Raw genomic sequence first — 144,179 nt, forward strand, 5'->3', positions numbered from 1 at the left:
GCACTGAGCCACTTAGAGGAGAGGTGGGAGATGCTGAACACAGTTTGTCAGAACCAGAGTATCAAAACACAGACAGCTCAGGGTAGGACTGCTCGTAAACCATACTTCTTATTGAAGACTAGACTTTAAAAGAATGGTTAACTACAAAGCATAGCATTAACTGGGACCTGGGGAAAGATTTAATGAAGCAACGGTAAAATAGGCAAAGAAACGCAGGGGGAAACAGCAACTAGCATTTTAAGATCTTGCTTAAAACCTTTGCAGCATACACAGGGCAGAGGTATTGTGCAAAGCTGCCTGCATAACGTGCCATACCAAGACTGTGCTGCATCACTCCCAGCTATCAGGGAGTGATGCTGAGATTTTAAATAAGCAGCACCAGCAGAGTCCCTCGTGTGATGAGGGGATTTTTAATGTAAAGGACCATTATTGCAGCACAAGTTCTAATGCAGTGTCCTCTCTCTCTGCAGCACAGCATTATCTGGAGAGTTCCTGATGACAGACTCACATATGCTTTCAATTTGTTTTGGTTTCCATTATGAAAACCCACAAAGGAAAAGCTATGCAGCAAAGTGCTTTGGCTTGCCATTTGTTAACATAAATGCAGATCCCTCTGTTGCACAGGGACCACCTCTGCAATAAAAAAACCCCATAAATATTCCTGCAGCATACTAAGAAATCCCCCTGAAGTCAAACAGGAGGTTCCCAGAACTTCAGAAGGCAGGCATTGCCTCTCCTCAATTCTGACTGTAAAGGAAAGAGAAGTTTTAATGCCCTTCAGCAACAGAATGTGATCAACAAGGATGCAACAAGCAACAGTTTATTTGTAGAAAAATCCTTTAAAATTTACTACAATGTAAGATTAAGGAAAAAATAGTCTTAATATATATACATACAATATATATAAACAAACACATATCGCACCATGAAAATTACATGCTTTTTAGAACAGAGAATGGATCATATTCCCTCATATCAATTTTAAAGTTATCACTGCAAGAAACCTTGCTTCCTTTTTTTTTTTTATCCCCATCAAAGTTTTCAAGTACAGGAAGTAAGTAATGCAGGATCTAATAGTAGAAAACCTTCGTTATACACAAATTACAACTGACAGCTAGACAATATTATTCTGCAGTATCCAACACTTGTGTTTTCTGAACTCTATTATAATGATACGAACTTTTACCTGAGGTGCATGGAAATAATGAAGCATGATAACTGGCAAGTTTAAGAGATTTTCACATTATGATTTGACTGTAATTGAAGGTGATTAGGTATCACATCTATACCTATAGTACTGGCACAAGAATGCTCTGCATGAGTCATCACCAATGACTTAGAAGTGCAGGAAAAATTAACAGGCAAGCACCACTTGCAATGATAAGCATGCAGACAATTTGAGTGAAACAGAGGTAGCATGTTCTTGTAACTCCAGCAGGGTCATTCAAATCAACTGCACTCTCCCTTCTGCAAAAGGCACTCACTTTTTCAGCTAAAAACTATGCGCTTAAGTTTGGTCAGATTGACCACAAATGGTGGATTTCTCTCCTTACAAATATAAAAAAATGTTAAGCAGAGAACACAGTGAAAAGAAAAAAAAAGAATGTAAGAAACACACACATAAGGTACTATGTGCTATTCCTCTCCCCCTACCTTTTGTGGTGAGAATTATATAAAACAGTTGCAGTGTGTAATCCAAAAGTTAAGACTTTCCAGTTGAAATGGCAGTATTAAGCAGCACATTCTCAATCAGAAATAGTTTAAAACCAGCAGAAGTACACCAGTCTTTTTAATAAAGAGCAACAATTCACAGTTAGGAGTAGAAAGTTTATGCACAAAAAAGATGGTGCCAGAGAAGGATCCTCTGTTGCAAAAGCTCATAAATTACAGTATGCACTGCAACTTTTATACTGTATTTTTTATCCTTTCTGCACTTTGAAAGGATGACCACACGAAACACCTCCTCTTACCGTGACACTACAGAACTAATTGAGTTATAAGATGTGCCACTGTTGCAACTAGAGGCATAAGCCTCTTGACCATTAGCATCTAAATTAATTTTGAAAACAGAAGATGCCTTCAGTAAGAAATCAGCTGCATCTCTGCGACCTAATTCCCTCAGCTTAGACATTAGTATGCCTACAGTGCTGTCAGGTGCATTACTCCATTCCTGCAGAAGGGCATGAACTGGGCTTGAGAGAAAGTAATTTTGTGTTCCATTATTTGTATTGTACTTCGCAACAAGATCAGGGAGGCCTAGGTTCATGGCAAGAAGGCACCAGTCTTTGCCCATTGGATCAGGTGGATCCAAAAGTCGACTTAGTTTTCTCCTGATAAGTAGATTCAGATCAGAAACATGAATATCCATTCCTAGGCTTCCCTGGGAGTAAACATCAAGACACCCAAAACACAGTATACTGCTAAAGCTCTCTCTATATCCCCCCATAGTGTTAGTTAGTGATGTCTCCTTTTGACTCTGTGCACGGAAAAAGTCTCTAGGCTGGTAGACCATTACTGGTTCATGATGCTCCCTCAGCTGCTGAGGACTAAGGTAATACTTGCCGGTCAGAAGACCTGGTAAGGTTGTGGCTATTAAGTTATCAATGGTGCTGCACACAGAATCCAGAAGTAAACAGCACTTGATCTTCTCTGTTTCCAGTCCTCTAACTTGAACCTCTATACCCTGCCCATGGTTGACCAGCAGCACTAAAAGCTCAGCTCCACGATTCATAATCTTTGATCCATTTACCCACAGACGTATATCAGCATCTCCCTCTGTGCTCTGCTGATGAATCCACCTGCAGAGATTCACCTGAACTTTATGAAAAATTCCACAAGGAAATGGGGTAAGATGTTCCACAGGAACGATTCTAACACCACCATAAATCAGCACTTCATCCTCCTCATCTGTCCAAGACCTGTGGAGGTTGTCAGTCTTTATGAGAGCAGGAATATCCACCATTGCTCCACTGCTAAGATCCCTTGCACAAATATCCATGGCATCCAAAATCTGTATCAGTTCTTCCATGTCACTATCTGTCACCAGACGTTGGATGTCCTCTATGGTGTACCGACCTCTATAGTGATGGAGGGCTTTTGGGTTCTCCACTGACAAAACTTTTCCAAGGACATTAGAACAGAGCCAGCGAGGATCCAGAAGCACAACATCTTGGACAGTTTCACTCTGCATAATGTTAATCTGTTTATAAATATGAAAGTTACTGTTTACATCTTGTGAAGTACAAGATGATAGCCCATGTTCTCACCTTCCTAACAGACTGACCTCACCATTTGATTAACACTGCTCACAGGAAAAAAAACAACAATGCATTTAAATATATGTCAAGTACCCAGAACAAAAACTGATCTTGTTATTTTCCACTAGTAATGAAACGATTAGAACTCAACAGCTGGAAAGCTTATTCATGCCCTGCAAGCTATTTGTATGCAAAGGTGTTATCCTACTATTCCATCTTTAATGGACACATATAAATCTCTCATATGAAGTGAACATTTCTTTGAAGGTGATCCTTTTCTGGGTCATTGATATTCTTACAACTATAGCAATAAACTGTAATTCTTCCTGTCTCAAAGAGATTACACTGAACAAAACAGAAGCCACAAAACATAATAACAGAAAGAAATAATAAGCATTCTCTACTTCTTATGATGTCTTAAGAGGAAGAGAAAAAAACCAATCAACTTTTAACATTTGCTTAAACTCATAGAGCAATATTCTACCAGAATAGTATCTTGCAAATAAAGAGATGGAATTTAGACAAAAATACTTACTTCTCCTATGCTATGTAACTGTTGTGCAATATGCCGTAGGTCATTTTCACTTGCTAGGGGATTAAGATGTTCATTTACATCATACACAAACTGCTGCAAGGACATCAGCTGGTTGGGTCCATTAATTTTTCTCCAGGAAGGCAGTGTGGAGATTATTTTTTCACACAGGTGAGTCATTGGTGGGCATGTCTTAGAAAAGCACAGAAAGCATCCATTTGAGAATAGTGGTACCCTTTTTTTAGTGGAGGTCTAATCCATTCAAAATGAATATTCAGATCTAAAGAGTTTTCTTTGTGCTGGACTCTTACTCTTTCATCTGGCATCTATTTGCCATAAGATCTGTCTACCTTTTCTTAAAAAAGTGAATTGCAGAAGCCAATTTTTCACTAAAATAAGCAAATTTTCCAAATATCACCATGAATGGCTGTCATGCATCTGTAAGTTAATGCTTATTTCTTAAATTATCAGAATTTATTTAGAATCTGTATTCATCAGTATCTTTACAGGACCAATTTACTTCAAAAGGTGAGACAGCTGGGTACTAAATAAGATGAAAAAATGGTACTTTGATGTATTGGTTGTCTTAGACTTCATGATGCCTTCTTGTTACATTCTCAAGCCACAGCCTCCACTTCTTATGCAGTAAGCCCCTTCAGATTTCAGCTAGTGACCATAGCTATAATAAAGCTTCCTTAGAGAAGAAAAGCTTACAAAATCAAGAGACCATCAGGAATGTAAAATAGACTGAATTTTGCATGAATTCAAATATTTTCCTCAACCCACTGAGAATTAACTCAATAATACAGCCACTTTTAATCAATTACAAAAAAAAGTGGCTTCAAAAGTAGCTGCAGATAATTTTGTTGGTGCGTAAGAAAATATTAATCCATTTAGCACAGGCTACAAAAAGTTGGGTCACCCTTAGTATGGAAATCTTCATGGATTCATGGTGGTAACATCAAATCATGGCTAACACTTTACCTTTAGTCTCATATGCATATACCTACACATACAGGTACAACTGCAAGCAATATTTTCCAGTTAAAATATGAAGTCAAAATATTCAGTTTACATATCCATATTTAGAATTATCTTTCTAACAGTTGAGAAAACTGTTCTACTCTGGTGCGTTTTTAGTGAAAAAGCTTTTTTATAATATATTTCTCTGTTTCTGTATAATACTATGCTGATTAAAAAAAAAACCAAACAACAAAAAGGGGGGGACAATGCTGGAATCCAATTAATGCCAATGAAAAAACAAAATTATGACTTTAAACTAAAATCTCAAATTGTTTCCTTGATGTCAAGTGTTTGTTTATCACATGACCTGTCAAGTGTGCTGTTAGAATATTGGAGCAACGGTGGTTTTGTATGCTTCATTGTTCTCAGTTTGAAATTTACAGTAGATTATTACACAAAACGTTCACATTTTGGCTGATCCAAACCAGACCATTAGATACTACTTACAGAAATTATCTGGCTTCTTATTTCTTGCAAGTGATTTCGGAGAAGCTTCATATCTTTCGACCCAGATGCTCCAGCGTCCAGGACAAATAACTTTTCTGAAATTTGTAAATCATTTCCAAATCTAAAGGAAAATAATTATTATTAACTTAGTCCCAAATCCAGTTTATTTCTTAATACAATTGTACTCCATTCTTAAAATATACTAGAGTTGTTTTTCCTTAAGGAATGATGAAGTTTAAGTAATGATGATGCTGAGATATTTTACAAGCACAGACACCATAGCTGCTATATAATTTTCTTGAAAATAAGCAGAGATATTGAGAGAAAATTGTTTTCTTGCAGGATGAAGAGTGAATATGCATAAGAAAATTGTAACCGCATCACATGACTTGTAATTACAAAACAAAGCATTTTGCTAGAGAAGAGATTACAAGTATTTATTCTTTTTAAGGCCTTAATGTGTGTTGCTTGTTTTTTTCTCACTTTAAATAGTTCAGCAGTCATTGCTGTTGACAGCTCTCTTTCTCACTTCCTTTTGACTTTTCAACCACACAAACCTGTTTGCCTAGTTCTGGACTGAATTGCATTTAAAAGGATTACAGCACCAAAGATGACACAGGTATTTTTCTATTGGTTTATTTCAATTGATTAAGATACTGCTCCGCTTCCACCCTTCCCCCACTATAGTGCTGGAATTCCTACATCTGTTTCTTGTACAGCCCAGACAAATGTGTACACTCGCAGGTATGGATGATTTTTCATACCCAATGTTTCCCACTTACATGCTCACTCACTCTGAATATAAGGTATTGTTACTTTAAATAATAGTATGTTTATGGAAAATTCCCTATTTCCATCTATCATTAGCATGTGCTCCAGACATTTGCTGAAGAATTTCAGAAGTTTCACTAACTTCTAGGTACTTCTTGGATGACCCTGTCACCTGTGTGACTCCACAATGTCCAGCTTCTGCAAACTGTGTGGGGAGTACTTCCAGACCTCATTTATTTTTTTTTCATACCTATCCTAAATCAGTGAAGAGGTTAGTTCTTTGGTAAGGTTTTCTCTTTTGCATCCAGAGTTTTTAGCTGCAAATGGCCTACTTTTCTGAGACCAGTGCAAAACCCGAGAACCAAGATGCTAGACAGAAAATTGGAATGGGTCTTTGGATACAGTTTAGTGTTTACAGGGTGAGACTGCCTACACCACAATTAATTTTGACACCACTTGGTTCATTTTAGCTTACTCAGGGCAGCTTACTCAGTGTAATATTGGCAAATGTTTCAATGTTAGCACAACATATGCTTCCTGAACATATTGAAAATATTATAATACCATATAAGCCATATAAAAACCTTTCACCTATTCCAATGCATTTTAGTATTTTTCTTTCCAATTAGCATGTTTAAATACTATGTTTAAATACACTTCCCACTTACCTGTTCCTGATTTCTTTCAACAAGGAGATGTCTTTGTCATACCAGAACTCTCCCCCAGCAGGCCGAGGCAGATTCACTATGTCAGCATGTGTGGCAACCAAAACAACACGCAGGGGACTTTTCAGCTTTCCACCAAATGCTAGAAGAGAAACAAAAGGACTCCCTCACTGTGAGGCATGCCTATGGAGATGGCTGATGCTGAGCCAGAAAATCAGAAATACATTTTACATTTTTCATACCAACCACTTTTTTAGTGATTTAACAACTCTAAGCACAGCCATTAACAGTATAACTGCTGGTGCTCTGGCAATTATCTGCTTATAGGACTATCTATATAAGGCCCAAGTCGCTAGACTTTTTGAATAACATCAGATACATTTATACTGCGTTACTTTATTGGTTTAACAAAAACAGTCATCAGTAGCACTAATGATATAGCTACTAACTACACACTATGACAGTTGTGAGGAAAAAATAATTAGAAATAGCAGCCTCTTGAAAGGGTTTTTCATAATCTTTGGACAGTCCTTAATATTACAGGTGCAGAATGGAGGACTGTAAGAACACAAAATGTCTACAACATTCATATGTTGATATGAATGCTATTTTGCAGTACTTACACCAACAATGACCTCTCACTTAAGTGAGAGTTAAGTAGGAAAGCCTGGCAGAAGCCATGAAAAAGAATGAGGAAAAAGAAAGCAGCAAGAAAGAAAGCAAGAAAGAAAGCAAGAAAGCAAGAAAGAGAAAGAAAGCAAGAAAGCAAGAAAGCAAGCAAGCAAGAAAGAAAGAAAAGAATGATACAAATGGCATGAATAAGGTGACAGTATGGAACACAGAGTTTTCAATCTTTTCTCAAAGTCATATTCCAGAAAAGACCAGACATACTAAACTATTTTTAAAAGAGACAGTACACCCAATCCTGCTCTTTTAGCCTTAAAAAAAGTCACATGGGAAAATATGCTTGCATCACTGCTCAGTTCTCACCAACTAAGAGCTACATATTTTTGCTGGAAAGTTATTCCGAGACTTATAACTTTTCTGCAAACATCAGTTACTAGATATTACTTGAGAGATTTGTAGCAATACAGAGATGCATGGGTACCCAGACTGAGCCAATCAACATAAACACAGATTTAAGTGAAGTATCTAAATAATGCTGATAATCAGATGAGCAAGAAGAAAGTAATAGCTGAGACTGAGGAGCTGTGAAAAGCTTTCGGCAGTTGCAAATTAGCTCTATTTGCAGCTTTGTCACCTTTTTGCAAATTTCTGAGCTTTAACTTTCATAGGTAATTTACTGTTGGTTAGATCCAAATGCTGATATTATTAACATTGTAACTTGATCTAAAATAGAAAACAAAAGAATGCAGATGCCTGAACTGAAAACCAAGGGTTGGCCTTGGCTCATTGGCTGGCTGAGATGATGCATAGCAGAACACAGAAAGAGAGAGAAAATAACTCTTTACACAATGGAAGTGTTTAATACATTTGTCTGGTGAATCCCTAGCGTTGTTACAAATGTCCTTGAGTTGGATCCATTGGCTGGAATAATCTTTCTGATCATAGAACCAAGACACATGTCAGAGCTTGATTACTCCAAGAAACTGTAACAGTCTGCAGACCAGTACTCAGCTACAAATGCAAGGAAGTTATAATTTACTGTATATACACCTGGACTACCAGATCTTTTAAGAAAAATGTTATTTAAGTTAATTTAAGTTTGCCCACCAAATAACTTCCAGTAAGCCTGAATATAAAACAAATAAAATTACTTAAAAGCTGTGCAAAATTGGAGCATATGAGAAATTTACAAGAAATATTGATTTCAGTGCATCAATACCAAAAAGTTATCATATTTGAAGTCCAAATAGAACTCTAGTTTAACACAGGAAAGTTGCACATACTGAGGGGTAACGCTGTTCCATAATACTGTTCAGACCTTTTGTCACTGACAAGACTAATTTATGCTGAAAATATTGTTTATTGGGGCTAGATATAAGAGGAATTTAAACAATGTGTCTAAACTTGTTTTTGAATGGTTCCAGCCTTCTGAAAAACTCTGAACAGCCTATCTGACATAACACTTCATCTGCCACATACAGATGTAAATGCCACAAGACATTGCACTTTACTTTCTGACACTTCTTAATTGAACTAAGTGGCGTGTGCAACTCTTCTGGCTTCTTCCACAGATAAAATTCCTTTTTGCCAAGAAATCTAATATAAAGTTTTTTTGAATACCTGGGGATGAAGACACCCGACACAGATGATGTACAGAGTTGCAGAGAAATACAAGCAGCTTTATTCTACAGCTCTCTAATACTTCATTAACAAGCACAAAAACATACCGATTGGCTCTTCAACTGGGACCAAAGATTTCAGGAAATTTAGCCAAAAGGTCACTTGGTTTAACTGGATTTCATAAGGCTCCTCAAGACTAAAAAGCACTATGTGAATTGCAGTGTGATCATTTGCAGCAAAATAATCATAACAGCAGAAGTACACAGGATTCCCAGAGAATTCCCAGATGCTGAAATCACCAACTCCTGAAAAACAGACAAACAGATGAAGAAATCACACTTCATCAGTAAGCAGGAAATATCTTCTGGTCATGGAAATACAAACAAAACATTTAATCTGATTTAAACTTTCACAAACATAAACTATATGCATGTGAGAAGGCAAGACTGAAAATGCAACCATGAACAAAGGGAAGAAGTTTCAATTTCATAGGCTTAGCAGTTGGACCCTCAAATTCTGTTTCCCTCTCACATTCCTGCTCTTGGACATTTAGCTGGATGCCATATGTAAATGTGTGTTAAATGCATGCAGTCTTATGCAATTAAATTGAGCTTTGCCTTGAACAACAGCAGCAGATCTTTTAATTGTCTTGAAAACCAAGAATACTGGCTCCCATTAAAGCATAAGATTTTTATTAATTTATTATTCTTCTTAACATGCTACCACTGATTTTAAAAACCACTTAAGCACATTCTAAAAAGAAGCCACTTTGCTTTACAGAATTGTACTGTTCACACTGTGCTGGTAAATCAGGGCTGAAGAATCACCAATATTAAGGGTTCCAAGAGCTCCACGATTCTTTTCCCATCTGGTTTAGCTTTGGGTGAGAAAAGTGTTAGTATGTTGCACTTCCCAGATGCACCATCTGATTAGGGTGATGTCTGCGGCACTTGTAGTACTTCTAATTAAATAAATGGTGATTAAGATGCGCCTCAAACTTCTAGAAGAAGAGAAGTCAGAACGCTCCAATCTGCTCTTTTGTGTACATCTGCTCAGAGTTCACCTATGTGTACACTTTGTTCTGTATCAAGACAGTACAGAGAAAGAAAAAAAAGTCCTTCTGACAGTCCATGGCACAACTCTGTCTCCTGCAGAATCTGACTGGGCTTCAAATTATACTGAAGGAAGAAATTGGTCTGCACAAAGAACAAGCTTAAGCTGCTTGGGAAACTCTTCAGCATCTAGGATAAACACTTTGTCACTGCATTTGTTACTGTGCACTCATAAGCAGGTTTCTGTCTCCAAACAAAACTCTTGATTTATACTAACTCAGCTTCAAGACTGCACCTGCTAAAACATTTTCCTTATGAAAGAGACCTGACCACCTATATAAATGACAATTAGTATGGCTGGTGGAGTAGAAGCACAGTTTGTGTGGTCCCAGAGCCAAAAGCCATGTGAGTACTTATGACACCTTCTGTGATTGACCCCTCTTACTGCTAACTGACTTCAACTGCAGAGCAGTTAGTTTCCTTACAAAAAAAAAGAAATTAAATCAGAAGCTCCACTCACAATGACTAATGAGCTCTAGGACTCACCAAACATAACATGGAGTGAGAATAGTGGGATATATAATAGTGGGATATATGCAGCTTTGAATAGCTGGGAATATACTTAAATGGTGAGGACTAAATAAGACTAAATCTGATAAAATCCCCAGATGACATAGGTGAAGAAGCCTTTACACTAGTAGCCACTTTGCCGACCTGCTCCTGTCATACCAAATCCCTCTTTTCTACTCTCCCGTTTACTCACCTCTAAAATGTTTCTATGCAATACTAGAAAGATCTGATATGAGTGATTAAAATGTATATTACAACAGCTACAGAACTTCAGGCAGATTTACTTTCTCAAACAACCTAAATGTCACCAGTGTTGGATGGTCAAACACAGTCACTACTACACCAAGTCATTATTTTCCCCCATTTTTATTTAAAAAAAAAACAAGTAAAATGGCATTAACTGTCCTGCAGCATTAAGGCACCCCAGCCCAGGGCTCTTCTTACCATGCAAGCAGGCATTCTGGATGTCAATGGCCTTGGTGGACTGATCGTCAGAAGAGAAGTGAGAGTGATGAGCAGGTGATACGAAAGTTTCTAATACCCCTTTGGTCAGGCCTGGCTCAAACATCATACTACGGCTTCTCACGCTGACATTTTCACAACCAGGATAAAGATTTGTAATACTTACTGAAACTGGGTCAGGGAAAGGAAAAATGAGATTACAAACCATGTGAAAATCACAGCAAGATCACTTCAAAACAAGTATGCAAGCCATAAAAGCAGATTAAAAAGCCCAAGGTGCTCTTCAAAGAAAGATGATGTCCATGAAGCTGTGGGCGTATACAACTACATTCTTATTCTGAATGATGAAAAGGAAAATATTAGAATGATCCTATAAAGCACTTATGTCCATTATCAGATATAACTCCAAGTGGGAAGCATTAAAAAACCTGAAATTTATGTGTATGAAAGGTTTGAATAGTTAAAGTTCTATGTTGCAAAGATACACTACCTTTTGTTTTTTAGCTAAGGGCTACAATTTCATGGCATGACCTATTATTATTGGCATGAAAATGTCATATATTCGTATTATTGATTCCTGTAAGTAATGATAAAAAAATATCACTGTGTAACAAGTGTCTCTGGAGTGCTGAGGGAGAAAAGCAGGCCCTTAACCAAAATTATTTTACTAATAAGCAATTTTTAAGTTTCTTGTTTATTCAGATTCCCAGAGTGCAAATGAGAAACAAAGGGCTTTTTAACTGATTTGCACCATCTAGTGGATAAAGATTTCTTTCCGTTACTGGTTGGCAAATCCTAATATTTGTGTTATACAAAAGAGATTACCTGTTAGCTGTAAAACTACACTTTCATGTTTTACCTTCTAGTGTCATATTTTAAATCTTTTGGCTCTTGTAAATAAATACTTATTTATGTTTCACACACTTATTTTAACAGATTTTAAACAAACATATAAACAAACAAATCATGTGACCAAGTACAGACCAAATTGTGCTGATTTAAATATTTATCTGATTATGTCACTCAGCCCATAATAAAATTTACGTGCTATATAATGACTTAAATCCCAGAAGAACATATACTGAAAGAAGCAAAACCCAAACTTCCAAATGCTAAAATAACACCATAGTAGCTTTGTATGTATAGAACTGTACATCTTTCTGGCTTTATATCTAGTTAAGCTATTTTGAAGGGCATGCTTCAAATTCACCTTTATTTCTACACTGATTTGCCAGTGTGACTGGCAGTCTTTCTGATTTTATGATGGTGTGAGCGCATTATACCTCTTCTTTGGTTCTGTTACCAACCAACACAAAACAAATCTATCTTAAGTCAAACCATTCCTGTACTGCCTCCAGGAACGGATATTCCTTGAGTGATTTATCACCCTTTGTATGAATGACACAGTAAATTAAGATAAATAAATCAAGAACTTTTGATTGATTAATTTAATCAAGTTTTTTTTTTTGTTTTCACAGATGTGAGGCCCTTGCATTAAGTAAACAAGAAATGCAGAAGCAATCTCTGTGGCATGGACCTTGCCTGGTTAAGCCCCTCTGTGAATGCCCTATAACTTCCCCAGGTGAATAGAGAGAAAGTAGAGATGAAAACTACTACTAGCACTGCTCTAATATGACTTAAAAATGATGCACAAAATCCAAAGCTGCAAGCATTATCCAAAAGTTTTTTTAAAAAAGGCAACCCTGGCCTCATTTAAAAGTTACACAATAAGACCACTTCTGAACATCAATTCAAACTTGAGCTCCTCAACATGCTTAGCTTGCTTGTGTAAGCTCCCAGTGTTAGAAAAGGAATCTGAACAAACATTTCACTGGTCTTTCCACTGTCCCCCTGTGGGTTCTTCAAAAACTGGGCACACACTTAAGTGTAAACGTAGCTAGTGTCTCCACACCTTGTAGCTCTTCCCATTTGGTACAGGCCAGCTTGTGCTACATGAGCAATTTATTCCCTAGTATTTGCAAACATTTATTTCCATTTAGAAAACTTCCATTTTCAGCTTGTTTGAAGATGATTTTAGACACCTCTAACTGGGCTAATTCAATCATCTACCTTAGGGAAAAGCTCTCCAAGGCATCAGAGGCAGTTCTGAAACCTGTTATTGTTTAAAAATCACAGAGATGCAGCAACTGTTCCAATTTTGCAGTCTTCATTGAAGTTCCTCCAGCAAAAAGGAGTAACAAAAGCTAGTAATGACACTGATGTCTGCAGCCAAGTATCTTTTGTGAAAAATAAACAGCAATGTTTACAAGTCCTGTTCTCCACTCTGCAAGTTCACTTATGCAGCATGTAAGCAAACAAAAACTTTACTCATGTATCCTTCACACACACTGGTCCTCTTCCTCTGCCTATGCACAGAGAAGTCAATCCCCTCTCCCTTTTTCTTTTGTTTCTTACATGATTAGACTGTCCTCTCTTTTTGCAGTGCAGCCAACGGCTTCTTCTTAGGTGCTTAGAGACTAAGAGGAAACTGTTTTCTCATACAAATGTTGTGACTCAAAACCATACCTGAAGGTTTGGAAGACAAAGGAGATGGGGGGAATCTGCTTGAGTTTGTGGAGGAGAGTCTGGGCCTACGTCTTCGGAAAAAGCTTCGTAACAGGCCGCACTTGAGGGACTCCACGAGGGTGGTTTTCCCAGTGCCAGAGTATCCAAACAACTTCAGTTTGATCCGAGGCTGTGGATTCTGTGTGTGCCTCAGTTGCTGGATAAAAATCCCGCGGTGAGTATCCTAAAATTCAACATAAAGAAGAAATCAGAATGCGTGGCAGGGAACTTCTGCCTCCCAACAAATTCAACATGGGGTTTAGAGACACTTTCTTGCCAGAGTGGTGGTCATCTGGTTCATCATGCAAGCCATCAGTTACTAGACAGGCAGACAGAAGAGCTGAATGCTCACTCACAAGAGCCACCTTGATGTTCCATGAAAATTGCACATCTTCAGGCTCAAATCAGTGAGTGGAATTATTTTGACCTCCAATGGAGAGGGCAAAGGCGACAAAACTAGCCTCTTTCAGTGCCCATTCTCCAAACCATCAGTCTCAGAAGGTTAACTAATATACATACTCTCATAGAATATACATGCAGCACTGAAGAATTTTGCTGTGACAGCTATCACCTGAACCATCCAACAACTCAATGTGCACTTCTTCTCTTCTTTACATCAACTTTTTCTGTGCTTCTCATGTTTGGGTGAATTTCAAGGAAGTAGAGAGAAAACAGAAAGTGTGAGGGCAGAAGAACTAGACACATCTTCCCTTTCTTCATTCCCCCATTTGGAGCTCAGAGAGAGGCTCTATTGCTCTGCATTTGCACCTAATTTACAAGTAGGATGAGCCCCTCTGTATTATAAGCATGCATCAACTGAGGTGAGAACTTTGACAGAAACAGTAATGCATACAATTTTGTTCCTTCCTCACCAGCAGGCATTTATTTAGTAAATTAGTCACAGTGCAAACACAGCACTGTTACAGCTAATACTGAATCCTCCACAAGAGTCATGATGATAGTAGGTTCTTCACGTGTCTGTTTTAGAGGCAAAATACTTCACAAGCACCAAAAATAAGTGTAAGGTATGCTCTGTACTAGATGATATTGACCATTTTAATTAGTACTAGAATATTTTCAGTGATTAGATATAATTTGTTAATTGCAACTGATTAGATTCTCTGTTACAAGACAGAGAATTTTTCCCCACAAGAAATTTTTCCCCACAAATATAAGGACGGGCCTTCAGTAATGTATATCCCACTTTCAAGAAGAGAGTTACAGTTTACTAATATTTCTTTCAAAAGAAATCTATTTGACCTTCTTCCTTTGTTCTAATTTGTATTATTTTCATATTTTCATTATGAATAAATCACAAATTTCCCTGCCTGCATGCAGACACAAGAGTTTGGTGTGGGGATATAACTATGCAAAATGGAGCCTATTACGACAAACTTTACAAAAGCAGTCATTGCAAAGAAAGTCTGAGCTTTGCACTTCCTCACATCTTCACACACATGTAGTTTACAATCCTAAGAAGTACAGATTTGCAGGCCTGAAGGATATGATTCTGCTTCTACCTTGGAAATACACAGTGTGCACCATCTTCTACTAGCAATAGAAATGGTCATTTATTTCCGTTTCTCCAATCACAGACTCATCATTATAATTATAACAAAATTATTTTAAGTGGTCTGTCTCTTGCCTGTAATCTCAAGGCAAGCAGCCTCTGAACCTTCCCAGCATGAGTGATGCAGCCTGTCTGACTAATCAATGTGTATCAGATGTGTCAGACATACTGCCTTGCAACAATCCCAGGTCATCTTTCTGTTCTAGTTGACAAGACATCTGGATATACTGAAACTGCAGAATTAAAAGATGATATTGAGAACTTTTGCAACTATTCCACATAGTATTGACATTTTCATAAGGGTCACAAACCCCCCACTCTTCATAACCATAATCTAAGTGAAATGGTGATGGTGAGGAAATAAGTCATCTTGGGGGATGTGCTAATTCTTAATAGTTTATTTTCTACTAAACACCTTAGATGCTTTGCTAGGCACTGTCATACACTGATAGAAATAAATCAGAGGTGCAGATTAGCTTAGCCAGCTTCTTTAATATGTACATACTGGCTTTAATTGAGGGCATAATTTCAAATTAAAAATATAAAAAGGAAAAGGAAAAAAAGACACCATTGCAGCAAGGAATTTTGCAACAGCTTTTAGAATGGCTTTGATGAAAACCTCACTTAAAATTAATGCATTCCCAACCTTTTTAAGTCTTGCAAGCAGACTGGCTACTTGTTCATGCTGCTCTGCTCTGGCAAGATCTTCTGCTGTCTTCCCATCCTGTTAAAACACAAATTATTAGCAGCAGTTCCTTCATTTTTCTTTTACAGAAGGGCATCTGGATGCCACTGTAACAAGGTACTTTGAATTCAGTCTGAGAGCAAATCAACACTCCTCCCCTTGAATTCCATCTCTCTGCTTGCCAATTAGAGGGTTACAGTGATTTCTAGATATTGCCCACTGAATAGATATAAAAGCTCACAAAGAAGGGACTCATCGGCATATTGACTCACATGAATAGCAGGTGAATGTTGACCAATGGATGAAGACTGACAGTGGCATATCAGCCACTGGAGGATTCCAGAAAGCAAGAAATTTGTAAGGGATGCAGTTTAAATTGCATCAGTAAGTTTAACAGTAAAAGCATAGCTGCCTTCAGTATTCTCGTCTTGCCATTTAGTTACCTATGTTTCACAGATCAGGAGTTTAATATTAAAGAGACTAAAAGAAAAACTGCCCACTGCTTTGACTCTTACAGCTATCTTATGCTACTGTACTGTTTTAAATTTTGGTAAGAGCTAACTAATTTCGGAGTACTTTGCTTATTTCACTATCTCAGACAAGAGAATTAGAAAATACATCCACAAGCAAAACAGCAAGTTAGTTTCTTATTCAAGTGTTCCTGCAAAGTACAGAGTATCTACACACTGGTATAGCAATAAGTAATCAAAACTGACATATACACAGGGCTTGATTACAGGATCCATCAATGAATATTTTGCACCTACTGGTAATATTTCATTACAATTGCTCACTGGCTCCCTATATTGCAAATCACACAGCCTGCAAGAGCTGATCCTGAGTCCAAGTGGCATTTGCAAGCATCTACATCCAAAATTTTTAATCAATCTGACAATTTTGGAGAATCCAACAACATGGTGCCAGTTAACACATGAGCACAACAGATGTTTTGGGAAAATTTTGAAACATATGAAATGATTGTATACTCCAGGAGTGGAAGGTTTTCTATTGTTGATAAACACCATCCATGCAATCAAATTAAAAATAGACTAGTTCCAAAATGTGTTTTAATCCAGAAAGAAGGCAATGAATTCATAATACAGCCCAATTACTTAAAGGTGTTGGAAAAGTTAGCTGCTCAGAAATGGCACACTGAGAGAAGACAAAGGCCATTTTTCTTCTAAAACTGCACTGGCTCAGAAAGAGCTGTTAATGAAGTTTTCAGAACAGTTTAACAGTCTTCTAGCAAACCAATACAAAACTGAAATATTAAAATCATAACATGCAAGTTCCTCTGGTCCTCTCCTCCTTTTTTCTTCTCTCTGCCCCCACACTGCTGGAATAATGGATGGTTATGTATATTCACTGTAGTGCTCCTGCTAGATTTAGTATCAGCACTATTCATTTTGCTATGTCCTTCAAACTGACCTAAACTGAAGAGACAAAATGTACTTTTATCTTGAAAGGACAGTGTCCACATAGGCAATTATACCAACACAGCTGTCAAGACATAAATGAAGTCCAACAGCTCAAGAATTCCCCCATCTCTCTTTTATTTCATCTCTACAGTATGTCGCAGTGCAAATACATATACACAACGGGATGTAACAAACAAAAAAGATAAAACAGGTGACAAAGGAAAACCATAGAGCATCCTAGATAGAAAGTCTGCTGCATGTACATTTCATTATTATTAATAAGGGACATGGCAATAATAAGGGACACGGCAAAAGTAATTATTAAGTTCTAAACTTATTTAAGCCACAATTCCAAGTTTATTGGCATTCTCCTCCTACATAAGATCTTTTTTTTAAAAGAAAAAGCTGCAGTGCTAAATCTACAGGAAAACAACCCAAAAATTATATTTTCTACTGAATGGGTAAAGCAAATGATACGGAAATTTTCTTCTTTCCCTCCTCTGTTTCAGCCATCTCAGGAATAATTTGTTAGGAAAAGAACTCTGAAAAATGTGGACTCAACTAAAATCTGATGACAATATGTCTTCCTCATCCAGAGCAGTAGTTATTTCTAAGCAGAATACATTGGTTACAGTGAGTAGCAATGTAGAATGATCTGCTGGATCTGAATACAAAACATGGTTAGTTTGTTCAAAATGCACGTAATGGTGTGCATGATGTCTATAATTTATCGTGCACAGGATGACAGACACTTCATTCCTGCTGTGGGTTTGTCATTAGGAGGATGTTTCCCACCTTACCAGAAATGAAAAATGCCTTCAGTGTTACTAACTGGAAGCAGTGGTGCTGGCTGATTCTGACATGAATGATTTAGTTTACAAGGATACTCGCATGCTAGTTCACTCATCCATGCAACCACACATCTCCCTCCATAAAACCAGAACTTTTTAACCTCCTTAAAGCAAGAAAAATATTTAAGATACATACAATGCATTAATATGTTTCTCAAATGTGATGTGAAATGATGTACATCTTAATGAAGTGACTCACTATGCTTACAGAAAACACAATAATACAAGTAATTCTTAGATGAAGAAATTATTAGGTGTAGATGAGATGGTAGCTGTACTGTAACATAATCAGTTCCAAATTCAGTTGCAAGAAGGGAACAAATAGACAAGAGAGATATAACAAATACTACTCATGATGTATAATATACAATAGCTTTTTATTTTAAGTTTCAAAATGTAATGTCCTTTTCCTATAGCTGTCTGTGAGTTCTTTTTCTACTTTCATGCATAAAAGAAGAAGAACAGCATCTCTCAATACTCACAGAAGTTAATGCTTCTACATTAGCACCGGTAAGGCAAAGGAACCGGACAACATCAAGAATGCCATTGTTTGCTGCCAGGTGTAAAGGTGTTCTTCCATACTAACATGAGAAAAGAAGTGTCACTACAATGGTCAAAGAACTTCACTTCAGATTTCATGAGTAATAATCAGACATATTATACAATTACACATACTGACACACAGGAAAACTTTTGCAAAAACTGCAAGAAAGATTACTTTTGATTGCAGCTTAAGCACAACTGCCAAAAGTGCAATTAAAACAAAGATTAGATGACTATTTAAAAGATGGGGATACAATTTTCTAGCTAAATCCCTCAATACTGTGGAGGAATCCTTTACAGGTTTTTTTTTTTGCTATATTTGACAATGTCTTTTAATTCCAGAAAATTTAATTGCCTTTTTACTTAATTAAATATGAACCACTTAAACAACACTGATTCCTTAACCTTTAGAACTCTGTGCTCTGCTTCAACCCAAGTACTACTGAAGATTAAATATCTCCCCCTCTTACCCAAAGAAATATAAGGAATGAATGAAAGAAGGCAGCATGAAATAATGTATTTTTTTGGTGAAGAGGGAAAGCGTTGTTAAGTATTACTCTTCCAATTTTTCTTTTTTTCCATGAACCTCTTCACTGACAACAGGTTCTCATGACATCCACTTCTGGTTTTGCATGTTTAAAGCTACTGTTACAAAAACTACAATTCATTCTCTGCTGGTAGCCTACTAAACTTTGAAAATTTGGTAACTTTATGAAGTGAGTAATTTAATATTTTGCATTTGGCCACTCTGAGAGACAGAAGAATCAATGAAAAGACTTTTTCATATCAGAGAACTTGAAAAGGTCACCTAATGCAACAGGTGAGCTAATAAACAATGTAGTTCAGCATCCATATTCCATTTACCTTATTAGGGACATCCAAACTACAATTTGCTTCACAGAGTGCCATCACAATAGGCACATTCCCATCTTTGCAGGCCACATGTAAGGGAGTGTTGCCATGTCTGTCTTGGAAATCTACAAAACATCCTTGACTGATAAGAGTTTTAACTACTTCTACTTGACATCTCCTTACAGCAAGATGCAGGGCTATATGACCATCCTGAAATAAAGAGACAGCTTGTGAGATCAAATAATGCTAAAAAGCAAAACATTTAGTAAAGTCACAACCATCTCAAGTAACAGGGTGCATGCCCTTGCCTCAAGAATCACAATGGTTTTTAATTTGAAGGTGGAGGCAGGGAGATGCACCACATCTGTCAGAACAAATAAGCCATGAGATGAAAGAAAATTTCTGCTAAGCCACTGGTCTTTGCAGTGGAGCGGATGAAATACAAATACACATCCTCTTCTAACAGCTTTCCTTGGAGGGAGGAGAGTGATCAACAGTAACAACCAGCTGAATATTGTAAATTCCAGACAGAAGTTAGTGATGCAAAAGTCATGTAATTTGCTTTCTGATCAGTAAATTTAAAGACAGAGCTTTCTATCTGTGGAACAACTTAGAGAGACAATGTATCTGAAAAAACAATTTAATTCTTTTAGAAGCGAAAACTTTTTCTGAACTAATTTTAGTAACTATTTAGTTAACATTACTAGAAAAGGTAGCTAAAAGGCCAGCCATAACAAAAATACACGCAATAAAATGCCAGATTTATTTATTGGGATTACATAATGACAAATGAAAATTGATTCTGAACCAAATAGAGTCATATTTTTAAACAGTTCTTTTTGGAAATGGGTGTGATTTATCCAACCCATAGAAATCAAAGACCAACACCGAATCCATCTTTTTCTCTTAAAAGTTAAGACGTTAACAGTTTGTTGCCAAATACAGAACCTAATGTTCCTGCAATTTTTCAAAGAGTGTTACTCATGAGATGATCAATGATAATGAAATGATAGATCAGCAAAAACCCAATCAGGGAACAACAATCATCAGTGGACAACCTTAAAGACTATTTCAGCCATCAATAGGCCCTGTGTGAACTGCTACAAAAATTCACGTTGTGGAAACAATACTGACTTGCAGCACTCAAAGGAAGAAATTGAGAGATGTCCCTGTGATCTCCAGACATAACTAACCTTGTCTGTTGCATGAAGGTCAGCCCTGTGTTCTGCCAAGCATTCCACAATATCATGGTAACCCCTAGCAGATGCTGTCAGGAGTGGGGTCTCCCCTTCTTTGTTTTTAATGTTCACATTGCAACCTGCTACACAGAGTGCTTTGGCAACAGAGTAGTAGCCATGCCAAGCAGCACAGTGCAGTGGGGTTTCTTCTTCCTATGAACATCAAAAATCAAAAAACAGTACTGAACCAAACTTCAGGAAAAACAATGCCCCAACTTGAAAATACAGAAAAGATGGTATATATAAAAAAAGACAGTCTACTAAGTAAGTCCTGTAAAAATATCTTGTAATTTCTAATGGTGACATTCTAAAACCAAGAATAACTTCAGTTGACATACAAGTGATTATGGTACCTTGTATGTCAGGAATCTTACTTTAAATCTATCCATGCTCCTGAGGCTAACTATCTTGGTTTTCTCACTTGAAAACTGACCCTTGTTCACAAACAACTTCTACATGTGCTGTGACTAATCCAGTGTCTGAAACAGATCGAACACCACAGAGATGCAAAGACCACTAGACGTGCAGTTAGAGGGAGGTCACTCTGCTTACCATGTTGAGAAAGCACATCTCAATGTTCTAGGAGTGAAGACACTTAAAAACCTGAGTCCTTTAAAGATGCATCACAATGAGCCTTTGCAATTATCTGCATTTGGAGTTCAATTGTGACTGAAGTACTAATTTGCTTTTTGCTTGAACCCAGGAAACTTCAAAACATTCAACTTCAATCCATTTTATGTCAGAGCAGTTTCATGGAACACCATTAAAAACCTCAAATGTTTCACAAAAACATGCTGGAAGTCACCCACTGAAAAAGCAGGGAGAATTAAAACCCACAAAAAGAAGTAGCTCTATCAAATTCTAAGAAATGGGATATCCTTTCTGTACCGGCAAATATCAAAGAGGATACAACCGAGGCTGATAATAGCAGAGGAACTGGACCGTATTCAAGGTTTCTGTAAAAATCTTGAGCATGTCCTCCCCTTCCTCAGCATAGGGCTCCTTAAACAATGAAAAGGGAAGTCCTAGAGGATGCAGCACTTGGGGAGGCTTGTGGAACTCACACACAGAGTCAAATTTGGGTCAAATGGATTTTCTTTTCACATTAAGCCTTTTCTTCCTTGTTTTCTTTCAAGAGTTCAGACCTCTAAAGAAACCCTCCTGAGCCCTCCTCTCATTTTCAAAAATGAGTACTTGACAAAAATCTATGACTGTTAAAACCAAGCAGAATTCAAGGCAAAAACTAATAAAAATCTTTAGCTGAACTCACAGAGCACACACCAACACCCACACCTTCACAGAGTTGTTTCTTCAAGCTTTCATTTTTGAGAGAACCTGTGTTTTATAGCACTGGCTGGTTCTCTCCGTTTTTTCACATAATCTTTATCTATTAAGAGCTATCAAAACCTCTGTAATTCTCGTTTGCAATACGAGATTTGAAGTTTTGACCACTAATATGAAGCCTTATTTGTTGAAAAAAATGCGAACAGGGTTCATGACTCACCTTGTCTTGAAAGTTTGGATTGGATCCAATGCTACAGAGAAACTGAACCACATCCACATGCCCATACCGAGCTGCCACATGGAGAGCGGTCTCCCCGGACTGCAATTACAGGAGAACATGCCAGTGTAATATCCTCTGTCACGCCATGATACACGCTGCCTGTACACCATGCACAGCCTGAATGCCCTCAGTCCTGCACAGGATACCGCCCCCTCTCCATTGCCCAGCCACACAGCTCCACCAGCAGAGCTTACAAACGGGTTGTATGTGACAGACACACCACCAACTGGCAGGTAGGTTATTTCTTCAAAGGCTTTCTTATTCCGGAACTTATTTTCCTACTTTATTTGTTCCAGATCACAGCCACGATGGGATCTCTGAGCAATATGAGGAGGAAGCTGTGCGTGCAGTTGTATGGAAATAGATATCTCATTTCTATTCATAACATTTCCATATGCTCCCCCCCACCCTGTTTCTTCAAATGTAAGGAGCTGGCCTAACACATTTGAATACCCTGGTGCATTTTGGTCACTATGCCTAACTATTTGCAACACTTTCTTTTTTGAAATTATATAAAACAGAAATGTTTTTTTATTAAGAGAGTAACTTCTTTCCTAGCAGCCTTATCAGGAGTCAAACAAAAATTTCCCTAATGTACCTTGCCTTGCATTAGTTCCCTCAACAAAGCAAACTGTGTTTCACAAGTATAATTTCTTCTGTATTGGAGCTTTGGCTAGTAAAAAATCATTGCTATGGTATAAAAATTTAACAGCAGCTAGTTTCTAGGGCATATGTTGCTCAAATAACACTGCCAAAGACAAGGTAAGTGCTCATCAGCAAAAAATTGTTAGGCTTCCTTATACTCAACTTAATAACAGTCAAATTTACTTGTCAGACAAAAGTGGTTTTCAATCAAGAGGAATGAAAAACCGAATCACGATTTCACCCTGAGTTCCAATGAGAAATCAAGTCTTCAAGGGAAAATTAATTTAGGTTTGTACTTCCCCACCTACCCACCATGTACTCACCACATTTAACAGGCACACTTGGCTAACATTTGTCAGGAAAATAATCAGTACATCCAGCTACTTTAAAGCTCTGTTATCATGGCCCTATATGTCAACTTAGAAAACCATACTACAAAAGCCAGTTGATTTCTTGGAATATGGCACAGCTGAAAACCATTTCAACTGAAAGACCTCTGTCTTCTAAAGTTATAGGAAGGAGCCCTCTATGTAAAAAAGAAGTTATTTTCTTACTTTATCCTTAATATCCAAAGGACATTCATTATCATTGAGAAATTTCAGTGTTTCTACATGTCCATGTCGAGAAGCCCAATAGATTGCATTAGATCCAGCCTGTCAAAAATATTTCATTTCAGATGTTATTGATCAAGTTAAAACCCTAATTCTAGATTTTCAATTGAGGTACATGTGCATTTAGGTGTACACAGACACACTGAAAAGCTATTCAAGCTTACATGAACGTATTCACTTTTTAAAAAATTTCAAATTGATTCAACAACCGTACATACCAACAGTGACAACAAAAACCTCTCTATGCAAGGGTGATTAACAGGATTACTAACTGTTCGCAAGGATAATCCTCTTCTCCCTTATTAGGGAGTTCTTTGGAAAGAACAGTCATGAGATAAAAACCTTTCTTCTGCTGGCTTTACCATCTATTAGATGGAGAAGCAGACAGTTCTTCAAGCATGCTTTAAATGAATTGTTACAGCACATTTGGAAAAAAAGGCTTATTGCAAAGCATATCCTCCATCAAATATGAATTTTAGTTGCAATATTCCCCATGGCTAAAAATATTCATTTATCATTCTGTATTAAATAAAGTTCACCATTGTGTTTTAGGGCAATCACTAATTTGAACTAATTGAGGTGGTATTGTGAGCATGAAGTACATTATAATACTAGTAGCATTCAAATTATTTCATCTAATACAGTGATGAAAATCAGAGGATTTGTATTAGTAACAAATGACATTGCTAAAAACTTGGTCTTATGTTTTTGCTGTAGAAGACAGAAAATAGGATCTATGGCTCAGAGCTTTTAATTTCCAATACCACTTGGTCTGAGCAGGTTTTCTTCTGCTAACTGTAGTAAAAACCTTATAAAGAGCAGTTGAAAAGCAGAACCCCAACCTTATCTTGAACATCAATACGAGATCCACGCTTTAAAAGCAACTGAAGCATCTGAATGTTTCCACAGCCAGCAGCAATCAGTAGTGGAGGTGTTCCATGCTAACAACGAAATACAAGCAATGATATAATTAATTACTGAAGGATTAAGAAAACAGTAGAATAGAAGGCAGGCATTGAATAGCATTTCTGGATTTCCACTTTCAAATTAAGTCTTTTGGAAACATTATATGAAAATAATTTATCCCTTTTTTCAAAAAAAATTGCACAGAAATTCTTTATATTTTTGAGATGGATTCATGATATGTCACAGTAAATTTACGCTTTTTAAATTATGAATACTAATATTAAGCTATTTTTAGCCTTGTTTGGCAAGAACATTCCCTTTTGCAATCTCTTTGCAGCTACCACACCACCCTAGACAAGACATCAGCAATATCTAGGAAAGTGAAATGGGATCACCTGTTTAAACAAAAAAATACAGTGGTTTCTTAAATGGTTCAAGACCCCATCACAGTAAAATAACATACATTTTGCTTCTACACTGCTCTTCATGAATACTTCTGAAAGAACTTTGTAATGAAGGTCACTATAACCATGCAAAAAAGTGTGACTTTGTCTTGAACCATTTAAGAAATCACTGTATTTTCTGTCTTAATGGCCAGTCCTGTTTCACTTTCCTAGATGTTGCTTGCTGATACATTGAAATACCGTGCAATTTCATTACTGAAAATGAACACCGCCACCTAACATGTTCACATAACCCCACTCTGCAGTTTGCAACTGCTGTTTCTAACAATGCTTTACAAAGTCAGTTTTAGCGGTCTGGTTGTTCTTAGGTATTCTGCCATCTTCATCGGCCACAAGAAACAGCAACTGCAGCCAAGAGTGAAGGCTGATACTTGATACACCACAGTTCCTGACCATAGATTTGAATTATACTTTTGAAATGCCTGGGCAAAAAAATCCCTTTTCGGGCCCCATTTTAATATATCTTGAGAAGACTGAACACAAACCACACGAAAATTTCCCCTAGAAAAAAGGCAGAATTTTTTCCCATTCCCTTTAGCCTTTTTAATTTCAGGTGATACATTTCTATTTTACAACCACACTGCTCTATTCAACAGGGTGGTAGCTGGTCCCCCACACACCTCACACCTCAACATAGACCCACACTACCTTGTTGGGTTGATTGACATCGTAATTTGCCAGAGATCCCAGAAGGTGCTGTAATCCAGGAACATTGTCATCATTGATGGCATGAATAATAGCTTTCATCACAAAAGAATCTTCCTCATCCTTGCAATTAAAGGTGAAAGAAGAAAAAGAGTTAGCTTTAAGAAAAAATCCATATCTAAACAGCTGCCAAGACATAAAGAAAATTTAAAACCTAAAGTTTTTGAAATATTTTCTTGTAAAAGAGTGCTTCAGCTGCAAGCTATAACCTTTCATGAAGCATAAGGCTAGCATGCATGGATGTTATTTGAAAACTCACACCAACCCCTCCCCCCAACACACATTTTCTAGTAAAATATGCTTCCCTCTTCTTCACACACAAACCTGTTACTCACTGAGATTCCACACAAGTTCCTTTCATTAGGTGTATTTTTTTTTTCTCATAGGAAAAAGAAGATGATACATTTGAATAGAAGCAATCCTTGCATAAAATAAAATCATTCTATGCATACATATGATGATTAAAAAGCCCAAGAATGAATACCAACTGAAGTATCAGGTTTCGTGCCATCCACAGGAGAGGTGCTTTGGTCCAAGCTTTCTATTCAAATGGATCAGTCAAAAATCTAGAACGTAAGTAATAAGCCTAGATATGTCTGCAGGTGTAACTTTAATATTCTCCTTCACACTAGAATTTCAAAGAGCTGAAATTCACAGAGCCCATTATATGGATTGCTCTTACCTCCTCTCTCCTGAAGTTTCAGATTTTTTAGGACACTAATGTTGGGCTATAAATCCTTTCTGCTGCAACACAGGTGTGAAATGCTGATCCAGTGTTAAAATCATACAGATAGCTGAGGTGGGAGGGGTGGTAGGCAGGGAAAGGAGTGCAAGAGGAGAACAAAGAGTTCAGAAGCCAAAAGATAAGAGGAGAAAAAGTGGAAACATGAGCATGGAGTTGCACAGGAGGGACATGGGGAAGATAGTATGCATGAAAAGGGCTTTGCAGAAATTCTGAAGTTGATCCTAATTAATGCACAGAAAAGATGATATTCCCCAGCTCTAAACATATTAACACACATTCCTTGCTGATCACAGGGAATTTGTGAAGTGTGTATTAAAACTTGTAGAGTAAGCTAAGATGAATGCTCATGGATTTACAAGGATTTGTATTTACAAAACATACAGCAATTGCTCCTAACTACTCTAGTCATATCTAATACTACAAACTGAATACTGGCCAAGTCTAAAGTTTCCTCCTTAAATAACTGCTTGTGGTGACACTGCTGTCTAGCATGCATTGGATTTAAAACAGTCCTAATGATTTTGAATATTCGGTGAAAAAAAAAGGAATACCAGGAATATTATATTAGCCTACACAATGATGATGTAAATGATGAGTAAAATTCAGATGACACTTTTTCACCATATCGTTGTTACAGTAGAAAAAAAAACACTCATGAACCAAACTTCACAACCAAGAGACGAATTTTTTACACCAGGTATCTGCCTCAACATGCTGAGATGAATTTCAAGGTTTCAAGATGCAGAAGATCAAACTAAGGATAATTGATTTTTGTAGCCCAACAATCAATTTCTTCCTACTTATGAGATTAGTTAATTATGCAAAATTTCAAGAGCTTAATATTTCTGTTAGTTAGCATTCTAAATATATAAGAACACACTTACCAGAGTATCATCACTTCTAGCGACACTCATGCTACTTCTGGACAAGAAAGATCTTGATAATCTTTGGCACAAGGATATTAAGCGCACTGATTGCTTTGTATAAATAAGAAAAAAAGCTTTGTGTAAAAAAATTAGAAAATTCTGATAGGATGCTCCTGCAGATTTTAAAGGACTTAGCAGAACAAACTGAAGTTTGACTTCAACACCCCATCTGCTTTTTATATTGAATTTGATACTTCAACTTTTGCTATTTATAATCCATCAGAAGCACAAAGCAAACAATCCACACACAAGCATTTGTATGCAGATCATTAACAAAGTCCTCCTCTCCATATTACCCTACTCAAGCACTTAATTTATTCTCAGTGACAGAAGAAAGTGTCTCTTCTTCCTTCTTTTTCACTCTTAAATGTGCTGACCTTCCCCTGGAACAGGCAATGCTACTGCATTTGTATGTCACCAACATTTTGATGTGTTCTTGAATGACTTACTTTCCATTTTCGTCGTGCTGCAAACTTCTTGAATTTCTCCATATTCACTGCAGAAGCTTTTCTACTGAGTGCTTGCTGAGTGTCTTTCGGCTGTGAGCAAAAGGAAAATAAAGCTGCCCTAAAAATTGCATCCTTTCTGCATGTAAGACTCTGTCCCTCAGCGATGACTTCCACTTACATTATAATGTACTCCAATCCTACTGTAGTAATAAAGTAATTGCAAGCACATAATTTTAATATTCAGGATCTAGCCTGGCATAGAGATGGAATTTCTCAAGAAAATGGTGTAAGGGAAATCCAGACCTAAAAATGCAATACTAAAATGGGCTTTTTCATTTTAAACAAAAAACACCTTCAAACATCAGAACATTCAGCCTTGTCCTTTACTTCCCCCTCTGATAGAGGCATTTGGTTTCCAAGATAAATCCTGTCTTCTGGGAAGATTTCCTGACTGATTTTAAATGCAGTCAATCTTTCTTACAGGCTCAGTGTTATCACCTGGATGCTGCTGAAAAATTACCCTCTCCCCCCAAAAAATCACATCCCACCTACTAGTGCAGCAAGCTCTAAGCCTGAATCCTTTCAAATTTTTTATGGGCTAATACTAAGCACCAATGACTAGAGGAGTATACCAAATTGTGCATTTTATGATCCCATTCTTGAAGTAATTTTTACAGATATCTATCTATCTATCTATCTATCTATCTATCTATCTATCTACCTATCTATCCATCCATCCATCCATCCATCCATCCATCCATGTATCCATCTATCTATCTATCTAGATATCACAGAATCATGGAAAGGCTTGGATTGGAAGGGAACTAGTTTCAACCTTCCCTGCCATGGAAATGCAGGTAAAGATAGTGGTAGGAAAGGGGAAAAGAGGATATGACCAGTGGAGTGAGAATAAAGTGCCTGCAAAGTTAAGTTATAAAGCAAAGTAGTAGGGTACAAAACAACCTGTCTCTTTGCACAAGTGTGGAATTTGGTCCAAGACAGAACAACTTGCACAATGCTTGCTTTAGTGGTTTAAAATATCATGTCAATATGTTCATGTCAATATGAAGTATCAACTATTTCAGATTACCTCAGCAAAAAGTCAGCAAAGCATGGTCAAATTTGTAGTTTGGCACATTGGTGTAGAAATGCCTGCCCTCGGACATTGTACTGTGAACTGGAGCAGCTGTGGCACAGATAAATAATTTGCAAACTGATTCTCTGGGAAGTGGAGTGGGATCAAATACCCACTGTGCATCCCCATATCCTGGGAAATCAATGACACTGAATAGGTTTACAACTCACAATCAGAATGTGATACAGAATTGAAAAAATTCAAACAGTGAAACAGGAAGTGGACCACCACATCAACTGTGGTTGACCCTTCAGTCTAAAGGGTAAGGACAAAAGAGAGATAATTTTTTTCCCAGTCTAAATAAGGGCATTAGAAGAAGAAAAATTATTGTCAATTGGACTGGATTCAGTGACTGCATATTTGTCAGTGCAATGCTCTCTGAAGACTAGCTTCTCTGTCTGACCATGAGTTTAATTCCCATGGTGGGCTACTTCCCTACTGCTAACTCACATAGAGCATATATTAATGAAGCCCACATTCTGCATGTGTTAGCTTCCATACAGACAGCTTTCCAAGACAGTAAGTTACATTAGACATTTATGAAAATACTCCATGTTAAGGAACTTGAAAAGCATAAAATGAAGAATGATTAAAAACAGGACAACAAAGAATGAATGGCATGCCAACCTTGATCCAAGGATGCAGCAAACTGTCTTGAATAGTCATTCTCTTCCTTTAGGAGAATAAGAGACAGAGCTGTTTCAGATATTAATAAAATGCATACTGTTTTATGTTTATTAAACAATCATCTCCAAATATCATGTAATTTTAAATACTAGAGATGTTAATGTCATGCAGAAGAAAAACAACTCACTTTGGATCTTTGACTAGAAGCCTTCGTATAAAGTCTTTAGCTAGGGCACTGGTATTACTGAAGAATTCTTCTTCAAATTCATAATTCACAGCAGACACATTTGCCAGTGTTTCCTGTTTGGTTTCTCCAAGAAATGGAGATGCACCACTTAGACTGCAAGAAAGACAGAACATCCCTCTCATTAACAGCAGTTGTAACACTACTGCTTCAATCCTCTGAGATCAAAAAACAGTAGAAAGCCAACATTTTTCTTTTCCGTTTCAAGGCTGCAAATGTACTTTCATGAAGATGTGATGTAGCAGGGCAAAAAAATTTGCTGTAATTTCCAAGAATACTGTTAAGATATAGCTGCAGGAAAGTCACCTACAGATTTGAAGACAGTTTCCCATGCTAGCTCAATGCTGATTAATGGCAATTCCTTCAATAATTATACTATTGCTTTTAAGATCATACAGTTTCAATCATGATGTGCAGTCAGAATGGTTTGATTTGTACAGACATCACCAACACCCCAGAGGATAGAGTAAGAATTAAAAAACAACAGCATTTGCAAGAAACACCCATAGATTTTGGTACTTACAGAATATAAGTTATTACACCAATGCTCCTGGATTGAAGGAAAAACAAACAAAAAAAGAATGAGGGAGAGGAGAGAAAGACAGATGGAAAAAGAGAGAGGAGAGAAAAAAAAAAGGTTAGAACACAAGAATAATCATGAGAGATTTATTTCAAGTAAGATCCAATAACTTACCACATATCTGCTTCAAGACCAAGAGGCTCATAATTTACTATTTCAGGAGCTAAAGGAAAAAGCAGCAAGATAAGTACCTAGGCAAAGAACAGGCATAAGTCTCACTCTGAGTCCATGTATGTCAGAGATAATAAGTTAAGATGCTGACAGATTAAAACACCTTAATGCAAGTCTAATTTGAAATCAAATGCTAAATTTGCTCATTTAAATTTCAAATGTCACGAATTACACACAAATTTCATTATCTGTAAATCAACCAAGCCAAGCTAAGCCACAAATACTGTTTCACAGACTGAAAAAGAATAGTTTGAAGAAACAACAGTTTTCTCACCAACAAACTCTGGTGTTCCAAAGATATTTTTGAATTCATTTCCAAAGTCGATTTTGTGTGCTAAACCAAAGTCAATAATCTTGATTCGAGGCTTTGGTACATTCCTGTCCAACAACATTATGTTTTCAGGCTTTGAGAAGGAGGAAGGGGGAGAAAAAGAGAGATTACACACAGGTACAAACGGTGGACCAGTGTTCTTCAGCATTGAACATTCCTTTTTACCTCCATTAGACACTTGAATTGTGTTTTAGGCAGAAAAATCATGTCTTTTCCTATTATGATCTAACATATGCTAAAAGTTAACTACAGTAAATTAGGATTTCATGTTGATGCTGGAGCATTATGAATGTTTTCAAACCAGCTGAAAAAGGCATCTAGGTCAGAATGTTTCACCCAGATCCCATTCACATTAAAAAAAAAAAAAATCGTAGTCCTCATTTTTTATTTAGGGTTTGTTTACTCAGAATGGTTTAATTTTGTCAGGAGGTGCCATTTCCCTTGAAGAATCTTACAGATGGGAACTATTTACAGTTCAGTAACTTCTTTCCAATGGCTGAGTTTTCCCCTGTCTACATAAGCTAGAAAAACAAAACTGTGCCCAAGATCTGCATGACGACTGATTTGTGGCTAGAACGACAAAGGACTTCAATGGATCTTGCTTACTGTTGTTGAAGTTTTTATCTGTTCAACACACCTTAAGATCAAAGTGGGCAATTTGCAGAGAGTGGAGATACTGAACACCATTAAGTATCTGTTTGAGAAATTCTGTGGCTTCCTCCTCCGTGAGAGATTCTTTTTCAGCTAAGAAGTCGAAGAGCTCCCCACCTGCAACACTTGGAGAGCAGAAGCACAGTTACCGACATGCTTGTTTTAACCAGTGGGCTCCTTTTAGTAGAGCTGTCCTCAAACCTTGAAAAGCCTTGAAAAGGATCCAGATGCTTTAAATGTTTCAAATATCAGAAAAAAATGATGAAAATTACTTAATTCAATACCCAAAAGAGTTGGTAATTCTCTCCCTCCCCCTGAAAAGAATACAGCAAAAAGAGTCTTACTTTCAGACAAAAAAAAGCTTAGAAAACCCAAACAAACATGGTTAACAGTATTTAAATTTAAATGAAGTAAAAGCCTCCTACTCTCTGTATGCACATTTAAAATAATAAAATTAAATATGAAGTAACAAGACTCAAAACATACTAACATAATGGGACACTACATTATCTACAAAATAAAACATGAATTGGCTCATATCAGTAAAACATCAGACTTCTACACCCTCTTTGAAAAATAAAAAAAATTTAAAGTTTATTTTGAAATATTTATTGGCAGCTGTTCTACTATTTAGTTTCTAAACTCCCCAGAGCATCCAACTATTTGAAAATAGATTCTGTTTTTGAAATACTGTATTACATGCAGCACCTATATTGTATTTGTGCTCTAACATGACAATGTCTTTTCTACAATGAAATGCCCTTAAGACTGTTTCCAGCGAGTGTTCTAGTCCAACTGCAGAAAGAAACGAGATAAGACTGGCATTTGAGAGAGAGAGAGGAATAAAGAGAAACTGACCCTCTTCTCAGCTCAGTCAAGCAGCTCTTGACTCAGTCAACAGTATAAAGAGATACTGAAGTGCTAGAATTACAGCTATTCCCAAATAACAGACAAACACATTTCAGCTGAAGGATGTATGACTCCCCACTGTGGCAAACTACTTTTCCCATCTGTGAAAGCAGGGGTATTACTTGGAAAAGTCTTAGTGATTGCAAAAATGGTCATAATACCCCGTGTTTTTAACTGTAATGATACTAAAACAAATTCAGAGAATGCAACCTAATTTTTCTTGCTTTTCTGCAGGGAAAGAAAATAATCTGTTCATGACTTAAACCTCTGATTACAAAACATGAGGTTATGATTAACATATAACAATAGGCAAATAGTTTGGGCAAATTTCTGGAAATACATTTGACTTCTTTATCACGTCTACTTTTTAAAAGACTTGAACTGCATTATTGTAATGCAAATTGCATGAAAAGTGTATTTTAATGAGTTCTTGGAGCTTTCACTGAGCTGCCTAGACAATAATGAGAGTATTGTTTTGGGTATTATTTGTGTTGTAATATTTTCTGCATGAAAGCAATTATTGAAACAAAGTGCCATTAAAACATAAGAATTATAGACCGTAAGGATGGGAGGTCATTTCAATGATTTTTTGCTGTTGTAGAGACATTAAAATGGAATTCCTAATGATTAAATCCAACTTGTTATTTTACAGAGGCTGGTCAGAAGCATCTTTCAAATAGACAGACACACGCATGTTCTCTCATTGTTTGCTTCTGACTAAAAAAAAAAAAAAAAAAAAAGAAAATGTTTTCAGGTTAATGTCCTACCTCTGCAGCACTGCACTGAATGGTGACATTAAATTCCAATTATTGGGCTAAAGGCCTTAGCATCACATGAAGCTTGCTTCTGCATGTTTACAAGTGGATGTTGGCTGCAGTTGTTGAGTGACTGTAAACTGGAGCACAGCCCCGCCACATGGAGGAGGCAGACTCACTGTGGCTACTGCCCCAGCCCTGGGCAGCTGTGGCAGCAGCCACAGCAAAACACATCACCTGTGTGCACTCAGCATGGTTTGGCACTGGGCTAGCTATCACACAGGTGGGGGAACCAGAGAAGAGGGATCCTCCGCTGAGTAAGAGTTCGTAAGACTGCACAAAAAGACTGCATCTGGTCCTGCTTTTCAAGCAGCTGGAAACCCTGCAAAACAGCAAAAGCCCCTGTTGGTGCTTAAATCATACATCAGCCATCACAAATACTAGAGAAGTACTCAGGCAGGCATTTGAGGCAATGTCTTCTCCAAGCACTGTACTGTCCACCCTGCAGCCTCAAACAGACTGTGACAGTGTCACACAGGTGATGTTATGTTTCATGGCTGGTAAAGCCTGCTCTTACTCCTGTTGGCATTTTAAAGACACACAGTCTGTGAAACTTAATAGTCATCTATGATTATCACTGATTATACACATTCCTTATAGAGCCCCAAAAAAAGATTCAATTTCTAAAGTTTGCAACTTTTGGAGATACCTGCATTTGTAAGAGATTCTTCAGTTTCTCCTTATCTGCAATTATTCTGATTCTGTACTGCTGAATACTATTCTTCTGTCTTCATCACAGGTTAATTGTAGTGACATTTCTTTAATGCACATCATAAGCCTTATAATTGTGTGCAATAAAAAGTTATCTGTATTTCACAGATAATATACCTAATACTGGCAAATCTCAAAACTGAGGGCCAGAGCAGGTAAAAGACTTGAAATGTTTCTTTTTTCTTTTTTTAAAACTGAAAGTCCATTAGCAAAAGCGGAAGATTTTTCCCATCTGTTGTGTGCTTCTTCGATGCTTAAGTACTGTTACCCAAAGTGACTTGGCAGCCCTTGCTGAATGAGTAGGCGAGTGAAGAGGGACGAGCTGTTAAGCACGCAAAGTGTTGTTCCAGAAGTAGCTGTGCCTCTGGTCTGTGGGACTTTGGTGTGCCCCCTCATGTTACACATCTCACTCTTGATGTCTAGGAGGAGATCCTGTGTGGGTTCACCTCAGAGAGGGGGCCACTGTGAATTCTGCTGGTAGCTCCTCAGATGAAGGGGCGAGTTCCAGAAGCTTGGGGCACTGCCATAGCTGGCAAGCACAGTGCCCATCTAGCTGCTCCTGCTGCTTACTTATGGTAGGGACATAAAGTATGAGAGAAAAGCATTTTTATAGCAATGATGAGTAAAAGGTTATACTAGCATGCATAAGGAACTTCGGCTGGAAGCTCAGAAATGCTTGGCTTCCCAGAAAGGTCCCTCTATGCCAGGCAACCTCCAAAAGGGGCCCTTCTCACACGCGCAAGGCAGTGACCCATTTCCACATGGGAAGTTGTGTTTTTCAGCTTCCTCTTCGTGCTTGTCAGGAGACTGCTTATGCCTTACCCTTCTGCTGACTCAGAAAGATCTGATATTAAGCTGTACTATCATGGCCATACAAAAGCCCATGGTATCACTGCAAGGCAATCTTCAAGGGAGTCATGGAGGGTTAATACAGGTCCAGAGTCAACATACTTTACAAGTTTGGCTTCCACAATTAATTGACTGAATTACAATGTCCTCAAATTTATCAGAAGATTTCACTGGCCTTCACAGATTTCATCATTGGATTATAGATGTAGAATAACTAGATGATCTTGACTAGACTTCCAGATTTCACAGATGAAGAAATGGGTTAGAAGCCAGTAAAGGCTGTGTAACCTACCGTAGCCTTCAAAAGCCTCCTAAAATGCTCTTGCACTGTCTAGTCCTGTGCCTCAGCCAGTGTAACAGAGTCCCACGATATACAAACACTGCATGTTTTAGTGAACCAGAGCCTCCAAAAGTGGAGCCAGAAGGCAAGGAGAGAGCCCCACTGCACCAGTGTGGATATCCCATCTCACACACAGAAGCAGTGTTAATCTAAAGAAGAAGGCACAGGTAACTTCATATATCATCACTTTTGACTGGTCTTTTTGAACATCTTCTACCAAGAAGTACACTGCTTCTACCTCCATTACAATGGGCCCTTGTTTCTAAATTAGCTTTGGGGATGCTGATGCACACACAGTCTGCTGCAATCTGACTGAAACCAAACCATTGCATGGGTTTCCCAAGCCATGCAAACTTGCTCTCAGCCTGCCTTTGGGCCTCTACAGGGGGGCCCACACAACCAACATCCAAAAGACTGCTGCCCCCAACCACCAACTGGATAAAGATGCTTCCTGAAGGGAGTGGAGGCAAAAGGCTCACCAAGCACTAGTGCATCTTCCTGTAGAAGACTTTGGAGTATCTCTGCCTGGTATCCGCAGGAAGCAGAGAGCTTTCAATTCCTCTGTTTGCTGGTAGGAATTACCAGACAGCTTCCTGATGAGTTCTTCTGTGCCCTAAGACAACTCTAACTGCCAAAATGCTAGAAAGAAAAGGATGGACAGCAACCTATACTCACCAATTCAGATTAACAGAGAAATCTGATTACAAGTCAAGTCACAGCTAAATTCTTTTACGGCTGCAAAGCCTCCATGTTCACCTTCACATACTCTTTTCCTCTAAAGCATTAATTTGTTCACGTTTCAGTATAAAACCTTTCTGTTTACATTTAAATTAAGTCATAATTTTGCAGTCCTAATATGTTGTTGAAATATCATGCTCAATAAAATAAGAGTTTGTGCTTTGTGGCAGTCACATCTTAATTTCACCTAATTCTAATGTATTATTGACCATGTTATAACACAGAAAGTCATTAAGGGCTGAGTAAACCTATTCCATCATCATAGCATGAACTTTTATATTGTTTTAAAGTAGTGGAGGACATGTTTTTAGAAGTGTTTTGTATAAACATTTTCACTAAGAGCAAAGCTGGTATGTGCTATTTCACTGATACTTCTAGGCAGAAGCGCTAGCTTTCCTGAAATGAGAGAAATAAATTAAAGCTTTCAGCTGACTGCATTCTTTTTTATAAAATGCAATAGTGGTAAAAGCATTTCCCAGTCTTCCCAAAGGAAGGTTGACAGATGTGATTGCAACCCACACACCTCCCTCTGGGAAATAAAATACATCACGCCCATGGAGAAAGGATTTCTGGATAGTGCTTTTGCAAGTTGCCAGGCTTTCTTAGCTATGAAACAGAACTATAGCCAGATCTCAGAGGAAGTCATTATGGGAACCTGCTCAGGGAACTTAGAATCAATTAACCTTCAAAGTCAGCATGGTCACCTCGTAATGACTCAGTCATATGCTATGATCTCACTATGTATTATGCAATAGCACCTAGATGACATAATGATTACCTAAGTATTTCTGATGCATTTAAAAATCTACAAATGAACCCTAAAATCTAGGCCCCCACCCCTTGAAGAAACATTTATCTTCCTTAAGATTTCAAAACAACATAAACCAAGTTAAAGAAGCATGCCATCAATTTATTCCAGTTTTAAACAAATGCAATTTGATAAGTTAATCTGAATTCTTCTCTAGTCCAAATATTTCTTCTGTCACCTTGTAAAAGAAATGTTTTCCCTAGGGATTCTGTGGTCAAATGTATCTTGTATGACAGCCAGTTATGCAGTTGTCAGCTGAAGACTAGATTCATATATTATTACTTCTGTTTTATGTAAGAATAAGGGGGTTTGCATCCATTTCACTGCCTTTATGAATCGTGCAGTTACTAACCCACTCCTCGGAAGTACAAAGTGTACAAAACATTTTGAAAGAGCAGAACAGGGCGGCTAGCTCATTAAGTTACCTACTGGCTGAACAACATTGCACTTCAATTTTCCATTATCTAGCTACCAGAAAAATAAAGACATGTTCCAGCATCACGTCTTTCCATTTTCTTTTGTTCAGCTTCTATTAGAGACGTTAACTGTCCTGAAATTCTCTTTTTAGTGTGCCTAAATTCTTCAATTATACTGAACAAGAAGCATTGGCCTCAATGGCCAGCCAGAACACACACACCAAAACCTGGACTATAATTTAAGCAGTTCAATCCCACTATGTGGGGGGAGGAGGGGAGGGTGAGCCTGATCACTCCTGTGAATCTCTTCTGCACTCAAACACCACTGGTATTCAGGTTTTCTTTACTGAAGTTCCTGAAGTGCCCAGACTCTGGATAGAGCAGGTGGTTACCTTGGCCCAGCTGAGTGCCGCAGTATTTTGATCTCATCCAGAACATTCAAATTTAATATATGAAGCACATTCCGGTTTAGCAAACAAAAAGGGCAATGACTTTGCTCAGGGACTGTGGCCTACAGAAACCAATTCTCCCTTTGAGACATGCTCACTGTGTGGCAGTCACACCAGCTCTAGAGCCTTTCCTGTCATCTCTGTCAAGCCTTTGTTCTAACCCGCCTACATATTCTCTATATATGCATATAGTGCATCTATATGTGGGCTCTGAACTTAGGATTTTGAAATCCACAGGTGGCACAAGATCTACAAATTAGTGTCACAGGGTTTGCTAACTGCCTGTTACATCCCAGAAGCACCAAATACTTAATTGTCCTCTCAAATTTCAGTGCAAGGCCACTGGAGAATAACTGATTTACTTATGGGTAAAATCAACAAAAGTCTTAGAGGTATTTCTAGCAAAAGACAACTAAAAATTAAAGAAACCCCACGAAGACTTCAAGTTTCTCTGGAAGACAGGCTATAACTCTCTTCCCAGGCATAACTGTAAAAAGTTAAATTAAAGCCCTTAGAAGACAGAAGAAGAATTTAAAGAGTTCAGTTATTTGCTCTTATTTACTCTTCAATGATCAAATTGTTATAATTTTTAAACAAGGATGTAACATTCTCTCCTTGCACTGTTCTGTTTTGATTAACAATATGAAGCTACCAAGAAAGGAGAAACTCAGAGACAGTGTCATGCACAGAACTAAGTTTAAAAGAAAATTAATGCTTTCAAATGAATCATAAATTCTAGTATTTAATACACAAATGCTTCTAACACTTTCAAATGCTATTTTTAAAAAATGTATAAAACAGATAATAATCGCTCAGAACCATGCTACAAGAGTTAACCACTTAAATTAAGATTTCAAATTCAGAAATGAAGGGTTTTTTTTGCAGAGAAAAGTATGAGTTTTGCTAACTCCATCCACAGCTTCCAAGTAAAAGGAGTCAGGTATTGCTACCAAGTCATTTTAAAAAATGAGACCACTTGCATTGCTTTGGTGAATTCTAAGGAATAAGTGTACAATATAGGATGAAAACATTTATTTTTTGTGTTGTAGCAAGAAACCATAACCAAGGCTCCACAAAGAACAACAGATTGAGTATATTTTACTTCTGCAGTCCAAATAAAGACATAATAAAGTGGAAGAGAAAATAAAACGGAAGAGAGAAACTATGCATCCAAGGCCAGAAAAAGGGGAACCAAGTAGGTGCAAAACATGCTTGAGGAAATAAAGTAATTATTACTGTGCAGAGACATCTGTACTTTCTAGACTGTGAAGTCTGAAAAAATGATGGCTTCAGCAGAGTTCACTAGAAATAGCTTAGTACTGCTAACACATAACAGACTCTAATTGCTGCAGCTGGATAGAAAAATGTACTATGAAGTTCTGACAAATTCAATTATTTGTATGATAAAAGCAGAAAAAAAAGAAAAGTATTAAGGTTTTAAGTTAGATGAGGAAAAGACAGTGGCTTCCAGTTTGTATGTAATATGTATAACATACCTTTCAAGATGATGAAAGAGTCCACAGAGTGGGAATTTAAAAGGTTATTTCGAAGTCAAGAAAGGAGACACCTATCACTAAGACCTGGAGTTATGAAAATACATCAGAATGCTCTAAATGTACCAAAAGACTGCAAAAAAAAGTTTCTTAAAGGATATCTCATGCTTGTCTGTGGCTGCTGAATCTTTTAAGGAAGAATTTGGTTTTAAAAGTTTCATAAATTAAACGTTTCATAGAACTTGGGTTTTTTGGCAAATCAGTTTACTGATAAAAGGTAGTTGAAAGAAAAACTTCCCAACACCTATGTGGATAAAGTAGCTCTGTGTTGTATTCAGTGCTGTGAGGACCTGCTTGGCCACTGCAATAATTAACCAACTGCCCACATATCCCTGCATATAAATCATGACCTTGAATAGAATCAGAGAATGGTTTGTGTTGGAAGGAACCTTAAGTTCCATCAGGTTCCAACTCCCCCGCCACGGGCAGGGTCACCTCCCACTAGACCAGGCTGCTCAGAGCCCCAAACAACCTGGCCTTGAGCACTTCCAGGAATGGAGACCCAGAACTTCTCTGGGCAACCTGTTCCAGTGCCTCACCACCCTCACAGTTAAGGATTTCCTTCTAATATCCAATCTAAGTTAATCATCTTCCAGTTTGATGCCACACTCCCTCATCTAGTTAACTGCTCACACTGAGAAACTGCCTATTAGTAAGACAGAAAAATGTTTAGGAGGTTGTATGCAATATAGCAAACCTCTTGTTGAAGCAGAAAATAAAAATAAATAGTGAACAGGCCAGAGACCCTGTTGCCCTGGGACTGTGTGTGTTGACATATGGCAACAAAAGGGCAGCTGCAGTTGTTCAGTTATACAAAATTGTGCCTCTGTGTGGCATACTGCCTCATAACTGTAGTCAGAAAAGAACACAAGTGCCAGGAAATATACTAAGTGGAAAATGGACACTTAGGGTACATTCTGAGGGTAGCGAAACAGGTTATTTAATGAGATTTCAGCTTTATTTTTGTTCATATGAAATTGTTCTGTAAGAACGAAGACAGTCCAGTGGGTAGGTTCCTAGGCAAAACGTGAATATTAGAACGTCGGAGAAAAAGGATTACATATTTAATGTCTAAGCATGCAATTAAAATGACAATCCTGTCTTTTCAATAGCTTTATGTAACATCACGGTGATTTTGAGAACTACAAAACTTTGTAGCAGTTAGCATATTCAAGTTTACAAAAGGACTGCTAACGTCATCTTTTCCTGTCAAAATAAAAAAAATGCATTGCCTTTGTGATATCCAAAATAGCACTTCTTCAACTTGAAAAACTCACGAAGCAGTTTGGAAAAGTGAAAAAAAATCTCCAACTGAAACTTTATAGGGATTGCGCACCTCGCAAAACAATTACCTAAATTGCAATGCAAATAGTTTGCTGAACTTCATGCCATCAAGCCTATGAAATATGCAGACTGTCATTCTTTTGCTCAATGGGCAGCAGTGGGTACACACTGACACACACACAGCAACCTTGCTGCCAAAAGAGCTCCTATTCCATGTGCAAAGTGGGGGTGGGTGGAATAGTCCCATTCCTCCTACCACTGCCATCATTACGTCTCCCTCACAGCTTTCAAGTACAGACACCGGCCTGATTTCATCTGGATAGATTTCAGAGCAGAAGGAGCTGCAGAAGCAACAATATTCTGACAGTAAGGTTATAGAGCAAGAAAACATGAGATTGGTATCAAGTGGGGAGAGGAAGAGGCATCACACTAATTTTTCTGCATATTCATGTCACACTTCAAAGAAATCTGACCAAAACCCACAAATAGTAAGCATATAGGGAACTTTTACTTTATACAGGATGATAATTTAGTTTGGAAAAAAATACTTGTTTAAATGATCCAAATTTGGCAAACTAATGCAAGTTTATACAACTGGAACTAAAAAACCAAGGCAGACCACAACTATTCTAGTCCATCATATGCTGGACTAGAAGTGTAAAAATATGTTTGCATAAACATAAAAAGTAGTATCATGCATATATAGACCATAGAAAAAATGAACTCCAAAAGCTACTTCCCAGTTTTCTTTTTAAATCTTACTGTAAATCTACATGTTACTGAAACCATGCAACACTGAAGTATCTTTATAAAGTGGAAATACCATTTCTGGCTAGTAAACAGGAAGACAAAACCTACATATGAAAAATCACATGAACAACCAAGAAAAAGACACAAGTGCTGCCCAAGATTCTGGTACCAAGTTTTCTGCTTGCATGAAATTCTTATTTTAAAGCATGGTTAACTGATACTGAGCAGGTATGGCAATAAAAAGTGCCCAGCATACCATCTGTGTAAAGATATGCACATTCCAGCAGCAGGCACTGACAAATTCTTAACAGGTGACTAATGCTTAACTCCTACAATTGCAGGCTTTAAGGAAATGGAAGCCACACTTGAAAAAATGCAGAAGTAGTCTCTGCTGACATGTTTACCTCAATCTATTAGCAATGACATTGGATGAAAAATTGGGAATTAAACCAGTATGAAACAGTGTGAAAGTTCAGTTCTCATTTCAACAAAAGAGAACTGGGAAAATTCTGTTCTGTGTGGACTAGAGAATGAGAAAAAGCATTCACTGAGGCCACTTCACACCAATACAAAACACAGTAAAATTTGCTAAACTAATCTCCACTTAGAATCTCTATTTTCCTGTGCTCTGATCTTCAAATCAGTTTAATTAGTTCCAGGCTATTCTTCTGGATGCACAACATCAACAGTGATTAAAGTCGAAACCAGAAAAAAGAAATCCTAAATATGCTGCCTTTTTTTTTTAACTTTATAGTGCATGCAGAGTGAAAAATATGTAGAAATCAGGAAGCTACAACACTGACTTAGAAATGAAGATTACTAAGGCTATTATCTATTTTCTTCTGGGGTGATAAGGAACTTCCATTAAATCACTGCAATCCTCAAAGTGTCTGTTTTTAAAAACCAAAGAAACAAGTATTCTCCTGCTTGTCCATGTATCTCTAGAGTTACTTACAGCTCCAGAATAAGAATGACATCTGTTTTGTTCTCATAGACATCATGAAGTGTAATCACATTAGGATGACGAATCTCTTTCAGTATGCCAACTTCTCGCTCGATATCTTCCCGGCTTACTCCACGACGGCTGGATTTCGTTCTCCTTTTCTTGATGAATTTTGCTGCAAACTGCTGACCAGTACTTTTCTCACGGCATTTTTTCACTACAGCAAACTGCCCACTAAAAAAAAAGAGATGATGAGTGTTCAGTTCTAGAAAATTTAGAGTTAAGAGTAGTCTATTTACTGTGGTGGGGGAAATCAGCTTTTAACTCTGCTTAACCTAAGTACAGTACTGCTTTTTATGCCATCTAGAACATCACTTGGAAAAAACCTAGAAGAGGCGGAAAAGGTTATTTAAGATATGCCTGCTGCATCACATGTACACATTTCAGAAAAGGTAACACCTTATCAGTGAGGACCACTGGATTCTTGACAAATACGTGCACTGGGGATTACTGGGCAAAAGTAATGCTTTCTGGATTTCTCCTCCCATATGCTTGATGAATATTTTTGTTTTGTTCTGAAGTTCGGACAATTCATAGTTTCTCACAATCTACATGATTTGTCAATATTCATTTTATTCCATCCTCAAGTTAGTTTTTTAGTAAGTTTTTAAAACAAAACTGTGTTTCCTGACACTGCTTTGGATTTTTGAAGCACAGAATAAATACAATAGTATCAAGAATTACAGTTACTCTATCATCTTGTTAAGTACAAGTTTGAAGATAAGAAAAGTACCAAGGCACTGAGAAGCAAAACCTATGTTTGTATTACAAACCAGAAGAATCTCCAGGAAGCTGCTGACTCCAGCACACTATCATTGATTTACAAGCCTGCTGCTGCTGGATGATCTAGATCAGAAATCTCCAGGAGTCTAATGTTGACTTAAAGAATGAACAGGATTTCTAAAATGTTTTTTCTTTTAAGTTTCCGTAATCTCTTGTTGAGGATTCTCAGGAAATTCTGTCCCTGCTTTTTTCACCATATGAAGGAATCACAGAAGTACAGAATGATGCTAATGAGAACACTTTTTGAAGTTAGCCTACTCTGTTAACTGAAGAAGGGCTGCTCTCTAAAGCAGACTCAGAACAGCATATAAATCAGAGCTAGCCCTAATAGGTTTGACTACTTGAACAGCCATATAGCATTCAGAGCTGCACATTTCATGCCACCATTACTATGCTGATCCCACACAGTACGCTGAGTGACACACGGTCTTGAACTGGGACATGCAGTTGGACAAGCCTAAATGACTGTCACCTGTAGAAGGGCAGGGTAAAGACAGGACCTCTCATATGAACCCTTAAAAGACACTCTAGAGTAGCCACCACCACCTGGGAAATCTTTGAATGCAGCCATGGGTAGTGAGAGAAGTAAACTTTGAGAGAAGTCTTAAGTCAGCTATCTTAAGTTGAGGTTTAGATTTATTTTAGTATTATGATAACCATTCAAGTTTCCTTCTTCATTGTTTAATGAAATCAATTCATGAACTTGAGAGAAGACTTTATGTTGTATGAAAAATAACTTTGACTTAAATTCCACCTGCCCCCAATTCTACACAAAGTTTTCAAAGATGAGATTTGCCATACGGGGTTCCCCACATTGTTATTACAAACTGCAGTGGACAGAGCAGTGCTTCAGAGGACACCATATCCTCCTCTCCATCACACACAGGTTGGAAGACCTGCTTTACTTGCCTGGACTTGGCTTGCTAGTGTTATCAGAGATGCTCTTTGGCATGTAAGACATTCATATGTGACTGAAAGAGCCACAGACCTCTGGAATACCTGTGTTGTCCTACACTGGCAGCAGAGAGCTAGACAAGGCGTCTTAAGGCCATCAGCCTCCTCTGTCTGGTTCAGTCCAAATTCACAAAAACTGAATTTGATCTCCAAGGTCTGAGCAATTTAGCACTGCTAGGGTAGAAGTACTTGCACTGATGAATTGAAAACACAGCCTTTCTGGCTCTTGTTTCCAATGAGAAAAGCAAGTGATTGTCTCATACTCTCCCACAGAGCATGTACATCTTGACAGAGATACAAAGCTTTATTTAAAATGCAGTCAATTTTGCAGAAAATTCACAGTTTCAGAGAAACAACGAAGTGGAGTAGTAGACAGACGCAGATATCATCACATCTCCAAACAGCTACTCAAGCTCATGGATAACAAGGAAGTCAAAAGCTGCTGTTTGTCTTTTGACCACATGGCTGGCTTTCAGACTCGAAGTCTAAAATGCCCGATAGAGGAAGAAAACTATTTCTGTTTTTGATTCATCCACAGGCTTGTATGCTACATGGCTAACCACTTTCTTATCAATGCTCAGTCTCTAAGTTTAGCGAAAGCTCCCCCTTCAGTATGGAAAATCAACAAAACAAACAAAAGAAACAACCCTGCCTCCTCACCCCACCCCCCCGCAATCCCTACCCAATCCCTACAATGCAAATTAAACAAACCCAGAAACAACAACCCCCAAAATATAATACTAAAACCAAAATTACACCTAACATCACCTCTGGAGTAAAAAAAGGAAAAACATAAACCTGAACTACACAGACATACAATACACTCTCATATCCAAGAAGACTTAATTATAAAAGTTGATGGGGATTTAGAGTTGTCTGTGTTTTCCTGACATGAGGATTTTTACATAGTATTATTCATATTTGAATTACATCATTCCCCAAAGCCACACTTCCGATGCCTTTAAGGCTAAGTGTTTAATCTTATTTTGGCAATGGGTCAACTATGACGTTACAGAATGATGTTGACCTCCTGGAACAAAGGGATCTACATAAGAGAAGTAGATCTCCTCTCATCTGAGAGATGTAATTTATTTTTTTCAGTCTTCCACTATTTTCTATGTTCACAACAACCTGTTGGAAGGATGCCGTGATCTATTTCTATTCAATATAGAAGTGTTATCAGAAGTACAATACTTTGTTTAAAACACATGACTTTAAAGATTGGTCTCATCCACAGCTTATAGGAGGTGAAGTGCCCAAAATAGACACTGCTCATGACTTGAAGAAAGTTATCAACTAACCAGTATCTTGAGTAAGTGCCAGTTACACACCAAATAACCTTTTTATTCTTGCTATTGTGGTATTTATTCAGCACACAACTGCAGAATTAGCTGTTATTAAACGCTGTACATGCAGATCACACTTAAGCTGCAATCAAAGGGGCTGTTTCATGCCTGTGATCCCTAAGCCACACCATTTTACAACTCTCTCTAAACTCCTGTTTTAAAAGCAGAGGAGATGTGCAAAATCAAAAGGAACTTACTGGGCTTCCCCATGTAGAACTGCAGCGACAAGCTGATATAAATCAGCTTTCCATGAGCTAACACTCATAGAATATCCAGTAATATCTTCCCACAGATTCTATATTTTCAGATTTAGCATTCATTCATACAGGATCTTCAAAGCCAGAAAAGTCCCTTAGTTTTTTAAGTTCTCTTGCTTTTGTAGGTTTGATTTAAAGTGCATGGAGTAAAAAAATGACTGCTCTTTTAGAATAAAATTACCCTAACCACCCTGCACCCTCACCCTGAAGTAAATCACAAATTTACACTTAATAAAGTTTCTGACATCATTCTTCTTCCACACAGCAGAATCAGGTTAAACAGAAAGAGAGGATGAAAACTTGAAGTAAGAACAAATATTTCTGCTAATAATAGTAATTTGTTTTGTGATCTTGTAATCCTTAACTCAACCAGCCCTTAATTACTACTCTAAACCTACTCTTTGTGGGACACTTGGCATACATCCACATCCAGATTTTTCAGACTCACTTCAGAACAAGTATTTACCCATTACCTAATCATGACATTTCTGCATTCTTTTTACATCATGAGACACACTGCCCTTTACAATAAATGCATGTATAAGCAAAAGTCATGCAGACAGGGGATGGAAGCACCAAAAAAGCCCCTATATGTCAACCTTTATAGATTCTTGCTTAGTGGGATCACAAAACAACTACTCATTAGCATGAATTAAGGAAAGTTTTAAACACAGAGACATTTGATTTAGAATCAAAGGGAAAACACAAAAAAGTACTTTAATTTTTTCCACAAAGATGATGACAGTGATCAGGGGTGGCAGACACCCTTTACTCCTTCCCACTCCCAGACGTCTGCACCACCTTTCCCCAGCTAGTTCATTCTGTGAGGGGTAAAACTCTTGCCTCAAGAACCTGGTGAAAGCTGGAGACAGAGTTGGTCAAGTAACCCCTAGGGACCAATATTCGAGTAGTTATTGCCACAACAGGTGAAGAATGGGGCAATTTTCCATGCCATCTTCTGAAGAATGCTCTCAAAGTTTAATGGAAGCAGGAAATCGGAGTAAGGAAAAGGCATTAATTTGCCACCAGAGTAATTAGATGCCTTGGTATGTTTTAACACGTAGGAATTTTTCTCCTATTTAAAAATTTGCTATTCAGTACACAACTCTGAAAACACAATGTACTGACGTTCAATTACTCTTACTATTTGTTTGACGGCTTCTCTTTTTAAAATTACACTAATCCAACAGAAAGAGATTTACATAATAGTATTAGATTAGCCTGTGAAATAAACTCAAACTCAACCATGGGGCCACTTGTTTCCTCCAACAGAACACCTATCAGCATACTGTACACACACTGGTCTTTCCTCAGAGATCTGCTGCAGGGAAGGCCAATGGACCAGGGGATGTGCAGCCCCGGGAGCATCCCAGCATCAGCCAGCTCTGCCAGCAATCACTGCCATCCATTACAGCGGTCTGTCACCAAAGGCATCTGACCTGCTTCTGCTAGTAAGGTTAGCTCTCACAAAACTCACTGGTGAGGCAGCAGTATGCAAGCCTTTTCCAAAGAAAAGGAACACTTGTCCACAAACTTGACCACTTGGTAACACGAAGGAACAGCACCTATATTTGGCAGGAGAAGGAGCTGGAAGCACTTGAAGCCTATTAATCACCATAAACTTGTTTCAGGCTGCACATAGACAGTTATCGGAAAGGGCACGGTGGCCATAGTGTAACAGAAGTAGTAATTTTGGGAGTCACATGAAAAAAGCTGTACTAAAGAAAAGAAAAAAGAGACGTTGCACATGATACCGTATTTAAGCTAAAGAGAAAATGCTCCTCAAATGATACATGAGTGACTAAGCAAAAGAATAAACCAGTTGGAAACTGATGGTGGACCACAGAGATCACTGTTAAGAACTGGCTCTTTCAAGTACTACTAGTATAGAAAAGCAAACATAAGGTTTAACTAGATCTGACTGTGGAACAATAAAAAGTTGAGTTGCTGCAAGTGCACAGGCAGGAGAGGAGCACGTGTTAGGCAATTGTGCAGTACACTTCCAACAGGTGCAGAGTTAAAATGAAGTTGCAATTTACACCCAACAATATATAATGCATGCTGCTACACTTTCCTCAGAAATATTTGAAAAGCAGCAAAGACAAAAAGGACAACTGCAAGGAATGGGAAGCAAAGGGGAAAATCAGACAGATTTATAAAAAACCCCAAGTGCACTAACCCCTGGTATTTCTGAGTTCTGGTAACTCCCAATTTTTGAATTCCTTGTTATGCACAGATGAATTTATACACTTATAAACTCCACATCTTTTCAATTATTTTTTCTTTATTTCTGACTTAGAATAAATTTTGGTGTCTAATTACCAAGTTCCAAAAGTACCGAGATTCCACCATAATGACCCAATGTATGTGATGCTAAGTCTGACTATCCTTCACTGTGAATACATCAAATATTTAAAGTTATTTTACCAAAACATGCAAAGTATAAAAATAATTCTTCCTTTATGTAATATTTTAAACTAAAAAACCCTCAATTTTCAAAATGAACTCTATTATTACTGTATCATTTATTTAGATACCTTTTTTGTCTCTACAGATCAACTGAAACTTCTGCTGTACTAGCTATTCATATACAGTCGGAACAGTGTAACTGTTAACTTAAAAATTAATTTAATAGAAGTATTTTGATAGTATCTATGACATGACAACATGAAGCAATCAGAATTTGAGGTTTCAAGCAGTGTAAGAAGCAGGTGGGCTAAGTCAAAATTTTAAGCAAATTTATGGACTGAACTACCTACCATAACTCTGTGTAACTGAAGTCAGGTTGCACGAAGGACCAGAAAATAAAGAATTACAGTGTTATGACTTAACCCTAGATGCCAATCAAGTACCTCTTCCCAGCCCCTCCATGGTGTGATGGGGAGGAGAACCAGGAAAAAAATTAAAAACTCAAGAGTTAAGATAAGGACAGTTTAATAGCCGCAATAATGTAAAAAAAAAAAAAAAAAAAAAAGTAAGCTAATAAACCCAATAATAATAGCAATGGAAAGGAGAGGGTGAGAGAGAGAGAGAGGAATAAAACTCAAGAGAAAGAAGCAATGCACAATACAATTGTTCAGCACACATCGATGCCCAAATCCATCCCCCCGCAGTGACTTCCTCTCTCTAATGACAAACTCCCCCTGGATTATATACTGGGTATGGTTTTCATGGTATGGTATTACATGGCAAAAATTGGCCATTTTGGGTCAGCTGTCCTGGCTGAGCAGTCGTTCCCAGCTCCTTGTGCACCTGCTGGCTGGCAGAGCACAGGAAGCTGAAAACTCCTTGCCTTGAGGCAGGCACTACTGAGGAGCAATGGAAACCTCAGTGTGTTACCAACATTATTCTCATGCTAAATCCAAACCACAGCGCTGTATGAGCTACTAAGAAGAAAACTAATTCTATTACAGCTGAAACCAAACACAAAGAAGTAGAGAATTTGTCCAATCCATTATGTTCTCCAGCATTTTAAAGCTTGTGCCTCGTATTTTTGTGGTTTGGTTATTTTAAAAACAAATCATCATGCCTTTTAGCTATGTATTTATATTCTGCAGAAATCCTCTTGTGCTGTCAACCTCAGCACAAAACACAGATGAAACTGGAGGTTTCTGCTGCTCTGCTGATCTCTGTAATTTTATAACCTTGCTAACAGACTTCTCTAGATGTTTACTAAGCTTACTGAAAAATGATTTTCTTCACTGTCTTCTCAGATACCCAGAATAGCCACTAGTCCTATGGAGGACATAAGGGCATGACAGAAAGTTTTATGACAGATCTAAATAAGGTATCTCAGAAAAATATACATGGTTTACTGGGGTTTTTTAAAATTATTTCTTAAATGTTTTGTACTGTTCCAAGTAGTGTATGAAAATTTTCATAGGAATAGTTATATTGGAGATGGGGAGGAAGAGAAAACGAGATGAAAAGACAAGAGTCTATTACTTTGTCTGTGTACAGATATGCACGTGCATGCAGTACTGAGTGTTACAAAGTGTTTTAATTCCTTACTGTGAGGGTGGCTTATCATAGAATTAAACTGTTTCCTGTGCCACACATTTAAAAAGGCAGGTGCCTGCCACTGGCAAGGCTCCCTATGGAGCCTTTTTATCCATTTATGGACTTGGTCAGGATCACATCTCACTGAACACACCTCCTCAGTACAGTAATTAGTTAAGCATGAGCAGATTAATCAGATGGCTGTGTCTGGCTGGGAGAGAAGGGGATGAAGAAAGACAGCTATGTACTGTGCCTCTATGTCAAATGTAAGACCAAGCATGCCTGCACAACTTTCCACGTCCCTTCCCCAGCACCCTCACCTAAAGGATCGGCATCTGCTTGTGATTTTCTTACTCTGCTGAGAGAACCACGATAAAGTTTTCCCAACATACTTAATGTCAAACAAGTTAAACAGTTGGAGCGTGAATGCATGCACACACCTGTGCATGCATTTGTTGAACTGAAAAGCACTTATTAACTCGTACAGTCCATCAGGCAGAGAGAAGGCTCCTGTATCAGCAATTTGGCAGTAAACATCAACTGCAGATGACTGAAGAACTCTTCACATTTACAAATAGGAAGCTTAGAAAAAATGCAATCTCGCCGCTGGGCTGAATTTCATCAAGTAGAATAAAGCGCAAGTTTCAGCCACTCTGTGTACATATGAATATGCACAGCATCTCTATATATATTACTCTGAAGATTTTAAAAACAGGAAAAAAAATGAATCAATTATATTTTGGGATTATATTGTGAACTGAATAGATATTTGATATATTTTATTGTAAGAAGTAACTGAGTTTCAATCCTTGAAAAGGGTATTAATTAGCAACATAGCACCTTGAAAAAGAAATTAAAAGTCAAAATGCTTGCAGTATTTTCATCCTGCTGCTGTAGTTTGTCTGAAGGCTAATGCATAGCCCTTGCCAAATATGGCTGCTATGTAACCAGAAGAGAATGAAGTCTTCTCCTTTATGCAAGGAGAGTTCCTTGACAATTTTTTCCTTTTAAAAATGGCTTCGTTTCAATTCATAGCTCAAAATTGAACAGGATTTCAGTGAAATCCTGTGTTCTGACTGGATTACATCAATTCTCCCCATGGAGGTACAAGTAGTTTTGCTCAGTGTGATTCCCAGGTGTTGGCATATGACCTTGAAGGGGGGAGAAGAGTAGAAGGAATTATGAAAACCAGAGACAGAAATGCTTTATTATGTGATTCAATGTGAAAACAGTTATGAAAACACTTGAACAGAAAGTGATCTAAGTTTTGTTTGTGTTCAGAGGAAGGGTTAAAAGGGGAAGAATGGCAAGGAAGATGGTTGATTTGCTCAGGCTGGGAATGCCAAGGGCTGGAGAATATCAGTGGGGGAACCCATATGTAGGGAAACCTACTGTTTATCCTCTATCTGTCTGGAGAAGCAGAATTTCTGTGTAGAGATAACATAGGTGTTTACAGGGACTTGTAGACCCTATCCCAGACATGCTTGAACTCCCTGTTGGGAGAGATGTCAAAGCAGAGACCAGAAAAAGCACAGGGAGATCACAGCATGGTGCTAAACTACACGTGCTCGGGCCCTGGATAAATGGGCACAGCAGCAGCCCTGCTGCCTGCCAGGATTGGACTGAGCCTGACAGTGCCTGTGCCCTCATTCTGTGTCTGCTGCCCAGCCTTGTTTCAGAATCCTTCAGCTAGGGAGGTAATTGAGTAAATTTATTCTTTGAATTTCAGCTGTGGTTTTTTTGGTTGCACTCAGTCATCTGTGTGCATTGATTCTCAGTTCAAAACAATTTGTAGTAGTGTCCTTACATAGTCCAACTCCTTGATATAGATGTGCCTGAACTGTAGATTGGTTCACCGCTTTAAAGGAATGTTTAGGTGAGTCATGATGCATCACACATTAATAGAACCATAGAACAGTTTGGGTTGGAAGAGACTTTAAACAACAAGTTCCAACTCCCCTGCAATAGGCAGGGACACCTCGCATAAACCAGACTGCCCAAAGTTCCATCCGACTAGGTATTGAACACTTCCAGAGATGAGGCATCCACAACTTCTCTGGGCAACCAGCTCCTCCACTGCCTCACCACCCTCACAGTAAGGAACTTCTTCCTAATATTTACTACAAGAATTCCTTTTTTCAGTTTAAAGCCATTCCTCTTGTTTTATCACTACATGCCATTGTGAAAAACCCCTCTCTGGCCTTCCTCTAAGTCCCCTTCAGGTATTGAAAGGCTGCTGTAAGGTCCCTGCAGAACCTTCTCTTTTCCAGGCCGAAAACCCCTGCTCTCTCAGCCTGTCAGTATATAGCCTGGCATTACAGTATAGGAACAAGTAAATGATGCTTAACCACAATATAAAAAGGACACTCAGCTATTAGAAAGAATCCAAAGGAGGGCCACAAGGATGTTGGAGGGTCTTGAGGGGGAGCTGAATGAGGAGCAGCTGAGGCCACTTGATCTGCTCAGCCTGGGGAAGAGGAGACTGAGGACAGACCACGCTGCAGTTACAGCTTCCTCATGAGAGGAAGAGAAGGGGCAGGCACTGATCTCTCCTCTGTGGTGACCAGTGGCAGGACCTTCAGGCCTGTAGCTGTGTCTGGGAGGTTGCATATCAGGAGGGGGTTTGGGCACTGGAACAGGCTCCCCAGGGCCCCAGTCACAGCCCCAGCCTGACAGAGTTCAAGAAGCACTTGGACAACACTCAGGCACATGGTGAGTTACTTGCAGACGCCAGTGCAGAGCCAGGAGCTGGACCCCATGGTCCTGAGAGGTCATTTCCAACTCAGCACATTATATGAATTTATTAGTTTATTATTAATGTTCAAGACCCTTTTGATTGCCAAAATAAAAGCAAAGATATTAAATTACAACAAAGCATTAAAACAGAAACACATATCGCAAATTTAATATAAACAAATCATAAGAACATCACCTCTGAAGAATTTATTTGCATTGAACTCAAATTTATCTCAATTTAAAGGTACCATTGTTCAAAAGAATGAGGAAGAATAATATGGGAGTAACAGCAAAGAACGGAAAGCTCTGTTTTCCAATATATACAGTATTTCAACAAATATTTATTACCTAAACTACCACACAAAGCATGCAATTGTGAGACAGTCAAGGCTTATGAAACCGTTTCATAATTGTTTAAAAATATTAGACAATGGACGCTATCTAGGACTTTAAACAAGTATTAACATCCATAAACCCAAACTGGCAGGTAACAATTTAATAATGTAATAGAAAATTCACTAAGTACTTCACAAATCACCTGCTCAGAAGAAAATGCTGTGTAAGAAAGATGCATCTTTAAGCCTCCAATCAATTCTTAAGCTTAACCTTTGATACTGCCTAATTTTTGTATTTCTATATGCCTCATTAGTTAGTCTTAAATTCAGGTTAACATTTTTATTGACTTTTCATCTTTTTTAAGGGCAAGAAAAACTTCCAATGACTCAATTTCCCTCAATTTAGATAACTGTAAAATTAACTTCATTTCTGTTCTCCCAAGTTGTCTTTAAATTTCTTACGGCATTAGAAGTAACCTTTAAAATTTTCTTTTTCGTATTCAATAAAAGACGGATCTATAAAACTCATGTACAAAGTAAATGAAAAAAATACACATGAAATCATTACCTTATGATCAAGACATGACACAACTTCACACAAAATGCTGTCTAAAAGTGTAAAACTTAATGCCAGTGAGTACACGAGAAGACTTAAGAAATCACACTGAATGAACTATTTCTCTGGGTAGATTTCTCTTTTCAACACTGATACAATGGAATCATTCCAGGAAGCACTTGAAGATTCACAGAAACAGCTCCCATCTGTTAAATGTAACACCGTGTCTGCTTTCAAATGAAGACCTTTGAATAAAGCGTTTTGTTACTTTTAACACACAGCTGCAACCATTTCATGAGTTTATTTCACCTCCTGATTAGAAATAATGGTAATGGCAACAAACCTGACAAGCCCAAGGTTTAAAAGGGTTTGGAGCATAGCACCTCCTAGTATTCACTCTCCTGTCCTTTCTCCCCCCACAGTGGTGACTGCATTTCTTGGTTACAATACACGGCATACACTAGCCTTGCTCTCTCCCACCACTGTGGCAACAGATGCAACACTTTGCTATGTGCTCCATTTCTTCTGCTGTATGGTTTGTAGTCTTTCTTGGTCAAAATTCTGCAATACAAATGAAACACAACTTGTTTGCCTTTCACTTTTTATTAAAACTAACTTTTGAACAAGATGTATGGTTTCATGGGCTATTTATCTCTTGTGTTTACCAGCTTCAGTCCTCTTCATCCCATTCACTGTGCTCTTTTAATACATCAGAAAGGTTTCCTTCTAATGATTTTCACCAACCTGACAATTATGCTTCTGTTCTGGATTAAACAGAGTGCTGAATCCCAGACATGATGTTCACACTCGCCCAGTGCTTTTAATAAGCGGTAGGGCTTATTTAGCATGAAAACAGAAAGAGTTGTTCAGAATCTATTATGTCCTAAGATATGGATGTATGAAATGGATGGAATCATTGCATGTTCAGGTTAACACACACAGTTTTAAACAAATACTTTAATCTACCAAAAAAGGGAATAAACAGTAATCTGAGTTATTAATTTGAAGCTTCTACATACCTCATAAAAAATACAGTTCTGCTACTTTCAAGGTTATTTATTTCCTTTTAATTACATAGCTCAATTACTTGTTAGAAGTCCTTTAATGAACAAATAAAAAGTAAAAGCATATATGCACCAAGACTAAGTTTGACTAAACAGTTAAACAGATGTTACAGTTAAGCAGATGGCACATCACACAGCTACCCATCACTGCAACATGGTTAAAAGGATTTAATCTACAAGTCTTGCTGAATAACCAGGACCAATATAGAAACTGTCTCCCCCTCCCCTACATCCTCCCCTTCTCACATGTATTAAAAAAAAAAATTAAAAATCTGTTCCTTAAGCAATAGTATTTCAGTGGGAAATTCTTGAACATTTACCTACCCATTTGCTTTTGGGTCCAACTCAGTTCATTTTAAGTACTGCTGCATTTAAAGTACAATCTGAAGTTTCTGCATTTGCCAAAAAATTCCACTCACAGAAATTCTGTTAGGTATGAAGTTTCATATTTCTTTTCTAATTTCAATCCACTATTCTTCTGAAGATGTAAATATAATTCATTCAGTTAGCTTTAGGTTTTTATACTTCCTCTCTTTATCAACAGTCTCACCATGACTGAACCAAATGGCACGATTATCCAAAAACACAATAAAATAATTTTTCTTTGGCGTACTGCATGCATATAGATTTAACCCTGAAGACAGAGAAGACTGCAACACCTGTATGCTGTCCAATCTGAGAGTATAGTACAGATTCAGTCACTGGAGGGGGAAGAAAAGATAGTGACAATATTTTTCTTTTTATATAGCTAACTTCTAGCCAAATCCCTATAACTGCCTCTAACCCCTTTCCTTAAAGGAAGTATAAAGCCTATGACTTAGCAATTCAAACTAGGCAGCTTTATGTTAAAATAAGCTGAACTGAAGAACACTGCTTGTTATTACTTTGATATTGGTTTTGTTTAATGTGGAAATACATTCTGTTAGAACTTTGTGCTACAGCAACAATCACAGCATACTTGTGAAAGTAATGGATGAAAATCATCGGTGCCAAAACCAGTTCACTTCATTAAAAACACAGTGTTGTCTTCCTTTGGTAGGATTTGGAAGTGCTGTTGTACAGCACTAGAGAGACAGCAAATTTGGAGCATGACTGCTGAATAATTACACGGGCCCAGGTTAAGCACGCATTTTATTTGCCTAAGTGCTCCTCGTGGAACAAGAATGAGGTTCCCAGTTAGACTTCTAGATGGAATTTGAGAAGACAGGAAAACATCAAGTTTTTGGAGGTCTGATCATCTAACTTCTTCAGAACTTAAATGAGAAATAAGAACAGACCACTGAAAATTAAAAAGCTTGTATCAAGTTAATATGAGAAATAGATGCATCATCACCTTATTCATTTGTTGGATCTCTTTCACTGCATGAAATAAAATATCAACACTACCACTATCCTTTAGGATTCCATCCATTTGTGTTCCAGATTCTTAGCAGCACATACTTTCTCCTAAAAAATATCAAATATTCCTTGCACGTTTTTTAACATGTCTTCTGCCTATAAGAACTTACTTTGACTCATCATAAAAAAGCTAGCAGTATGCATTTAGTTAAGAAAAGAGTATTGAACGTTTTGTTTTTCAGTGTTATGCAGAGAATACAATTAACCTTTCTCTATATTTACAGGCAGTGGAGTCGACCTTCTTTTAAAGCAGATAAACGGAAGAAGTGATTTATAGAGATAGTTTATATAAAGCATAAAGCTATAGCATGAAGACATACCACTTCTGCAACTGGATGCTGAGTACAGAAGCTCTCTCCTGTGTGTAAGCTTTGACCTAACACTACCACCATTTCTGACTTCAGCAGTCAGTGTTCTGAAGCAGTCAGGTCAGAAGTTCACATGCCTACTTCAATGATCTTTATGAAAGTTGGGAAAACTATTTCATTGAAGGAAAGGCTGGAGACTGTTGTAACCAATGCGGACACTTTTATTAATGCAAGGAGGATGCCCAACGTATATTAGCAGTGATAATTAATACAACTGAAAAAAAAGTTGCAAGTGCACATCAGCATTACTAAAAATAAGTGATTTTCTAAAATTCAGCTTCTTTGTCAAAACAGAAATATTTTTTCTACGTTTGGTTTTGACTAAGGAGATCTGTCATCCAAACAGCTGCGTATTTAGAATCGCTAACATTACTGTTAAGTTTCACTTTCTACAGTAATTCAGTCAGTCTGCAAGAGATTCTAATAAATCAATTCCAGCCCTCAGTGCTACAGCTCTTCCTACTCAGATGAAGAGTTAGGCATCAGAATAAAAACACATTCACATGGACTTCAGTTTAACAGTCACTGCAGGCTGAAGTCCAAAGCTTTTCTTCCCGTTACAAGGGCTGAGAGAAAAGGACTGCACAAACTACAGGGAAGCACTTTAAAAATAATGCTCTTAATCAAGAAGCACTTCTGTAGAATTTTGCAGTGTAGAATTGTAACTGACCTACATAACCTGGCTTTGCCATCCTCCACCCCTGTGCTTCATAAGCTTTGAGTAAGCAGTACTGCACCAGAGATAAAGCAAGTGTACCAACTTGGAGACATTTGGAGAAGGGATAAAGTGTGTTTAATTGCAGCTCCAAAATAAAACAATGATTTTTGAATTAAAAAATCTCTTTGTAAATGGGGTTTCAATGAGTGTATTTTTTCAGAAAGCTGTCTTTCCATTACAGCTTTTAAACAAAAGGGTAGTATCCCTGTAGAGAGCTGTATCCAAATCTGTCCCCCCCTAAGAGTCAGGTATCAGCAAGGAGTTGTGACCTTCTTCTCCTATTGCTATCACTAGCAATGTGTCCCTAGAATCAGTTCCTCATCTTGCTTCTACTCAGGAGGCCTCTGCATGCAAACTGAAGATGAGCAAGGCCCTGGAAAAAAAGCAGAACCAGTCACCCAGTGGCATTTCAGTACTTCCAAACTGAACTGCACATCAGTTCCCTCTCCATCCTTCTAAAGGTATTTTACTGCATTCTCTTTTCTGTTGTAACTTCCTCAAACATTAACTACAAATTCACTTCCTGAAAGTGTTAACTCTTTACTTTAAAGATTTCAGAGGCTTAGGGATGAGTAGTGTAGGCATGCTGGAAGGGCATAAAGAGCTTTTAGTTGATTTTAACTCTGCATCAAAGCTGTGAAGTTTGGGAGAAAAGTTTGGAAAGTTTTGGTCAGATGTTTCTGCAGTATACGGTATTCTAACTTAAAAAAAAAAAAAAAAAAAGTTGTCCATAATTGACAGCCTGCTTTATGGAAGGTATATTGTAGTTACTACATAGTTTTGCACATGGAAATAAGACACAAACAATCCTGAAATATTTCACTTCCCAAAGCCTACTTTGATCTTTGATTTTCTAGACACAGACTTTTCAAGTTAACCTTTCAAATATTAAACTGCACAAATTCCTGAAATTTTCTTGTATCTGTTGCCTACTTGACAAAGGAAACAGAAATGACACAAGCTCCACTAGTGCAAACAAAGGTGTAATTAATTTTCGCTGAATTTTTTGTTACAAATCCAGTTCACAAAGGCATTTTATTTTGGCCTCAAGAATACAAATTCCATTCATCCATCTCCTTCCTTCTTCTGACATTGACATTTATCTGCTTAAGTTTCATCTACTCAAAACACTACCTGGAGCAAGATTTCCCTTAGCAGGGACTGCTATTGCTTCTTTCACAGAAGCCCAACTCTCTAATAAGAACACTGTGTCAGAGGACCATGTGCCTCGTGACTGCTTTCTGCAGTCTCCCTGTGCCAGTACTGTAAGCAGCCTGCTTTTCCTACTGCCAGCCACCAGCTTTCCAGTCCAATACAAATTGTCTCAGGGAGGCCAGCACAATGCACTCTCCACTGGTGACAAGCTTAATTTTATTCTTTTTCATGTTAAAATGACAAAGAAAAATTGCTTTGATTGGGGGTTTCTCTTAGCTCTTTACACATGGAAATGTCATTGAGGAGCTACCAGAAAGTGACCAGAGTGGTAGTACATTTGCCACAAATGGCCTTGCAAAACAGTGTGATGAAGAACAACACATTTTAATAGTCCTTTTTTATTCCAGGGAAAGAGATTTTTAAGACTGGGTAAGACAACCTGTGCTGCCAGAGAGAGTGTGGCAAGTAGCACGTTCTTGTTTCAACTCCCATAAAGCTCTCATCCCCAGCGAGAGAAGGCAGCAGTAGCTACTTGTCAGGAAGTCAGCACTCAAAAGTAGCTCCATGAAGCCAGGAGACAGCCCAGTGCTCTGCAGGATGGCTCCCTTCCTATTAATCATGCCTCAGTAACCTGCCTCAAGGCCACTTTGTACTTCTTCTCAGTTGTACAGCATGCAAAACTCAAACCATAATCCCGCTATCCCTCTACACTACTACTATGTTTCTGAAACTATTCTGGGTGCTCAGCCAATTTCACCAAGTTCCAAGATGCTGGATGCCAGTCGCTTCTTCCCCGCATTGATCAGGAGCTCCTGAAGCAGCATCCGACTGGCTGAGCTGGGAGTCCTGAGGCAGGCCCTCACTGGTGGAAGGGAGATAATGCACAAATGGGGCCATTATCACCTCTGGATCACTCCCTAAGAGCCCAGCATGCACCACGGAATGCAACAAAACAAAATACATCTCCAAATTTGGAGCAATCCTTGGCAAGAGCCAAGGGTGCAGCAGGCAGCCCCCCACAGGCACTGCTGCCCTACTGCCCTCGATGCCAGGTGGCACACACCTGCGGCAACAGGGGATCATCATTAGTGTTATGTAGTTTGGGAGTTTGGAGCCAAACACCCAACCCTTATTTGCCTAAAGAAAGACTGGGCTCCCAGGATATCTTGGTTTTCTTCACTGCCCTTGGCTGTCTTGCACTTGGAAGCAAAGTGCCTCATAACATGTCAGCAAGGCAATTCAGGATTCAGGTGGACCGTCTGTCCCTGCGGGAAAGACTGTTTTGTTATGGCTACCTGTGCAGTACATTTACTCTGACCACCTGTGAGCAACCACGTGGCCACTCCCTGGCAGCCACAAAAAAACTAATGGAAGACACTCATGATCTTGGTAGCCTGTCCAGAAAACCTAGGGACACCCGAGTTTGCAGCTGCAGAGCAAGAATTCCATGTTAAAGTCTTCCTTCCCCTTACAGGTCAGGTCTTTCTCTGGCACCAAGAGCTGCTGTGGCCTCACAGCTCTCGTGGCTGAACGCCAACAATGTGCCAGAGGGAAAACGAGTTTTCAGAGGCAAAACAAAAAAAGATTACCAGAAAATACAGACTGCTCTCTTCCTGTTTCCTAGAGCGACACCAGTGAAATTCTTTTAGCAATTAATGAGTTTGCACAGGTGTTACTCCAAGTGTAACCATAAGACTGTCTAGCTGGCAGAAGTGACAGTGTGTTGGTGGTGACAGGGAGAGAGCTGAGCTCAGCTGCTGTAAGTACACTACTGCAGGGTTGGCAGTCAAAAATCAGCTGGTAGGCTTGACATGAAAATCTGTCAAATGGAATAGGGAATCCTCCAACACCTTCCTTTCTGAAACTGTACAATCACACAAAAAGTCAGAAAAGCTTCTGAATTAATTTTCATTGTCTTGGCAACACCACCAGCGAGTCTCAGCTGTTTTATAAACAGCTTTTAGGCTTAAATTCACTGCCTTTCTCAATGCATTCACAATGTACAAGTGAAGATACTTACTGCTCTTTTTGAAAGCTTTCTCAAAGCATGGATATATTAAAAAAACCCCAAAACCAAACCAACCCAAACTTCAGCATCAGAGAACATTTATCTCAAACTGTGAATCAAAGAACATTTAGGTAAACAAGCTGATATCCCAATATGTGTGTGAGTCTAGGTTTCCCCTTGAGAGTGAAAAAGGTAAGCACAGGCATTGCTGCAAACAGCCAGACACAACCTTTGGCAGGGGTGCAAATACAAATTGACTTCACAATGAGTATCAACACCTCCCAATAAAGGTTCCTCAAGAATCCAGGTCCCTTTGGAAGATGCAATCCAGCAGCTGCAAGAGACAAGTTACCAAGCAGCTGTAAGACACCCCTGCACACAACCATGTCAACATGGTGCTAAAAGAAGACATTTTATCAGAGATGGAAGATAATAAGATTAAACTAGATGACAGAAGGGCTTGAAGCAGCGCCCAGATGAAAGATGGTGGCACACAGTGAGTGAACTGTAGAAGTGAACCACTAGCAATACCTAAGCACAAACATTGCCTTCTCACAACTGCAAGTACAGGGTCACTGGAATTACAGTGAGCACAAGGAACACTGCCCTCTTCTGCAGGTACTACAGGAAAATGATAATCACATGGAAACCACACAGTCACCACAAAACGGTCGCTTTTCCTGGCCTCACATGATTTTGTGTGCCATAATGCTGAGACTCCCTTTTCCCCATCTGCCACATGACTAGCAGAAGGAATAAACTTCAGTCAATACCACTAGAGTACTACAAAAAAGGTACTACCAGAATGCCAAAATGAGCTATGAAATTACCACAGCTCTTTTGAATTTTAAGCTCTGCTCCAAAGTTAAAGCCTATGTAGACCACACATTAAACAAATATCTAAAGTAGCTCAGGGGAGTGCATAAAATTAGTGTAGAAAGTAGTATTATCAACACCAATATGAGACTTCTCTATGTAATTTATTATTGATTTATATTTTTTTCCACACATAGTCCTCCCAAAATAGTATTTTTCCTCAATTCAGTTTAACTAATTTTCATATTAACATCATACAGCGTATAAATGTTTGTTGGGCAGGATTGCTAGCACAGTGGCAATTCTGCAGCAAAAGACATTGTGGAAAGGGCCTCTAACATATTCCTTATCTGCCTGGTACAAAAACAGTGAAGTTGGTACAAAAATATCTATGCATATCCCACTTACCCCCTGCACACCCAGCTACGCCTTCCTGTTGTGGTATCTCTTAAACTGATCTCACAACACCAAAATGTACTTCTAACCATTACTGCTCAATGATCCAGCTTAAAACAGAATTTAAAAAAAGCCAAACCCTGTCCATGCAGGGCAAGGCAGAAAGTGCTTCCACATGTCCTAGGATGAAATAGCAATGAGCAAAAGATCTTCATGCCAGTGTTGCTTTGTATTTTTCCTAAAATTGCAGAATCATAGAATGGCCTTGTTTGGAAGGGACTTTAAAGATCATTTAGTTTGAACGCCCCCACCATGGGCAGGCACAACTCCCACTAGACTAGGTTCCTCAGAGCTCCATCCAACCTGGCCTTGAACACTTCCAGGGATATGTCCACAATGTCTCCAGGCAATCTGTGCCAGTGCCTCACCACTCCCATAGCAAAGAGTTTTTGTCTAGTATCTAATCTAAACCCACTCGGAGTTTGAAGCCATTGTCCCTTGTCCTGTCACAACATCCTTTTGTAAAAACTCTCTCTCCATCTTTCTTGTAGGCTCCCTTCAGTCTCCTCAGAGACTGAGATTAGGTCACTGCTAAGCCTTCTCCAGGCTGAATAACACTCTCTCAGTGTTTCCTCCCTGCTCTGGATCACTCCAACAGACTGATGTGTCCTTCTTGTGCTGGGACCCCAGAGCTGGATGCAGGATTCCAGCTGGGGTCTCACAGAGCAGAGCAGAGGGGCAGAATCTCTTCCCTCCCCTGCTGCCCAGGGTGCTTTGGATGCAGCCCAGGACACATCTGGCTTTCTGGGCTGGGAGTGCCCATGGCTGGGTCATGTCCAGCCTCTCACCCACCAGCACCCCCGAGTCCGTCTCCCCAGGGCTGCTCTTGACCTGTTCATCCCCAGCCTGTGCTGGTACTGGGGGCTGCCCCAGCCCAGATCTAGCACCTTGGTCTTGATCTTGTTAAACCTCATGAGATTCCCACAGGCCCAGTTCTTGAGCTTGTCCAGGTCCCTCTGGATGGCATCCTGTCCTTCAGGTCCGTCAACAGCACCACTCAGCTTGGTGTCATCTGCAAATTTCTTGAGGGTGCTCTTGATCCCTTTGTGTCATTAATAAAGATACTAAATAACAGTGGTCTCAGTACAGACCCTAGGGGACCCCACTTGTCACTGATGTCCATTGGGACTCTGTCCATTGACCACAACCCTCTGGATAAGCACCTCCAACCAGTTTTTAATCAATTTCTTTCCAATTTAGAGAGAAGGATGTTGTGGGGGACTGGGAAAGGCTTTACAGAAGTCCAGGTAAATTATATCTGTAGCCCTTCTCTTGTCCACTGATGCAGTCACTCCATCACAGAAGGCCACTGGCTTGGTCAGGCAGAACTTGTTCTTGCTGAAGCCATGGTGGTTCAAGTCACTTTCCTGTGCCCCATGTGCTTAGCATAGCTTTCAGGAGGATCTGTTCCATGATCTTTCCAGACACAGAGACAATGCTGATAGGTCAGTAGTTCCCAGGTTCCTACTTCCTACCCTTTTTAAAGATGAGTACAATACCTCCCCTTTTCCATTTCCCCTGACTGCCATGACTTTTTAAATACCATGAAGAGTGGCTTTCCAACTACATCAGCCAATTCCCTCAGGACTCTGGGGTGCAACTCATCAGGTCCCATGGATTTATGTATGTTTAAGTTCTTCAGGTGGTCCTAAACCAGATCTTTATTTATAGTGGGAGCAACTTTGTTCCCTCAGTCTCCATCCTGCTGTCCATACACTCAAGAGGTGTGGGAAGGAAGGCTGCCATTGAAGATTGAGGCAAAAAAAAATTGTGAAGTACCTCAGTACCTTCTCCTTATCCTTTCTTACCAATTTGCTAGCATTGTTTATCAGGGAGGGTACACCATGGCCTTTCTCACCCCATTGCTACACCACTGAACTTCATCTCTATGCCCTTCCCAGCTCATCTGTCCTTGTTTCCACTGCTTCTGCACTTGTTTCACTCCTTTTAGTTTCACAAGCAGTTTCCTACTCAGACATGTGCATCTCTTGCCTTCCCAGCCTGATTTCTTGTTCCTGGGGATTGCCAGCCCTTCTGCTCTGTGGAAGGCTTCCTCAGAGATTTGCCAGCTCTGTTCCACTCCCTTGCTCCTCTGGGCAGTCTCCCAGGAGAGCCCACTGACTATCTCTCTGAAGAGCTAGAAGTCTGCTTTCCTAAAGTTCAGGAGTCTAACTTAACTACTCACCTGACCCATATCCCTTAGGACTCCAAATTCCACCAGTGCATGGTCACTGCAACCAGGCTGCTCAGTTTCTTCTAAACACAGAAAATTAATTACTCTCAGGTTAAGAAACAAAACTGAAATTAATTATAGCTAGATCACTACATTTGGGAAATATTATGGAAACATCAAATCTAATTTTTTATATAGGACAGTTACAGAGATGGATCACGTAAAATCAAATATAAGCTCATGGTTTTAAATTAAGACTGACAGACTATGCAAAGTAGGTCAGAAAATCTTCCCTGCAGGTGATTTTCTCCCTAACTGTGAAGCTGAGAGGACAGAACTGAAAATATTACACTTTGTTACACTAACTTTACAGCAGTAGCACCAAACAATATTCGTTAAAAAGTACAAAGTCAACTCTAAATATTTTCATCAGCTTTCACTGTTGACAAGTTACATCCAAATTCCACATAAAACAAGCTAAGGGGCCACCTTGCAATGGTTGCAAAGTCCTTTTCAAGTGAGCAGAACAGTCAAACTGCACCACTGTCCCTGTAACTTGAAATCCATCAGAAATGTGTAATACAATAAAGATACTCCTTTACTATGTCATCTTCTCATCCCAGAAGAGTATTGATGTGCAGCTTAAAAATGCTTGGGAACTTCATCAGGAAGGTTTGCACAGACAATAGTGATGTTGCATGCAGGACCAACTTTGGTGTCTCCGAAGAAAAAGTGATTAATTCAACAGTTGTTTCATTACGATCAGATCAAAAGGCCACTTTATAGTTCCGTCTCTGAAATAGTTCCTCAGTCAGATTCAGAGTAACCTCCTCTAGCCAAAACCACAATGGAACACTCATCCCAAACACCTAAAGCTGCACTGCTTAAAAGCCATGCAGCTACTCCAAATGGCAAAGAAGAGCCTGTAAATTGGCCTTTAGAGACCTCTCAAAAGCACGTAAAAAATATAAAATGCAGATGAATCTGAAAAATGTTAAGATTTTTACACTAACTGTTTTCTCAACTTCTTCCTACCCTGTACAACAGTTTCTGTCCAATTTTCAGAATGAAAAGTCAAAATGTCTACAAAGAATTGAAATTTTCCATCAGTTACTTATGAATAACTAAGATAAATATTAATAATTAGCAATTTTAAAATTAATATGCATAAGATTTCACTATATTTTCTGATGATAATGATCCCAACTTCTCTATTGTCTTGTGACTGATTTTTAAGCTGAGGTGTTTGGGGGGGGTTGTTGGATTTTTTGTTCTTTTTATTATTCTAATAACTTTTGGTTAAAACAGCTATATCAACTTTAAGAAAAAAAAGCAACCACAAAACTCAACTGACAGGAATTCATTGTGTACCAAGGTGAGCTTGTTACTGCACAAGTCAGCTTTCTGATGGAGAAAATAAAAAGCACAGCAGAGGCAAAGGAGATGCTTTCAGACTAAACCTGAAGATGTTTTCAACCTTTCAACATCCTGGAAAATCTCAGCTCCTGTCTGTTCATTGAGTGATTAAGGACAGCATGGTGCATTTTGACACTTGGAGATAAAGTCAAGGAAAATATCCAACAGGCAGCAGGAAGTGAATATCACGTTGAGATTGAATAGCTGCCAAAGTGCAGAGGGCAAAAAGCAAATGTAAGCAAAGATAACAGCCAAGACAGACAAGAAGGGAGTGAAGTACTGTTCCTGATGGCATACAGAAACAAAGGAACCTTAATACAAGGAGGAATAAAGAGAAAGAACAATGGGTAGAACACAAATGATTTTTAAAAAGCTACACACACAAACAAGTTATCAAATGTGCTAACAACCTAGTCTACGCTTTACAAAGATTAACCAGTTTCTACCCTGTGCAATCTTGAAATACAGGGAATCTACTGAAAAGATAAGGTGAAGACCAGCACTCCAGGCAGCATACCTGAGACTTGCAGTTCTTGGCTTTTGTTAAAGCAAGCCCCTTGCTCCACACTGCACAAGGATGAGTCATTATAAATACCTATAGTAAAACTAGAGTAAACCTGCTCTGATGCCAGCATAAGGCTACATTGTGTATCTGAGAAATGTGCAATAACTACCTCCATGCAGGTACTTGCAACCCAAACACTCTCATTCACATTTTATAACAGCCAACAAGGTGACAGTAAACCATATCCATAAAGCTCATCCCTTTCCCTAGAGAGTGGATTCAGTTCTCAGTTCAATAGATATCACACTATGTTATCTTGCTTTTTCTAGTGTTTCATCTCTACTTCAAAAGATCCTTCTTTGTCAGCTACTTGTCATTCTTGAGAATGTATGAAAAACCATCAGCCATAAACAGTATTAAAGATAACATTACTTAGGAAAGTTGTGTTTAAATGAAACATGTTAAAAGTAGTTTAAAAATTTATAGTCCTTCCAAATGAACAGGGAATTGAGTGAAGGAACAGAACTTAATTATTAAGTAATTTTGCACAGCTGACTAAACACTAGACCTCCCAAAACATGCCAATAACTGTACAGTCTACATGTGTGGTGAAAATGGAAGAAAAACCAAGCACAGAAACACAACCACCACACATCCTGCATGTCTCTACAAACAGGCACACAGTCCTCTTCCTCTCCACTTCTATTTTTAAGAAAAAATGGGAGTCACCTCCCTCACAAATATATTCCCACTTGCCTTTACCTCTCATTACTTCTAGAAGACCTGCTACAAGAGTACTTAACATTGTATGCTCAGAGGTCCTGGGCTGTAAACTTCATGGCATAAATTACAGACCAGCAGAATTGTATAAAATAAATATTAATTCAAAAAGACATCCTTGACAACACACAGAATGCAGTACACACATGACACTTAAAGTGCATCACCCTATTGCCCCTAACTTTTTTAAAAGGAAGTTACAAAAAAGACAGAAAGACTGTCTAATACTGGAGCACATAAAAAAAAATTAGTTTGCTTACTAGTTTTCAAATGAAAGCGACAGTCAGAAGAGCTCTCCCACCTCAGCTTTCTTTTACCCTGCAAAAAGCAGTCATGATGGTATCATAAAGGGTACTACTAAGTGCTACAGGTCAAATACAATTCAACGCTCCTGCTTTGAATTCTGCACAACTCACACAATGAAATCTCCTACAGAGGCAAAGCCAATCCTCTAAGAAAAGATAAAAATTAATATCGCACAATTATTTTATTTAGCAAATGAATCCAATAGCAGCTAGGAAACAATGTTGTACTTTGCATATCATCAACTTCAATAATCCTAAAGCACTTCCTACTTGACAGTGAAGGTCTTATTTTAGCAAGTGAATTTTCCTGTCACTAGGCTACTCCAAAAGCTTGAAAAGCTCCTGTTCCTCCACTTAATTTGTGGCTTGTTTTAGTACAGATACACAAGGAACTTGAAAGTCATCTGCCTCATTTCCATCTGCCTTACAAAGGAGGCAGAGAAAACATTCCTTCACTTGACTCTCTCACTTATGTTACCATTACACACAGCTTAAACCAGAAGTGCATTAAGAGACTCTTCACAGCGTACCCCTGTCACAGTGTATCCCCACGCTCATCAACACAGGCAACAAGGCAGGTAACAGGTTTCAACAGATGAAAGCTTCACTCTGCAGCAACATACAGCTTCAAGACTTTTTAGAGATGAATCTGATGAGCTAGACAGAAAGTACCATCAGTACTGAAAAGGCACCAGAAGGTTCGCAGCAAGGTGCAGCTAAGGAAGGCACAGCTGACATAAGGCAATCGTGATCCCTCTCTTCCTCCTACATTTGCTTACTGCCGTGCTTTGAACCTTTTCAGAACATGGGGGTTAATAGCTGTAATTACATCTCTTGTTCTACTTTGACTTCTGGTTTCTTATTAGTTAGCTGCTTCCAAATTATGAGAGCGTTTCAAATTTACATTATACCTGCACATAAACCTTATAAAGAACAACCTGTGCAGAAACAAAGACACAGATTCAAGAGTTTGTCTTTCTGAAGTGCTCTGCAACATGAAGGATAGAGTTTTTCCAGAAGAAAAGATGCATGACAAAGGTATTTCAGAAAGAAAAAGAAAGATCTTGCAGCTGCTAAAGCCTCCACTGACAGCACCAGCACACAGCCCTCCCCGCAATCAATGTGGTCTTCTTCTTTCAAAGGAGCACATGACCTTAAATAAGTTATTACCACAGGGTTATCAGACAATATATGGGTTTCTCCATGATCAGACTCTGCTAAGCAATTAGGTCAAACTGTGCTCTTGAAAATTAGTTTAGTGCAACTGAAGGTCAAGGAATGAAAGCATGTGGGGGAGATGAAGCAGAAAAGAAGTAAAGGATTTAACTCTCAAGCACATACAAAGCCCTTGCCAGAAAAAGGAGTTGCACCGTTGCTAGAACTTTGTAGTGTATGAAAGGAACATTCTTGGTACAGAAAAACTGGCATCTGTGTACAAATAGAAAAAGTGTTCCAAGTTACAAGCTGTACACAGAAACAAAAAGGAACTTCTTCACATCAATGTGCTCACCAGTACTGTCTTGTTCATTCTAAATTACACTTTCGTCAATGGATTGATGTGGCTTAGTTGTCAGGCAAATAAGTAGATTTTTGTTACTTTTAACCAGAACAAAGGGATATTACATGCTTTTACAGAGTTCTGTAATTCCTTAAAAAACCCCAACCCAGATTATTTTGCATAAGCAAGAATTCTGATGTCAGATTCTATTTCTTATATTCACATTTGGGTTTTGGAATGCAAATTTGAATGAGTAAAGTACTCTGGGTATATGTTGGCAGCAGATGCTCAGAAGAAAAGGCACACTGAAAAAGCTGGAAGCATTACTGAAGGTTTGATGATTCTGCTCTCCTGGAAACCCATGGATTACTGCAGATACAAAACAGAGACACACGAACAGCTTTACACATGGCTGGAAGAAATTGACTGAATTATTCTTCTGAAAGTAGTCAAAGACTAAATTCTCTTTCCTGCTTTTTCTAGTGCTTTCAACTGTTGAATAGGTGGATGAGAGGCAAACATCAGACAGGCAGAGACAAAAACCTGCCCTCCTTCCTGTATGTATATAAACAGTTCAGTTCTGTCTCCAGTTTCGTAATATCAATCCAGCACTCACTTTTACAGTCTGGGTAACAACAAACATGCATACTTGTCACTGTGCCAGTAGACAAGACAAGAAGTGCAAGTTATCAACGTTGCTGGAACTTCATACAAAAGACTGAGTAATGGTCAGACACTATTTATATGCTGTCCAGTGTGGGGGGTTGGGAGCAGCTGTTAGCTATTCCTCTGTGAGCAAAAGCATAATACCTAAAGGCTGTAACTTCCACACTTCAGGTGCAGTAAAACATTTCACTGCTTAGGAGATAAACATTTTTCTTGGTTCCTTACTGAGAATTCATTTTACCATAGGATTACATTTCACTTTCAAGTTTCATCTAATATAGTTCAATGTGACATAAATGCAGAGGCATTATACAGACGGAGAAGCTTAGAGTTAGTTTATACAGTCTTCTCTGTGTTATGTTCAATTTTTTTAAAAACTTTTCCTTTTAATATGAGACTAAGAAATACTGCAAAGCTCAAGAGCTCTTAGCTTTCTAGTATACAGACAAAAGCAGTCCTACATCATACTTTCACACCCACACTGTCTCTTCCACTTTCACAAAAAAAAAAAAAAAAAGTCGTGTTAGATTTATCAAATCTTGGTATTCTGTGGTTATCTCTCAAGGGACACTTCTGAGTCACTAATCTTTGACACGTGCATTGCTAAAAGGCAAAAAGTACTGACCTGTTCTAGAGGAATTTGGAGTTGCTCCTTTGCAGCTACAGTGGGAGCAATAATAGTTCACTGAAAGTGGTGATGTGACAAATATAAAATGAACACAACCAGTACGAGAGTGAACTCAGTCTAAACACATGTATGATTTTGGGTAAAACCTGGGGATGTAAAAACAACACAAAGCGAAAATGTGAGATGTTCCTATGCCTCAAATGCTTTAACAAAATACTTAAGTATTTATGAAACTACAGAATGTGTAGAGCTAGATAGTACTAGAGAAGATACTTCTAGCCAAAGTCTACTCATAGACAAAGGAGTTTAAAAACACCGATGTGAAGTCCACATCAAAATGTTGTGGTATTTAACGTATAAGCTGGAGGAATGTGTATGGCTGTAAAACTTGCAAGGCAGCTGTATGCCAGCCATTTCCTATTAAGGATGACTGGGCTGGAGCTTGTAGAAACCCATTTGGTCTGCATACATGTGTATCTGCTAAAGCCTTTTCAGAAATCATCTTATACTATGACAAGTGGAGTACTCACACTTGTAAGCAGTTGAAGCAATAACTACATCTATAACATACAGGAAAATGCAAAAAAAAAAAAAAAAAGAACCAGAAAAAAAGGGAGATAATGCAAAAAAAGCCACAGATTTTCAAGCAACTGCCATTCATGATATTAAAAAGTACATGTACACATACAGCTACTTTAAGAATCAGTGTCTACGCATTGCCATATAAATACAGACCTTAACATACCTTGCAAGTACTAAAGTAGAGTCTTAATGCTTCTACTGTTATTCATTTTCCCCTTCTTTTGGACTTATCATGAAATTTGTAAACCAACTCAGAAATTAACATTAAATCATAAGATAATCTAGCTAAATGTTTAAAGACACATGTGACATAAGTCTGACTTGGAACTGATCATAAAAGCTCAGTTACCACTAGCTCAGAAAATCTTAAACCAGGAGACTGGTGTGAATATTCAAACACGTGAGCAGAACAAACATTTGATTCTGGTGATGCCAAAGACTGTGGTTGCTGCTATTTCATAACTAGTGTTTTGAGTTATGTGCTTCTCTTTTCAGCAATGGGTTCTGAAGCACACCTGAGTGGGTGTTTGGCTTTCAGCGCGGGGAAGAAAAGTCTAGTGATCAGATCTCACCTGTGTGATCTACCCTTTTGTCACAATGAACAGCCTTTCTTCATTTCACCTCTTCAGGAATTCCCTGTTTGGTGGGATAGTGCATGACCTATCATCTTAATGAGCAATAACACTGTGCTTGTAAGCAGCATTCCTATGGAGATTTTGACTCTGGAAGGTATCTATGCTGAATGGCCACAAATAAAACCACAGAAATTCATCACCTTTACAGCACAGCTGCACCTGTTAAATACATTAAACAATGCTAATGTAAGAAAACTTTTTTTTTCAGTATACTTGAAAAAAATCATTTAATACAGTGATAGAGTGGATCACTCAAACTTCCTAGAAAAAGGATGAAATCTAATTACTAAGAGTAGAGGTGAGGATGGACTGCAAAGGCCCAAAGCAGGTTATGACTCAGCTTTCTCTAGAAATTATACAAATTAAAGGTGTGGAAAGGATTTAAATTTTGGTTACTTTCTACTTCTACCAGATATGAAGAATCACTAAAATCCACAGGTGTATTACTAACCTTTTAGTATTAGAGTGTAAGGAGAAACAACCTCCTTATGCTCCACAGAAGATGGTGGAGTAATTTTTTGTGTAGAAAAATTCTGGATTTTTTCCTCAAATTATTAACTTGATGTTAGCTAAATACATAAGAAACTCACTGAGCTATAAACATATCACTTAAGCCAGTGATGAAAATACTGCTTTTCAATGACATAAAGGCAGCTTTTTAAGACAATATGGCATTATAAACAAAGCAGTTGGTGTCACAAACACAATGCTCTCATGCTAAGTGCCTTTGTAACTTCCATATACATTATGGTTTTATGAGCTACTACTATTTACAGCCAAGCAATTGTCTGCTTCCCCACATCTCCAGCTTTTAATCACAGCTATTCACTCTTGCAGACAAGCTTGGGCACTTCAGAATTCAAAACATCTAAAAAATTTTATAAATATAAATATATATATATATACACACACATATATACATATATACATATATATATATATATACACATATATACATATATGTATGTATGTATATATATATATATATATATATATATATATATATATATATATATATATATATATATATATATACATACTCCAAGTTGCCGCCTCTGACCACTGTGCAAACAAGGGCTTGTCTGGCTACCCTATGGCTACTGCCACAGGGAAACACACTCAGACTGTGCTGTCACCACCAGACTCATTGTCCGGGATTCATCACAGTCAGGTTTTTCTTCCCAGTTCAGAGCAGCTCTTCCACATGGTCTTAGCAGGCCAGACCTGCACAGCACTGACGCAGAGTGCGGCAGAGCACACTCGGTGCAGGCTTTTCAGCGTGGTTTAGTAGGCTGAGCCAGTACCTGTCACTAACAGAGCCTTCCCCATCCCACGGGCCCTGCATTCCTACGCTGCGCTGGTGGCTGGCACTGATCCTTGTCTGGCATGACCGTGTTGACCCAGTTCAGGGAGCTCCATCTGTAATCCCCTCCTGCCTCCAGGCTGTGCTCACAATGGCGCTGGTGCTAGCACAGGATAATGCTGCTCTCTGGGTGAGGAACTAGACTATCCCATTCTCTGCCCCCTGTGCTAGGCTGGCTTAGCCACTCCCGCTGGGCTCACAGGCAGGCAGAGCAGCACTGACCAGGAACTAACACACCCTTAGGAGGAACAGTAATGTAAAGGTTTTTTCTAGAGGAACAAAAGAGGCAGCAGAAGTAGCCCAGTTTTGCAAGATAGAATCTGGAATGGTTTGTTTTTCAGCTAATGTTGGAACTGGCAGCAAAACCAGGAAAAGAGATATCCTCCTTTCAGGCAAGAATGTCAAGTAAATAGTATCAGAAGGCCCTTTCAAATAAAAAGCCATGAGAAAAGATGAGACATAAGGAACTGAGCCATTCCCTGACGTGCTTTCCTTTCCCAGGGAATCAATGGCAATTCTATGCAGATGGTACTGCTCATGGAGATAAGAAAATATTGCAAGACAGATAATACACCAACAAAGTCAACACTCCCATACCAAAATGTTTGAAGTCTGCCTTTGCAAGGAATAAAAACCACAACAAAACAAAAACAAATACACACAAACACAAAGCAAACAAAACTAAATCCCTAAAAGAAAGAGAAAGCTGAAGGAGAGAAGCTGAAATAGATCTCTAGGATTACATCTGCATCATCTTCCTTAAAGGTAACAGGAGTCAAGTGTCCCAACAAAGGCGTCCATGTCAGCAAGAAGAGATGTACTGAAAGACAGACTTTGTTACCATTCAGGACTTTAATATACATTTTTTTCTTATACAGTAAAACCCCAGCCTTGTTGATGAAGTTATTCAATGTTGAGCTCTTGGCCTCAAAGTTGTAGGACCCAAGTAAGACACACATTAGCATTATTTTCCCCTATAGGCAGAGGGGTGTCATGGTTTGACATTGGTCAAACACCAGGCAGCCATGAAAGTCACTTGCCCACCCTCCCCTGCCACAGCAGGGTAGAGAAGAGAAAAAAATTAACAAAGACTTCATCAGTAGACACAAGAAGCATGAGAAAACACTCCAAGGGCAAAACAGGCTCAACTTTGAGCTACAAAGTGAATTTATTACTGACAAAATCAGAGGAGAATAATGAGAAGTAAAATAAACCCTTAAAACACCATTTCCCCCAACCCCTCCCTCCTTTCTACCAACAGCACAGGGAGACAGGGCATGGGGGTTTTGGTCAGTTCATCACCGAGATTTTCTTCCACTGCTCCAGGAGAGGAGTCCTTCCCTGTGAGACCGTGGGGTCCCTTCCATGGGAGACAGTTCTCCGTGAACCTCTTCAGTGTGAGTCCCTCCCACGGCACACAGTCCTCCCAAAACTATTGTAGTTTGGGTCACTCTTCCATAGGGTGCAGTCCTCCAAGGACAGGCTGCTCCAGCCTCGAAGCAAGAGCTCCTCTCTCCACTGGGTCTCCCACAGGATCACAGCCTCCAGGCATCCACCCACTCTGGAATGGGCACCTCCCCCATGGGCTGTGGATCTCTGCATCCTCCACGGATCCCCACGGGCTGAGAGTGGATCTCTGCATCCCCCATGGATCCCCATGGGCTGCAGGGGCACAGCGGCCTCACAATGGCCTGCAGAGGAATCTCAGCTCTGGTGCCCGGAGCACCTCCTGCCCCTCCTTCTCCACTGGGCTTGGTTGTCTCCATGTTGTTTCCCCTCACATGTTCTCAGTTCCTCCTCTGGGTAGAGAAAAAAAACAAACCTGTGCCCCCACTTTGGTTAAATTTTCTTCTTATATATGTTATCACAAAGGCATTACCAACTGTTCTAACTGGCCCAGCTTTAGCCAGCAGCATGTCCATCTGCAGAGCCATCAGGGATTGGCTCTGCTGGACATGGTGGAAGCTTCTGGCAGCTTCTCACAGGAGCCACCTCTGTGGCCCCCTGCTACCAAAAACCAGGCTGTGCAAAACCAACATAAGGAGTAAAACCACACACCTTGTCACACATTAAACCTGGCAGAATGTTTTAACCTAGCAGGATAACTTAATTGTAAACTATATCAGAATAAAACATTATCAGTTAGAAGTTAGTTGCACTCAGTTTTACCTACATAGCTAGGTAAAGTAAGCACAGTGTTGAATAACAGACACCACAAAGGATACAAACGATTTGAAGCTTTACGCATTGCCTTTCTCAGTCTCCTTTAGAAATTCAGGATTACAAAGTACTATATCAGCAGTGAAGTTCAATCCTCTTCTCTACAAACGTCAGCAAACAGAAAGAATAGGAGAGAAGAGTCTCCACACTGTTTCTTCAAAGCACAAGACAGTTAAAAGTCACCAGAGTCCAGAAAATGAACAGCCTTTCTCTGTCCTGTAAGTGTTAACAACTTCAGAACACTACAGGTCCAATAGACTGGGGAAAATGTCCCTCTGCTATCAGTTTCCATGGCACGAAAGCAGGTACTCTAAGTGCATACTTCTACAGGCACATCTAGCCAGTGCCTCAAAGCCAGAACAACCAGACACTTGAGAGAAGCTTTAGGAAATGTACAAGAGCCCAGAAGCCAATTTACATACCAGGCAGAAAGCAGGACTCCAAGTAACTCATGAAAACTTAGAAGCATACCATTAATTACTCACAAATAAAGACATAGTGGAAATACAGTATCTCCTGTACACCCGTTCAGTTACAGGCTCTTTGCATCCTATTCAGGTAAGAAGTGCACAGACAAATGTTATTGCCCCAAATAATTTTTATCCTTTCCAAAACCTCACTCCACTGCATAATTCAGAAAAAAAAAAAAAATCTCAAACTATAATTTCAATCAGTATGTTAAGACAGTTCTAATTTACACTGACTATGAAATCTCCAGCTTTGCACAAAGCTTATGGATCCCCGTAAGTTCACAACCACCTAGTAAGGTATTTTTCTTTCTGTTAAATACAGGCAAGACCATCTGAGCTTCCTAACCAACAGAGACTTGCACCTGCAAGCAGAAGGTACTGGGAAGGACTTGCTCTAGCAGAGTGGCACACCAGGGTCCCTGCTGCTGGTGGTAAAGGCACCTGCATGGCCTGGACAGCTGCGCAACAATGCTTCCTCTTCAACACCACCGACTCTGGAAGCAGAAATGGTTCAGCACATCAGCTTGCAAAAACAGGAAGGAGTAAGAGGAAGGAAATTAAAACTTCTCAAACCAAGAGAATAAGGCTGAAGACCACCATGTGGATTACTCATTGAAGTGTTTTACAGTACTGCTGTAAACCACATGAGTTATCCAGGGACTTGGTGAATATCTGTTACAAGATACTTCCTCCAACATCAATGTGTGCCACAACCAAAAAAACCCCACAAAACTCCAACATGCCACATTTTTAATACAACAGGACAACATCCTCAAGGACTACAATATGCCTTGAAACTTTGAAAGACTGTGTTAAAACTGATCCAAAATATCAATAATGATGATATCCTTATCAGCCTTCTTCTTTTCCAGATAAGTATCATGCAATTCTTTCTTTTAATTTTACAAGCTCAATCTTGATACAATTTAGATTCCCTGTTCATACTGGTCTCATTTCAACAGGTCTCAAAAGACCTGTTGGAAGACCATTTTCCTTAAGACAAGAAGCCTTTCATCTCCAGCCTGCAGAACCATCTGTGAAAACTGTAAATGCAAATCTAGTTTCTAAAGTTTTTTTTTGTTTCACCAACCACTGTATTTTTTCCAGAGTATTAATAATATCATACCACTCCAAGCATAGTGGTACAAGGCTGAATGTACTGAAGTCTTAAGTCTTCTTTCTCAAGAAGCTTCATCTCTCAGCTTCACCACCTTAGCTTAGCATCTCTTCCTCACTTTAGAAGAGGACAGCAGCAATCTCTTTGAAACAGAGGGACAAGACCTGCAAGTAACATGTGAAGGAGGATGTAGCAAGGTTTGCAAGGATATGGAGAGCTACCTGCCCCTACAATTCATCTCTGTCATTAGTCGGTTCCATAACTGCACCAAAACCAACAGGAAAGTCACCAAACAACTGACCAAAACATGCAGGCTCCACTCTTCCTGTATCACCTCCTAGACAAGATCTCAGAGTTTAGCAACATCACCTACATTAGAGTCCTTGGCACTGGCCTTTGTATACAGTTCTGCAAAATTTCACATGCCAAAATTCACTGCATAAGGTAGACAAGCAACAAAATGGTAAAGGTTTTGTCTACACTTTTCTTAGCTTCACCCATCCCAGCCACAAATTCATCATAGTTAAGTATGACCTATTATACTGCACGGCCAGTCAAAGAACGCTGTTTAGGTTTAGTGGATAATCCTCCTCTGCGTCACCTATCTTCCTGCAAGGGAGACAAAACACAGTTTGAGAAACAGCAGTTTTATTTGAGACAGAGCTCCTACAAAACCACTACCATCCAGGAAAGAAGCTGCTGAGCCACTGCTTTAACTGGCATAATTTCTTCAGAATATAAAATTGTATCAACAAATTGCACAGGTTTTCTAACCAAGCCAGTTAAAACAAACAAAAAAACCCCACCTGGACACTAAGGCAGGGTCTCACAAGAAACATACAATCTCCTCCAAAACCTGGTACAGCTTTGAATATCTCTGACTAACTGAACAACCATTCATGAAGATTATTCCTATTACTACTGCACCTCCCATAGTTCTCCTAATTTCCAGTTTAAACTTCCTTGTTGTCAGTTTATGCTCTTCTGTCTTTGTAGTAAAGTGACTCTTTATCTCCATCCCACCTGCATATTTAACTTGAAGTAGATTTATAGAGGCAATCACAACTCCATGCAGTCTGAGATTTCACAGTGCTTTCAGCTAATCTGAGAGTGTACACCTGCCATAAATTAGATACGGGGAATGGTATTTTTCCCCTTTGACAGCAGCACTGCATAAAAAAAACCACCAAACCTGAAACAAAACAACCTACAGAGAAACACACAGCAGAGGAAATAGATACTGATCCTTTCAACCACCAACTCTGCAGCCTGAGCTTTGAACAAAGCTCTCATGGTGGTGGTGTCAGCCTCCCCTTCTTAGGCGAAAGCGGCCAACTTCTGCTCAGTACACATAATTCCAGCAGAGAAACTGGCATACTCAAACAACTGTAAGAAGAGAAAATGGGGAGGAAAAATACCAAATACCCCCAAAACCCCATGAACATAGAAGGACTAATCTGGAAAGCTAGAAGGTCAGACTGAAGTTTCAGCACACCCCTAACATGCCTGCTCTGACACTGATCATGCCTCACTGAGCCTGGCTAGAAGTAAAATCAGACAAGCATTTTTATCTGCTTCCTGATGAGTTTAGATTTACAAAGATTTGTGCATTTAAACTGAAAGCACAGAACAATCAGCAAGCTCTAGGTTTTATTACACTGTATTTTAAAAGACATACAAAGCAGTCATTATTGTTCCTCAGAGAGAGAAATAAAGTAAGCAGGACCAAATTATACCCAAAAAAATCACCTCCACTTCTTGTGCTTTTCATGAAGCAAACCTCTCACCACATTTTATAAGGCAGCTATTGTCACCAGTGGCACTGTATGGTGACAGCTTTTGCAGCCTGTGCAATCAGCAGCTTGCAGGTTACTGGGCATTTGTGAAAAGGAAACATTTTCAGGTATGTCTGGGAGGCAAAGTGACTTGAGATGCATAATTTTTGCAACCATGCTTTCCAGTTAAGAAAACTTCCTTTTCAGTATCCATGCAACCACAAAAGCCAGGACTCACAGACAAGCATGGAACAACCAACTTCTTCTGCAAGGGTTGATAAAACACGTACATAGTACACGAGCAGCACAGAAAGGGTTATTTGATGTAATTTTAATTACACAACCTTCAATTCTTCAAATAAAAACAAAAGAGCACACAAAGACACCAATCAACCAAGTTTCCTGATCAAATGGGGTTTGTCATCAACATTTTCAGAGTTCCTTCTGAGGTCCTTTTCCCTGAAAAACTCATGTAGTCCACTCAGTTTAATTAATTATCATGTACATCTAAAATCAGAATAAAGCAGTTATAAAAACAGTGAATTATACACTTGCAGAATTTATGACCATCCCTGCATGAAAAACACAGGAAATGGCACCGCAGAGATCTGCACCTTCTGCTTCTTCAGTTTAACCACTTTACTGCTGCTTGAGGAAGAAGGTTAACACATGCCTTAAAATGGAGAAATGGAGATGAGCTTATAGCAAGAAAATGCAAGGAAACAGAAACTGGAAATTTCAATGTACCACAGTTAAAAATTTTGTAGCTCACATGCAAGAGTTTTAGCCTTATGAAACCATCTTTCACATTGCTCCTTCCCCTCCCTCCTATAACTTTCTAATAATTCATAGGAAAAAATGTTACACTGTAAGATTATTAAAGATTGCTGTCATGGGTTTTAAATGTGACAGTTTTGAAAGGAAGTATCACCTGAAATGTGTTTCACATTCTATAAATCTCAAAACAGAGCCTGAAAATACTGATGCAATTTTAATACATGGGCTAGTTGGCAAGATTAAGTTAGGCTGTCAAGCCTGAAAAGTGCCATAAAGGGCAGACTCTAGTTGGTTTGTTTGGGTTTCTTTCAGTGCTTTACTTTCCTCCCAATACAGATGTGCAATGTAGTTACAGTTATGGTGTTTGGATAGATGACAGGCAGACTTCACAGTTGTAAAAAGAAGTGCTACCAAACCCCAGTATCTGAATAATCAAAAGCACAGACATTCATGCACATATCTATATCTATATGTATTTTTGTATATTCAACAGACATACTCCCTGTTTACAATGGAAATAATTTTCCAGGGGGAGAAAAATCCTTTTTCACATAACTCTGAAAGGCAGAGGAACATTTTACAGAATGTAAATACATATTTGCACAGCTCTCTGTTCTCTCTTATCAACATAGTCAGCATGTTATCCTAGGCATTTTTCTCTCCCAACTGATAAAGCAATTAGGTACATTGAGTAGGGTTAGGTTGCTGCTTTTTCACTCTTAGCATCTCTGCTTAGTAAGCTACCAAACAGAGTCAGAGCAGTCTCCAAAACTGGCAAGATTAAGTGTAGCTTTCCTTTGACAAGTTACAAGGGTTTCCCTGTTGAGTCCAAAAGGCCCAAACAAGCCTGACATTCAAAACTGTTAGATACCTCTTCCTACTTTCTGAATCAACAAGAATCTAAAAGCCCTGTGAATCACAGTGCAATGCAAATACCATTCTTCAATTCCAAAACTGTACCTTAACACTCTGCATCTCTTTTAGATAGCACACGAAAGCCTGAAGGAAAATAAAACAACCAAAAATACTAGATGTGGGTGTTGGGGGTGAAGGAAGAAGGAGCTGTCTGTATGATCAGGAACTCACACAGACAAACACAGTACGTATTTATAACACAGTTTTGGATAGCTCTCCCTAAAATTATTTAAACAACACCACATTTCTCACAATACTGTGTGAATTCCCAAGCAAGGCCAGTCATAGCAGGAAAAAGCATACCTTGAAAAGTTCAGTGTGCTTTGAAGGTCTTTACTTGCTTGCTCATCATAGTGAGCTTTTTAATACTGCTAAACTTGAATTCCTGACTTTTGGGCAGACTGATGTAAAAGCACTGCAGCAGGGTATTTAAAATGCACAGTCATGCCACCTGCAAGTGCAGGCAGAATTAAAATGACAAAATTGCTTTTAGCAAATTTGTTGCTCTTCCATGATAATGTTTACCACCCCTTGAAACTTCATGCTTAGATGACTACTCAAAACGTCTGTAGGTAGCCTGCATGTGAACAAGTAACACATGTAATTTCATATTTATAAGATGGAAAACAACAACAACAACAAAACTGTATGCAATGCACCATACATTAATCAAGAGTAATTTTCCTATATGCTCCAAAGATAGCACTAGATCCATAAGTCTCCCACAACTGTACTGGTACAAAAGCTTAAGATAAACCAACCTGAACAGCCATGAACTTGTCAGAAGAAATCACATATGGGCAAGAAAAATAAATAAGGGTGATTCTACCAGTATTCACAATCACAAATTTATTTTTCCTTATTATCCCCAGGCAGAAATGAAAATGAACTAAAGACTAGAAGAAAACTCAAACATTTTGGTAACAAGACTATGATTGTTTATTATATTTTCTGCAAAAGCATGGTAGAATACCAGAAAACTAGAGAACATTTGAGGTTTTTTTTTCAGCCCAGGCACACCATCATCCCTTCTCCTAATTTCCAACAACCCTAGGTTTTATGCTAAGCAATACTTAAACCTCCTTTATTACTTTCTATCAAAAATTTAATTTACACAGCCCATTTGCTTTCTTCAACACAACTTTCTTATTCAAATGATTTTTTATTCTAGTTACTGTCAGAAGTATTATAATGCAGCAAAGACTTAAATAATTTACAAGGGAAAATAGTGTAGATTATTAAAATCGAGATTATTAAAATTAAAATTCACTGCACTCTCTCAAAGGGCAGGTTGGCCTAGGAACTTAAGGATCTTTTCATTCAACCACAACTTTGTCAATAAAAACTCACCTGTTAAATTTATTCACCTTTTTTGCTTCATGCCTGCAGCTAAGTAAGAGGAAATAAAAGCATTCTTCCAAAAGAAGGGGGAAAATCAGTTGATTTTGTAAAATGGAACCTCTCATCATTGCTTAGTTGAAGCATTAATTCACGATTTGACTTCCTAAGTGAATACAAGAAATTTTGAAGTCAAAGGTGTTTTTAATATTCATTGTTTTTTGAATTTTGAGCCTCAGGGTCACTACATTTATATGCAAACCTAGCAGTCAGAAACCTCCGAAGGGGTAAATGAGGCATGGAAAGTGACAGATTTACAAAAAAGTGTTTCGTGAAACCCTAGAAACTTAAGTTCAAAAAGAAGTTAAAAACACCACTAGAATTAACCATACAACAATTATCCTGAGGTTTGCTCATTCTTATGCCAACATATACACTGGAATAATCCTGGTTACTTAAAATGGTAGTGAAGAGAAAGCTTTGGCCCTTTTAAATAACTGAATACCATTTTTCAAGTAAAAGCTCTGTCAAACATTTCACAGTGTTTTACCATCCATTGGAACGGTAAAACATATGCAGATAAAATTGATGAGGTTCTTAGATCGATTTACTCTTTTTCAAGTGAAAACTAGAGCAGATTTTAACATTCTTTAAAAAGAATTCATAAAATATTATAGGGTTAGACTGCATGCCAAGCTTCTATAGTATTAAGATGGATAAAACACCCAGTTCTGTAATACCCTGTTGGTAAATGATCAAATGAATATACCATTTTTAAACTGAACACTATTAACTAACACTCAGCCAATTTGAAACCCTCCATTTTTTCTGGTGGTTTAGGTTGCACTTTTACTACCTAAGATTTTCAGCGTCTGCACTTCCAATACAATAAAAGCAAAATTCTTGTTCTCCACTGCTGTGTTCTGGAGCTTGTGACTTCCAAAGAACACTTATTTGAAAAAAACCCTCCACGTATTTAAACACTTCTTATGTAATTGGCCTAAGGGCAATTGTTCTATTTCATAAATATGTATTAGCGACCAAACATTGCACCGATACTTCCTCTTTAAAAAACATACAGAAGAAATTACATAAAACTTAACACCTTCTAAATTTGAATGTTGACATTATCTTCTCCCTGAAGAACCTTAAAACCCCCACGATATATGTGTGCATTTATTTTCTTCCATAAAGCAAATCATTTATCAGTACCCGTAAGCACAACAATGGTTTTATTTTTAAGAGTTCAGAAACCTAAACCTGAATTTTGGAACACTGTGCATCCTTGTCAAAAAACTAGAAATCAAACAGAACAATTTTAGGTGCCAAAATAATTGTTTAGACCACCAAATCCAAACTCATGTTTTAGCATAACACGTCTTCCTTTCAAGTTATCCAGCAAGTTAATACAACTTCACAGTCTTTCACAGAATATTACTCTAGATGTGTGAAAAAGCCAACATAGAACACTATGAGGAAATAAAAGTACATATTTATCATCAAAGTCACATCAACAAACTTGTATATAAATGGGACAAAGTTTATTTGAAATACATTGCAATTAACTTTCTTAATAATGTGGTGGGCTTCTTGGTAGGTTAGCTGTTGTTCGGGTGGGGGGGTTTTTTGTTTGGGGTTTTTTTTTTTTTTGGTTGTTGCTGCTATTAGGGTTTTTTTTTGTTTTGTTTATCCTTATTTTTATTTATTTTTAAGAAATCATGGAATATTTCCAAGTTCCTTCCTACTCAAGTAACCTGTTCACAACATATGCTATGACTGGACCCTTCACTGGAAAGGTATGTAGAGGCAGATAAGGGGGCATCTGCTCCACGTATACTGGATGCCCTGTGTTAATTGAACACTGATCCTATGCTTTGAAATCACCGAGATGAACGCTAGAAAAGGATTCTGCCATACTGGTTTGCCAGAATGCCAATGGATTCCTCCTTAAAGAATGGGGAAAGAACATGAAAAGGACTCTCATGTAACACAATTCAGTGTTTCAACAGCCTTAAAACATAGAAAACACTGAAAAAACAAGGCATGACTAATAGTGTGAGCTCGGAGGAGCTCACAGCTACATGGCATTCAAGGATCAAGGCTCAAGTAAGCAGCTCTGCATCTGCAGCACTCTGCTCACATCCCTTGATCTGACTTCCAGCTCCAACAGCGATGCCCAGTGATCTTCAACACAAGAGTATCGATGGAATACAGAGCTTCTCTCTCTTCTCAAATCACATTCTTAAAGAAAAATCCAACACGCAATACAAACGTAGCCCTTGACACTATGAACAATGAAAACTTCTCTCCTTCAAGCCCAGCCCGTTTCCAGTTCCCCGCCCGGCGAACAGCAGCGAGCCTCGCACAGCCACAGCTGCGCCGCCGGCAGCAGGTTCGCCCCTACGCGCCGCACAGCACCCGGGAGGGCGTCCAGCTCAGCAGGTACCACTCAGAAACTGTCTCTGTCCAAAAATCTCATCAGACCCGTATTAAAAAGGCAAAGACGCGGTAACTTCAAATCCAATTCCCTTTTCCTTCTTCGGGCACCGCAGATTTGGTAGAAAGGCAACACGGGTACGAGCCTACCCTCGCCCCTTGCCCCGCCGAGCTCAGCGGGCATGGCTCCCTTGCCCGCACCCACCTGCCAAGGTCCTCGCCCGTCTCGTAGTGCTCCTCCAGGTTCTCCTGCCGGAACACCGTCATGGTGGCCGCCCGCCGCCGGCTTCAGCCCCTGCTCGGCGCCCTCATCACCAGCGCTCCGGAGCCGCCCCGCGCTCGGCTGCGCGCCCTGCGGAGGACAGCGGAGGTGAACGCCCCTGCCCGCGGTCTCTCCCGGCGCCGGGGGCGCTCCCCACCCTCCTCACCCGCGTAGGAAGCGGCACCCGCGGGCCGACGGGCACCTCCCCTGCCCCTGCCTGAACGCCAGGAGAAGAAAGCGGCGCCCCGCGCCCCCGCCCCTTCCCCGGCAGCCACCCAGCTGCCGTGGCGGCCGCCGGAGCCCAGCAGACCGCCCGCCCGCCCGTCGGCCGCATTCCTCAGTGGCTCCGTTGCCCTGTCAACCAGGACGTGCCGCCGGGTCTGCGGCAGGAGCCCCCCCGCCCCGGACATCTCCGCAAACTGACCCCGGGCGAGGCGGGGGATGCCCTCCGCGCCGCCGGGCCGGGGCTAACGGCACCGGCTCTCCCCTCCCGCGGCGCCACCCCCGGGTAAGCTCACCCTGCTGCGGCTGCCGCGGCTGCCGCGGCTCCCGCCGCTCCGCGACCTGGGAACCGGCCACAGCGCCGCGGCTGCTCCCGGCCGGCGCGCAGGCACTCGCAGTGTGGCCGCGCGGCCAATGAGGAGCGGCCCGCCCACCGCGCCGCCCTCTGCCCCTCGCCGCGGCCTCCCACCTCTGCCCCGCCGCCGGTCGCCTCGGCCAGGTGCACCCGCCCCGCCCCGCCCGGGACTGCCCGGCGCGGCACGGCACGACACGGCACGGCACGGCGAGCCCGCGGCGGCGGGACCCGCCCAGCGCCGCTCTGCGGGCGGCTCCCAGGACGGCCATTGTGTGCGCGCCCGCCGGCGCCCTCCCGCGCCCCCGCCCGCCCCGCGCCCCGGGCAGGGTGAGCTGGGACCGGGGCAGCCGAGAGGCTGGCGGTTGCTGCCCTCCGCCCACCCTCTGCTGGCATCCAGCTTTACCAAAAAAGTGGTCCCCACCTCAGCCCCCGCCCCGTCCGGAGTCCCCGGGACGCGCCAGCAGCGGCGAGCCCAGGAGGGCAGCTGTAACCGGGCACACGTGCCCACCCCGGGCACACCCGAGTGTTCCCACCCCGCACAGAGAAGGGAACCTCTGCCACTGGCAGCGCTCTCAGGCGTCTAAGAAAGCAAATGCTTATGTGCTGTTTTGCAGGTATTCTCTTACCAGGCCACAATAATGACCCCTTTTTAACATACAAGGTACACTCTACAATCTCTACAGAGTGTTGCGCCTTATATTTGACGTTTTCCTGCCCTCTTATGTGCTTCTGTTGCTTCTCTGGCTCAGATTTCCCACCACTTTGTTTTCTGTAGTGTATTGGTCCCATGCCAAGTTGAATACTGATTACATCCTGGAGACAAGTGTTTTTCCTAGTAGCTCTATTTTCCTCCCATCCATTTTGTCTGGCCTCTGAAGGGTACATGATGTCACAAAACTGAGCAACTTTTAAGTTCCATCTGAGCTTCTGGTGTTTGGAGAGAGAATTGCTCATCAAAGGTAACAGGAAGTTCAATGCATTCATGATTTCACACCTACTTGATTTAGCACATGAAAGAGCCTAGCCTTCAGGTACAGGTCAACAAGAACAGAATCTTTAATATTTTTTGACAGAGTTACAGCATGACCTTGTGCAAGTGTCAAAAATGTTTTTCACCTCCACTGAGGTCATCAGTAAATTGAAGGGAGGGTATTTGGTTGGCTTGCTGGATGTGAAGTTACACAAGACCCCCTGCAAAGAGGGCAGCGTGGTGGCATCTCACCCTGAGCTTAGATCAAGAACTATGCACCCCCTCTTTCATTTATAGCCGTAGATGCAGGAGCATGGATGCTCAGCCTTTTATTCAGCCCATCTTCTACGTCTTTAATAGGTTTTCGAAGTCATGACTCACAGTTTAGGCTGTCAGATTTTCAACACAGCTCCAGGCTTTTAACCAACCCTGGGTACAGATTCAAAAGTTCATTTTGGTTTTGGAGATTGTTCCTTTGCTGAAAATAAGGACAACCAGTGTAGCCAGCCCATGGAATTTTCAACACTCCAACCTTGCTTGATCTTCAGAGATTTTTCACTTCTTTGGTATGTTTTATGGGGCCCCCGAGCTCATACAAGAGTAACATTTCTAGTACCTTTTATGTATTTTGCATTGCAAGCAGTGCTCAAGTGTGCAATTCAGTATCGCTCTTTATGTCCCAGCCCTGCTTCAGCTGAAGGAAATTGAATTTTGCTATGGGGTCAAGTAAAGCAGGTGCACATTGGAATCAATACACCATAACTGAGATAATTACCAAGATGCAAAGGAAAAAGAGAAAAATGAACTGCTTAAATGTTTATCTTTCCCCTTTTATTAAGTAATCATATTAGAAGGTGGAAATCTTGCAACTGCCACCTGTCCACCTAAGTTTGGGATGCCTGAATTCTGTTGTCCAGGTCCCTCAGTGACTGGAGGGTTGTGTTTGAATACTCTTGTGGCAGCAGCAACAGCACAGGTCACCACATTGTATGCATCAGGAGGAGTCATGGTCCACTTGAGTGAAGTCAGCCACAATGGCAAATCCATGCCATGGTATACACAGGTACAAAAGAAGAGATTTGACAACAGAAGCACTGTTCCTGTTTCTTCAGAGAAGTACTCACCTGGTTTTGTCTGATGTGGTCCACTTTTAAAGGGCTTGCCAATTCACTGTGGGATTCATCTCATCGACATTCATAAGAATTATATTGGACTGTACATGTAGTAAATAGAATAAATAATTCTAAATTGCTGTCAAATATAATTCAGCAACTGTGATTGTGGTTTATGCTTACAGGTTTAATAGCATATTGGATGAAATCCAGCCCTAATAAATTTGGTGGCAGAATCTCCATGATTTCATGGTTTCATGATTTCAAGCCAGCGTGACTTTTTCAGTTGTTGTAACATAACAGAAATAATAAAGTGAGATTAACTCCTTACTAACACCATTGTAAATCAGGAGTGATAGTGATTGTTTCAGTGTGAAAGAGGCTCAGGAGCAAGATTAGTAACAACAAATGTGTTTTCAGAGGAGTGATTTGTGCCTGCCAGATTACTATGTAAAGTGTCTCATGTACATTTTATTGTGTTGAAAAGCAAGTGTTCTGTTTCTCAGTAAATATTACAAAGAATCAAGTTTGCAGAGTATGTGTATCCCCAAGCAGTGTTAAGTGAAAAAGCTGCATTGTTTCTGCAAGTCAAGTGATTTATAGCACTCCTCAGCCACTTGGCTCCTGAACTTACACAGCCTTTTCTACATGAAGTTAACAGACAAGGAGGCATAATAAGTGTATTGTTTCAGGATAAATCTTTTCAAAATCACTGTCAGAATTATTTTCTGACATCCAGGTAGTGCGTGTCTCTTAATAACGTAAGACCCTAATTATGGTAAAGAACATAAATTACTTAGGCTGGGTATTGCTTCTTCTGTGTATAGTTTTCTTTTTAAGACATCAGCATTTGTTTTCAGCATGACTACAGAAGTAATTTCCTGGGTTATGTGTGATATCCTTTGCTGATTCCTAGGTTTTCCATCCCTATTTTAATTTCTCACAATGTGGTCTAGTTACTGCCCCCGAAAATTGAGCTTCCTTTTCCATCACAAACATCAGGGATGATAGCATAATTGGAAAGTGACAGTTGGTGTCACAGAGTCACTGAGCTTTAGTAAACACAAAGCACTTCTCCTAGAAAAGTTGCTCCAGGTGTGCCAGTGTGATTCGGTCTTGCATCACTAACAAGGTAGAGTGAAACACTGATTCACAAAGGCCTGAAGCTGCTGACAAGGTAGGACCTCTAGCCTCATGTCCTGGGTTGAAGTATATTCTATCACCATCTTCATGAACTGTTGAAACCAGGTGAGGCAGTGCTCCCTGCCTCCTCCACTCTGGCTTATCTTCTGTTAATGGGCCCATCAGCACCTTTGCTACACAGCTCACAGATAACCCCCTCCTGGACTATCTCCTGTTAATGGGCCCATCAGGCCTTATCACATGACTCACCATCCCATTGTGAGATGCTCTGCCCAGAGGGAGGAATCAAGCATTCCAGCCTGGATATAAACTGAGACTCTGAACACCAGGGGGGCGCTTACCCACTGGATTCCCAGAGGGCCCGAGCTACCAGACCTTTCTACAGAATCACTGCTTCAAGAAAACCACCTCATCTGGACTGCTTCCATCACTCCGCTCAGGTTGTATTCTGATTCTGTCAGTGGTCTTTAGTATTATTGCATCTATTTTATTTTACTTTCTTTCCTTTCTTCGTATTAAATTGTATCTCTGACTTGGAGCCTCTCATCTGTTTTGCTTTTCAAACCACTACACCTCACAAGGCAGTACTTTTAGTGCAGTAACTAGACTCAACTAAGTGGTGCAGAGTAAATTTTTCTAGGCGGGAAGACAATTCCTTAGCCTTTCAATCAGTAAACAAAACACTATGTTGTTTAAAATTTCAAAAAATTCATTTACTTGCTGTTTTTGGAAGACATATAGAAATAAAGTTCATAGCAAATTATCAGCATCACTGTTCTGGAAGGATCTCAGAATGATTAATGCCTCTTTTATTCGCTAGGTATTTATGTCATTTCCTCAGCAGAAAAAAAAAAAAGGTTAAAGGAAAAATAAAGGTTTTTTTCATCTCCCAAGAGACTTACAGTTAACCTAGCACCTGTCAGCTCCTGTGATTATTCATCAGGGACCCATAGCATGTACATACACCAACACATGCTCTTCTCTACTGAAAAACGCAAGTTGTCGATGGAAACAGGAAGACTCAAATCTGCAGTGGATGGATCATTTTCCCTGAAGCTGAACTATGATCATGAAAGCCTTTGACAAATGACCTAAGAATAATCACTAACCAAAATCAGGGCTAAATAGCAATTACATTCCTTTGACTTATAATAATTTTCACATGTAAGTTTGGTCTCTGTGTTATTGTATGCTTATTTAATAGAAAATAATCTGCAAATGGTTGATTTTAATTTTTTGGAAGAACTGTTTCTTTCTGAAAAGAATGTTTACTCCAAGTCAAAACCTTTTGAAAAATATTGTGTTAATGTATAATTTCAGTAAGGCAGATATGTATTTTCTTATGTTTAGTTAAATATCACTTTTAATAGTATATCTTTTTGTTGCATATAGGATAGATAACATAAAGGGACAAAAATATATATGTCCTAAAGTAGCATGACTAAATCCTATGGTTTTTTTATTTTTAATTCTAAATTCAAAGAGTTTGATTTCCTACAAAAACAAAACAAATCAAATATGTAACTTCATTTTTGATAAATTTTCTTTAGTCAGGCCAAAGGATATTCTAAACTTACATTTGAAAGAAGAAGTCAAGAAAGCACTTGCTGGAAATCCTTGGTAATTCCCACACTACCTCAAGAATTTTACAGGGACAATGAGGGACTTATTTGTTCTGTATATTGCACTATAAACCTTGAACTTGATTGGCATCTCAGTATTGTGATATGCATGTCTAATAATAAATTTTATAGCATTTTCTGTGATAAAACAATGAGCTTTACATCAGCTTTTATGCAGTAGGCACTAGATTTCCTGCCACTTAGCTTTGAAACGTAAAAGTTCATCAGACCTATCTGTAATATATGGTACAACAAAAACATTTACTCAGATCAGTAAGTTTCATGGGATAATGGATGACATGATGAGGTAGCATTTCCTGTCCTGTGTTTATTCTCTTTTCTTTTTTAAGGGAGGCTCTACTATTCTGGTCTGTTTAGAAACAAAGAAATCAAAGTATCCATATATACAAAAGAAAAAAACCACTTCATTAGGCAACTTAAATTTATGTAATGACTTTCATTCAGTGCTCCTCAAATACTTTGCAAACTTTGGTTCCTTTCATTATCCTTTCCTACACCTCTGTAACAGCTAGGTACGAAGTAATTTTACTTGTAGATACTGAACAGGTCCTCCATGGACTCACCATAGACAAGAACCAGCTTTAGAGAAACCCATGTGAAGGGCAGAAGAGTTTGGTGGGATAGCGCCTGCAGTTGTTTATTTAGGTGCTCTAACCCACCAAACTTCCCACAGGTGTTAGAAGGTAAATGTGCTTGCTGACACGTGGCCTTGGCTCATTGCCTGCCAAAGCCACCTGTGGGTTCAAATTCCTTTGGCACAGTACGATAATGTGGTGGTCATAACCTTATCCTTATAAATAAATGCTGAGTAGTGTTTATTGTAATCACTTTATAGATAAGGCATGGGAAGTGCAGGCTAGATATAGGGTTTAATCCCCAAACCATGGATGTATATTTAGCTGCTGAAAATATTTTTTCTGTTTTAGCTAAACATGGCTAAACTGTACATGAAGAATATCTGTAGGATCTGTGTGACATGCACAGTATCAGACTTGAAATAAGTGATGATGACTGAAAAAAGATGTTATCCTAACACTGAACTCCTTATTCCAGTTACTCTAAGACTGTCAGATACCATGAGACAAGACACCTACACAAAAGTGTTTCTTTCAAAGATGCACTGTGAAAATTTGGATTTAAAGTCATTAATGCTTTTAACTGCTGCTGCTCCAGATTTTTTCTGTCTTAGCATGTCTGGGATAACAGATATACCACTGTGGAGTCCACAATAAATACCTTGTTACCACAGCAAGCATTACTGTCTCTTTGGTTTTGAAAGCACATTTACCACAGGAATATCAAATCTGTACACTCATCCAAAACTCAGTCTTCACACTGGTGCTTGCATGTGCCTGTCACAATTTTTGTTGGAGAAAAGCTCATAATGCAAGACTAGTGCTAAACCAGAACAGATATAGCAGGTGATATTTAAAGGTAGAAAAGTGGGAGACTGCTTTTGTGGGATTAGTACATGATGCAGGTCAAAATACTGGGGAATCAAGGACAGCAGTTTGAAAATCATGAACTGGGATAAACACATCAGCTGCCTGGCACCCTGACAAGCTATAGGTGGAGTGTTAAAGGAGTAGCACTCTCCAGCTATCTGTGAAATGCCTATGTATGAAATCATTGGCATATGAAAAAAAAAAAAAGCTGTCTGTTTGACTGTTTTGCAGCATTTGCTCTGTGTATTTGGGCATTTCTGAAAACAAAACAACCCTAAACATGAATATACAACAAACAGAAATTGTGTAGAATTGTCATCTAGATGTTAGGGGGATAAAGTAATCATTTTTGGCATGTTTCATGCCCATACATTCCATCTGCCTCTCTTCCTTACACGTACAACAGACAATGAAACAATTGTGCTTAATTTCTGAAGAGAGAAATTGGAAGTTTCTGCTCAGTTTCCCTTGCGTGTGATTCCTTTGCCCAGGTACTGTCCACAACACACTCTGATTGTGCCAACTGCTTCTTTGTGTGTGTGTATGCCAGGCACAGAGCTAGGCAGAAGCACAGCTAAACTTCTGCAAACTGGCAGACTCATCAGGTCAAAGGGAAAGGACCACAAGAGGCTTCTGTTATGTAAATTACACAGAATCTTGGAGAGCTGATTAAGAGATGCTGTATATTGTTCAAATACTCTAATCAAGTCAGTTGAATTTTCCTGTGGTATAGAAAAATTTGTCCTGATGAAATTCTGGTTTCTGAGGTTGATATTTAACTTTGCTGGTATAATTGGTACTGGTTTTGATGCTCAGCCATTGTCTGCTGAATTTTTTTTCCCCAGACCCTCCCCCTCCACTTTATTTTACCTAGTTGCATTGTTAATTCAAGGTAACACAACCCAAATATGTCTGACCTTGCTGTGGATGGTTACAAAAGCCTGCTGAGGATCAGAGAGACTGACCTTTTAGAGATCACCTCATAGCACCTCTTTGCTAGTGTAGCTAGGAGTAAAAATGGTGGGGGAAGGACTCTCGGACAAAATAAGAATTTCCAAATTAAGACAGGTTGTATGTCTCATATTGAGGGCCAATAGTGAGCACTTCTCATGTTGTGTGGTTCAGTGTTTTAAAAGAAGGGTCAAACCCATTTTTTCTCAGCTGAATTAACCCTTTCCAGCATGCCTTCAATTAATTTAGTATTTTATTATTTAAATTGATTTATTATTGTATCACAAATAAAGCTGAAAAAGTGATTTAATGAGTTCAGGTACTATGATGGATGGGTTACTGTTGTATATTTTACTAATTATTTCCTTTCTGTGCAATTTTCAAAGGAAAAGCAGCAGCCTACATACTCAGCTGTGCCAGTCCCAAGTCTCTACAGAATTTTTCTTCTCCATATACCCTAGAGGCTTCTCAGGTACACACAGAACAGGTGTGACAAGTGGGGATACAGCTGTATTGCAAAAGCAAATATATATTGTATTATTTATTAGTGATTGTCACAGCCCCCCATTAGCATGGAAACTTCTTGCAGGAATCTGAATCTGAGATTCACCAAAACAGATCTAGATGCTAGACATAACAACATGAACTCTTAATCTAGTGGAGTAAAACACTGCTTATGTAAGTACAGGCTGGAGAGTTTGTAATCACTGTGCTGGGAGAGCCCCTGAGTGTGCAGCATCCTGTAGAATGAAGGGTGAAAGTCAAACTTATGTGCTTAAATAAAGGGACTGCTTTTCAAATCCAGAATCTCACCCTTACTTCAAGATATAGGGAGCAGCATGGGTCCACGATAAAAATACAGAATGTCATTCTAGTATTCTCATAAGAAAAGTAGCATCATGATTCATTCCTATTCACATTACAAAAATTGTACATTATTTATATGCATATTGCTCAAATAGATACCATTTTATCCACAAAGAATTACTAAATGGGAAGTAAGCTTTCAGAACATCTTATTCTTGAATTAACAAAGACATGGATTAACAATGATGGGTCTTGTACCTGAAACCATATTTAGCAACTAATTTAACTGACAAGCAAGGAGAAAGAGTTCTGTCATGCAGACATGACCTTCAGCTATCAGGCTGTTGCAAAGACCTAATGCATAATCCTATGCAAAGCATTTTCAAAGCATCTTTTTCTTTCTCTCTTCCTTTTATTTATTTATTTATTTAAACATGACATACCAATATTTAAACAAACAAAGATATTTTACAATCTGGCCAATGAGAAAAAAAATCTAGAGAAGATGCATGACAGAATAACAAAGACATATGTGGAAATTCAGATTAAATACTAGAAATTACTATTTAAAACCTGGTGAATATTGCTCAAGGGGAGAGACTGCCTTGAATCCATGTAAGAGAGATGGGTGGGTTGGTGACTCAGCTGCACAATTAGGACCTCTGACTCTGGAGCAAAAGCAGTGGTAATGGAAAAGGATTGGGACCAGAGGAGGAGGGAGGAGGAAGCTCATGTCTCTGCCACGGCCTTGGAAAATCTGCAGCTGCATTGCCTTTTGTGAGTAGTGGGAACATGAAGAAACACCAGAGAACACTAACCTCTATTCCAAATGAAGTGAAAACTATTCTGTAATATTAAATGTCAGGAAGTTATCCAGGGCTAGTTCTTCAGCTGCTGTTAATCAGTATGATAAATTGGTTTGGTCCTCTAAAGTAATGGAACCAGGATAATTTAAACAAGGCCAGTATTTAACATGAATTAACTGTTTAACTTTACCACTTGACTTGCGGGGATTTAGTGCTAAAGAAAAGTCATCTGTGAATCCAGCCTTGGAGAAATATCCATAGAGTTCAAATGCAGGGCTAGATACTGAGCTTAAGAGTGGAAATTGTACATTGTTTCAGGATAATTACATGGAAGGCAGGATTTTTTTTTTTCCTCGTACAAGTCTGTTAAAATTAGATTACATTGTGTTCCAGTGTTCTGACTTTGGAGTGTGTTCTGCAAGCTCTTCTTGGTCTGTTGTTCTGTGATGGAGGTGTTCATTATGAAGTTGCTGTGGTGCAAGGGAAAGGTGACACACTGAGTTAATGCAGCAGCACTTTACCTAAGAAAATTTGGGTTCTATTTCAAATTTGACATCGTTTTGGCAATGCCAGGCTAGTGCATGTGCTTGTTCCCATCTCTCCCAAGAGGCACAGTGCAGTGCTGTAGAGCTGACACCAGCAGTTAGTGCATGTGCAAAAGAGATACGAGACTGTGGATGGATGGCTGCTCACAGGCATTGTCAAAGGGGACTGGACTGGAAACAATTCAGGCAGCACATCCTGTGCTTCCTCAGCACACTGAGAATTCACTTGGCTTCTCTACACCTGTCAAAACAATAACTATTGCATCCTCCACCCCAAAACATGCAGATGAATAACGGCTGGGGGTGGGGAGGTTTTGCGGATTATTGACTGTAATGAAGGAGAGTGGGTGGTGATAGCACATAGCAGAAACCTAGCAGAAAGGCAGTATGATATAATTTCACCCTGGGAATCTATTGCTATGGCAACAAAGAACAGATTTTTTTTTTTAATAGGCTTCAATACAAAAGTATCACAAAAGCAGAAATGCCACTTTTGACAAACCTTTTCTCTTTGCTTTTTGTTCATTTGTATTTTGTTCATTTGTATTTGTATTCATTTGTACAGAAATTCATTTGTTCAGAAATATTTGTAAATATGAAAAATAAATATTCATGGCCACTAACATTTCTCTTAAATGAAATAAAGTACGGTTGTGTTAGTGTCAGCTTTATTGACTTGGTGTGAAGTGACAGAAAATTTCCTGTTTATGTTCTCGATGTTCAAGCTACAGACCACTTTGAGTTTACATTCCTTTTACAGTTATTGAAGTGTTCTTCAAGATTTAACAAGGTATAACTGAGGTCAGAATTTGGCCTGCACCATCTTCTATTCTATAAAGATAAAAAATGAATGAAAATAATTACTTCTAGTCAAACCTACTGAAGTTGGTTTTGATGGCCTTTACAAGACAACCTGGCAGCAACATTTCACTTCAGGAACTGCAGCAGCTTGGGATGGTGAATAGGTGCTTGGGGACCCAATTTTCTACATTTTCTGTGTGAGAAAGGTTAAAGCTTTGCAGTAAAATTAAATGAAGGAACAGTGCTAATCACACCTCTTCAGGAAGAAGTACAGCCTTTTATCAGAATGCCAGATTAATATTGCATGGCTCTTTGCCAGGAACTCCTGCCAACGCCCTGGGATCACCACTGTCTACTGGAGACAAGCTGCTGATACAGGGAAGAGTGACCGGGTTTCTTTCTCTCTTCAGGTTTAAATGAGCACTGTGATCTACCACCTAGATGAGCTAAGGATTAGCCAAAACTGGAGACCTGCTCCCCCATTTCCCCTTTGAGATGTCTTCATTTCATGACTTTAGGCTTTATCTCACCCTGTTTTGCTAATGCCTGCACTATGGAAATAGCATTTGCCATTTCTTTGCTCATGATCATGAAATGATGTTAATTGTATACTCATGTTTATACTATTTTATCTCTACACCAGGTGAAATTCTATTTTTTTTCAGTATATCAATTGTGTAATTTGAAAGATCTGCAAGCTTTTTGTATGATATTAAAATGATCTTTTCCCACACCTTTTTTGTGACATAGATTTTCCAAAAAAGGTATCTGCTGCTGCAAGATACTCTGAGCTCCATGAACAAAAACCCTCTTGGAACACCAATAATATTGATAGTAAAAATACAAATTTAGTGAAGAAAGGCAGCACACCTACAGCAAGAGACATTGGTTCAAACAAAGTGATTTATCTCTGTATGACTAGTTTGTGCAAAACACAAACAAACCAGACCCAAAATTGAAACAAGAACAGAGAAGAACAAATAAGAACGGACTCAATTTGACAGAGATATGGGACCCTGAGGGATTTTCCCCTCCAATATGCTGATGAGAGAAGGATGCTTCTGTTTAGAAGCACCTGCCAGACTGGAAGATGCAGAAATACTGCCTTACCACATTTTCACTATATTTAGCATACATTTATAGCAGATCAGATTAGGAGGCGTTGTTCACCTTTGGACCATGTCAGAAAGCTGTTGGGGACCTGAGTTGCATACAGGGATCTGTATGTGGTGTTGAGTATAGAAATCTGTGGTTGGCATTGACCTTACTCATACAACTCTGGAGCACACACTTCCTCATCTTTGTTGGCAAACAAGGCCGCAAACAAACCCTAGCATGTGTTAAGTGTCATGAGATGAAAATCTCTGGCAAAGAGGGAAGTCTTCTTAGGGCATGTTGTGCTCTGTCAGCCTTAGTCCAGAAAAAACATCTGCTAGGACCAATGCTGCTGAGAAATTTTCTGAGACAAATTTTCACTCTCTCTTCAAGTGTTTTGCCTATAAATTATGAATTTGCAATCAAAGGATTCTGTCCAGCAGACAAAGATTCTGCCACAGAATTACTACTTACAGAAACTACAACACTTGTATATGGATGGAAAGGCACTGAATTACATGTCCATGACACTGAAGGAGTAAAAGTTGGTCTCAGAGTTCTTGCTGCATAGAGAACAGGAACAACCTTATGTGCTTTCTTGGCCTGGTATCTGCTTTTAATATTTATGTACTCTTCTAGTTCTCACAACTTCACTACCAGTTTTCCTGCTGGCAGGCCCTCTGGCGGGAAGCCCAGGCCCTCTGATATGAGTGAGCCTTGGCACTGTTGCTAGTGTCAAGTGGAGCAGCAGCTTCTTCGATCCCTTTGTGTTGCTAATGGAACTTAAAATGAGCATGGCTTTCCTATATGTTTGTACAGAACTTCACATTGTTTTTTTCAGAGTTGTACTTGACTTTTTTTTTTCTGAATACTAACCACGAGCACCTAAATTCACCTGTGCTATTACTACACCCTAGCAATAATATATGGCAGGAAAAATGCACTCTTTTTCTTCTTCTAAGGCTGATAATCACTAGAGAGACTTCTGCAAATATTGTGGAGTACTTTTAGTTTGCTATTAGATAAGCCTAACTTATAATATTTTTTTAAACAAAGTGTGTTTAGTATGACCTGATTTTTGTTGAACATCAAAAGCTTGGAATTTATGCAGCAGAGACCTCCCACCTTGTATGTAACAGAACAGTAGCAATTTTACCTCGTATTAAACAATACAGATATACTCTGCCTTGTATCTGTGTAGGCTGCAGTAAGTGTGCATGTTTTTTCTATGGCAAAGTCTAACTAAATTGAACAAGGAAGAAATCAGAAAGATTTCATAGAAATTTTGTGCAGCTAATACCTATGAATGGAGAATTACATCCCTGTTACAGTGCTCTCTGGGTAGTTCTAACTATTCTGTAGAAAGCTTGTCATTCCCTATTAAACTCCATAGGAATTTCCCCTAAATGCTGTTTTTTGAGCTATTGGGATTGGAAGTAGATGCTAGGGATTAGCAAGCAACACCATGTTGTTAAACTATTAAAAGATCATTAAAAGTTATTTTTAGTCTGCCTTATATAGGTGTCATTCTTCTGGGACCAAAAGACAATCTGAAATCTAAATTCCATTATAGTGGTGCACTATAGCAGCACCAGTGTAACAGGGAAAAAAGGGTGGAGTGAGTGGGGTGTTATCACACTTTACCTTGGTAGAAAGAAGAGAAATAGGATGGTCATTCTTGTCTTTAACTCCAAAACAACGATATAATCCACATTATACAGCACAGCTACACTACTTCAGCATTGATTATTGTTTAGGGTTCAGCAAATGAACATATTGTTAGATTGGTAGGTTTTAATAAATCCTGCAGTGTCAGAGCGGGAACTGTGTCTGCCAGTGGGTTGCAGGCAGTCTACATTTAGGGATTATACTCCCCGGAATGACACTGAGCCTATGTGATTCTGGTATCATAGCAACATCTATGAGTGATGATCTTTTTTTCTGAGGTTTGTTTATATAAAAAACACTGTCAGTATGAGTCCTGCCCTTCTACTGTTCACCACAGTGGAAAGAAGACCTGCAAAGTGGTCCTACCAGCCTCAGTGTGAGTCATGGAGAGTTCTCTGTGGTGGGAACCACTTTGCATTCTGTGCCTGTACAGACATTAGCGCGCACTGAGCTTTAATAATGAAAAGGCTTGGTTTTGCAATGGCACAAAAAAGAAAGAAATAACACTTAAAGCAATACTTTCCAAATGTGCTTTCCTAACAATAAGAAGGAATTTAAGGAGTTGTTGTGCCTGAACAGTGTAAAGCCGTATGGCTAGCCTTCTTTGTGCTCACCAGGTCATGCTGTCCACACTGCTCAGGAAAACACAACTCCAGAGAAGGAAAATTCCTGTAGCACCTGAGAGTAAGTGATCTGCTTTGCCTATGCTCTTCTCAGGTTAGAGAAAGGAACCTCAGATCTACACACCCCTCACCAATCTCCACTTCCTCTCTCATAAATGCAATATGATTAGTGAAGAGAGACTTTGCTTTAAATGAGGCCTACCAAGCAAGCAAAGGGGTGAAATTGATGTAGTGAGGCTTTTGCTATCCTCTGCTTTGGCAGGTAAACACATAGAAGGTGGTGCTGGAATTTGCTCATACATAGCAACACAGAAAGACAGTGATGTCTCTGTAGAAGAATAATTGTAGCATGAGTCCTTGGTCTTACAATTTTTGGTTAAGCTACTGTTTGGCTCGGAAGCTTCTGTGGAAGAGAAAATGCTTTCATTAAGCATTAACAGTTTCCCTATGAAATGATAATCTACCACAGTGTCAACTATTCCACAGAGAGGAGACCAAGCAGGACAAGAGAGGGTAGCCATAAATTTATGTTTATTTAACTTTCTCCTCTGTCATTGGTATTCATGCATTTGTTCAAAGTGTAAAATAACCAGTTGTCGTGATTTAGGAATAGCACTCCTCAATTCAGTGTCCCCCACCAAGACTGTCCCAAATGAGACACTGCTCATTTACTCACCACACTTCCCCTTCCCTGTCTCTCTCTGGGGATGGAGTTGAGAATTGGAGACACAAAATGGTGAAAAACACAGGTTGAGATAGGAACAATTTACGGAATTACGGAAACAGAAATGAGGTAAGAAAATGAACAGTTGCAGCAACAACATTAATAAAAAAATTGTACAAAGAGAAGATGATATACATGGCAACTGCTCACCAAGGCCAGGAACATGAACAACAATGGTGGAAGGACCCTTGCCACAACCACGGCCATGCTTGCTCTCCTGACTGGAAAGGGCCACAGTTTCTCAGAAGAGTGAGAGTGCCTTTCCCTCTGCCCTGGCAATGATGTAAGATGGTATTTAATGACATGATGTCTTGGCCACACCTGCTGCCACTAATCTGGACAGGAACCAGGACACCACTTCTTAAAGCCACTGCACTTAGATGGTATTGGCTGAAAAGGAAGAACACATTATGTATAGGGCAGCAAAAACATACTGACTTCGTGCAATAAAACAGAGGGACTACTACATTAAATGCCTTATAAATTTTCATAAAATGGAGGAGACACTTTGATTTTAAATTACTGATTCTGACAAGTGGCAACATAGATACCATGGCAAAGACAAAGCTAGTGCTAACTTAAAAGCTCATAACCTTGCTAGACAAAGAGTGCTGTAGACACAAAAGAGCCTCAGGGTTCTTCATCCTCCAGATGAAAATTGGTTTTGCTGGGAACATGAACAGTTTTGATCCTATTTCAAAATGTGGCCTTTGACAATCAACTAATTTTGATAGTACAAACAGTAGAGCTAAACTAGAGGGGATCAGAAATTAATAGTAAAGATGAAGATCAGGCATATAATATAATTGTAGGTGAAAAAAATTTTCAGATCATAACTAAAGAACCTGGACTGAAATGTGAGTTCTTGTTAGTGCTACAAGAAAGAATCTCCATGCACTCTTGTGCAGACATGGCTCTACATGTGCATGCAGTAACCTCCAGAATATTAGGAGTTTCAGGCTATTGATAGTTAAAAATTACTCCTGGCATTCTACAGTCACATCCACACTTCACACTTTCATTTGTGTTGTTAACAGAGAGGTAAAAGATGTGAGTGATGCTGTGCTTGTGCCTGAACCAAGTGTTTTGACTCCAGGGAAACATTAACACACTTTACTGATGAGCAGTCCAGTATTGTCAAAGCCTTAAATATTTTAGCAGTTCTTTCTCCTTCACCCCAACGTGAAACTGGTAAAAGAAACATTTTTTTTCCCCATATGATTTATCTACACAGAGGTGTCTATTATATCTGCTGCATCAGTTCTGCTTACTAAATATTGTAAAGAGCTCTGGCAGGTAAGCCAGAGTTCCTTACAGTCTGAACTATCTATATTATTTCTCAACAAGATAGTGTTATCCTGGGGAAATGGTAGAGATGATAGAAGTTTTCCAGGGAGGAAGGTGTGCCCTTGCTGACTCTCCTGGGATTTCTTCTTTCTAGAATTACTGGTGGACTATCTAGAGGAGCCTGTGTAGTACTGTTTAACCAACCCTCCTTTATCATGAAATTTATTAATTTATTTCTATAGTAGATTTGTTCATATCTCCATTTCACCCAGTTTACTCTCCTTGTATCTGTTCATCTGGCTTGGTTTCCAGTGCTGTACTTTGGTTCCTATTTTTGGTTTCTAGAGGCTCTTTTTGCCTTGAACACTTTCCAGCACATGGGGTCTGTCTCAGACAGCTGAGACTCAGTGCACTGCCTGATGCCACAGACTAGAGCCAGAGCTGCAGCCTGGTACAGCCCTGTGCATCCTTCCTCTGGCCTTAGACCAACAGTTATGAACTGCTCTTTGTCTATCAAACCTGGGACCAGAGAACTTTGAGTGTTGGCCTGTGATCCTCTTCCTCCTGTCTGTGATTCTAGAAATTAGAAAGAACACTGTCAGCATCAGTCTGAATTTTCTGTGAAAATCCTAGTTAAAAGGATGTTGAGACATTTCCTATTTTATTTCTACTTTGTAGTCATTATTTCTTGAAGTCAGTAATGAATTCATGGCCTCTGATTTCCTCTGTTAACAGGGCTCATTAGCATGACCTTGCAGTGCTTGGCAGTACCAGACATCTGACCTTGTTTCTTCCTGACATTTATCAGTCACTCTGAGGTGGCAATCTGTTTACATCTCATGAAAACCTATTTGCCTTATATGAAGCTGCTGTCCTTGATCACAAAATGAGGGAACAGTGGTAGCACCTGGCTCTTTGACTCTAAAGGGAAACACAGGAGCAATGCCACTGATAGATAAATGGAAATGAGACAAACTTGTAACGGTGATGGGACTATGGAAGAGAAGTGTTGTCTCTTGAATAAAGTAGATAGTATCCAGGGAGTTGGTAACAAAAACAAATCCATCAAATGAAGCAGATTTCCATAGTGGTTATATTTTTTTTGAGAGCAAAAGATCTTTTGGGGAATCTCTTGCCTCAGATACAGTTGTAAAGGACACAACCTCAGTTAAGCATTTTGCAGATTAGTCAAAACATTGGATCATCAGGCTTTCATGTAATCATTCATGTAACAATGGAGTTGGAACCTTCAACAGAAGAGAAAATATCAATGGCTAACATGATGATCTCGACATAAGAGATTACTTCTGGTGTTTCTAAAATATGTTCCCAGTTTGCAGACCATAAGAGAGAGAAGGCCTTCCCACACAGTCTCCAGATAAAAGAACAAGATAACAGAAGTCACACCCATAGTTGCCAGTGTTTACTTTTCGACTATATTAACCATTGAGATCCTCAGCAAAGACACCTCTGTTGATCTTAAACATCCCAGTGGATCTTCTGTAAGGAAAGGAGGACAGTGCTGTCCATTTCCAGTTTTTTCCTATTCTTGATTGTTGTGAGTGGCTGTTAGTGGATAGTGTAGCTAATGCCTGGAAAAACAGAAATACTCTTATTTCAACAGTTATGAAAAGAGCTGAAAAGCTTTGCCTCATCAAAACAAGTGTCTTACTTTCACTCATTAGTTAGGGAGAAGGAATGGAAAGGATGTCACTGGATAGGTCTTTCTTGTCCAGAATGAGACTATTTGTTGCCTGTTTTCAAACCTGGGAGCTGATGAGGCCTGTCCATTAGAGACAGTTTGCAGACCCTGACACCTGTTCACAGCTGTGTGAATCAACAGAAACATCACACAGATGACTGAGGGCAACCAAAAAAACCACGGCTGAAATTCAAAGAATAAATTTACTCAATTACCTCCATAACTGGAGGATTCTGAAACAAGGCTGGGCAGCAGACACAGAATGAGGGCACAGGCGCTGTCAGGCTCAGTCCAATCCTGGCAGGCAGCAGGGCTGCTGCTGTGCCCATTTATCCAGGGCCCAAGCACACGTAGTTTAGCATCCCTGTGCTTTTTCTGGTCTCTGCTTTGATCTCCCTCCCAACGGGGAGCTCAAGCATGTCTGGGATAGGGTCTACAAGTCTCTGTAAACACCTGTGTTATCTCTACATGGAAATTCTACTTCTCCAAACAGATAGAGGATAAACAGCAGTAGGTTTCCCTACATATGGTTTCCTACACTGATATTCTCAAGGCCTTGGCATTCCCAGCTGCAAGGTCACTTGAGTAAATCCACCATCCTCATCACCCTTTCTTCCCCTTTTAACCCTTTCCTCCCAAGAGCAGAGCTTTAGGAAGACAGCACCTCTCCTTGTAGTTAGGCTTGAATCTTTTCATCATTTGATTCTGGGTACGTAGAACTTATGGGGAGCCACCACCACAGGTAGCTCAGTCATACAGTTTAGATCCTTTAGTCCAACACACAATCTCGTCTTGCTTCAGTCTGCTTCATTCTCCCTTCAGCTAGACTACAGTTTCTACATTGCATTTTCTTCAACTTTCTGTGCATTTCAGATTGCGAGATGGAGTTCACTTCCAAATGGGGTAGGTGATGTTGGGTTCTGTAATTCTCTCCCAACAGGAGAGAACATTGCTTACTGAGGAAGCTGGTAAAGTTGCCTTTGTTTAGTATTTGCCTTTCAGTCGTGAGTCACCCTGCTCTTTCCTCCTATGAAAGCTAATGTTTGTTGTTGTTTTGGGAGAAATACTTTACAACTTATTAAGTTGCAAAGTTATTTATGAGCAGTGAACTCAATGTCTTTCTATTTACAGCAAAATTTCTACACTGCTGTCTTGTGATAGATCTGAACTTAACAGAATCACACGGAATGGCCCTGTATCCTTCTGCACTGAAAAGAGCTCAAGAAAAAAAACTGTGATACAGGAAGCAGAAAAGTGGTTAAGGGCAATGGAACACTCTTCCATGGAGATATTTTGAAACATACCTTTCTTTCTGAGAAGGTGAAAAGGAAGCTGAAGTCATAAAAAACAATGGGCCATTCATTAGCCTCTCACTATCCAAACTCAAGAAATCCTATGTGTGAAATTAGTAGAACATCTCTTAATACACAGCAAAACATCATCATGCTGGAGAAGGTGAATCCATCTAAGAAAGGTAAAGCCTTGAAAGAAATGCTGTCACGGTCAATAATTAAATTGTCTGACTGTGTAAACACAGATAACTCTGTGTGCCAAAAAATTTTGCTTCCTGCTGGGGAAATTATCATTGATCAGAAAGGGCCTCCACCTCTGTTACAGGGAAGTGTAAGACCTATTTAAATGTGTGTAATGGAAAAGACTGAGAACCAGAAAACAATCAGCTGTCCAGATTGTAGTGACAGTGGGATCTGTCAACTTAATTTAGAGGTTTGTCAACCCTCTGCCTGCCCCAGAATCACAGAATGGGCAAGGCTGGGGGGGACCACAATGGGCCATCTGGTCCAACATCCCTGCTCAAGCAGGTTCATTCCAGAGCACATACCACAGAATTGTGTCCAGCCAGTTCTTGAATATCTCCAGTGAGGTAGATTCCATAACCTCTCTGGACAATCAGTTCCAGTGCTTGTTCACCTGCACAGTAAAGAAGTTCTTCCTCATGTCCAGCTGTGCATCAATTTGTTGCCTCTTGTGCTATTGCTTGGCACCACCAAGCAGAGCCTGGATCCCTTGAAACCCCCGCTTCAGATATTGATATACATTGATGAGGTCCCCTCTGTCACCTCTTTTTGAGGTAGAACAGGCTCAGCTCCCTCAGCCTTTCCTTAGAATAGAGATGCTCCAGTCCCATAACTATCTTTGTGTTCTTCCACTGGATTCTCTCCAGCAGCTCCATGTCTCTCGATATAGCAGAATCATGAATGGTTTTGGGTTGAAAGGACCTTAAAGATAATCTGTTTTCAACCCCTGCCATGGGCAGGGACACCTCCCACTAGACCTGCTGCTCAAAGCTTTAACACTTCCAGTGTTTTAGTATTGCTAGATGCTATTGTGTTTCAAGCATGAGTTATTTATATATTTTTTTTTCCATGTTAAATGCAGTAAAATGGCAATGCAGTCTGAAGACCTAATAGCAGGGAAAGGAGAGATCTGCAACTAATATATTTGTGCATGGAACTGGCATCCAGGCTAACAAAGGTTTGTCAGCACTGGCTTGGTGCACTTGACCCCTATCCTGCCACAGGATTGTCATGAGTTGGTTTGACTTCAAAGAAACTATACCCCAGATATGGCTTGATGAAACTGTGCAATATAAAGGGGCTGGTTGCTTCTTCAGAAACTCTCATCCTGGTCCCATTTGTTGCTTTTGAGGCAATCCTAGCATTACAGTATCAGAGTTGTTTACATGGTCCAGGACAACAGCTTGTGCAAGAAAATATTTATCATATTTTATGTTCACCATTACCTATTGACACAAGATGGAATCCTGCAGTTGTTTTGCATTAAAAAAAAAAAAAAAAAAGATGAAAAAAAGGAGACAGTTGTAGCAATGGGAAAGGCATAACCTGGCCTTGAAACTTGCTCATGCTGTCTTATTAAGACATTTTGCTTTCTGAATCAAAGGATATTTTTTACTCTCCTTCACCACTGTATACCATCCTTGTGGAGATAACCTGCAAGGAAACTTAATGCTATAAAAGAACAAAACTCATTTCTAGCAGCCTTTAGTCAACTGAAGTGGGTAAGAAATACGGAGAAGAGCCCTGTCAATGAGCTCGTTCTGTTCTCCACTGAGAAGTGTAAGATTCTGTGAAAGTTTTTGTGGTAGGCAAATGGCTAAAATTGCTTACTCTTACTTTCCTCTAAACTTTCCATCAAATATAATTTAGCCCTAATGAAAAAAACATTTACTTCTCCTTAGAACTATTCTACTCTTATGGGTTCCAGATTCCCATTCCAATGCATTTCAGGTGCCTAACTCTAATAGTTGGGAATGGGAGTCTGAAGAGATCTGAGTATTGGGTCACACACTTACATGTATATTCCTAAGTTTAGATCTTTCCAAAATGTGAAACCAAAAACCAGATGAACTATAGAATGCAGAATCTAGCAGCTTTTTTTTTTTTTTTTCCCTCTTTTCAGTATGCCACAGTCACTTATGAAGCAGTGCACATGTGCTTTGATGCAGATGTAGCTTTTGGATGGACAGACAAGTCCTAATCCTACAGTTTGCCCAGGAGATAAGTAAACAAGGTAAAACACTGGTGCTCTCAGGCAAATTGTTAACAAGTTTGTTTTAGTGTCTAGATGCAGAAAGGTCATATGACTTCATGTCTGCAGGAGTTAAAATACTATAAGGCAGAAATTGAAAGGAAATTCTCTACAATTTTTGTAATTCAAAACAGTTTTCAGTATTTGCTGCCAGCTCATGATGCTCAGGTTTAGATGCTGGCTACAGGATCAGAAAATACAAACTGTGTGAAACTGGCCATTAACTGGTGAAGAGGACTAATGTTTATGATGGAAGGCACAAAACATGCCCTTACTTTCTACATCACTCCCTCTGTACCTTCATGCTCCTTGGCCACTCACTTCCCATCCCCAGGGCATTTCACAACAGCCTCATCCTGCCCTTTTCAAACTGCCTTTCTTCACTAGCATTTGGCACCTATGTATAGAAGTTCCAAGTCATGCTGGTTTGCAACAGCTCTGTGATGCAAAAGAGAAAAAACAGGACTAGAGCCACATGTTTGTGTTTGCTGGTAGCCTAGGGAGAGATATGAACTTAGGTTTGCAGGAGGAACAGGCACTATATTTTTTATTTTTACAATTGGCAGTATGTTTCAAAAATTGTTATGGCTTAAAGCCCACAGCTTCAAGCCTGCTGTTGAATTTGTGATTATTTTGATAATAAAAAGCCCACCCCACTGTGCTTGTGCAGGTTTGAAAGAACATAAAACATAGTACCAAATGCAGCTTTTTTATACGGGCAGGCAAAAACACACTGCTCACTTACTGTTTTCTAAGATCTTTGGACAAATTGAGGCATACGCTTTATGAAAAACTGTTCCCTGTTTCTAAAAGAACTCTGCATGAGTTCTTGTTTTTTAGCTTGGGACACAAAGTAGGGTGGAAAAAGACTTACATTTTGTAAATTACTATGCATTTGATCATCTACAGTTAATGCTGGCCATAAGAGCAGCACTGCTAGGTCAGTGAATTCTCCAGTGAAAAGTCTGGCCTGTGTGTTTTCTCACAAAAAGGCACTCCTGAGTATCTCAGGAGGGAAAGGATGAGAGTGTCTACCTCAAATAGCAAGGCTGCTGCCCTGCCCTCCAGTCAGCTGTGTGGTAAGGAGGCATTTGCTATCCCAAACATGGCCAAGAAGGAAAGCACGGCAGTGTAGCTAATGCTCCTCTTCCTCATAGGTCCTGCCAGTGTCAAGAGAGAAAATCTTCCTGAAGTCCAAATCTGACAGTAGTTTACAGGCTGTCTGAGCAGGTGTCAGAAAGCCTCAGGTCTTTTAGCAAGTGATCTCTGTGCAAGGTAGCTATGGATCCCACTGTAGATGTAACATGCAGATAAAAGTATATCTGGATAGCACAGTACACACACAAACTGTCCAGGACAAGTCCCAGATATTCTTGAGTGAGGATTCATCTTGGAGATTCAGGGTTATTATTTTCTTTTCTGACTTGATGTGCAGGATTATGAGAAGATAACGCTAACACTGTTCAGCTGCTCTTAAAGTGCAAAAAATACCTGAAAAGTGAATGTAAATCCAAAACACTTCCTACAGTATTGTTGATCTAAAGGTCAGAAAACAGTCATTGGACTGTTATGAAGAGGCAACTATTGTGTGACAATTTCATTTATAATTTCATTCTGAGTACTTATTTTCAAAATCTAAGTGAAGAGTCTACAAAAGTGACAGAATTAGTTCAAAACTAAACAGGCTTTGATTCAGGCTATTTCAGTCATGCTTTTACACACTGAAAATAAATTGATACAGTATATCACGTACTGCAGGATAAAATGATTATTTAGTAGAATAATGTAATCATTATTCTACTAAATAATCACTTAGTAGATTATTAAATTATTAAATGTGCTATTATGTGCTTACTTGGACTCTTCCTAAAGAGTGTAATTTACAAGTAGCTAAATTTTGAAGTACTGTATTTCTATGACTTTCATTATATAAATATTTAATTTGAAGAAAATGTGTACATAAAATAAGTCTTATCACTTTTTTCCTGAGTGGAAGCCAGAGCAAATGAGTAGAAAGGAAATGTAAGGACAAAGGCAGATTGATCCCTACTAAGTAGTGGATAATTTTCTTATAATTGCTACATCTGGTAAATACAGCATTTCATTAATAAGCCTAATATAAACCCGGAAAACTCTTATATACATGCTGATTTATTTTATATTTTTTGAATTCAGAAAATTCTTTCATTAGTAGGATTCTGAGATTTATCTTGAATGGAGTTAGCCTCATTGGAGACTGAGGATTTGCTTTTATAAAAACAGTGCTCCGACCTCTATGCATTAAAAAATGAGAAGGATACAAAAAACTAGGGGTCTGCAACACCCTTAGTCCCATTCTTTAAAGTACTCTGTCAGCTCAGGAAGAGTGATATTCAGACCTACTGTATTTTCTACTTACTCTGCCTCCTCTCTGGTCACAATAAACAGTTCTTGCTGCTTGAACGGAAGGAGCCCTTTGATCCCTATTTGTCATGTGGGCATGTGGGCATTTGAATGAAAGAAAATAATGTGAAGCATCAACCCTCAGCTCATTCTCTTTTGGGGTCCAAAGAGGTCTGTGCAACCATCAGCCTTAAGGTGTCTTTTTAAGAAAGACACCAGGCAGCTTTATCTCGTCTTCATTTTCAGGCCTCTCTCCTGCAGATGGAAATTATCTGATTCCCCACCATTTAGTTTGGATCTTATAAATTCTAAGGTACCAGCTGTGCAATTCTGTGCCTGTAGGTAACCCTGCTATTAGGACAGTGGGATTATCAGTTCATATCAGAGAAAAAGCTTAGAATCCTACTATTGTTCATTGACATGCATTACTCCAACTCTCTAAAAAAGTGCTTGCTTTGGAGTGTGAATATTCAATTATTGTGTCAAACTTGTTTCTAAAACTAAAAGAGACTGAGGCTGAGTAAATCTACATTTAAATGATTTATATACTCTTCTGACTTATTGTTTAATCCTTTTCTCTAGATGAATATTTCAGAAGGAATAAGTTACTCAGCCAAATGCTGTTTCTGTTTCTCATGTTGTGTATTCTATGTTGATAGTCAACACTCCTATCAAATTAAGCAAATACTTTAATTCTGGCCCTTTAATTGTCACACTTGAACAGAATAGTATGGTGTGTGAGCCAGTACTTAGCATATGTATTCATTTTTGTTTTTTTGAAAAGATGAGTAGCACATAAATACATAAATACAGGAAAACATAACCTACAGTTTTTAAAAAAATTTTAGTAGGGGCATTTTACATAGGTTCATTTTACATAGCTCACTGAGATTTTTCAGGGCAATTTGATAGCAAAAAGTGAAATATTTGAGAGAAAATATACTTTTTTTTCTGTTCAGGTAAGCTCACTTTTCATCAAGAGTGAAGCTGGTAGCATTTTTAACTATAGCATATGGGTATTTCTTGATCTGTAAGTCCATGTAGTGCATCTGCTCTGAGGAAAAACAGTCTTCTTCAATTAGAAAGATGGTGAATTTCCTATACTATTGTTTTTTCAGGAAAGTGTTAGTACATTAGCGCTCATTTAGAGTTGTTTACACTTCCTTATTATCACAGACCTTCAGTTTTAAAGTAGGCAAGATACTGTATTTTCTTCTTCCTGGAAACAATATTCTATACCATCATCAAGGGGATGATCAGCTTATTTTAAGATACACAGTTAATGCAGATAGAGACATTTTTCTTACTCCCACAGTAGTTCAAGAGGCAAGTTTTCTCTCCATGCAAGCTCAAGATGAGCAGTATGTCAGCAACTGTGCAGACAGCATTGGTTCAGCATGATTGCTGACAAATGTAGCATGTTATTGCACAAGACAGGACCAGCACTCCTGCTTTTGCAATCCTTCTCTTCCAAGAATTCTTGCTGTATTCATCACTGTCCCATATCTTGCTTCTTCAGCCATTATCCCATAGCCTGCCGAGTTATCAGACAGAGGAGATTGAGTAACGTATTCTTTTACTAACTTTCCTTGCCTTTAAGAGTGAAGATGGTGACTATAGTAACCACCATACTGGGAACAGTGTTTGTGGCAATAAGAATGTAAAGAAACATCTTATAATGGAGTATCTGTTTTGTCACGCGAGATGCTGGGTAAATTTATCTTACACCCAAGACCTTGAGGAAAAAAAAAAAAATAGACTGGAAAATTTTAAGTGTGATGTGATTACAAAAACCAAAGTTGCCTTGCAATGTTGCCTACTCAATCTCACATGCTAATATTGAAAGAGAAGAAGATCCCTTGTTTCCTGACATGCTTTATAATTAGTCATGAAAGAGATACTGCAGTTCTATCTATTCTGAGAGATGCACCAGGATTAGGGACTGTTCCAATATTTCAAGCATTGGCCACAAAGAAAATGGAGATTTCCTTTCTACAGGGAGTAACACAGAACAAACAAGGCATAAAATGTGCAAGTTACTCCTGGGGAGATTTTAACACATGACACAAGTGGAAAAATTTTTACCGTGAGAACAGTCAGCCATTGACATAATCTCCCCAGGGAAATGTTTGATTTCTCAACACTGAACAGTTTTCAGCTGGCAAGTTGCTGGGCTATCTTGTCTAGTCTGTGCATTTGCCAAAAGTTGGACCTTGAGGTCCCCTCCAAACCTGATACTCCATGATTCCATGATCCAAATAGGGAAACTCCATCATCCTATGCATCTGAATTCTTCTCCTAAAATTCTCAGCTTTTCACTTGCATCCAAAGAAGCATTTACATATGGCTTGCTAAGGAACATTATCATGGAAGTATACCCTTAAATAAAAGGTACAATGCTACAAACTAGCTCTGTTATGCAGTGCCCAGTCTCCAGAGTAGCCAGGAAGTAATCTCACATGAATCAAAGTCTAGGAACACTGGCTTTAAAAACTGGTCTGACTGATTAATGTGTCTTTGCATCTGCCTGTAGAAGGTTGTATTTTGAAGTCAGACCTCGGTAACATGTGGGAAGAGAAGTATATTAACATAATATTCACATAATATTGATGCAGACTGTTGACTACAGAAAGAAACCCCCAACAAAACAACTAGCAGGTAAGAAGGCTCCCTTAAAAACACAAAAGGATTAAATAACTTTGCAACACCTTAGACTCTCCAGCCTTTTTTTCTGGAAGGCCAGAAAGCCAAAATGACAAAGACACAAAGCCAGAATACATCCCAGTAAAAAAAAAAAAATTGTGCATGTATCAGGGGGTGGGGGAGTACCACAGCTGTACCACAGCGTCACAACCTGCTTTCACTTCTCCACAGAAAGCCATGGGACGGGCAGTGCAGAGATCTGAGCAGACTGTCTACAAATCAGCCTGGATGTCCAGCTTCCAATGCGCCATGATGGAAACACTGGCAGACAAACAGTTTTTGCAATATACTTCTCAAGCCAGTTAAAAGTTCTTGGCTAGGTGGGTGTCCTCACATGGATCTCTGCTAGCACACTAGGCTCTGTCCCCATTCATCCAGCTCACAAAGCAGGGGTTAAGTAATTACCTTGGTAACTACAGCCTGATCTGTGTCTTTTCATCCTGGAAGAGTAGATGAGGTCTGCTCTTGTTTTTTCTAATCCTGTTCTTTAGAGGGTGTTGTACACTGGCATGGGTAACTGCAAACTGCTGTTGGAAACATTTAGTTTTGTAAAGCACAAAAGATACACAAAAAATAATGACAGAAGGTAAATCACATTGTCAGTCATCATGTGGAACTTCTGAGTATGGTAGGATTTTTGCCCTAATGATATCAAGACCAGCGGAAGGCCTTATGGAAATGCGTCATTTCACAAGATGAGTGATACAGACCGAAGTGGCAGAGGCTTCGAGTTGGCAGCATCCCAACAGCTGTAGCAATTCTCTGACCATCCTGACACAGCATGCCTTGAGATGAGAAAGGTTTGTAAGCCTTTGCCATGAGACTTAACCAGGGCAACAGTACCCATGGCTGTGACTTATCAACATTTAACTTTATATTCTGGCCCAGTTTTAACTTTTCCAAGTCTAGAGTGACCAACAGGCAAGGACGCACATTTGCTCATCTCTTGGCTAGGTATTTTGGTTTGATTGATTAAAAAAAAAAAAAAAAATTATGGAGTTACAGGTTCCTCTTCTACCTGGATGTTTCTCCATAATATTCTACAAGGACTTTTCTTCTACATACAATTGCAACCACAACCTACCACTCATCTTGTAAATCCTTATTTACTAGACATGTGCAAGGACTGAGATGTTCACTGGGTGAGCGATTTCTTCCTTAAAGAACTACCAATCTCATTAATTCCCCTGCATTTTATTAATTGCTGAAAAACACAGACAAATGGGAAAAAAACCCCCAGAATTGTGTGTGCTTTGCCTTCAAGAGATTTTATCATAAAAACTAAAAACTTTGTACGCATCAACAAAAAATGTTATTATGGGAGATCTGCTATGGAAAAACCCTGCTGGACAGAAAGGAATTCAGAAAAGTAAGGTTATGTAAGTTCAAGAAAGGTCTAATGTTATAGAGAGTTGAATGCCATACAAATAATTTGCTTTCATTACAAGTGCTTCTGCTCTACATGGTACAAATTACTCCTTCTACTGAAAATGTAGCTTGAGCATGAAGGCATATCCACAGAGATTATAGGATACAGCATTAAGTTCTGTGCCCTGTTCTATTTTTGCATTTCATAAACAAGTTTCTTATAAAATAGCTGTGATTTTACAGGGCTTCATGCTGCAGGGCTCATCATCTCTCCTCCGGATTTATGTTACAACAATAGGAAGAAGGTTAGACAAAACCTCACAGAAGAAAAATCCTTTCAAGACCTACCTACTTGCTGACAAGCAAACCTTGATGCTAAGCCATGTAACTTGCACAGGTACTTGTGAAAAAAGCAAACACTACCTATCAGCCCTAGCTATGTATGCAGCATCTTCCCAAACTAAGGCTTTACTCTCAGACCTCACAGCCTTAACCCACAGTTTTTTGCCTGCTCTAAACAAGTACTCCAATATATGTTGTTCCTCTTTCTCCATTTTCTGTGTTTCCAGTTCAATGTCCTATACTTCTGAAGCTAGAGCCATCACCCATCACACATTCTGATCTCACTTCAGAGCCTTGCCTTTTTTGATTGACAAGGTTCTTTGCACTCTACACAAATACAATCTAATTTCTTGAAAGCTGCAGATAGATAGAAATATTGGTGGCCTTGACCAGAGTCATCTTGTAGGGTCACATAGTCTTTCCTGTACTGTGGATAATGCAAATGCAGTAGATGTCAATAGGGCAGCTTGGTTACCTAGGGCAACAGAGAACTGCAACACACTGCTCTACAGTCATGAAAAGTCTACCAGGAGCTGTGCCATATGGCCGCCACTAGAAAGTGTTGGGCCAGAACTGTCATGTAGCTTTTCCTCTCCAGGCATGTGGTGTATCTCATAGGAGAGGATCCAGGTATCAGAAGAACCTAAGTTAAAAAGAGGAAACTGTGGAGAACCTAGTAAAAGAGCAATATTTCAAACATTCACCAGCTTTTGTTAGACAAGCCCTAGCAAACATGGAAAACACATCAGTAACAGAATAAAGTTAAGAAATGCCTTGTTTTAACTGCATGCATAATTTCTTTAATCAGTGATACAGGGCTGCTATTACTGTCTGTATCAACATAATTCTAAATCTTGGATTCTCCTTCTCAGAGTTTTATTTGGTATATTTAGCATAATCCTTGCAATGGGACTCTGGAGCAGATCTCAAAAGCATTGAAAGATGCTTTGAACTTTTCTGAAAAAAATTTTCATATGACTGCTTCATGTGGAGAATGATGTCTTTTTTAAATATAATGGAATATACCAGATGCTATGGTATGTTATAGAAATTTATATTGCCAGAAGTTTCTAATGTGTTGGTCAGAGTAATATAACAAAAGCTTCTATTTATACTTTAAAACTGTTCTTTCATCAGTGTCTTAATCACCTCCTACTTTTACTCAGCGAATTTATTTTGAGGATTATGTAGGAGAATAGGAATTTTATCTGAAGGGAAAATATGAAAGAAACCTGCAGGTTCCTGACAGCTTGGGCAGAAATGAAAGGGAAGCATGGAGAACAGTGCCAATGAAGGAAGTCCACTGCTAAAAAAGCCATTTCTATTATGTCATGGGTGAAGACTTATTTCCTACAGAAATGTGTTGTTTCGTGGCAGTTATCACAGTGTCTTAGTTAAGGTTTGAGATCAATTCCTGTCAATTTTTGAATGATACATGTAGAGACAATCTACCCTCTCAGCACCAACAGCAACAAAAAAATCTTGCTCTGAGTGTTGCTCTGTTACTCTGAGAGCATGTTTGGTCAGTAATACAGATGACAATCAAGAAAGGACAGTCAGATGGTATGAGCTCCTAGAGAAAAAAAACACACAAACGCTAGGCACCTGGGTGAAAATACTGCCAGACACTCCATGCAGCACAATATCAGAAATAAACCCTAACAAAGCATGATGAGTAATAAACTCATGAGGGTTTCTTTGTTTTGTTAATTCAGAAAACGTTGAAAAGTCAGTACAATGTTGTTGCACATTCCTAGCTTCTAGATTATTTGATTGTGTTTCATCATTATTAGTGGATGTAGGTTTTCCAGATCATTGTAAAGCCTTGGATCCTGTCCCTAACAGCATCTTCTGGACAAGTTGTCTAGCTGTGAGATGATCAGGTTCACAGTGTACTGGATGAAGAACTGGCTGAATGTCAGAACTTCAGGGGTTTTAGTGTGTGGGGCTACATCTGCCTGGTGAGCAATCACCAGTGGAGTTCCTCAGGAATTCATTGTAGGACCAGTTCTGGTAAACAAGCATACCAATGATCTGGACGCAGGAGTCAAATACACCATTAGCAAGTGGTGCTGCTGACACAAACTGAGAGGTGCTGCTGACTCTCTCAAGGCACAAGAGCCTTGCAGAGGGATCTGAATACGTTGGAGCACTGGGTAATTATCAATGGCATGAAATTTACAAATACAGATTCTACCCCTGGGATGCAGTAAAGCTGGGCACAAGTGTCAGCTGGGAGAGGAATGTGTGTAGAGCAGCCCTGCAGAAAGGGATCTGGGGGTGCTGGTGGGCAGCAGCTCAGGGTGAGTCAGCAGTGTGTGCCCGGGCAGCCAGGAGGGCAAACCCCATCCAACACAGCAGCACCAGCTGTGATTGGATCATCCTGCTGGATTCAGCCGTGGTGCAGTGACTCAGACTCACCCTGAGTCCTGTGTGCACTTCTGGGCCCCACAGGTTGAGAAGGGTGGGAAGGTCCTGGAATGGTCCAGAGGAGCAGAACAGAGCTGGTGGAAGGGCTGGAAGGCACATCCTGTGAGGAGTGGCTGAGGGCTCTGGGTTAGTCTGGTTTGGAAAGGAGGAGACTCAGGGGTGTGATCTCATTGCTCTGTAGAGCTTCCTTAGGGGGACCTGGAGGGGGAGTGCTGGTCTGTTCCTGGCTTCCAGGAACATGGAATGGGAATGGTTCAAAGCTGCATCAGAGGAGGTTCAGACTGGACGTCAGGAAACATTTCTTTACCAAGAGGGTGGTCAAACACTGGAACAGGCTTCTTTAGGAGGTGATTGATATCCCAGACCTGTCAGCATTAATGAGACATTTGCACGAGGCTCTTCATAACTTGCATACAGCCCTGAACTGGTCCGTAGTGGGAATAGATGATTGTATTAGGTCCATTCCAACTGAAATATTCTATTCTATTCTATTCTATTCTATTCTATTCTATTCTATTCTATTCTATTCTATTCTATTCTATTCTATTCTATTCTATTCTATTCTATTCTATTCTATTCTATTCTATTCTATTCTATTCTATTCTCAGTATTTTAGTCTTGCAGATTTAGGGACTATTTCTAAGGATCTGAAAAGGTGAGGGAAATATGTCCACTGTCAGAGGGCTGGAATTTACACAGAGCCCCACATACCCATCTGAAATCTTCTACATGTTCACAAGATTATGATTTAATATATCAAAATTGTGCAAGATTTCCTTGAGCTTTTTTAATAAGAAAAGATATCCACTATTGCTCTTTAAAGCCAAACAGCTCCTACCCTAGGGAAATGTTTTGAAAAGCTCTTGTTGCCATTTTTGTGACATTGAGTCTGACTATAAAGGTTAGAAATTGAAATATTAGTAGATGTTGCTCCTTTTTACACTTAGTCTTTTAGCTTACACTTAAAAAAAAAAGTAAAAGAAAATAAAAAGAACACTATATTATATCCACCATCCTATGCTGCAACCACTCTATATATTATATCCACATATAAAGTGGGACCTGAATGAAAAAGTCCCAAATTCTGTACACAGAACAAGGCTGGGACAGATGTGTCTGGGTATTGGCATGAGCTGTCTGCCACCAGCTAGTCCTTTCCAAAGCAGTATTTTGGCAAGCCTTGGAATAGCCACTGGACATTAACTTCTCCAAAGTGGTCCCACAGATGAAGATAAACTACTCCAGAACATAAAAGAGCTCAGCTATAAGAATTTAAAGCAAGCCATGCCTATTTCTCCTCAATGCCAGAGAATGGTTCTTGGCCAATTTTACATACTACTGTAGATGTAAATTAGGCTTAGTTTGACAAAGTAAACCCAGCTGTTGAAACAACTACCAAAATGGTGGACTGCTCTTTCCTGGGTTGTCCCTTTAATCTTGATGCCCAGATCCAAGCAACAACTTTCTGCAAGTCCTTCAACAGGATCTTAGGAGTAGACTTTAGCTGCAGACTGTTAGATGACAAAAGCAATTGAATCTGTTCTCTGTCACACAGCAGTTTGTTTTTTAATATTTCTGTTTGGCTAGCCAACCGCCTTGGGGAAACTTAATGAAAGCTTCCTGAAACATAATATAAAGGCAGTTCTGTTTATCCTCTGCATTTCACATGACAGAGTACAGGAAAGGTTAAATTAAGAGCTTTATGTGCTGATTACTAAGGGTTAAATTTGAAGGTGAAGAGCATTTTAGACTTCTTATAGATGATGATGTTCAGCTTTTGGAAAGAGAGCTCTTTTTTCATATAGCAAAATACAGATTAGAATTCTTGTCAGCTCAGAAACATGAAAAAATACACACAAGAATGCTACAGGAATTATGGGGGGGTCATAACTTGGCTTTCATAATCTGGAATTAAAGTAATTCATAGGCAGCCTTCCACAGTTATTTGGTGCATTAAATACAAAACTTTTAAAGTCTCCAATATATAATCTATAGAATTCTTGTACGAGCATCTCCCGTCTTGATAAACTGGATATATTAACAACTAGACATACTACAAATTGGAGGCCAAAGGACTCGGCTAGCAATTAAAATGTTCTGCTCAGATTCTACATGTTCTGGAATAACAAATGATACAAGTAATTATCTGTCTCTGAAAATTGCAACATTTATGTAGTGTGCTATTATGATCCAGAGCTTGTTTTTGTTTATTTCTTTATTGAAGGTTTTTTTTTCAATGGCCAAAAGGAAGTAAGATAATGAAAAAGGATAACTGAAATATCATGACAACATATCTTTGCCATTGGCAATAGCAGCTGATGATATACAAATAATTTTTAAGTCACAGAATACTAGAGGGACACATTTATTTTATGTCAATCTTTCATTGTGATTGCACTCCTAAATAAACATGTATTTTGAGACAGTATTCTTGTTTTCTGGCTTTAGGTTGCACTCTTTATTTCTTTATATGATTCATTTTAAGATATGCTAATTGTGTTAAGAGTCTGAAAGCTGGTGGCATAAAATTCTTCAACTGAACTGCAGATCAGACCATGCAGGTTTTTAACCAATAAATTGTGCCTCCCTTCTCATAGGAGTTTGAGGAACCTTAAATGAAGTGAAACATCAAATGTAAAAGCCTTGCTTCATTAACTGTACTTCTTTAAAGTGAAAAGCATAGGAATTTTGGTTAAGTAGGATCCAGCTAACTGGAATAGTTAGTTAGCTGTCTTCAGCAGTAGCTGCATAAATTGGGAATTCTTGTTTTCAAAACAGAAACCTGGCTGCTTATTCTAAAACTGCATTCTTCCTTTGGATATGAATCAGTCATGGCTTAGTGCACTTGATTTGTCAGAGTGACAATGAGACTTCTGCCCAGGCAAAAATATCAGTATATGCTTTTTAAACTGTCCCCTTTTCTCATCATCAATATGCATTGTTCTGTTCAGGACCTTCCACAGCAATTCTGCTCTCAAAGCTGTCATTGTATCTCTAACTGTGAGCAACTGACAAGGTCATATAATCCAGTCTTCCTTCAAAAAATTAATATAATAAATATGATGTGATATAGTATGTGATATTCTACATATTTTTTTCTTATTATCCTTAGCATTTTAATAATATTTATTATTATTTTGCTGGTTCCTATCTGATACATAATTCTTGTTTATCTCAAACCAGAAAAATCTGTTTCCATATTTTATAATGATCCCTCAGAAGAACTTCGGAGAAATTAGAAATTCCTATTACAGTTCAACCTAAACACATAGCACAGACACTTGCATGGCACAGCTGCTTTCCAAGAACACTTGTGTATTTTACTCACAATGATCTCTATAAGCAGATTTCTCAGTGCATGGGTTACTGGAAATGGACATGTTCTGACACTAGAAATTAAACAACCAGTATCCTCCTTGTTTGGAGACAACCTTGAGAAACAAATCTTGGGTAAGGATCATTTAGCAGTACTGAAATTGTTTTACTAAGACATGTTTTCGCTGATGATGGAATTTTTGTAGCATTTTCCACTTGCACCTGGACAGCTTTGCTTTGAGCGCTGCACCCTGTGTACTGCAACTGTCTGCAGGTATAGGATAAGGTAAAGATACTGTTCTTCACTTTTTGCACAGTAGAGTGAAGAACAATGTCAGTTCTCCACGCAGAAAGGTAGCTCTGTTATTTCCTCAAGTACTGATTTTTCTCCAAACCAGAATAGACTTCTGTTAAATTATCTTAATTGTGGAAGCAAAGGTGCTTTATCTTGCTTCCTTAAAAAACATGCCACATGCATCCAGTTCAGTCTTTCTTCTGAACTTCTTCCTTTCTGCTACTAAACATGCTGCCAGGTATCATATATTTCAGGGTACGGAATAGTAGTAAGAACAACTAAAATTCTTTAAGCAAGAGAAAGAAAGAAAAAGACAAACTATTACTCAAGGTAATATTTTCCATGGAAATTGGGATATGAAGGAAGTCTGTTGGCTGCGGTAAACATATGAAAGAAATGCTTGTATTTTAATGTTTGAAGCTAGAGCAGGGGGTTTTAATTTTTTTTTACCAGTGAAAAACACAGATTTCCACTAAAAATATTCCTTCTGCAGATGTATAGATGAGAGTGTCTAAAAACTAGTATTTTCAGAGTTTAACACAAAAATTGAATTTATTTCATTGAAATCAGTACTTAACATCTAATGCTCCTGTGAAATATTTGTGAAAACCTTTAATCCACTGTACTCAGCACAAAAAAAGTCCAAGACTATCTGCAGTTTCCTGGAGAGAGGTCTTCACACTGTGCTGAATACAACTTGTCAGAAGCCCTAAGCAGTATCTCACGATATTTTTATGCCTTAGATTTTCAGGAAACCTACTATAATGCCTGTCTCTTAGTCACATTAAGCAGGTAAATCATGGAAAGAAGAAAATTCTCTTAAAACCATGAGTTATATTTAAAAAAAAAATTAAATCATGTAAACATTAGGCAGCCATCTTAAAATAATGAAGAAACAACCTGGATGCTGAGTGCAAAGTACCATTTTCTCTGAATCCCGGACACACAGATGCATTTAAGCATCAGGTTTCATGTGAGACTTTCCGCCTCAGCCTGAGCTTCTTCATTCTTCACCACTGCTACTTGATTCCTGCCCTTTGATGTGCTGCTCTGCCACCCACTGGCCTGTCTATTCACGACAGTGTAGTTCAAGAGAAAACACGATTTTTCTACTTACCTCAAACTGATTATTTGAAGCAGACCCACTTGAAGCATCTTTACAGCAAATGAAGCATTATTTCAAAGTGTCACTTGTACCTTTCCAAAATGGAGAAGTCTGTCTAAATGAAGTACTGCTAAGGAGTGGGACATAGGCCATCTATCACTCCAGACTACCTGGATCACACCTATCCTGGGTACCACTGGGATAACTGAACTTTCCATGCACTTTGACTCTTACATTAACAGTGATGAGTAATTTCTACTGGCAATAAAAGGGAAATATGAATGACCCATGCCCTGGAATGCTAAGACAAGTAAGTATTTAATTCTGGACTGAACACACAGCTACTGAAAGTGAGGCTACACATTCTAAAATCAAAACTTGAGAGTTCGGAGGCCTTGAGCTCTACTTACCTGCATATATGAGTTAACACCAAAAGTGGGAAGAGGAATTCCCACCAACTGGAAAGGTCTCTCTTGCCTTGGCAATTTCTCTGTTAATGTCTTATGGCTGTGCTTTGCATGCTGAAGACCATGTTGCTTGTCCATGGGAACACTAATATTGAATGATAAATCTTATTGCACTCCCAACTCCTCACAGGTTATTTTTATGTTTTGAAAATTAAAATGAGACTATTGAAACAGAATTATTATGCATTTAAAATGTTTTGGAAAGCTTTCACAGTTTTACAGAAAAATGTAAAAACCTCTCCCCAGTATTAGAAACAATTAACAGATTGTTAACAGTTTCTATTTTGACCTGTGAAAGAACATGATACAATTTTTTTATTTAATGTAAGGCATAAATATGTTACCCCATATTTCCATGTTCATATGAAAGCACAGCTTTTCATAAACCACAACCAATTTTCTGCTATGATTAATGAAACCCCTTTCTGTAGCACACATCCAGATAACTCATGGACATCTGATACTCATACTGCCCTACCACTTAAGCAAGAGTGCTCATTCTTGAATTCATGACCTGATCATTATAAGAACAGTACTGTTAAATAGCATCAAGTGTTGCTGCTCTTGTCTTGTTAGATAGTGTATCCTTTGAAGAGACTTTGCCAAAGTACATGCACCTACATCTGGCTTACACTTCTACACTGTTTTCATTAATGAAGCATGATAAGCATTAGGATGCTGCTACTCAGCCAACTTGACAGTTTGGTTCATCCCATTTATTAGAGAGCAAAATAGTTACAGTTTCCATAGCCACCAAATTGACCCTTACTTTAAGTGCTTTATATTTTCCAGGGTTAAAAGACAGCTGTGTGTTTTCCTCTTGTAATAATGAAGAACATGTTCCTTTTAATGATGGCCATATTACACATTCTCTCAATCATTGTTACGTGGAAGCAATTACTTTAAATCAGTTTCCATGAAATAGCGGGAAAGACAAGACAAAGATCAAGATGTAAAACTCTGATACTATGAACAAACTACTGATGAAAACAGAACAAAGGAGGTGGAAAAAAAAAGTAATTCTCAATTAAAACATATTAACAGTGATGGGACCCCAGGAGCAGTGTCAACTACCACTGAGGGATGTAGGTGAATGGAGAACCTTCACACATTACATGCAGAAGCCCATCAGAGTGTCAGGACCTGCAGCTGTGAACTGCTGCATCGGGAGAGGGAAGAGGAGACCTGTACACCATGCAGTGTCATTGATCAGAGCACACAGCCATTCAGAAACAAGACCACCTTAATTTTTGAAGTATTATTCAGCATGTGGGCCACGCAGCTAATGCCTACCAAAACATGACATATATAATAGGGCACAATTGCTTTTCAACAGGCCAAAGGCAGATTTCTGCTAACACATCTGAGGTAAAGGTAAGACACTGAAATACTAAGAAGTCAAGGGATTTTACTACAATAAACCTAAACCGGGGAGAAAATATATCAGACATTAAGAGAAACAGATTGGCAAAATTTGTGAAGTTTATCTTCACTGACTCCTGATCCCAAGCAGCACCCTTATTAGCTCATTTGCTTGCACTCAGTTTATATCTTACTGCTCTCTAGCTAGACTTAAAAGTTATGTAAATCAGCATAGAGAAGATACAAAATTTCATTGAGTGCAAAATAAGTTTCCTTCATGGGAATTTTGCCTTCAGTACAGAAGCAAGAGAATCAGACTCACTGTTTTTGGTGGCGATTACCTGTGCTGAAGCGCTTGCTCTGCAGACCCATACTAAGGTACCATTATTCTACTGACCCATTTGAATCAAATAGTCAGCAGAATAAAATATTGTATTATGTTTCATTATTATGTTTTTAATATAGGATACTCTACTAGATAGTAGTTTCATATAAGACAATATTCTAGTTGTCACAAAACTTGGAGAAGTTTAGCCACAACTAAGGATCCTGATCCCCATTTTGCCCTGCCTGGCCCCTCAGACGGGTCAAGAAGAGGCTACTAGGCTTGCTATCAGTTAACCACAAACAATTGCTCTTCGGGTTTCAACCATGTGGGTGTAGTGAACCACCTACTGATGTTTGTTCTGTCTTGGAGGGAAGCAGGACTTTTGTTTGATCTTGATAAAGGACTTATAGTTGTTCCTATCTCTACCTATGACTGATCACACTTGTGCAGACACTGAGTTCCAGAATGTCTATAAAAGAGAAAAAAAAATAAGTGTCAGTATTTCTGTTCTCTCCAGACATGCTTTCTCTTAGCTATCTTCTGGTCCACAATCTATTTGTCTTTTTAGCTCAGATTATTCTCAACTTGGGGAAGAAGCTGCCAGAGGTATTTTTTTAACAAGCACCATGCCTGCTCATATCACCCTGCCAATAACTGTACATCTGGATTGCTTTCTGTGGATTGTGTGTCTCAGACAAAAGTGAAAAGAAATAAATTAGAGAGGTATTACAGTAGCCGAGATCACAGATTTTGAATGAAGCTGGTTGGTGCAGTATTTTAGATTCACATTTGTTAAAAATAGCTGTCAAAGTTTTATGCCAATCTGTTAGCACAATATTCAATTTATCTTTCTCCTCAGCAAGGTTGCCTGGAAACAGGAAAATAGTCTGAGAAATCTTTTTCTGAAAATGTTGTAACACCGGAAAAATCAACTTAGGTTTTATTCAGAGATTTAGAACCTCTGAGATGAAAACCAAAAAGAAAAAAACCAAAACGAAAAAGAAAAAAACCCACTTCTAGTGATCTTAAATATACCTGATGGAACTAGCAATTTGGAGCTAAGTCTTTGTTCATCACAGATCTGTCACTTTCACGATTGTAGTATACACTGGCATCTCTCCTGGTGCAAGTATTAATCATATTAAAGGTAGAGTTCATCTTGTAACATGCAAACTTAGGGCTGACTGGCTTGACAGGGAGAAATAAAAGCAAATTATTTGTAGCCACAAACCATGAAATTGCAGCATGAGGTGCAGCAAGACCACAGAAGTATCTGCACCTGGAAGATAAATGGAAGTCTTATGGCCAGAGTAGCTCATTCAAGTGATGCTGCTGAAAAGACATAGACCCAAGTTTGTTGTCAGTTCATGTACTGTTTCACGTCATACATGGATGATAAGGGCATGTAGGCAAGGACAGGCAGCAACAGAGTGATGACTGGGGTCAGTTATATTAACTGGTCAAGGGGAGAGATGATCATGCAAGGTTTTTTAGAAACAACTCAAACTGTGAGTCTCTCATTTGACTGTGCTGAACTCTGTGTGGATGAATAATGGCCTTCAGGGAACACTTAAAAAACATAAGCATCAGTCACTGCAAAGAGCTTTTTGGGAAAAACAGCTAGGTGGCAGGATTTCTTCTAATGCAAAGATTTACCAAAGTTTTTTAGTGTTTTTTTTTTTTTTTTTTTTTTTTTTTCTTTATTGTATTAAAAAGAGGTTAAAAAAATCCAATACACCCTTAATTACATGAAAAAGCATAATCACACAGGTTATCCCCCTGAAGTTCTTGGGACACGTGTATGGGTTAAAATGTACTGCTTGATCAAGCTCCATGAGTTTTTGACAGCTGCATTCTGACACAGGTGACCCTGCTCCACCCCCCCCCCCCAGTTGTGCTCTTCTATTTTCCACATTTCTCACCATCTTGCCCTTGTAGACACCAGACAAGCACAAAAAATGCTGAACTATGAATATGCTGTATATTAAACCATGAATGCAACAAGCATAGGTGGATGGAAAATGTTTCAGTGGGGTCAGTTGCACCATTGTCCAGTCAGAACTTCAGGCAGATGCAGGAAGAGCAAAAAAGAGCAGTAGGAGGAGAAGACAGTGCCTGCTGGAAGAGCAGGGCGAACAGTTTATATTGAATAATTAATATGCTGTGCTTCACTATTCTCATGCTTCACAGCTTATCTGTCAGCAGACTCATTATTTTCCTTTTAATTTTCTGAGGTGAAAAAAGATCCAGCTTGATTTGTCAGTGATGTTTTTTGTCATCAGTGGGGACAGAGGGAGCACTCAGTATGCAAACTCATCAGTTACACTGGTTGCTTTTCACCATAAAAACATGCCTGTTTCCTGTCTCCTTGCATGGAGAGTGACATTCTTCAAAACCTGGTCCTAGGACCACTAAATTTACTCCAGGATTACCACTGACTTGATATAAGATATCTTGCAGTCATATGCTCAAATCAAAACACTGCAGTATGGGTACTCACATTGAAAATAAAAACAAAGCCTCAGAGAGGAGTTTATACTTCTCATACAAGAATTTTCCTGTCCAAAAGGTTACTTACACATGGAGGACATGACAATAAAATGTCAATTCCTGCTCTTATTTATATCTGAGAAGGAGAAGTGTAATTCATTTGTAGCCAAAAGTTGTAGCACTTTATATTTAACAGCAAAATTTGACACAAGGCAGGAAGGCCAAGAGAAGAAACCTTTTGAGTTTTGTGGCCTTTGGCAAGAGCTACGATGACTCAAGTAATATAACAAGCAATTTCAATAACCCTACAGGGATGCTGTTCATGAGTAAATGCAAATTATGGTGAACTTATGCATCCCTGGAGATTTACTCAAAGAGAATACAGAGATGATTGCCTTTGGGATGAATGAAAGCTGCAGTACTCACTGTGCTATGCCCACATTAGCTTCTGTGAGCAAGATATGAAGAATGATGGCAACAGAAAAATGAGAATTGTTCTCAGGAGGGTTCCAAAAGAGCTGCTCCACGGGTGAATGCTCGTCAGAGGAGCTGGAGTATCTCCAGGGCAACTTGTTTCAATGACGCTCATCCCACAGACATAAGGTATTGACCCACACAACCCCATAGATGTAGCCCTTGGCTTTCAGCAGTCTCAATATAGTCTCTGCCTGCACATTGCTGTAGCACTGTTTTCAAGAGCAATTAATTAATGGAGAAAACTCAGCAGCTCTAATATGGCCACCAGCATATGCACTCAGGTAGAAGTAGCCTCTTCTCTGACACAGATGTTCATATGCTAAGGTGCTCAAGGATACAGGGGAAATTTTAAGCATAGGCAGAACAAGAAACAGTCATTAGGAAATGATAACCAAGTAAACTATGCGGGGTTTTTTTCAGGAAAAATAACTGTAAATGGTATTTAATTTACAATTTAGCAATGTCACGATCACTTTGAACCTTTTTCTTAGTAATGTATAACATTAGTACTTCAGGAGGCTGGGGATTGTGTGCGTCAATTGCAGCCCCATTCACCTGACTTCCACCTCACCCCTAATCACCTACCACCTCTAATGATCACTCTCTGTAGTCTGCTTTTTTGCTCAAGGCTGGTGGGAGGGTGTGCTGCAGTTTTACTCCCTGAAAGCTCCATTCACCTCACCAAAGTGTTATTACACTTGAAGACAGAGCAGTGCTAATTACTTTGAGACAGAGACAAGTGAAGTGGCTACAAAGTAAAACAGTGTCTTTTCTGCAGTGCCTTGTCTTTGTTGTGTTCCACAAGATGGTCACCCACAAAGAGGCCTTTCAGAGGGGCACTCATAACTGTTCAAGCAGAAGGCTTTATTCAGAGGGATCTTTAATTAGAGGCTGCAAGAAATGGTGGTGTGGAAAGTAGCATAGAATACACTTGGGGCTATTACACTAAAAGCAAAGGAGGAACTTGAACAGTGAGGCAAGATAACAGAAGAGGGATATGGGTCAGAAATTACAGATGAGTTTTCATGACTTGGTTGAGCCATTCACTGAAACTGATCTTTATACAGTCTACTTGAGATTTCTAGCCCAGGATTGCAAGTTACATGCTAACAGGATATAGTTACTGGTCTGCCTTCCCACTTGCAGGTATTTATTTCGCACAACAGGTGCTTTGTGAATGGCTAAGAGTAGCTGAACTTTAATAGCAATGTTAAGTCCAGTAAATTTGTAACTCAGACAATGTCTAAGACCTTACCATAGATTTTCATGTTTGGTTGGTCACATGGCTCCTGCATACGCATGTTGTACAGACTAATTAGTCTGAAACTCTCTGGGGAAAAATAATCTTATACAGAGACAAGGTGGGCTTCACTGACTTATTAGTCCTTCTTCTTTAGATACGTAAGAACAACTGGCCATTACGTTTAGAGTAACTACATTTGGCCTAGTCAATGAAAATTGCTTGTCTACATGAGGAAGCAGTTTGAAAATCCATTTATTTCAGGGGTGTAGGGGAGACCTTCTCCTTCACTGTGTTTCACATTCCTCTCCAAACCTCAACTGAACATATTGTTGCATTACAACAAGTCTGCAGAAACAAAAAGTGTTTCTTTTTGAGTTGTCCATTTAATGGAAGGAGGAGGAGGGAAACAGTTACTTACATTTACAAATCTTACTACATTTGCTTGTGTCTTCATCCTGAACAGTATTATTCTTGGTCTGATAGTGAACAGGAAAGAGTGCAGGAGATCTAAAAAAGAACTTGAAGGCTGATTGACACGCAGAAATTCAGAAAGCTGCTACGTCCCCGTCCTCTTCCCCTACTTCCGGTTTAAGAAACTGCGAAAAGTAGAGGGAACGCGAAAGATGACATCAACACGATGGAGAACGTGCTGCCCTGCTCAGGCAACCTGCTGTGGGGAGCTCACTGCTGCTTTCAAGCCAGACACTAACGCAGGACAAGCCCCAGTACAAGAAATCACACTATTTAATTTTAACAACCAAGACAGAACTAGGGAACAAAAAGCCGGCCACCGCAGCCCCCAAGCCAGTGACGCGTACGCTCGCCCTGCGAGGGCAGGCGCGGGCCGCACCGGCGTCCTAGGCTCTCCTCACGGGCCTTAAAATGGCGGCGGACGAGCTGCGAAGAGGGAGGGAGGAATGCTGGCATGGGCGCACGCAGACCCTCCTAACAGGGGTTCAGAGTGCGCTGCCGTGAGGCGGGAGCTGAGGGAGTGCTGTGTAGCTGACAAGAACCGGCCCCAGGCGAAGGGCGCACCGGACGGCGAGGAGCGCAGGGAAGAGGGCAAATACATGCAGCACTTCCAGCCCTCCCTTCTCCCACTTCCCTCTGCTCCGCGCCGCCCGGAGTGGCGCATGCCAGAGGCAGCTGGGGGGAGTCGTTTGTGTCGGGGAAAGGCTCAGCCGAGAGAATAGTTATTAACAATTTAAACCAAGTACCGGTGGTGGATTTTTCCGGTGGAATTTGGTTCTGTGGTTGTTTTGTTGTTGTTGTTGTTGTTGTTGTTGTTTTGGTTTGGTTTTGATTTTTGGTTTTGAGGTTTTTTGCCTGTTTTCTTCAGACCTACAGTCAGAAACTAATAGTCCATGTATGATCTATTTGGTACAGAGACTTTTCTGTCCTGTCATTTTTGCCTATGATCTTGGGAGCCCAGGAGATAATCACCCCTTAAGTGATGCATGACTGAAGACAACCAGAATTTAGACATGCTCATGGACAATTATTTTTTGCACTTGTTTCTCAATGCGCTCAAGCCTGACTGATGACCAGTGACAGGACCTGAGGGAATGGCCTGAAGCTGTATCAGAGGAGGTTTAGGCTGGATATTAGGAAAGGATTTTTCACCTAGAGGGTGGCTGAGCACTGGAACAGGCTCCCCAGGGAAGTGGTCACTGCACTAGCCTGACAGAGTTCAAGAAGTATTTGGACAATGCTCTCAGCACATGGTGTGACTCTTGGGGATGGTGCTGTGCAGGGCCAGGGGTTAGTTCGATGCTTCATGTAGGTCCTTTCCAACTCGGCATATTCTGTCATTCTGTGAAGTCAATGCTGTGCGTAGCACAGGTGGTAAGATTTGTTTACAAAAGCACAACTTTGTAACAACTGTATAGCCACCCCTTCTTTTTTTTGGTGCGAAATGCACTATGGGATGCACAGGGGCAGCATCAAGACAGCACACGTATTTCTTTTATTCCACTGAGTTCTGTCAGGTGGGATTACTGGCTGACTATCTTGAGTCCAGACAGCTGGCTGTCAGGGTGAAGTGTCCAGTGTGGGAGACAGTCAGTCTCAACAGAAAATTATGTTCACAGAACCACAGAATAAACTGGAATGGACCTGCAAAGATAATTGAATACAATTGGCCCTGCACAGGACCAGCCCCAGGAGTTACACTATTTGCCTGAGAACACTGAGTGCTGTGAATACTTCCCTGGGGATCCTGTTCCAGTGCCCGACCACCCATATCCAGCCTAAGCCTCTCCTGATACAACTTCAGGTCGTTCCCTCAGGTCCTGTCACCAATCACCACAGAGAAGAGATCAGTGCCTGTCCCTCCTCTTCCCCTCATGAGGAGGCTGTAACTACAATGAGGTCTGTCCTCAGTCTTCTCTGGGCTGAACAGACCAAGTGTTCACACCTACTCCTCGTATGGCTTCCCCTTTACCTTAAATTAATAAATACCTTTAATGTCTTTCTCATGTTGTGACACTCACAACTGCCCCTAGCACTTGAGGTGAGGCTGCCCCAGCTCAGAACAGAGCAGGACAATCCCCTCCTTTGCCTGGCTGGTGATGCTGTGCCTGATGCCCCCCAGGACAGGGTTGGCCCTCCTGGCTGCCAGGGCACTGCTGCCTCATGTTCAACTTGATATTGACCAGGACCCTCAGTCTGTCGGTATGTCCAGGGTTGCCCCATACCAGATGCTGAATCTAAGGGCACTTTCCCCAGCTAAACTTTGTATGGTTGGTAATTTCCCAGGTCCTCTAATTTGTGAAAGTCTCCGTACAGGGTCTCCCTGCCCTCGAGGGAGTCAACATCTCCTTCCAGTTTTGTATTGTCTGGGAACTTAGTATCCCTTCTAGTCCTTTGTCCAAGGTGTTGAAGAACACAGGCCTAAGGTGGAGCTCTATGGGTTCCCCACATCATCCCCCAGTCTCAGCCCTGATTCCTTCCCAGACCTTGAAACAAAACTCCTATTAGCCCACTTTTTTGCAGACCCAGGGAATTCACTTGAAGATTGGCTTAAGTATTTAAAGTTACTGAGTTCCTATCATACTTTGATCAGCTTTTCATGGATTCTGCTGCAGCTACCACTAAGGAGAAACTTCAAGTGTAAATCTAGGATGGGATTCAGAGTCAGGTTCTCATTTTGGTACAATGTAAGGCATCTGTTACGAATTCAGCACATACAACCTCTCTCACTGATACTCAAAGCAATTATGAGAAATTAGTAGAAGACATGCCACATACATGACCTGAGCAAGCCAGTTTATATTCTCAATTACACTGCTGTAAAAATAAGGTAGTTCATTAAATTCATGTGATGCCAGTTTTATACCACTGCAACTGTTACATTACATATATGTAAATGTATTTGCATTTTTCTTTGGCGTGATTGATCTAAGGCTTGGAAAGGCAACGTCTCAGTTTACAGAGCATTCACCGTTAATCCACAGAGTGGTGCTGTTGGCATATTCTGGACATACTGCAGCAGAAAATAGATGTTTCTTTAGACTGTTTAATTTAGCTAAACTTTTGTCCAGGTGACATTGCAACTAAGGACCGAATTTAAACAAAATACATTTCTTTCACAGGCATTCAGCCTTTCTGAACAATAAGGGTTCTGTTTTAATTGCAGTTCCATGTATCCAGGTTACTTTTTGTGTTTTCAGCCAGATTCATGTCATGTTATTGTTGTTTACAAGTGAAAGCTAGCGTTCTTTGGCCCAGTGCAGGACTGGAGAGGACTGTCTGTCCTTGTCACATCTTTTGTCTTCAATGTATGAAGAAGTGTGACCTGAGGGTTTTTGCTGTGGACTGTGCCATCTGGAAAGGCTACTGTCAGTGTGAGGCTCTGCACACAGGGGAACCAAGTGGAGGAGCCAGGGTAACCCCTCTTGCACACTAGCTAACATGTGTGATAGTTACTGATGTTCTCTACTTCATGACTGTGCAGAAACACAGTCCTGGGTCAAATTTCTCTACATTATGCCACCACATGCTCTTGTCTAAATTCTGCCATGACAGTTTAACTCTTTCAGAAGAGAGGAATATTTTGGTTCTGACACCCATAAACTTCTGACCTTTCTGAGGTAAGTACCAGTAAATCCTGTTTATACCATTCTGTACCACACTAATAAATTACTCTTGCTCCTTTAAAATTTACTGCTGTATTGGTTATTGTGAAGAATTAGGCTACCTTTAGCTTTGAATGAGTTACCAGCTGCAAATTCACAAGATTCAAGTTCTTTTTATTTTGTCAGCCCTCACAGGCCTTTCTGCCCTTTCCTGCATTTTCTTTTCTGTCTACTTTGACTCCTTGACTGTTAATTTCAGAACAAGGAAAGTAACTGCTGCTTCACAAAACAGTATGTCTTGAATTTTTTTTGGCTGTCACTGCTTAGTCTGGCTTGAGTCTCCCCTAATTATACAATAACAGCGTAAGTCCAGACTTTTTTGTCATAATTATAAAGTAGAATTTCAGACAGTTTGGATTTGAGATCTCAGTTGATCTGTTCTGGCCAGTTCTGTGAGAATCACTCAGACCTGTTTTTTAATCAGTGCTCTCCCAGCTGGCTTAAAATATTTTCAAGATATTTGTGTGAATGTATTCTGAGGGACACTTGATATATTTTATCAAAAAACTAATTTCCACTCCAGAATGGATAAAAGATTTCTAATGCCTTAAAAATCTATGCAAGTTGAAACAAGAAGACTAGATCTCCTGAGGACAGAGTTAACCCTTGTTTTAGAAATTGGAGCAAATTCTGTGCAGAGAGTCTGTATTTCTTTACAGGGAAAATGCTTATTTTATGTCTCTGTGAAAGACTATTATGTATTAAGGCTGCACAGAGAATATTGCAGAACATTGATGAAAATAGAACACACAGTGCAACACTTGATAAATGTAGACCATGAGTATGGTGATTTCTTACCTCTGCAACAGCATGTACAAGGTCCCATTTCATAAAAACTGACTGTCATTTTTTCTTTGTTTACCCTTATTTTGGGATATACTTCAGTATCTAACTCTTCACTGTTTTGCTTATATATTTTAAATGGTGTATCACAAATTGCATTAAAATATACAACTTTGCCAGGGGCAAGTTGTGAAAAACTTTTATTTGAAAGAGCAGTTTCTTCAGGTACATCATATTTCTAATATAATTGCCACTGTTCTCTGCGATGCTGCTTTCAGTTGCCAGAAAGTTCACATTTTGAGGAGGGGAAATATTCTGTGCTATGTATCTAGTTGGGGCTGATGTGTATCTGAAGTTTAAGCTCAAGTGAATCTGCCTTTTCTGGGAATATGTACAGGAGAATAAACATTGTTTGTTGAGAAGAATTGAGAGGACCTTGATGTGGCAGGCAGATTGCTGTTTTGCCAGATGGTGCTTTCTCTAGCCTTGATCTGGTCAGAGTGTACCTTTGAAAAAACTTGATTTGTACTTGCAGTAAGATCTTTTTTGGAGCCCTGAGCTAAATTTTGGCTAGAGATCTCTGCACTGGGGGTTCTGTATCCTCTGTCACACCTTTCCAGCTGCTCATACTGTACACCAGTATGAGGCCCACAAACAGCAAGAGCTTGCTTACTTCCAAATGAGCATTTTTCAGTGCTTGTCCTCACTTGGTATGTAGATGGCCTCTTCCAGATTATCTGTAATCAGGATAATCAGGATAGCTCTTATCACTATCAGGGCAAAGCAGCATAAGGAACTTGCTGAAGAACCATTCCCTCAGGCAGAAAATGCTTTCTGCCAGAATTTGAGAGTCAATTGTGGAATTTCTAATCTATACTTTCCTTCATGGCCAGAAAATTAATTTGAAATACACTAGCAAAATATGTTTCATTTTTTCCTTCATTGGCTTATCTAGTTAAAGGTCAACAACGTACATGCATAGGCAAGGGCCCTTTTAACCCCAAATGAGTATCCATATCGTCTGGAATTTCTATTTTTGCAGCAAAAGAGCAAAGTTGATAACATTACCAGAAATTTAATGCTCCAAAGTTAAGCACTCCACTCTCCCAGATTTGTAATCTGCAGTCATTCCTCCTCTTGCCATATTTTCAATGACTCTTCCAGAACCTACAAGAAATAATTCAGGGATTCTGGAGACAGTAGCCTTATTTAGTGGATAGTTTTCCTGCATTCCCAAGCCATCTGTTCTCTACCCAGAATTTTGCAGAGGCTGTTTAGAAAAACAGACCATACTCACATACTTAAAAACAGCAGAATAGTATCTGCACAAAGGGGCCAAGTTTCAACACCCTTAGTATTCTTAACTTCTATCTGAAGATTTTACATCTGAAGATTTTACTAGTTTTCCTTAGTTTAAGTTAACTTCATGGATAGAGAAGAGATTGTAAGATTAACTGAAGAAAACCAAAATACTGATGCAGAAATAATCTTGTATTGTTTGAAGAGGAAATGAACTAGATATCAGATATGAGAAAATGGTGTGATGTAAACAGATTTCTCCCTTTACATGTTTATTCAATTTCCTTTAAGTTCCACTTTGTTTCCTTTCCCCACTGGTTATCATTAATGAAGAACTGGTGAGCTGCAATTTTATCGAAAGGCATGGGCTTAATTTTTTAAAGTACTTAGTTTAGAAAACGACCAGTGTAAAAAAGCGTGAATCTATTTAGCTCAAGCAACAAGAAGGCATTGGGCACTGGTCAGTTCCTGGAAGTTTGGCGCTGTGATCTTTGAAGGCATAGCTCTATTAACTCCTCCAAATAAACCCAAATACCCTCCAAGTGTTTTTACTTTTTTTTCTATCAAAATGGAATTTGGTATGGCTGCATCTCTGATCCTGTGGTGCTCTGACACATACTGGTGCAAAGTCAAAGGACTGCAGGTGGAGGGTGTTGTACATAGCCATGCAGAGTTAAACAGTGACAGCAATTCTCTGCTAGCAGTTCTAACACATCCTAATTTTGTGGTCAACTCTTGATTTAAGTAAGTGTATCTGTGACTGTGTTTCATGTACTCTTTTAACAAAGAAGTGAGGAAAGAGAGCTATTTTCTGGCCTTTAAATATTCTCCTTCCCTACTCTTAAACACTAGCCAGAATCAATGAGATTATCTTTGGAAACATTTAATCTGTTCAGCAGTTAGGCTGCATTCTTAGTGAATGGCTAAATTCACTAATGCCCACTGTTATTCTTTGTAATACTAATAGCCTGAATTAGAGAGAGTCTGAAGTTTTGCAGTGTGAAACTTGTAGTTTAGTGTCTGCCTCCTAAAGAAAAGGGCTCCATGGTGTCTTCTTCCTTGTGTGTCTTTTCTCTCTCAGGTTCTTCTGAGGCATCATTAACACTACATATAAGCTAGGTGACATTTATATGAAAACAGGGTCCTTTTGGGAAAATGTGTGGTTTTGCATAGGATGAGACAGAGAGTAGGGAAGTAGCTGGAGATTAGTCTGTTTTCCTTTATACTTTGTCCCAAAAAAAGAATTTTAATGACTTTGTGAAAGTATTAACATTTGCTTTGGAAATCTAGTAACCTTCAGTGAAGATAAAGGGCGATAGTCCATATATTCTGCTTTGATGTTTTCAAAAGGATGTGACTAGTTATGTGTCAGGATAGATTCACCTCACAGTACCCATTGCATTCTGTATGGTAATCTGGACCTTCTCTAATCTGGATTTGTGTGACAGTATTGTAAAAACAGGCAGTGTCACAGTCATGCACCCTTCCTCAGGTCTCTTCTGGGATAGGGCAAACAGCCTTGGAGATGCACTGGGAAACAGTGATGTAGTGTGATATGGAGCACACTTTGTAGAAGCCAGAGGCCTTTTATTTTAGTGAAGGTGGAAATGTCTCTGAAAATGTCTGGAGGGGAATTGAGACAGTATTTCTTTTCTGAAGAATGTATGAAAGCATGGATTTGTCTTTAGACGCTGATAGACTTTCTGAAAAAGATGAGTGATTCAGGACTCCATTTGTCTTGGCTGGCTGGGGTAAGGATAGAGCTTGTTTCCTAAAAGGGAAAAGGAAGGAGTATTCAAAAGGAGATTAGCTGAAGGATGTGGTATGACAAGAGGGAAAAGGACATGTAGAGGAGATGCAATCAAGAACAGATCTTTTGTGTGACAAATTAATACACTTTTAGACTCCCCACCTTCTCCAGTTTCCAGAACTTTTGTGTGGGCTCTTTCAATGCCATACTTCATTAATGACCCTTAAGGGGCTAACATTAACACCTGTTTGTGGTTATTTCCTGTCACTGTTTACTCTCCCAGATGGGACAAATACAATATGCCCAGTGTGTTAGGCATTTGGTAGTAAAACACCCTTTGCCAGCTAAATGCCATTCCTGATAAATTTGGCAGCTATTTCATGGTCTGAATAATCTGTCCTCAGTCAAAACCAAAAACTTAGATTCTCAAAATAAATAGGAAATAGCCCGATTGTTTCTCTTTCATCTTATAGTTTGTTTTCTTATACCAAAAGGGTAGAACTGAGAAGAATCTTAAAATCTAAAGGAGTGCTAAGACTGACATGGGTGCTCCAGTGCAGTGGGATAGGGTGTACTCTTGTGATCCTGAAACTATTATTTCATGACCAGAGGATGTGTGACTTTGTTCTGGTGACTGAAAGCTACAGATTTTGGAAGATACTGCTGCAGAGAAGAATGTAGTTTCTGGGTCTTGAATTAAGTCTTGCTGTTGCCTGAGAAATATTTTAAAAAGTAACTGGAGGAGTGATAAACAGTGTTTCTGGAGTGTTCTGAGAAGTCATCCAGTACTGGCCAAAATGTTTTCTGTCTGTGTGATGCATGATTTCAGTTTTCTACTCTCCCTGAGCAGAGAAGATGTCTTTCTAGGACTGTGATGTACCATGTCCATTTTGAGTTCTAAGGAAATGTTTTATATTGACAAAAATAAGAAAAACATTGTAATTACTTGGCTTTGTCAGAGATAAAAATGTTAAGGACATAGGCATTTGCTAATTTCTAGCTCAATGGGAAAAGTCTAGCAAGTGAGTTAATGAATACCTATGCTAACGCATTGATTGTCTGTTCGCTGAAATAATTTGTGTATAAAATGCTGTATTCTGCACAGGAAAGGTCAGATGGGATGCTTATGCCAACGGTGGTCGTATAGATGCATTTTTCCAGATGACATAATTTTGAGGCTGAATCCCTGACAGCTGTGCCTTGGTGACAGATATGATGCCAAAGCATTTATCTCTGGATACTGCACAGGTACATATACAAAGCTGATTCTTTTACTAGATCAATCAGAGCCAAGACCTTGTGGAGTTGTGAATGTAATAATTTACTCTTGATGTCCTTACCATAGTGCATGTCTGTCTTTTGTGTGTGTGTGTATAAAAGCTGAAGTCAATTAAGAATGCAAGCCACTTTCAGGACAATTTAAGATACAGATTTTGAGTGCTGTAGAAGATTTTTCTTCACTCATAAGGTCTTATACATCTGAGTGAAAATAAGATTATTTGTTCATCAGCTCTTCCCCTCTATGATGAATAATTTGTCAATGATCTAGTCAAACCCAGAGACTTGGTTCTTGTAAGCAGAAAGGCTCTGAGAGAGAAGATAAAGAACAAGGCAAAAGCTGCAGCTGAAGAAAAGCCACTGAATAGTCGGCAACCAGTTCTACAGTCAGTGAGAAGTCATCTTCCACCAGACTGTCAGGGAAGAGAAGGTTTTTTAATATAAGGAGTATATATCACAAACAGATGGTCCTTTTTACATTCCAGTATGGCCCCTGGATCATCTCCATCATGCAGGGGAGGGCAGCTTATGGGCAAAGGGTACCAAATTAAGTAACCATTGCCCTTGTCCTTCTTGTCATTTTTTAAATCTCACCTCTATGAAGCAACCTTTAGGCATCTGTAGATCTAGAGTACGGCTGCAGTATGCCAAATATACTTATAGTAGAAGATTTTTCTGTAGGTTTTACCAGTCTTGATGTCCAAAATATTTATTTATTTGCTATAAAAACAACTTTCTTTTTCATTATGTGTGAGGCCAGACTCATGCATGCCACACTGTAGTGGCCATGTGCAAACTGGTCTTTTAGATAGGCAATTAAGTAACTGCTTAGGCAGATGAAAGGTGTTAGAAATCAGACAGAAAGACTCAGGATGTCTGGCTCCAATAGTAATGATTATAACCTAAGGCTTTTTTGTTCCCTTCTATTAGATGACCCTTCATTGAAGTGGGTATGATAAAAGAGATAATTTCTAAATTCAGGCAATCTTTACCTGTTTTGCAGTGTGCTTCTACACTCACCCCTGAATACCATTGCCCAGGTGAATGGGCACACAAGATATTCTTCAGATTCTGGAAATGTCAAGCAGCTGACTCAGGAGTTGACTTTTTTCTAGCCAGACAGCCAACAACCACTGGTTTATTTTCAAAGTGACCTCCTGCTTACCTCTAACTCCATACTGATTACTGAGGTTTGTCGTGTTAAGAGCTTTGTGTATCTACTTGTGCAGAATGTGGGCGAGGTGCAAGTTTTGAGGCCCAGGCTTAGATTCAAAGGGGTTGGAGTGGCTCCCTCTGTGTGTGAAGAAGTTCAGAGTGTGGTGTTTTAGGGTGTGGTTTTGTTGTTTGTTTTTTTGTTTGTTTGGTTTTGGTTTTTGTTTGTTTTTTGTTTTAAATGAAGGAGGCTGTGTAGTACAAAGGAAGACTCTTTCACTACAAATGTTTGACAACAACTCTTAGAACATATTTAAAGCTTTGAAAGCCTTTGGCATTGGACCGAAAAACTGGAATCTCCAGCAATGGCTGGGCCACAGATTTTCTCAACAATTCAAGAACAGTTTCTCTTGTACTGGCATAAAGGAGACTGCTGGAGAGCCTGTTGTGTTCTTTCTCCCTGCTTTATCAATATCACTCACAAAAAACTAAATCATTTTAAATTACATGACAATTTAAGTGCTGATAAATATTGAGATAGAATGGACTATACCTGCCTCCTCTTGCAATTGTGTTGACATGGCTGTGCTGACAGTATTATGCATGTTTGTGCTTGTGTATGTTTATTCGAAAAACAACAGGGCTAAGATGTTATTTGCAAAGTTCACTCAGAAGAAATGTATTTGTGAGAGTTATTTCTCCCTTTTTAACTTGGCATTTGAAAACGTCCACATTTTTACAGGTCTACTTGATTCATCTCTTCTCTATCTTAAACAGATCTCTTGCCTGACTTTGAAAAAAGTAAACCACATGTTATAGAAGCAAAGAACCTGAGCATAAAAAAGTGGTGCCATGTCTACTATTCATTCTCCTGAGGAATATCTATAGAGAGGTATGGAAAGTCTGTGGGGTTCCAAACCTTTCCCTACAAGTTGACTAATAAATAATAAATGAGTCATCCTTGTGTCATCTACGATCTCTCTCTGTCTCTGCCATTGCCAATGTGTGCTCAGGGCAGTCTGCATAACAGTCACAAGTATTAGGAAGAGAGCTGAAAGCACTGTTTTTAGTTTTGGGCAGATGGAGGATCCTAAAAGACGCTTTACTTCAGTCCAGACACTATTTAGCCTGGACTTTAGCTTGTCAGCTCAGTGCAGGGGACATTTTTCAGTATGGAACTAGAATTTTTGAGTCAAAGCCCATTTGCACAAGTTTGAATCCTTTTTATTTTTAATCACTGTTCTCTCTGTTTTCTTGCTCCCATGTAACACACATTTAATACCAGCAGCAAATGGGAACGTTTCATTGATCACGTTGTTATTTCTAGTTTGAATGATGTCTTCATACTGTGATTGATGTGAATTTTATGTTTAGCATGATTTTGTACCACAAATTGTCATTGAAAGAGATTTCCTTCTGGAGAACTTTGGCTTGATTATAACACTAGACATTTTTTTTCTCAAAAATATTAAGAAGATTCATTGAGGATAAGGCTAAAAGAGAGAGAGAAGGTCCTGAATTTTCAATGCAAGAGATGACCTAAGTGTCTAAAGCAGGTTACTCATGCTACTGGTAAAGTTGGACAGGGGTTGCCATTCTGAGTGATGCCTAATAAACTTCTATTACTATTCCAGAGCCATAGACCGCCTTTACAGCCTATACGCACTTTTGTGTCCATGTACAATTTCTGTTACCAGATTGCCCTGCCCAAAGAACAGCCAGAATTACTCCTAGCTGAGTACTCTGCAGCTATTCTATTGAAATTTAGCTGGAATATCAGCTACTAGGGTGTTGTTTGTGGTCAGAGGGTTTTATAGCCTTTATTGACATGAATTTGGCCCACTTCAACTAGGGTTCTCTTCAAGCTCTTCCTGACACAACCTGGCAGAACAAAAGGCCCAGGGATCTGAACAGACTGTTCATATGTGCCTCACTGTCATGGAAGTGGGCTGTTCCGTTCCCATTCTCTGCCTGGGAATGCCACTGTGTATATGTGTAACTTAGTCAAGAATGATACATCCCCAGTCAGGCTCATGCAACCAACTTCCCCAAAGTATCTGCAGTGCTGTTGGCCATGGTGTTTGAAATTTGATGATCTTTTCTCTGCTTCGTGTCCCTCCTGGATGTGACGAGGTAACAGCCTTGTGACTGCTGTTATTTGGAATCATCATAACTATGTGCCATGATAGGTCCCCTTTTTCCTTATTCAAATGCACAAACTAGAAGACTTCAAAGGAAGACAGGAGTTGCTTTTGCCATTGTCCTATTGCTTGGCTGTTCACAGAGCACTTCCAAGCATAAACAGCATGTTCTGGTGCAAGCTCCTAACTGCACTTGTGGATTTGGATGTGGAGGCCCAGGGGGCCTGCCACCATAGGGTTTATGTGCCTTTTATTATATGGTGAGGAAGACTTCTCTCCTATGTATCCTTGCAGCATTATGTCAATTTATTTTAGATTCTGTTACTCCATTGATTTGTTAAGATGATGTAAGTTTATGTCACCTCGGTTCAGCTGCTGTGTTCCAAATATGTATGTTCCCCAGAGTGTTCTCCCTTCCTTTGGTCCTCCTTGGTTTCTGTATCCCTGCCTATCCACCCTGGTATCCTCTATTGGCTATTACCCTTTACTCCGTCCCTGTACCCTCAGACCATTGGGTCTGATGGTCTGCTCCGCCCCCACTTCCTTAGTACTTAAACCTATACCCTCCATTGTTCTTGGTCTTCTGTCCCTGGAACACTTTGGTGTGACTCTAACAAACCTCACTGGAACCCCACACCGCAGACCCTTCCCACCTCTCATTTGCCGACTTCTACCCATTGTGTGTGACTGTGTGGACAGTGTGATTGCTTGTGTGCCTGCCAAGGTGGCTCCGCATAAGGAGACGCTTTTGGGGCAGGTTGCAGCATTTACCAACCATGCACGCCACTGAAACATTTGGAGTTAACCCAACCTGCCTATTTTGGCATTGTGATACAGAAACAAGAAAGAACAATGATTATTATTAAACAGAATACCAATTCTTGTCAGCCTGTAGGGCCAGTTAAATAGCCAACATATTTCTGAATGGCTGAACAGTCAATATGTCTACTTTTACGTAAATTCCTACCAGAGGACTCTCAACCCTGTCAAAAACCAGGCTATATATTTTGCTCCTCTGATATGGCCTTTATGCATCTTTTCCTGAACATCTGGCTTTACTGAACATGGCTTGTTTAAAATAAAATCCTCTAGTTCCTTGAGATGCTTCCTAGAGCTCTGGGAGTAACACTTCTTTTTCTACATTCTCTCTGGAATTTTTCTGAGATTTCAGCCTAAAGAAAAAGGTCTGTAATAAGGCTGCTTGTGCCAGTGAATTGACTAATAAAAGACTGTCAGATTCCTTACAAAGATCTGTTCCCCATAGTAGCATGATGTTATACTGAGAGTCTTTATGGTAGAGGTAGCTGCCTGCTTTTTTCCCATCCTTTTCTTTCCTGAAGTCTTCAAGTCTTCAGGCTTCTCTACTTCACCTCTTGTTAGTGATATTGATGACTTTCAAGTTCTTGTCCTTCTGCTGAAATCGTAATAGGCATTACACTTGCATGTTGCCTGCATCTCCTTCTCATCCGTGAGGATTTCAAGTAAAGAAAAACTGTTGGGTTGTTTTTTTTTTTTTTTTTCCACAGGAATATTTCCTGTGTTCCAAAAAACACAGGATTCTAAAGTGAATTAGTAGTCATTGAAATTAATTTCTTGCCCAGTGAAAAAGACCAATCAGCTAAACAGATTTTTTTTTCTATTTGTAGAAATCAAGGTAATAGTCTAATTTGCAGGAATGTTAGTGCCATATAACTATGATGTGTCCTTATACCCAGTGGTATAAGGGGTATTTAAGGTATATAAAGTACCCAGGGTATTTTTTTGTTATTTTGTGAATAAAATTTTTCTCCTTCCTGCCTTGAAAATAATATGAGTGGTATGGAAACTGTAGTATGAATTATTCTTCAGTTTTACACAACAGAATTGAATAATTTTACTCTGGCTTTGGTCTTTGTTCAGCCTTCTTTTCTGTTAAAACTCAATGTTAAAACAGCTGTTTGACTTGCACGAGTTGTTCTTCTACTTTAGTTCAAGACACTGAACTTATGTTTGGTTATTCCTAGGGAAGGAACACGTTCTTTCATGAAAACTGTAGAAAGAAACCTATAGCATTTTTTTAATGTAAGACTCCTGATACAAATTGTAGATATGCTTTAGTGGGGAGAATTTTGTTATTATATTTGGTCCCATGACTTGTTTCAGGTTTGTTCAGTATTGTTAGCTCATTACTTTTTTTTTTTTTTTTTTTTAAATTTTTAATGTTGGGACTGATGCATTTTTGAGGCATTTCTTCATTTAGGGCTATGGGTATTTTGTCTTTTCTGAAATTTTTTATTCCAGACCAGTATTCTTATTTCCTTCTTCACTGATTAGCTGGCTCAGATAGAATTGGGACAACTGTTTTTCCTCTCTCTTATTAGATTCCTCTTTCTTCAAAATTTCAGCATCCCATTTGCCATGCTCTAGTATTTCTCTGCTTCATTCTCTCTGTGTACTGCTTTGCATTTTTTAATTGATTTTATTTAGTTGTGGAAACTAGAAAATATTAGAGCTGTTAGCCATCTTATGTCCATTTTGTGGTTAGTCTGTAAATGGCTGTGAAAGTTCTTGTGGAGTTAATGGGTGCCCTGCAAAACCAGCCATTTCAAGCATGATCATTTTCTCTTTTGCTTGCTATTTATATTCTTCAGTTTACTTTATAATTGCATTGACAAACTCGTATTTTTTTGTTTGAAGTTCAGTGGTTCATCCTGCAAGATGTGCTAGAATTATTTAATATCATGAAAGTTGTGTGTAATTACTTCATATTTTTTACTAAAAATTTAAGTTCTTACTTTTTTGTGTGTTGCACAGGGAGTAAACTAAATAACATAAATGTCACATGGTTTATGGGACAAAGTCTGCTTTTGTATTCCTTCTGGACTGATCATCCATCATGGGTAATATTCAGTTATTTCTCTGCAAAGATATGAGTAGCTCCACTGTTTGAAATGCAGACTTGGGAGTACTGGGTTTCTAATGAAAGAGATTTTGGACCAAATTTGACCTGTTCAGACCATTTAATGCTGATGGGGAGATGCAAAAATACAAAAATACATACAGTATGTTCTGTGAGTCTTTTCTTTCCACATAATCTGTAAATAAGAAGGTTAGAGATATTACAGGGAAGTGAATCTTTGAGATCTGTGGGATTAGAAGATTGACTATTGACTTCAAAGAGAACTAAATGCTTTTAAACATCTTGCCTTTGACATTATTTTTGGGAACATTTGCACAGCTGGACAATGGTCAATACAAATCTTTGACAGCAGAAATTGGGTCAAGTCACTGCCTTTTTTTAGGGAGGTTTTCAGCTTTCAATTTGCTTTATCAGCAGAGCAGCTAGGTTCTGTTCTCTGAACTGAGGGTATTAAGATTTGGAAAAACTTGTGAAATATATGTAATTTTGCAAAAGATGTAGAAAAGCTACATCAGAAACCATTAAGAAAAATGATGATTCGGAGGTGTCTGTTGTGGCCTATCCCAGAATTCTTTGACATAGCACAGCCCCAGTGAGAAAGTTTTATGTAAACTTTTGTACCGTTTAGTGGCTGATTACTCTACTTGGCTTGTGTTTCACTTCATTTTTAGCCTGTGGAAAACATTGGTAAGGGGAATGTTTATTCTACAATCATTGTTCCCTGACAGCAAAAATGTCAATCTGGGCATTTGGAAATGACACAGTAATTTCATGACCCTCACAGCAAATCTCCCAGGGACTTTAGAGCGGCTGTGGTCAGGCAGATGTCAGCTTCTATACTGTAAGGCCACATCTTGATGTGGACTCAGTATGTACAGTAGACAAGATGACTCTCACTGTGCTGTGACTGTCAATGTCTGCTCTGTGGTCACTTTCCAAGCTTCAGAGGGAAGACTTTCTCCTGCTTTGTCCCTTTCTCTAATGATGTGATACATCATTAGAGCTTCTCCCTGTTCTCATTCCCCAAAAACCTATCCACATGACAATGAAATACTGACTTCTGGAGAATAAGGAGAATTCAGTTGAGGAAAAAAGTCTTCCTCTTCCTGCATGTGAGGCCTTAAAAGCACCTAGCACTGAGGGGTCAATTTGCTCCAGGCAATTGCTCCAGTCAATTCAGTCAATTTGCTCCAGGCTGCTCAGTACTTTATTGCTGGACACCAAGGGACTCCGCCAAGGGACACGACAACTTTATTTGTGCAGAGGCCCAGCAGCCTTGAGCTTTTCAGCAAGGCCACTGGAGAGCCCCTGAGAAGGGCACTTCGCTGAGCATGCAGGCAGCTTCTGGGGTGGCAGGAATGAAAAGAAACTCTACCCCAGAAGATGGAAAATTCCATCTGCTTATCTCTCTCTATTCCCTGAAGTGTCATCCCTGACAGTTGTTTCTCTCGTACATTATATGCAGGTCGCACCAATGCTTTCTGGAAATCCAGAGCAGCAGACTTGGTTTTCATGTGATGTTTACATACTCTTCTTATCACCTCAGGTATTATTTTACTTCCTTATCTTGAATGTGCTTGGTACATGAAGTTATCTGACCTCTGTTCTTCCTCTCTCCTCCTGCCTTCTTTTCTTGGCAGCTGTAATTTCTACATTTTCTTTCCATAATAAGCTTCTGTAATTTAATTTCTTCTTTTTCAGTCCCATTGTAATTTGTACAAGTTTCTACCTGCCTGGAATGTCATTCCTAAAATTTCAGCGGTGCCTACAGGAAGTGTGGGTCTTGGCTTATATATCTATCCCTAATGTATAGTATATATTACTGACATCTACGTCTGACCTAATGATTTGTAGGATCACATGACAGACAAGTTGTAGGGGAGGGAGGGTGTCATACTCCCCTTTATTTTTTCCCATAACTTCTGGCTTTGTTGCTTTGTATTTCTAGTTTTCTGGTTTTAAATATCTCTTCAATGTGCTCAATGTGTAACCCAATTTAATAACCTTCACTGTTTGAAAAAGATTTGTTTCTTTCTTCCTGATAAGAAGCTCAACTTTTCTTCTCACACCCTTCTTCTTTACCTATTTTTGCATTATCCAAAAACACCTTTCTACTGTCATATACTGAAAGATCAGTGTGAATCTGTACTAGTTTGAAATCAAACAAGTGGGAGATCATAAGTCAGAATTATAATTTTATAGGGAAAAAATTAAAAGAAATAAATAAATGCAGTGGTACAAGAACACTGACAAAGACAGAATACAACCTGACACTTTATGATGGTAGCTGTCCAAGCAGAGTGGTTCTGTTGAAGCAGTGATCTTGTAGAAATAATGGGTCTGAAGATCCAGCAGTAGCTCTTGTCCTCTGGGAGTCCAGTAGGTAAGCGCTGCTCTGGTGTTCAGAGTCTCAGCTTATATCCAGGCTGGAATGCTTGGTTCCTCCCTCTGGGCGGAGCATCTCACAGTGGGATGGTGAGTCATGTGATAAGGCCTGATGGGCCCATTAACAGGAGATAGTCCAGGAGGGAGTTATCTGTGAGTCATGTGGCAAGGTGCTGATGGACCCATTAACAGAAGATAATCCAGAGTGGGGGAGACAGGGAGCACTGCCTCACCTGGTTTCAACAGTTCATGAAGATGGTGATAGAATATACTTCAACCCAGGACAGAATCAAAAAGCTCTGCGGATAGGACCACATGTTTTCAGTGTCTGAAAATTAGGGACCTGAGCCTATACTCATTTTGTGTCAAATTCCCTGAGTTTATTTGGATTTTTATGTCTGTGAAGGAGGCTCAATTTGCTTTTAGTGTTGGATGTTATGCACAGTACATGCCCAGAAGAGACTGTTCTGATCCTTCTCAAAATCCCTGCATTTAATATATATAAGGACAACACTTGTTGAATTGGAAAGCCATTCACTTGAATAGCCAGCAGGAACTCAAATCTTTTTCTCCATCTGCTTCCAGAGTAGACTCTTATCATGATCTCTGCCTCATTTTGTTCTTAGATGGATGAATGTAGAGCTGACTTTCTTGAACTAAACATTGTTCTTTCCATGTACCTTCCCCAGTGATCCAAATTCAGAAGCAATCTGATCCTGTCATTATTTTGTGTTAGTCCGAATTTTACTGTAGAGCCATCTTTCTAGGCTTCATTACAATTTTACCTGTTAATGTTAATTGTGCAAAAAGCTATTGCAAAACCACAGTTCCAATTAGGGTGACACTTTATTATACATTTCTTAGGTTGGCTGGTCCTTGATAAGTGTAGTATAAATCTGTCATCACCTTTGATGCCAGCAGTGTGAAGTGCCCCTGGAGGCCGGAAGGCACCAGTGCCTCCATTTTCTTCATAAGATACTGTGAATCTCCAGCCAGTGCTACTTCCCAACACTGCCCTACTCTGCTTTTCCAGTCCAACACCCATTTCTCTGACTACCCATTTATTAGACCTCTCTTGCAGCATTTAATTTTCAATCAGTTTTTTGATATGGAATTTCCATCATATTCTAAGCCATCTCAATACATGAACATGAATGCTTCATCAGACCTCTTGTACAGTTTTTGGATGCAAATTTTCCATACCTGTTTTCAGTTTTGTCTTTCAAAAATCTCTTGTTTCAGTTGCTGTTTAACCTGACCTTGGTTTTTGCTTGTAGGTTTGTTGAGTTTTGTTATTGCTGTTGTTGTTTTGTTCCTTAATTTCCTTGTGACAGGAGGGAAGTTTGTCTCTGGCTTTTTCTCAGCTCTATGAATTATATGGCATAGTGCTGGGATTTGTATTTTACTAACAGTAATTGATTTTTTTCTGGAGCTAAAATGTCTCTGTTACTGGGATTCTTTTCACTTCTAGCCTATTAGAATTCTTACTGTCTTGAACTCTTCATGCCACTGATTTATGTCCTGTTTTCATGCTGCAAAATTTCTATAAGCCTGGCTTGTAACTTAGTTTCCTATGTATCATTGTCCTTACTTGTTGTTGAATTTGTGTACTTTATTTTGAACATCAAGTAGGAAGAATTTTTTTT

At 39.3% G+C, this 144,179-nt stretch overlaps 1 protein-coding gene across 2 annotated transcripts; it reads right to left on the minus strand.

Annotated features, from left to right (window-relative positions):
* Positions 1-830: 830 nt before the first annotated feature.
* DAPK1 (death associated protein kinase 1) lies at positions 831-83,649 on the minus strand. Of its 2 annotated transcripts, none has more exons than XM_066181716.1 (26): positions 83,456-83,649; positions 82,881-83,027; positions 42,080-42,301; positions 31,489-31,627; positions 30,795-30,924; positions 30,464-30,512; positions 30,293-30,319; positions 29,713-29,865; positions 29,526-29,571; positions 27,764-27,853; positions 27,273-27,365; positions 25,587-25,706; positions 24,411-24,509; positions 23,512-23,610; positions 22,253-22,351; positions 20,704-20,901; positions 19,523-19,720; positions 18,598-18,696; positions 15,808-15,885; positions 13,553-13,775; positions 11,009-11,197; positions 9,050-9,247; positions 6,699-6,837; positions 5,260-5,380; positions 3,793-3,981; positions 831-3,199 (listed from the first exon to the last, which is right to left on the minus strand). In XM_066181716.1, exons 2-26 carry the CDS (start codon positions 82,940-82,942, stop codon positions 1,967-1,969), a joined length of 4,293 nt encoding a protein of 1,430 aa, XP_066037813.1. In that variant the 5' UTR covers positions 82,943-83,027; positions 83,456-83,649; the 3' UTR covers positions 831-1,966. The 2 variants fall into 2 exon arrangements, with proteins under 2 accessions (XP_066037813.1, XP_066037814.1); XM_066181717.1 differs by lacking the exon at positions 83,456-83,649 and adding an exon at positions 83,104-83,145.
* Between the last annotated feature and the right edge of the window lie 60,530 nt (positions 83,650-144,179).

The sequence above is a fragment of the Chamaea fasciata genome, unplaced genomic scaffold (genome assembly GCF_029207755.1).
Source record: "Chamaea fasciata isolate MVZ Bird 193981 ecotype frontalis unplaced genomic scaffold, bChaFas1.0.hap1 SCAF_4, whole genome shotgun sequence".
In the NCBI taxonomy this organism is placed as follows: Eukaryota; Metazoa; Chordata; class Aves; order Passeriformes; family Sylviidae; genus Chamaea; species Chamaea fasciata.

Bases quoted from the DNA above. Each gene is read 5' to 3' on its own strand.
- DAPK1 (XM_066181716.1), bottom strand. From the start codon at position 82,942: ATGACGGTGTTCCGGCAGGAGAACCTGGAGGAGCACTACGAGACGGGC. The intron at 27,366-27,763 runs GTAAGTCATTCA...ATTTATACAAAG, and splicing joins CAGCACGACGAAAATGGAAA to CAATCAGTGCGCTTAATATC. The intron at 11,198-13,552 runs GTATGGTTTTGA...TCCCTGACCCAG, and splicing joins TTTGTCTTCCAAACCTTCAG to TTTCAGTAAGTATTACAAAT.